Genomic DNA, 144,179 nt, shown 5'->3' on the forward strand with positions numbered 1-144,179 from the left:
CCAGGGTCCAAATCTAATACAGGTAGAATATAAAAAGAGCATAGGTAATTTGCTGGAGTCTTGTAAGTAACCAGCACTTGCTTCTCTAACTTGGAACGATATGGTCCTAAGTGTGTCCAGACACAGAGCAGACTTCCTGTCCCGTCCTTCCTTCTCAGCCCACTTCTTATCAGTGTGGTATGGAAAGAGCATAAGATTTGAAGGTAGAATGATCAGAGTTTAAATCTTGATTCTGCAACTACCTACATATTTGACCTTGAGCATTTTACATCCATGAGCCTCAGTGCTCTACGAGTCGATCTGATACTTCAGATTTGGTTGCTTCCTCTGCATGGGCATGAAGTGCAGGGGCTGTGGGTACAAGGGAGGGAAGAGAGGAGTGGTGGAGAGGGAGAGGGAGGAGTATTGTGAGGACAAGTGGCATTTGTGCCAATCTTTGTGTTTTAATTGCCACAGCTGTTCCCAAATTTGGATCTAGCTCTAAAATTGATAAATCTTTTATGTTAATTTCCCACTAAGTAAAGTCAGGCTTCTATTATCTTTTACAAGTGGTGCTTTTTGTATTTTGAGGAGACAGATGTCACAGTTGATGCACAGATTTCTGGGGACTAGAGGAGGAAGCAGAAGGTGAGAACTAGAGGAGGTAAAGCAGGTGGGCAGGCCATGGATGACCGTCAAGCATGTGTGTGTTGATTATTGTGTTGACCTGGTCTAGATTACAGGAGAACTTGAATGTTCCAAGAAGGAAAAAAAAATTGGGGGGGGGCACTTGGGACTGAACAAAATAAATTAACCATCTCTGATTGATTTCAGCTTTGCAGATCTCTGAGGAATTTGAAAAGGGTGTGGCAATTAAGCAATAGTGGAAGCTCCACATACCCAATAAACTAAATATTTTGAGACTTGCACAAGTTCTGAAAATGGTCCAGGCATTTTTACTAAACATCTTTTACATTTCTCAAAACTGAAATGGTTGAAGGAAAAAAAAGGAAACACCTAATGAGAAGAACGAACTAATTTATGAAAGGACAGAAAAGTTTTTTTATCCTAACACTTTCAGCAAATGCTCTTTTATTCAAGGATGATCTGTAATGCCCAGTAGTGACTTAGAGGTTTTCTCTCCCTGCCCTACCCAACTGTGGAATACAGATTCATTCTTTCTATTAGAGTGATATTTTGTTCAATGGACAATGTTTATCCGTATCCACATCCAGTGATATATTTAAAATATAGGTAATGTAGAAGTGGTTTGAGAGACTCCAGGGAAATGAATTGACAGGTAGCTAAGGGCAAAGTACTGTAGTCATGACTGGGTTACAAACTGCTGGAAAGGGTGTAAAGATTCAAAGCAGACTTATAGGACTTGACAGCCTGTTCTTGTTCCACTGTCCTGGGCTTGATAATGCTGCGCTGTCTCCTAGTGCTGGAATGAGGATTCAAGAGTAGCATGCCATTTGTAAACTTGGCACACTATAGGTATTTTTCAAATGTTAGTTCCCTTTCCCTTAACTTCAAGTGCCAAAACCCTGCCCTTATCAAAATTATTTCCATCTTCAAGATGTGTGCGTGTGCGTGTGTGTGTGTGTATGTATACGCATATATGAGATGGGGGTGTTCTTAATAAAATGCACGTGTTGGTGGAGTACCCCCAATGATTAATCAATCTTGAAAAAGATGCTCAGCTCTGGATCATTTTGTTTTCATTTATTTAAGGGACAATAAGTTTCTATTTTTTATTGTACTTTGGGCATAGATATAATGGGAGGCCTAAAAATTGGGGGGTTAGGGGAAGAAACATATGTAAAATGGAAACTGTGGCACCATTTCCAATATATAAAGGGGCAGGCCAAGGGCTTCTTTTGTGGGGTTCAAAGAGAGGCAGAAAGTGGCTGATGTGAAAAGCCTCTTCATTGGGGAGTTCAAAGTAAGCTGAGTATTGCAGGACAAGGCCTCAACAGGCTGCTGTGAGATGAAAGTTTCATCATAAGGGCCATAGTCCTTGGACTTGGAGGCCATAGTCTTATTGATGTGGCAAGATTTTTGATTTGAAGAAAGGGCATACTTTGTAGGGAAATGGTAATAAGGCAAGATTCCTCAGGATCAGTGGGGTGACTTAGCAACTCAATAATGTTGATGGGCATCTAATCTCTGAAAGATCTTTGACCATACCTACCTAATAGTCTAGCTCTGATAATTCTGAGGTGGTGTGCTGACTGATATTCTCTTTGAAGAGAACTTTGAACTGTAGTTTCAAACTAGAAAGAAAAAGTAATCAGTAGTTAAAGAAAAGCAAGACAGGTAATGAACCCTAGTTTAGGTGTTGAGTAGTTAAATGTACTGCAAATATATGCCAGGAATTTACACTGCGGAGTGAATTGGAAGCTGAACCTTCCGGGAGGAGATTTCAATAAAGACTCTTGCTTCTTTCTTTGGTTCTTGCAGGAGACTATTTCAATTCCTCTCTCTACAGCGTGGAAAAAATAGTGCGTGAGCAGACAAAGATAGTCAGAGTGACACTTGAGTTATGTAAAGCACAGAGTATCACACACATTTCCCTGCTGTAGGCCAGCACACTAGTGTGGACCTCAGCTCAGAGTTTTGTCAGAGGTCTGTCAGTCCTGCTTAATCAGGGAAAGAAGTTTGGCTTAACATGTTTCTCTTTTTCCCACATCACACACTACAAAAACAAAAACCAAACCAAATAAAACACAACAAACAAAAGCAAAATCCCATACCAGACAATACATGATTTACCTCCATGGGGATTAAACATTACAGAAGCTGAACTCATGAAATAGTGAGTGTCTGATTAGCTGTCACTGTGAGGTTGTTACCATATTTTAGTCTGGCCCAGACATGCTGTTCATCTGAAGAAGGTACTAAATCCAGGGATTTGGTGTTGGGATCTAATTATGGATCATAATTACTTGTGGGCTTTCAACGTGCCTGAAGATATAGTGACTGATGCAGGTCCAGGGCTCTGGACCTTTGCTCCTGGACTCACTATGTCCTCTTGCCTGAGAAGCTCTCCCCAAAGGAAGCTTCCTCACACATTTCTCTCAACTTCTACTCTTTCTGATCTAGGAAGGAGGCCAAGTGTTGTATATGTAATTCTTGAATATTTCCTTTGAAATTTGCATCTTGGTGGTCTGTCTCATAACTCAATTTTATATCTGATATATTTGATACCTTGGGTCTTCTAGTTGCAACTTCCAATTTAAGGTTCTGGGATATGGGAATGGGGGTAGAGACAGATTTGGTAATTCTTATTTTCTCCTTTATGCTTATCTGTATTTTCTTAATTTTCTGTAATAACCACATATTAATTTTAAAATAAGAAAAATTCATATGAAAGTGTCACTCATTAATTTATCTTTTACCTCTAAAATGCTCAATGATACTTGGACAAATTTGTAATTGATACTACTCTGTATAGAAACATAAACAAGGCAAAACAGTAATTCTTTTTTTTTAAAGATTTATTTATTATTTATTTTATTTATTTTTGTCTGTGTCTGGTCTTAGTTGCAGCACACGGGATCTTCGTTTCAGCGTGTAGGCTTCTCTCTAGCTGTGGTGTGTGGGTTTTCTCTTCTCTAGCTGTGGCACGCAGGCTCCAGAGCGCTTGGGCGCTGTAGTTTGCGGCTCACAGGCTTTCTAGTTGAGGCGCACAAGCTCAGTAGTTGTGGCACGTGGGCTTAGTTGCCCTACGGCATGTAGGATCTTAGTTCCCTGACCAGGGATCAAACCCATGTCCCCTGCATTGTAAGGCAGATTCTTTACCACTGGACCACTAGGGAAGTCCCCAAAACAGTAATTCTATTGCAAGTAATTCTCATTGTATCCTATCAGGTGACACACCATAGCTAATTGTCCCTTTACTGGTGGAGCTAACATTGGTCACTTTATCAAGATGTGTCTGCCTGGGTTTTCTATTGTAATGTTGCTTTTTCATTTTAATTAATAAATATTTGTGGGGAGACACCTTGAGATCAGGTAAAACCTTGTTCCTTATCCCACCTTCACCCACCAATTTTAGCATCTATTGATAATACTTGTGTAAATTTATTATTACCATGATGATGGACAACTTGTGATTTTTCTAATTTCATCATTCATTCTACACTTATTAGTTGGCATTCTGTGCTAAGGAAGAACTTTCTTTTCTCCCATTTATTTATTCATATATTTATTCATAGTCATGGTCCCTTGGATCCTTATTTTATCAAATGGGTTATAATTTTTTACTATTATTACTTATTTTGATACTCAAATTGCTCCAGATTCAGCCAGTAAGAGCTCTTTCAAACTGGTTACTGAGTTTGTTTGACATGTCATTATCATTTTTTGGACATGTTCTAGGTTCATCTTGTTCTCTCCCTATTCAAATCCTGGAATTAGGCACTATTTCCAAGTGCCTTGGTTCCATTTAATGTAGAGTGATATTTAGAAGCCAAAGACCTGGGTGATAAGTGTGCTTATTGCTACTGAGCTAGTGATGTCCCACACCCTTTCAGTGAACAGAATTATAAAAAAATATATGTATACACTCATTAATATCTGTATTTATGTCTATGTCTATCTACATATATTGAAATATGTGAGTTCACACTTATGCATTCCATTCCAGTTCAGCACCACAAGATACATTCTAGCTTCTCTCCTTGCTATGTTTGTACCTCTTTTCTCTGGCACTGAGAACTATTGCTGTCATTATCCTCATCATATTTACTTATTTTCTTAAATCTCTGAATATCATTAATCTCTTGACCTCTCTAGGTTTCTACCCCATTTGTACACCCTCCTTGCATGCATCCTGACTCACTCAGCCACGCTTCTTATTTGGATTCTAACTTATGCTGTGATGCTTTCTTCTCCTCTGGGAAACTCATGCGGGCCATGGCCACAACTGGGCTGCTGTCAAGGAAGGAAGGAAAGAAAGAAGAAAGAAAGGAATCAATCTGAAGAAATACTTACATAGTAATTGTCTTTTTGAAAACTTAAGCTATAGATCACATTGCTTTATAGCCATTATTATAGAATCATTGCATTGAAGCCTGAAGGAAAAGTTAAAGGGTTTCTAATCACATTCTCTCCTTTCACATATATGCAATAGATATCCAGAGGGGATAAGTTGCTTGGAAAGGTCACATAATTAATCAGAAGCCACAGTCTGAACAAGAAGTCAAGATATCTGAGTCCCTGGAGGGTTCTGTCTTCACTGGGTCTTTCTGGTGCATTAGAAAATGGTTTATTTTTTAAAGTATCAAATTGAATTTCCATATTACAGTGGAGATTTGTTACTTTTGCCTCCTCAGGATACCATTTCTTCCTTTTGGGAGACATCCCATTGTCACTCTTAGTTCACCCTCAGCCATCACCAAGTGTGGGACCAGCTCTACTCTCTGGCTCCAGGGTTGGTCATGGACTCACGACTGGCTAATAAGAGTCCCTGGGGCATCTGTGGAGCCATCAAGAGGTAAGCCTGACACTGCTGTGGGCAAATAAAGCCCAAAGATGGGCTTGATTACAGTTTAGGAAAAGTCTGACTATTAATGTAGCCCAGACATGAAGAGTTTCCTGAGGAGATCCTTAAGCCCTGGATCAATTTGTGCGTGAAACCATGTTGCACCCTTGAACTTCACTGTTTTGTGGTCTAGTAAATTCTTTTGTTTGTCTAAGGCAATTTGAATTGGGCTTCTGTTACTTGAAACCAAAAGAGTAATATGTTCCCCTTAAAATCTTAATTTCTAAATCTGTGAAGCAGTAAAAGCAGAGCTAAATTTATTTTCTGTTAAACTGATGCCAGGAAGTTTATTCCTTAATACTTTGATACAAGAGAAAGGAATGAGAAGTATTTGTTGAGTACCTGGTCTATCAGGAAGAAAACCAGTCTCTTTGCTTAGTTAAATAACCCCAATTTCACCTATTTGAAGTTCCTAAGTGGTGAAGATTATTACTTAACCAAATAGATCACCAGTGTAAACCACGTCATTTTTCAACAGAATTTATCTTTGCTTTTTTAATTTTTTTCCCGTTGCGGAGCACAGGCTCTGGACGCACAGGCTCAGCGGCCATGGCTCACGGGCCCAGCTGCTCCGCGGCACATGGGATCTTCCCAGACCGGGGCACGAACCCGTGTCCCCTGCATCAGCAAGTGGACTCTCAACCATTGCACCACCAGGGGAGCCCCTATCTTTGCTTTTAATAGTTAGCCTCTCTAGACATATGATTGCTATTGTGAAATAATGGTGGTTCATTTACCTCAGTTTAAAATAGAAATCTTCTTAACAGGAATGGTTGATGGACTGTTCAATTTTCAGGGTGTTCATCCTCCTTAAAGTTGTTCCAAACTAGGTAGCTGCTTCAGGGAAACATGGGTAGGATGTTAATGGTGGAGTGACACATATAAAACCAATTATTCTCCAAGTTTGCTTATTAATAGAAGTCTGGGACCTAAAAGAAACCAGGCAGCCAACTTATGAGATGGTTTTATATATTATAACATTTCTTCTAGTAAAATAGTTTAAAGAATGCATGTTCATTTATTAATGTGATTTGATTATAAAACATACACTTACAACTATTGTTTATATATTTATTTTTTTTAATTTTAATTTTTTTTTATTGGAGTATAGTTACTTTACACTGCTGTGTCAGTTTCTGCTGTACAGCAAGCCATATGTATACATATATCCCCTCTTTTTCCAGTTTACTTCCCATTTAAACAACTATTGTTTAATATCTCAATTATAAAATATAGATAAAAAGGTTAATATATTTTAAGTAAATTAATGATGATAATATTTATTCAGCACCTATGATATGTTAGACATTATTAATTAACTCATTTAATGCTCACAATAATCCCACTAAGCTGAGCAAATTTTATTCCTATTTTTGGAGGTTAAGAAATTAGTAACCTGGTGTCCAAGATCACACGATTATAGGAGGTGGATTTCTACTGAAGTTTACCTGACTCTCAAGGTAAGTTCCTTTGATCCTCCAAACAGTACTAAATTTCACTAAATTTCATGTGATAGTGATGATGGTTAATTTTATGTGTCAACTTGGCTAAGGCACTATACCCAGATATTTGGACAAACATTTTTCTAGAAGTTTCTGTGAAGGTGTTTTGTAGATGAGATTAACATGTAAATCAGTAGACTTTGAGTAAAGAGTTTCAATTATTTGATAATAAAAGACACTTGTATTAAAGGAGGTTAATACTTTTGTTACTCAAGTAGAGTCACAGTTCAACATTCCACCAAGTGGATCAATTAGTCTTAATAACACTCGCCGAAGGAGCTTGAGATAAGCATGTAGGGAGTCCTTACTTGCTCTCCAAGTTTCCATTAAGGGAGTCCCCAAAGTACAGTTATGTGCATAGAGAAGCAAAAGCCCTCATGACATGAAAACGTTTACTAATGAACTTCTACTTACAAAATTAATCTCCACTTACGCATCCCTTCCCTTTAACACTATGAAGCCTACAGAGTGCCTTCTCTATCAGCCCCTGACTGATTTTTGGATGCCAGGATAAAAGGCAAGTCAATTGCGAAGTGAAATTCCAAATCTTGCAAAAAGGTAGGATTACATGCAGTATTGAACACAATGTTGAAGAACTTCTCAGCCTTTTACTGCAAAAGAACATTAGGCACAGTTAAATCAGTTAGCAATAGAAGACAAAGGAAATCTACCCAGATGACAGAGTTTTTAGTTCTTTTTATTTTAATGAAAATTTTACATAAAACGAAATGCATAAATTGCTGACTTCGACAAATACTTCCGCCTGTGCAACTCAAATCCCTATTGAAATATAGACCTTTACCATCACACGAGAAACCTTGTGCTCTTTTCCAATTAATATTCATACCCACTGTCCCAGAGAAAACTACTATATGCATTTTTTCCCACCATAGATTAAAGTAGCCTGTTGTAGAAGTTCCCATAAATATATTCGTGCAGTATGTGCTCTTTTGTGTAAAGTGTCTTTTCATTCAAGATACTCTATGAAATTCACCCATGTGATTACATGTATCAGTAACTTATTCCTTTTTATTTTGGAGTCATATTCTATTATATAAACATACCACAGTTTATGATGGACATTTGGGCTGTCTGTAGTGTTTAACAATTATGAATAAAGTTGTGAAGAGAATTCATGTACAAATGTTTTTATAATCATATACAACTGTCCCTTCATATCCCAGGAGATTGGATCTAGGACCCCTGTGGATTCCAAAATCCTCAGATTCTCAAGATCCTTATGTACAATGGTGTAGAACAGTCAGTCCTCTGCACCTGCAGGTCCCACAGCCATGGGTACAGAGGGCTGACTGTACTTTCATTTCTTTTGTGCAAATCCCTGGAAATGGAATTGATGGGTCTCAGACCAGGTGTTTTTTGCTTTACAAGACACTAGCAGACCTCTTCCTTAAGTGCTCATACCATTCTCATTTAGTTTTAAAAAATGACCATATTGGTTGTAATGTGGAGAGGATTGTAAGAATACAGGAATAGAAGCTGGGAAGCCAGAATATTGTCACAGCTGATAGCCAGAACCTAGGTGTAGGTTTTACACAGAATTTCTGTAAAATATTTGTATGATTTTTAATTGTTAGGAAAGCTGATACCAGACTCAGAATGTGATAACTAACCACAGGGTCAGTCTCAGGTGTGTACTTTGTTGTTTTTGGATGGAATGTCCTATAAATATCAATTAAGTCCATCTTGTTTAATGTATCATTTAAAGCTTGTGTTTCCTTATTTATTTTCATTTTGGATGATCTGTCCATTGGTGAAAGTGGGGTGTTAAAGTCCCCTACTATGAATGTGTTACTGTTGATTTCCCCTTTTATGGGTGTTAGTATTTGCCTCACGTATTGAGGTGCTCCTATGTTGGGTGCAAAAATATTTACAATTGTTATATCTTCTTCTTGGATCGATCCCTTGATCATTATGTGGTGTCCTTCTTTGTCTCTTCTAGTAGTCTTTATTTTAAAGTCTATTTTGTCTGATATGAGAATTGCTACTCCAGCTTTCTTTTGGTTTCCATTTGCATGCAATATCTTTTTCCATCCCCTTACTTTCAGTCTGTATGTGTCTCTAGGTCTGAAGTGGGTCTCTTGTAGACAGCATATATATGGGTCTTGTTTTTGTATCCATTCAGCCAATCTGTGTCTTTTGGTGGGAGCATTTAGTCCATTTACATTTAACGTAATTATCAATATGTATGTTCCTATTCACATTTTCTTAATTGTTTTGGGTTCATTATGGTAGGTCTTTTCCTTCTGTTGTGTTTCTTGCCTAGAGAAGTTCCTTTAGCATTTGTTGTAAAGCTGGTTTGGTGGTGCTGAACTCTCTCAGCTTTTGCTTGTCTGTAAACGTTTTAATTTCTCCATCAAATCTGAATGCGATCCTTGCTGGGTAGAGTAATCTTGGTTGCAGGTTTTTCTCCTTCATCACTTTAAATATGTCCTGCCACTCCCTTCTGGCTTGCAGAGTTTCTGTTGAAAGATCAGCTGTTAACCTTATGGGGATTCCCTTGTGTGTTATTTGTTGTTTTTCCCTTGCTGCTTTTAATATGTTTTCTTTGTATTTAATTTTTGACAGTTTGATTAATATGTGTCTTGGCGTATTTCTCCTTGGATTTATCCTGTACGGGACTCTCTGTGCCTCCTGGACTTGATTAACTATTTCCTTTCCCATATTAGGGAAGTTTTCAACTATAATCTCTTCAACTATTTTCTCAGTCCCTTTCTTTTTCTCTTCTTCTTCTGGAACCCCTATAAGTCGAATGTTGGTGTGTTTAATGTTGTCCCAGAGGTCTCTGAGACTGTCCTCTGTTCTTTTCATTCTTTTTTCTTTCTTCTGCTCTGCAGTAGTTATTTCCACTATTTTATCTTCCACGTCATTTATCCGTTCTTCTGCCTCATTTATTCTGCTATTGATCCCATCTAGAGTATTTTTAATTTCATTTATTGTGTTTCTAATCGTTGCTTGATTCATCTTTAGTTCTTCTAGGTCCTTGTTAACTGTTTCTTGCATTTTCTCTATTCTATTTCCAAGATTTTGGATCTTTACTATCGTTATTCTGAATTCTTTTTCAGGTAGACTGCCTATTTCCTCTTCATTTGTTAGGTCTGGTGGGTTTTTATCTTGCTCCTTCTCCTGCTGTGTGTTTTTCTGTCTTTTCATTTTGCTTATGTTACTGTGTTTGGGGTCTCCTTTTGCAGGCTGCAGGTTCGTAGCTCCCGTTGTCTTTGGTGTCTGTCCCCAGTGGCTAAGGTTGGTTCAGTGGGTTGTGTAGGCTTCCTGGTGGAGGGGACTAGTGCCTGTGTTCTGGTGGATGAGGCTGGATCTTGTCTTTCTGGTGGGCAGGTCCACGTCTGGTGGTGTGTTTTGGGGTGTCTGTGGACTTTTTATGATTTTAGGCAGCCTCTCTGCTAATGGGTGGCGTTGTGTTCCTGTCTTGCTAGTTGTGTGGCATAGGGTGTCCAGCACTGTAGCTTGCTGGTCGTTGAGTGAAGCTGGGTGCTGGTGTTGAGATGGAGATCTCTGGAAGATTTTCACCATTTTATATTATGTGGAGCTGGGAGGTCTCTTGTGGACCAGTGTCCTGAAGTTGGCTCTCCCACCTCAGAGGCACAGCACTGATTCCTGGCTGTAGCACCAAGAACCTTTCATCCACACGGCTCCTCAATTTGGGATGATTCGTTGTCTATTCATGTATTCCACAGATGCAGGGTACATCAAGTTGATTGTGGAGCTTTAATCCGCTGCTTCTGAGGCTGCTGGGAGAGATTTCCCTTTCTCTTCTTTGTTCTCACAGCTCGCGGGTCTCAGCTTTGGATTTGGCCCCGCCTCTGCGTGTAAGTCGCCGGAGGGCGTCTGTTCTTTGCTCAGACAGGACAGGGTTAAAGGAGCAGCCGCTTCCGGGACTCTGGCTCACTCAGGCCGGGGGGTGGGGGAGGGAGGGGCATGGATGCAGGGCGAGCCTGCGGCGGCGGCGGCGGCGGCGGCGGCGGAGGCCGGCGTGACGTTGCACCAGCCCGAGGCGCGCCGTGCGCTCTCCCGGGGAAGCCATTCCTGGATCCCGGGACCCCGGCAGTGACGGGCTGCACAGGCTCCCCGGAAGTGGGGCGTGGACAGTGACCTGCGCTCGCACACAGGCCTCTTGGCGGCGGCAGCAGCAGCCCCAGCGTCCCACGCCCGTCTCTGGAGTCCGTGCTTTCAGCCGCGACTCGCGCCCGTCTCTGGAGCTCCTTTAAGCAGCGCTCTTAATCCCCTCTCCTCGCGCACCAGGAAACAGAGGCAAGAAAAAGTCTCTTGCCTCTTCGGCAGCTCCAGACTTTTCTCCGGACTCCCTCCCGGCCAGCCGTGGTGCACTAACCCCTTCAGGCTGTGTTCGCGCCGCCAACCCCAGTCCTCTCCCTGCGCTCTGACCGAAGCCGGAGCCTCAGCTCCCAGCCCCGCCCGCCCCGGCAGCCGAGCAGACAAGCCTCTCAGGCTGGTGTGTGCCTGAGGGCACCGATCCTCTGTGCGGGAATCTCTCCGCTTTGCCCTCCGCACCGCTGTTGCTGCGCTCTCCTCCGTGGCTCCGAAGCTCCCCGCCTCCGCCACCGCCGTCTCCGCCCGCGAAGGGGCTTCTAGTGTGTGGAAACCTTTCCTGCTTCACGGCTCCCTCCCACTGGTGCAGGTACCATCCCTATTCTTTTGTCTCTGTTTATTCTTTTGTCTTTTGCCCTACCCAGGTACGTGGGGAGTTTCTTGCCTTTTGGGAGGTCTGAGGTCTTCTGCCAGAGTTCAGTAGGTGTTGTGTAGGAGTTGTTCCATGTGTAGCTGTATTTCTGGTGTATCTGTGGGGAGGAAGGTGATCTCTGCGTCTTACTCTTCCGCCATCTTCCCCGGAAGTCTCAGCTGTGTACTTTGGAAATATGTAAGGAATTTAAAACTCAAGTCTTACTTACGGCAAAGAGTCCTTCATTTTAGAGATGGTAATCCTCGTAAATCATGCAGGGAAGATATTCCTGTGAGCCTCTGTGCCATTTTCCAGGTGAGTGATGAGGTGTCAAATAAAGCTGTATTAGTTTTTTTTTTTCTTCCCATCAGAAGGCTTATATACTTTTTCCTTTTTTATTACAAAATAAAAGCAGATTCAGAAAAACCACACAAAGGAACTATATAGCTCTGAATTTTTATAAGCTAAACACTTAACTACCACTCAGGCCAAAATATAAAGTTTTGCCAGTCATTCCAGAAGCCCCTCCAGGTGACCTGTCCCACAGACCTGCCCCTCTTTCCAAAGGTAATCACTTTCTTCTTTGTGATTTTATCACTTAAGTATGCATCATTTGATACTACAGTTGATTTTGCCTATTAAAAACTCGATATCTTGTATGTCTCTTTTGATCTATGGGCTTATCCTCCATTCTAGTCTCTGCCTTACAGTTTGTTGAAGAACCTCGGCCATTTCACTAAAGTGTTTCGCAGCCTGGACTCTGTCGATCACATCCTCATGGTGAAGTTCAACACCCTGTTTTATTCTCCATATTTCCTGAACATTAGCAGCTGGATCCAGGAACTTGGTCAGACTCAGACTAATTCCGTGGACCCATATGTCTGAGTGTTTTTCTGATGTTAGCAGACATTGACACTCATTGCCTCAAATCATTCATTGGGGGTCACAAAAAGGGTGATGCTCTAATTCTATCATTTGGTTTTCAATTATTAGCTGAAATACTTTTATTAGACATGACTCTTTCACCTACTGTTGGGTTACCTAGTAGTACGATTTATATAGGAAAGGCAGGATAAATTTTTGGTTAGGGCTCTTACTCACCTGTTTTTAAGTAAAAAATTGGAATTGGTTCTATAACATCCTCTGAACGTGAGTGATTAGTTTTATAGATGTATAGGGTGAGGGAGTTTGAAAAAGATTTTGAAAAATTCTCTTACCTGGAATGCTAGCAATTGTGCTAGCATTCAAAAGGAATGACTGTTTTGTCAAGTTTTATATTGTGTGAATGTAATTGTGTGTGTGTGTGTGTGTGTGTGTGACGGGAGAAACAACTGGCACAATAAAAATGTGATGAATAATTGTATTTTGGCTAATACAACTAGCACTCCTCATTTGCTACACAGAAAGTTTTCTGTAAAGCAAGACAAATTACCACTGTTTGTACTATGACATAACACACTGCATTAAGTCACCATCTGTATGGAAGTTTCTGTTATTATAGTTATATAAAAAATTTTAAGTAGCCATTTTACTTACTTCACACATTCTTTCTCACAAAAGTATTATATTGCAGGATGAAGGAAAGTTAGAAATCATAGAGTTACCTGATTAAGAGTTAATATGGGAAGAGCTAAAGTTGATCTGACTTATATAATCTCGCTTTATTTCTTTCATGCAGGAAGTAGAATAACTTCACCTCCAAAAAATAAAAGAGAAGGGCCACACTTCCATGAAAAGGCTGTCCTTTGGTGGTCAGACATTTTGGGACATGGGATCATAGCCCTAATCTGGGCACAGTGTCTGTGGCTCCCGTTCAGGTTGGGTGACTCCTTTGCACTCAGCACGTCACTGCTCCATGTCTTTAAAGAGGGACAACCATAAGGTATCTTTGTTTACTCTCCAGAGGTGAAAAGGCAATTAAGTAAATGCTGCATATTTTTTTTCAAGCCTCAGATGGAATTGGGAACACACCTAAGTCTGGAAAATCCTGTCCCCGGGGCTTTTTCAGCCGATGTCCTCTCTTTAGGCTAGCTGATGGGTCTGTTGAGATTTAAAATCATTATTCTATATGTCCTGTGCAATAATTAAAAGGTATTATGAAATCTCCAGTGGCGCCCTAGCCCAGTTTTTGACTTCATTTCTCAGATATCTCTCATTCTCTTCCTTATAAAGACTTCTGGTAGCAACTTGCATAATTGCTTGCATTTCAGGGAAGGGAACTTTAAAAAATATTTTTCAAATTCCCCTCCCCCTTAAAAATAGGACTATGCTTAAGCAACACTAGGAAGTACTTTCTGTAAATAATCTATGAATTGTGTATCAAAGTTTAACACTGAAGTTCTTGCTCATTTCAGAGCTAAAATGGTTCTGTCTCTAACTCTGGCTTTGTTTTGATTATGTTATTTATTTTGTAAGTGACGTCATTCTATTAATGGGGTTAAGGTGTAAACTGGTGAAATGGAAAACAGCATAGTTACTATTTAATGTAGAGGAATAATTAAGAGTGCCATTATGAACCAAGGCCCCCCGTAGACTACTGATTAGGATAAGCTGATTTTAGCCAGTTTCTATTGCCTGAGTTCTGAATCCACTAGTCTTTTCACTAGTTGTTTGAATTACGTATTGCTGAAGCTGCCATCTGTAAGTAGGTTGATTGACCCAACTTAATCAGCAATCAATCTGTGCTAGCTGTGGCCACTCTGTGCTACCCGAGGAGGTATAAAGGTGAACAAAACATGCCCCCATCCTTGAGGAACATATATCCTAAAGCAGTGTTACCCAAAGTGTGGGCCATAGACCAGCCCCAGCCCACGAACTGTTTCTTACCTAATCTATTATGAAATAAGTACAGCAATTGACAGAAAACGTTTAAGAAAGATGACAGAAATTTAACAGATTAATTTTATGTGTGTTGATATCATTCTGCTAGTTATTTATTTTTATTGTATTTTTAGAAAGTATTGGTCTGAGACAGACTGGAAATTTAAAAATATTGGTTCTATGCCACTGATAGTTTCAGAAGCACCAGTTAAAGGTGTAAGTCAGACATGTTAGTTCAAACTTCTTGATAATGAACATCATAAAAAATGCCTTTATATGTTTCATATGTAAGTACACATACATATGTTATACGTACATATGTAAAACAGAAATGAAACTCCTAAGAACTATTTACCTTTAGTCTAAATGATTCTTGCCTTGATATTTCTATTTACTTCTCTTTTCTTGTAAAAAAAAATAAATTGTTATTAACCGACAAAGTGGGCTGTTATGACCAATTTGAACACTATGTCCTAAGGAGTATGATTTAAAGATATCTTTTCCTAAACCCTCTTATGGATGTTGCATTTCTAGAACTGGAAATTGAGATTTTGGTTCTCTGTTAAAGCAAACATCTTTGGAAAGGGGCTAAATATTGCCAACCTTATATCTTAGAGTGAATGATTTATTAATTTTTCTGGAAAGTCAGTTATATTAGAGGAAAGAGTAGAGGAAACATAGAAGCCTGAAATGTGTGCCTGAAAGGGACCGAAGGTGAGAGAGATTTCTGAGAAAGAAATCTTACCTTTATCATTTTACCTAGAGGGTACCACAATAAGTACAAAATAAAATTAATATTTATTGCTAAGATAAGACCTTAGTAGTTCATTCTCTGAATGAAGAAGAAAGAATCTGGAAAGGAGTTTAAGCCAGGACTGGCAAAAAGGACAGTAATGCATCATTTCTTAACTCTGTAGATAAGATATTAACCAGTATATCTGGAAGGTGGAAGACTGGAAAGGGAGTGGTTTGGAATTACCAGAAGAGGAAAGGCGGAGAGTGTGGGGTTTACCTTTCTTTAAGCAAGGTGTGACAATGGCCCATAATAAAAGTGACTCAGGTCCTCAGGTTTAGGCAAGATGCCTAGTCTGGGTCTTTTATCTTTTGTTGCCAAAACTCAGTCCCACTAGAATTATCTGTCCAAACAAATCAACGCAGAGGGAATTAAGAAAACTGGCTCGGGCTTCCCTGGTGGCGCGGTGGTTGGGAGTCCGCCTGCCGATGGGGGGACACGGGCTCGTGCCCCGGTCTGGGAGGATCCCACGTGCCGCGGAGCGGCTGGGCCCGTGCGCGTCCGGAGCCTGTGCTCTGCAACGGGAGAGGCCGCACACCCGCGTACCCCGCAAAAAAAAAAAAAAGAAAAAGAAAACTGGCTCAAAGGTCATCAGTGGTATTGTTAGGAGGACAGAAGAGTTCAGGCAGCTGGTGTTTTCCTGGTGATTCTAAAGATTGAAAAAAAAAGATCATAGCAGAAAAGTGGCTTAGGGCACATGCCTAAATTAGTGGGTGTGGAGAAGGACTCTTTCTAGTTTGTTGTGAGAGTCCCATGTTGACAGCTGGAATTTCAATGTGTTGGTATGTTCTGCACCTCCATGATTTTGTCTGGGCTGAGGGGTTATTTATTAACACTTCAGGGTTATTTTGTACCGGGTCACTTTGTCAGTATGTAGAATATGGCAATTTCATGCTCAAACCTGAGATGTTAATTAAGCGCAAACAGTAGTCAGTGAGTGAAGTCAAATAATCTAAATAGGGCACAATGGCTGCATTAAATTGTATCGTAGCCCATCTGATCTCTTTTACCAGTTGCATGAGACTACTTTTCTCGGAACGGACCAATACCCTTAAAAGAAAGATCAATTTTCTCTTATTTAATAGAGGCATGAAGTATTATTTGCAACTCAATCCTCAAAATCTGTAACTGAAACGTTCTCCTTAATTCGGAGTCAAGTCTGTGGAACTGGAATAACCAGATGAGTTCATCCATTTTCTCCTTGTCAGCTTATAGAGAAGGAGTCAGATGAACAGGTATGGCCACACTGCTTTCTTCCCACAATAACAATCACTCAAGTGCTGAGGAGAAGCCCAGAGCAATCTCTGTTGCGTGAGAGGAAGCAAGTGGATCTGTCCTCACCTTCTTGAGACTGAAGAGGAAGGGAAGGTTGTGTGTGACTTTTATATTAAAGCCTTGCATTATTCCAGGAGTCCCCACTTGCCCTACACTAGAAGCAAGAGAATTTGGCTGGATGGTGGGATCAGGAATCTCCCTGGATGTCATGCCCTGAGGAAAACTTTGCCATTTCCGGTAATAGTGTAAAATAACTCAGAACTAACACATGGATGTGACCCCTACCCCTCAATGCAGATGCTCCTCACTCTCTACTCCCTCTCAGAGATAGAGGGAAATTCTAGCTAAGCCACGCCTTGTGATGCTACTGGCCTGGGGCAGAGATGAGTGCTTGCAGAGGAAGCAGTGGACCATGGGATGGATCAAGAAGCTCTGAGCCTCTTCTTGTCGAGGAGCAGTGAGTGAGTACCTACTTGAGATCACTGGGGAGTCACGACCCCTGCCTCCTCTGGCACTATGCTATCATCACTTCATTGATTCTGCAGTGAACTGTATTCTAAAGGTTTTATCGGGAGATTTGTTCTGTGAACATACACTCTTAGTTCTGTTTCACAGGAAGAGATGTGAGAACTTTAAGGGCATGAACAAGTCAAATGACCACCTTGGAAGACTAATTCACTGTCTTCAAGACATTAGCATTTGAACATTTCACATGATTTCACAATCATGATAAATGACAAAGAGCAGCGTGGAACATGCGACCAGCCAACGGCTCGAGAATGGCTGACTTCAGGAGATGGACGCTCCATCCTCAGGAAGTCCAGGCAAAAGAGTCTTGATTTTTATAGCACATCCCTCCCCATTCCTGGATTGCAGTTGGGTAAAACATTGGGCCATAGACCAGGGATTCCCAACCCATGTGGGTCAGGTGTTCACAAGGGCATGGTGAAATGAGAAGTAGCAAAATGGAGTGGGTTTTTCATAAGACCAAGTTTACTGCATTTAATGGAATTTTTCTTACTTTAAGATTATGCTTTTACATTCTGGGTGATAAAATGTCCTTCCTTTTCAAGGGCTATTATGGAAAGAGTGAGTGTGTGTGTATGTGCACACACACATATAGATTTAATATGCTTACTTGGCAAAGGAAAGTGGAAAACTCTTTGTTTCTTCCTGACTCTTGGGGAAATTGTACTGGTCTCTGAAGTTCCAAGGTCTGGGAGCCACAATTTTGTACAGTGTTTTGTACACTGGAAGGTCAAAGATGGAGTTCATTATAGCCTATTGCTTAAAAAAATTAATAGATTTATTTGAAAATAGTTTTAGTTTTACAGAAGAATGAATGGAAAATACAGAGAGTTTCTATAAGTCCCCTCTCATTCCCTCAGTTTCCTCTGTCATTAACATCTTACATTAGTGGGGTGCATTTCTTATAATAGATGAGTCAATATTGATACATTATTATTAGCTAAAGTCCATAGTTTACATTAGGGTTCACTACTTGTGTTGCAAATTCTATGGGTTTTGACAATATATAATGACATGTATCCACCATTATAGTATCATACAGTATGGTTTCACTGCCCTAAAGATCCTCTGTGCTCTGCCTGTTCATCCTTCCCCCTACCTGAGCCACTGGCAACCACGGATCTTTTCACTGTCGCCAGACTATTTTACGCTTTCCATAATATTGTGTAGTTGGAATCATATAATATGTAGCCTTTTCAGATTGGGGCCTCTTTCACTTATCAGTATGCTTTAATATTTTTCCATGACTTTTATGGCTTGATAGCCATTATTATTGGATAATATTCCATTGTCTGGATGGACCACAGTTTGTTTATCCATTCACATACTGAAGGACATCTTGGCTGCCTCCAACTTTTGACAATTATGAATAAAGTTTCATCTTAGCCTATTTTTTGCATTTAAAAATACATAATGGGGCTTCCCTGGTGGCCCAGTGGTTGAGAGTCTGCCTGCCAATGCAGGGGACACGGGTTCGTGCCCCGGTCCGGGAAGATCCCACATGCCGCGGAGCGGCTGGGCCCGTGAGCCATGGCCGCTGAGCCTACGCGTCCAGAGCCTGTGCTCCGCAATGGGAGAGGCTACAGCAGGGAGAGGCCTGCGTACCGCAAAAAAAAAAAATAAAATAAAAATACATAATGTTATATTTATTTGCTACTATTAAAAGAGTATTCAATATGAGATTTTAGAAAGTACAAGAAATATAAAAAAGAAAAGTATTATTGGTAATCTCATGCCAAAGATAACACTAGTAACTGTTAGTGTATATCCATACTCTTTTTTTTTAACCTAAATCTATATCTAGCTATATCTAGAACCTATATCTATATCTATGTGTACATATGCCTCTATTAATTCTTTAAAAACTTTCGTATCATACATATACATTATATATATGTGTGTTACTATATATAGCATATATGGTTTTGTATCTTAGTTTTTTCCCACTTAACATTATGTGTACATATTTTCAAATCTTTAAATTTTATCTTTGGGGAAGATGATATTTAATAACTACACAGTGACTCATTATATGATAAGTGTTTTTAAAAATAAACTATATGTGTTATTTCATTCTTCTAGTAAAATATGAACCCTAAGAAGGTAAGGATTTTAGTCTGTTTTGTTTATAGGCAATCCTTCAGTACATAGAAGAGTGTCTGGCAGGCACATAGAAGACACTCTAAAAAAAAACTTTCATTGATGGGCTTCCCTGGTGGCGCAGTGGTTGAGAGTCCACCTGCCGATGCAGGGGACACGGGTTCGTGCCCCGGTCTGGGAAGATCCCACGCGCCGTGGAGCGGCTGGACCCGTGAGTCATGGACGCTGAGCCTGCGCGTCCGGAGCCTGTGCTCCGCAACGGGAGAGGCCACAACAGTGAGAGGCTCGCGTACCGCAAAAAAAAAACTTTCGTTGAATAAATGAAAGAATTGTGTTTTTGAAATTTGTATGATTTCATTAACTACTCCTTAGAATCAACCGAGCACTTGGTTTTGGTGAAAGTTATTGCCTCCTTAAATTGAGGATCAAAATACTTGTGCAGTCTCAAATATAGTGTTTTTAAGGAACGGTTTACTATAGTGGCTTTTTCATATAGTTAGTGCTGACAGTATATCTACAACTGGGGGGTTTTTCAGTGGTGCCCTATCCCTTCTCTTGAGAGCAGTTAAACATTATTGTTAAGAGACTGGTAAGGGGGCTTCCCTGGTGGCGCAGTGGTTGAGAGTCCGCCTGCTGATGCAGGGGACGTGGGTTCGTGCCCCTGTCTGGGAAGATCCCACATGCCGCGGAGCGGCTGGGCCCGTGAGCCATGGCCGCTGAGCCTGCGTGTCCGGAGCCTGTGCCCCGCAATGGGAGAGGCCACAAGAGTGAGAGGCCCACGTACCACAAAAAAAAAAAAAGAAAAAAGAGACTGGTAAGGAATAAAGCTTTGTCTTGAGCAGAGCAACTCTACCTGGATTATGCTGGAAGCAACTCTTACGTGGTTGCAGTGATGCCCTGATGATAGGGCCTCAGCTAGGAAGTGCTTCTTGTTACTTCCTGGATGGGAACCACTTACCCAGAGTGATTGGTGAGGTTACATATATTCCTGTCGATTGCCCAGGAAACCAACCTCTCCATTTTAGCTGATCGGAGATTCTTACTGATGTTCTCAAGTGTTGGCATTTACTTGTCCAACAAGGCCAAGAGGCGGGGAGTGGCAGTGATTACAAGTTGTTTAGATAGCTGATAGCTGGAAAGGGCAGTTCACCAGGATATTCTGGCAATACTCTTAGATTTACCAAGGGGCAGGGCAGTGAACAGACATAGAAGGCTTCTGATTTCAGAGCAAGGACTTGAGGTGGAAGCAGCAAGAGGAGAAATCATGGAGTCAAAGGCCTGGAACAGATTTTACTTCTCAGCCTTACTGAGAGGCTAATTCTGTTTGGCACCTCATTGTTTCATTGGGTGAGGTCATACATTAAAGCCGTGTCATTAAAAGTCATTTAAAAATTCACTAATTTATGGGATTGACTTGATTTTCCATTTGAAAATGCCTGCTTTGTATTACAAACATTTAAAATTGCTTTCTAAGTAATAGATTAAAAGAGTCTGAGTAGGCAGGTATCCATGGTAACAGCAGTAATGGTATCAAAGATTTCTGAAGATGGCATTTTTGTCTTAGATTTTTATAGAGTCTATTTATCAATCTTCCTTCTGGTTTGCTTCAACACTTTCTATATGATTTGAAAACTTGTTTGCCAGTTTTCTTGTTATTAAAAATCTTTAGTAACACTATTTAACAATTTTACTTGTATTCATTAATTCATTTATTTTACCAATATTTATTGAATACCTAAAATATGTGGAGTTCTTTAGACACAGTGGGGAATAAAAACTCTCAAAAATTATATTGATTGTATGACCTGAACAAATAAACAGGCAATTAAAATATAGCATAATATGTTTTAAGAGCACATAGGAGAGGCGCCTAATCAAAAAATTAACATCAGAGGTTTTCAAGGGTAAGTGCCAGCTAAACTAGGAAGGGTAAAGATGAGTGGTAGTGGTGATGAGGAGTGGAGAAGGACATTTCAAGAGGCAGGAGCCGCGTGTGCAAAGGCCCTGAGGTGAGAGATCGCAAGGCTGGTCAGAGACCTAAAAATAGCTTAATCGGACTAGTCTAAGTGAAAAGTGAGAGATGAGACTGGGGAGGAATACTAGGTCTAAAAGACCTTGCAAATCATGTTAAGGACATGATGCTAGAGACAATGAGAACTATTTGAAGGTTTTTATGAGTAAGTAGGCTCAAATAGTCCACTTAGCACACACTGACTTCCCTGTGGAGAACAATTTGGTGAGGGGCAATTCACAAGGCAAAGAGATTGGTTAGAGATTATAGTATTATCCAGGTCATAGTTGATGGTGGCTTGAACTCAGGATAAAGGCAGTGGGCTTGGAGAGAGTAGATTAATTTGAAAGCCATGGTAGAATCACCAGAACTTAATAACTGATGGCCAGATAAAATGGATAAAGGAGAAAGCTAAGGGAATGACATTGACAGTCTTAGTGTGGGTGGGATCCCCTTACATGCAAGTCTGAGACAAGGACTGGGGTTCAGGAAGTTTATTTTAGAGGCAATCCCAGGAAGTAAGAAATGGAGAGGGTGAGTCAGGAAAGGAGAAAAGCCAGTTCTGCGAAGGAGGAAAGCCAATCAAGTGTGCCCTACTGAGCTCTTTATTGCTGCAGAAACTGGAGCACAGTCTTAGGGGATCTTCTGAGGAACCATACTGAAACCTCTCAGAAGGGTCTCTCTGGAAGACTGCATACCGGGTCTTTATTCCCCAACTCTCCTGTCTCTTTGGTTTGTTGCCTCCAGGGACGTTAACTCCTAGCTGCTGAGCAAGTTCTTAGAACTCTGGAGAAAACCCCGAGGCAGAAAATCTGAGAGAACTACTTGAGGTGAAACTGAGTTAGAGATGGGCTGAGGGGACTTGACATGGGGCTCAAGTAGGGTCTACTACAGTGACCATGTTTTTGGTTCAGGCAACTAGATGCACTGGCATATGTAGAATTCTTTTTTTTTTTTTTTTTTTTTTTTTTTTGTGGTACGCGGGCCTCTCACTGTTGTGGCCTCTTCCGTTGCAGAGCACAGGCTCCGGACGCACAGGCTCAGTGGCCATGGCTCACGGGCCCAGCCGCTCCGCGGCATGTGGGATCTTCCCGGACTGGGGCACGAATCCGTGTCCCCTGCATCGGCAGGCGGACTCTCAATCACTGCGCCACCAGGGAAGCCCTAATTCTTGAAATGTTTTTGAGACATCCATGTGGTGAGACCCAGTAAGCAGTGGGATGTGATTTGGTGATTAGACCTGACACCACAGTGATGAGTTGCGGAGCCATAGCCTAATCACAAGTCGTGTATTAGTTTGCCAGGGCTGCCAAAGCAAAGTTCCCCAGACTGAGGGGCTGAAACAACAGGAATTATTTTCTCAAAGTTCTGGAAGCTAGAAGTCCAAGACCACAATGTTGAGAGGGGTGATTTCTTGTGAGGCTTCTCTCTTTGGCCGTCTTCTCCCTGTGTCATCACCTGGTCTTTCCTCTGTGTCTCTCTGGGCCCGAATCTCCTCTTCTTATAACAACAGCAGTTATACTGGATTAGGCCCACCTCTATGACTTCATTTTAATTTAATTACCTCTTTAAAGACCCTAGCTCCAAATGAAGTCTCATTCTGAGGTACTGGGGGTTAGAACTTCAACATATGGATTTTGATGGGACACAGTTCAGCCCATAACAGTTAGTGATCGACACGAGGGGAACAGATAAGCTTCTTCAAGAAATGTGAATGAGAAAAAAAGAGCCTTGAACAGGGTTTGGAGGGAAACTATCATTTAACAGGATTAACACAAACACTAAGAGGACTCACCTTTAACACTAACAAAACAGACTGAAAAGGAGTTTGGAAAAGTAGGAGGAAACCAGGAGAGTGTGGCTTCATGAAAGACAGGGCTGGATTGTTTCAGGAAGAAGAGAATAGGCAGCCAATGCCAAAGGCTGCTGAGAGACATAGCAGAGGAGGGAAGCCAGGAGGTCACTGAGACCGTGGGTTGATCATTGAAAAGAAGTTGCAAAACTTTGGCTGAGAGAAGAAGAGTGAAACAGTGCGGTGGCTCCAGTGGAGCGTGGAGTAGGTGGCTGGGTTTGAGTGCTACTACTGGGAAGAACCACCAGGGAGGAAAGGGCTGTGGGTGGAAGAGAGAGAGGTGAGTCATGCCTGTGGTGGAGGAAGAGAGAAGGATTCATAGCTCAGTTACAGGACTGGCCTTAGGTAAGTGTAGGGACACCTCTTCTCTTTGTCCAGGGTGGAAGGAGTAAGTGATGGGAAAAATGACTGGAAAGTAAGGAGTGGTTATGAAGGCAGAGTTTTGCGGGAGAGAAGATAGTTTGAGTTAAACAAAGAGTTGAAGTAAGATTTCATAAAATAGCATGCAAATGTATCTTTATAAATATTTTTTATGGTGTTCAATCTAGTATCACTTTCGGCCTTGAAATTTCTGGAATCCATTTTCTTCATGAAATCAGAAAGTAGATGTATTTTGTCAAAGATGACATTAACACAAATATGATACACAGTATCATATTTTTGTTATTGTGTGTATACATGGATGATTAAATGGTATTGTTATATTACTCTATTACAAAAAATAGCTTGAATAAAATACATAGTGCTTTTCTTCTAGGGAGGCCTTGATAGGAAGTGAAACAATGTAGCCCTGATGTCTGAAGTTAGCAGTATGTTTAATGTGCTGCCTTATCTTGCTGTTGAGCTACTGTTTACTACTGATAAGGAGGGTAGTGGAAAAATGGAAAGACAAGTTTATGTGGATATAGATGGTTGATTACTGTGAACTGTCACATCATGGGCTAATGTGATGATAGTCTTGTTTACATTTTAGATAATGCATTTTATGAATATGTTTAACAGTGCTCCTTCATTTTCTGTTTTAACTCAGTTCATTGTGCAAAACTTCTGCTTCTCTTCAGAGCATTGAACTGAGCAAGGAATCTTTATTAATCACAATTATTTGCATAATCTCTGATTTCATATTCCTCATCTATAAATTGCCTTAATATCCAGGAAGAAATTATTTTTTCTCATTTAATATAATTAAGATAATAATTTTATATAATTATAATATATTTAGGATAATAATCTTAAATGACAATGAAATTATAAGGTGGGGTTAGTAATGAGGGATTTTAGTGGAAATTAAACTGATTTGATAGTGAAAAGCTTTTATCCAAGTTTGCATTTTATCATTTGCCCATTTAGATGTCACAGGACGACCTTTTGATTCTTAAGTCATTTAGTTTCCAAATATGTAAGATAAAAGTTAAAAAAACTCCTTTCCTTAATACATAGGATGAATATGAAGATTAATATCTGCTAATAGCTTTGGAAGTTATAAAATAAAGACATAACAGTTTACCTTAGGGTAAAATATTAGTGGTAATATATGCTTACAAAACATAAAAACCCTTTTTATTAGTAACCTTCAAATTCTTGAAAAGTTATTACAAAATACTTGCAAAATTTATTGCATCCATAAATAAAGAGTGCTTTAAATCCAAGAGGAAATTTTATGTATCACATGTAATTAATAATCTAAAAGCAAATGCATTGCACTGTTCTACAAAATTTCACTAAGAACCTACTGAGTGCCAGGGCCTGGAGCATAGTAGTGAAAAAATACATCAATTCCCTGTCTTTTTGGAACTTAGAGTCCAGTGAGGCAGATAGACAATAGCGAAATTAAGAAATAAACATACAATATTATTTGTTTTGAAGAAAAACAAAGTACAATAAGTTACTTTGACAAAAGTGGTTTTGAGGAGTGGTGGAAGAGGTGGGGATCCTGACCAGAATAAGTGCGTTAGAAAATGCGGGGGAGTAAGTGAGGACAGCAATTAAAAGTAACTCTTCAGGGGGCTTCCCTGGTGGCGCAGTGGTTGAGAGTCCGCCTGCCGATGCAGGGGACACAGGTTCGTGCCCCAGTACCGGGAAGATCCCACATGCCACGGAGTGGCTGGGCCCGTGAGCCATGGCCGCTGAGCCTGCGCGTCCGGAGCCTGTGCTCCGCAGTGGGAGAGGCCACAACAGTGAGAGGCCCGTGTACCGCAAAAAAAACAAAACAAAACCCTGTGAGGTATACAAAGAGCTAAGGGACTCAAACTACACAGACTACAAAACTGTTCACACCGTTTCCGTTAAAATGAGAACTCACGTCTTCTGATTCTTATTCCACTGTTCTTTCCCCAGTACTGCGCTGCCAGACCTTGGGTTGGTTAGTCTATGGTGCCACGCTTAGAGGTCACACACATCTTTCAAACAGGAGTCATAGATGAATGCTTCATATAGTGAGAGTTCTTCCGCAGCAAGAATGTGGTATGAATGAGCCTCAGGGAAAAGACTAGAAGTGAAGCCGAGCGAGAGGATTCTTGGGTAGATTTAAGCTCCTCTTACGGCACACATGCACTGTAGAGAGAACACTCGCTCTGTTTGCTTTTTTACTTCCAATAGTCTCATTTAAACTCTTAAGTTAAAAATGCTTTGTGAACTATCACTGCTTTATGCCAGTGATAATGTTGGCATAAACATATTGCAAATAGTGCCTGGGTCAGTTCTCACTTTTGAATTCTTAATCTTTTGTATTTTAATGTGAATGGAGATATTTAATGTGAGTGGAAAGTAAAAGATTTGCAGGAAGGGAAGGCAAGGGAAGAGGACGTGGGTCCAGGTGTTAAGACGTTGAGAAGTCAGAGGAGAAAAGAGTTCCTTATCACAGTTTCATTTCATAAATTTGCCGGAGGCTAGGCTTTGTACTAAGATCTTATGTTGAAAACAAAATTCTTAACTGTTCTCACATGATGCAATTTCCTAGCAGCTCCATTTCACTCCAGCTTTGGGCCTCTGACCCTCAAGTGTTGGGAGAGTTGAGATATGGGAAGCCCTCATTCCAAGGAGAATTATTCATGCCTATGGTTCAGCTGACCCCATCCCCCATCAAAGACTTGGGGCTGTTCCGGATTCACAGAGTGAAAGGGGTTGGATGCCTTTCAGGGCTATTTTTATAAACCCATGCTATTTTTGTTAGCTTTCTGTGAGGAAGAAGCACGTCAACCCCACAGCAGGGCATCTCCGTGCTGCTCAGGACTCTCCTCCCTGGGCTCATGGAAGCACCTTGATTCTAATGCCTCGAGTGTCCACTTTAGAGGCCGCCTAGAGTTCTACCACCATCTACATTTCGACTTTTTTTTGCGGTACGCGGGCCTCTCATTGTTGTGGCCTCTCCCATTGCGGAGCACAGGCTCCGGACGCGCAGGCTCAGCGGCCATGGCTCACGGGCCCAGCCGCTCCGCGGCATGTGGGATCCTCCCGGACCGGGGCACGAACCCGCGTCCCCTGCATCGGCAGGCGGACTCTCGCCCACTGCGCCACCAGGGAAGCCCTCGGCATTTTTTTATTCTTTTAAAGTAAGCCACACCTTTTGAGAAATTCAAGCTCCATAGACGTGTATAAAGAAGATACATTTTCCTCATTTTTCCCTCCACAGAAAGGTACTATTTTTCCCTCGGAATCCCTGCTCCCCAAACCTACCCTTTAGGGTAGGAAGACGTTGTAAACAGCTTGGTGCATAAACCCCCAGACATTTGATATTGTAAGTACAAACACACACACACACACACACACACACACACACACACGTTGTTTATATTGTTTTACAACATATTCTGCTTCTACTTTTTTCATTAATTTATTCAACATCTTTCCATGAGCATGCATATACATTTTCCAAAAATTCTAAGAATATTTTTAAAACATTGTATGGTATTATAGGTATTATAAAGCACAGAAAACATGGTGAGGTCCTGGTGAGTGAGCTGAGCTGAATGGGAACCAAAGACCAATAGCAGGGATAGTGGTCCATTAGGAGGAAGAAGAGCCAGGAAGAGCATAGGCTGATATAATTTTCAGTTTCTTTTACTCAATCAAATTAAAGTCACATGTGTAATGCTCTCCAAACACTGACAGGTGTTTACTTTTGGTGGTAAAATGGAAACGGGCGGATTTAGGCCCAGCGTTACTGAACCACGTCACTCAACGCTCCTGAGTTTTCCTTTCCTCACTCAAAAATGACCAGATTAATGTCAATGATATCTATGGTTCTTTCCATTTCTGATTAGCACTTTAATTTCCTGGAAAAAAACCTCAAGAATTTAGTTAGATATAAAGTAGTCTTTGTTCCAAGGGTCTGGGTTGTTTTTGTCCATTTTCCAAAAGCAGTTCACTAGGCTGATTACACAGGTCACATTACCTTACCATTTTAAAAAGCTTATAATAATACCGACGTTCTGTTTTACAGTTTATAAAGAGTTTTCACACACCTTACCATATCTGATTTTCACAGTTATTCAGTGACATAGATTGAACAGATATGACTCTAATCCACAGTTTATAGACTAAGAGTTAAATTCAGAGAGGACTTGCAGAAATCTGATTCCTACCTACGTTGTTTGTAGCATTGGTGGCTGAAGAGTCATACAATCTGGATGGAGTCATTATCTTGCTCCCATTTGAGAATTTTATGTGTGGCATGTTTGTAATAATAATGAATGAATATTATTTGATACTTGTAATACGGGGAAAAAGGAAATTTAAATTCGCTGCGGAGAATTTTACCACAGATAATCAGAAGGAATGTTTTGGAGCATCACTAGAGGAAGATCTCTTTGACCCATTGGAAATTTGTGTTCCTGCTCCAGACTCTGCAGTTCCAAAGACCCTTTGTAGCTCTCCTTGCTCTTTCAGGTCTCCCAGGGCTTTTTACTTTGCACTCCTTTGTCCTGGAATGTGCTTTCTCCTGTCTTTCTGTCAAACTTCTACTTGTCTTTCAAGCTCAAGGGTTATTGCTCTGTGAATTATTTGCTCAGCATCTTCTGCAGACATAAGTTCTCCAATCTCTCTCCACTGCAACCTTTAAAATCTCTGTAATAGCAACCATTGCCCTTGTGTCTAACTTTAACTACAGGCTTCTTAAAGGTAAAACAAAATGCATGTTTTCATTTTTGTTTTCCTGGACATTATGGACTATGATGCAGGTGCCAAAAATATGTCTTGAATGAGTCAATTAATTTTACGGAATATTATCAAGTTGGGATTTTAGCAAAATTTTAGTATTAATTTCTGTGTAATTTGTTGCAGGCATGTTCTCCTTTCCTTATTCATACTCAAGATTTTATTTTTAAAGATTTGATGCAATTACAAGCTTACAGAAAAATTGCAAGCACAGTACAAAGACCTTTCCCCTGCAAACCATTTGAGTGTAAGTTGCTGCTCGGATGCTCCATTATCTTGGAATACTTTACATGTATTTCCTACATTTTTTGACCACTTCCTTGTTTTTAGGCACAGCAAGAGATTCCAGGTTCATCTTGGTCTTGGCCTGCTCAGTCCTGGAATCAATCCTTTTTCTAAGGAGCTCTGATTCCCTACGACTGGAGAATAGTTCTTAGAAGCCAAGCTCAGGGCCCTGGATATGCTTATTGCTCTTAGGGCATCACCATTTCCAGCCCTTCCTGGTAGACAGAGCTAGGGGTTATTTACAGCAATATCAATTTTCATTTGTTTATATACTGAAAACCATGAACTAACACTGGTATCTCCAACGCCTAATCATGGGCTCATTCTAGTTTTCTCCCTCTTGATGTTTGCACCTCCCTTCTCTGACAGTGAAAAAACTGGCTACTATTATCTTTAATATATTTACTTATTTAATGGATCCCTTTATACATGACTAATCTTCTATTTCTGAGGCCATCTCCTTCCCTCCTGACTCCCTCCTTCTCCTCCTTGGGTCCTCCTTCTATAATTCTGAAATTCCAAATTTCAGTTTGGGGGATGGGTTTCCACACACACTCAAGCCATTCTCAGACACCAGCTGGGTGTCCTACAGTTCAACCCAGTGCTAACACTATCTACCTGGAGATAGAGTCAGAGCTCACAGTTTAAGGGCTCATTCCTACAAGACGGTCCCCCCACCCATGTCAGTCACAAAGTCCAGGTTGCCACTCGTGCTTCTTATAAACTGGCTACAGATCTGAGATTCCAATGACTCACAGAACTCAAGAGAAAAGTTTTACTTACTCCATCCCCAGTTTATTATAAAAAAATAACTCAGGAATAGTCAGATGGAAGAGATGCAAGGGGTAAGGTTTGGGGAACGGGGGCGGAGCTTCCTTCCTCTCTGAACACACGACTCTCCGTGAATCTCCACATGTTCACCAACCTGTACTCTCTCCCAACCCAGTCCTTTTGGGTTTTTATGAAGGCTTCATCACATAGGCATGATTGATTAAACCACTGACTATTAGTGATTGATTCAACCTCCAGCTGCTCTCCTCTCCCCAGAGGTCAAGAGGGTGGGGTTGAAAGTTTGAAACTTCTTATCACATGGTTGGTTTCCTTGGCAACCAGCCCCATCCTTAGGTGGGGGCCCCAAAGTCACCTTTAACACTTAGGCAATTCCAAGGGTTTTAGGAGCTCTGTGCCAGAAACAGAGATGAAGACCAAATGTCTTTTTCTTATTATAAATCACACTAGCACACACCCCATGTCAGGCTGCCCTCCTCACTGCACAGACCCTGGTACCTCGTGTTGCTGCTTGGCAGGGTCTGCCCCCTCACCCTGTCCATCTCGGACATTCTGTGCAGGGCCACAGTCAAGCACCGAGGTCCTCCTCACCCATCCAGCCTCTGACTTCACATCGGCTGCTTCTCTTGCTCTCCTCTGAGCCAAGGATGCCCTCCAATCCTTGCTCTGACTCCTGACACCCCACATCAGGGCACTGCTTTGTGTAGCCCAGCTTGGGCTCTGACAAACTGTACCGGGAAGGAAGCTTCACTCATCATACTTGGGTGCTGACATTCTGTGCTAGGGTGCACGAATACACTCTTACCTCATGAGGGATGCATCCTCTGATTTCCAAAGTTTCCTCCCCGAATCTTGACACCTTCGTCACCCTGCTTGGGCTCTAACAACTCACGCTAAGTTTCCCTCCCACTTGGATACCCTTCTTCCCTTGTTCAGGTTCCAACACCCTTCTTTGGGCCACTGTGACTGCCCACCACACAGATACTATTTATTATGCTATGCTTCCCCCTGATGGCTTTAGGACTGGGAGAGAGAGAAAGAGAAAGGAAGGGGAAGAAAGGAAAAGACATACCATTTCCTAGGTTTACTTTTTAGTCCTTCCAGAGGAAAATGGATGCATGGAAAAGTTTAAAAGTGGCCAATTTGTTCCTTATTTGCAATAGTACAATAGTACAATTTGCTTAGAAAAATTTGAAAGAGATTAGAAAAATAAGATTTGATGTTAAATGCCCTTTCAAGTGGAGAATTGAACTTTTATTTATCTTCTAGGTGTTTCATGTTTTGTTCTGATAGATGACTTCTAAATTAGACATTTAGAAATGAAAAGGCTGGAATGAATATTTGTGCTTCTATCCCAATTTTTTTGTTTCATAGATGAGGGAATTGAGTCTTGTTTAGGTCAAATGGCTTTCCCAGGTTTCCCAGGTGACATAGTCAGAAAGGAAAAGGACATGTTTCTACATCCTGGCCAGTGTTCTTGGCACTCTCCCTTCATTATGATCATTTAAAATTAGTTGACCTTTAAGGCAAATTTCTGAGAAAAATTAGTTTTTACATTACACCTTATGTTTTTAATTGGAAGTCCTTTTCTTCAGTAATGATATTGCTGGTAGAATGCTATATTTTTTGGGCCCTAAAACATTATCTAAGTAGTAGTTTGGTGATTATATCTCACTAGAGTAGGAGAAATTAGCCTCACCAATTTGGTAGTTAGTAACTTGTAATTTTCTGAATACTCTCTTTTAATTGCATGCTTACATTATGTTAACTGTTTTTGGTAAAGATGCCAAGCAAGAAGATTATTATTTATTTTACCATTTATCATCTTGTGGGGTTGATGGACTGGCAAAATGTATATATATAGACACAAATGGCTGATAAATAAAATTTTATTTTGAAAATCCACAATATAAAATTTGTATTATTTGAAACCCATTTACATTTGTGGAAAGTCCAACATCTTATCAATGTTGCGGTTCAACCTGGGAAAGAATAGCTTGTTGGGTGTAGGTGAACCATCTAGAGTGTTCATTGATTTCCAAGATCACCTTGAGTTGCTGGGGTCAAAGGAAAAATAGGCAACAAACTATATTTAAGGATCCAAGAAAAATCTTCAAGTGTCCCCATCAGTTGTGTAATTTAAGAGCTTAAGTGTGACATGAACTTATTTCTGGCCCTTGGGTGAAATATTTGCTCTTTTTGTACCAATGTAATTCTGTAAATTAGTATCAACGAATACACAGATTTTATAGTTGGAAAGGACACACCATCAAGGTCCTTTTGTTGATCTCCCTCCAAGGCAGGAATCCTACATACCCCTGAGTTTGAATCACTTTCAATCATGGGGAAATCACTACCTCCCAAAGAAGTTGTGCCTTATTTTCTGCAGAAACTTTCCTCTTGGTAACTTTACCCTGTTACTGCTGCCTTCTGCCCTCTGTAGTTAGAACACAGTTAAAGCCTCTCCATATGACAGCCCTGCAGTTATGTCCCCCTGGATGTTCATCCTTCTGGAATTTTCTCTCCCTGTCTCTTTCTTCCATCATCTAAGTTCCTCATGGAAATGAGATTCTTTCCCCTGCCCTTTGTCTGGACTAAGTGCCTCTTTTAAGATGTGCTATTTTAGGAGGCTCTGCCCTCACCCCATGACAGACAAGAACAACGCTTTGAGTTCCTTTTATTGTCCTTAGCCATGTAACAGTGATTCGTGGTTTCACTTTATTTCTGGACAGTTGTAGCCACTAGACACAACCTTTGCCCTCAAACACCGCATTCACTTTGCGCAAGCTTGTTGACCTCACACCTAAGTCAGCTTTTCTTGAACCCTCATCTGAACAAACAAACATTCATTCTGATCTGCGGATATCCCTTGCGGCGTCAGGAAGGGCCGGCTTGAGCAGTGCCGGCTCGGAGAGCTCGCCACCACCGCTCCAGATTTGGTTTCCTTTTTCTCCTGATGTTAAGTAAGACAAAAAACCAATTCCTGCTAATCTCTTAGACAATGCAAAGGGTTCCAGACTCTATTCCAGGAAGTTGGTTTCAACAAGCTAACAAAGAGACCAGCGAGACCAGAAAGGAGGCTAGGAATACGGACCAGGAGGTGGCGTTCAGGTAACCCTCAGGGGGGACGGCGGGAGCCGGCTCTGCCGAGGGTGGGAGTGCGCCACGGCAGCCAGGAGGGAAGGCCAGCGGCTGTGCGCCCCGGCGTGGACGCGCGCGGGAGTTCAGGCTGGGGAATGTGTCACCACGTGCTGCAGGGAGGCGGGGACAGGGCCCACTCCTCCAGTTATCAGTAAAGAGCGCAGGGCAGGATCTCGGAGTTGCCTGGGATAGTGTTGAGAGAGAGGAGAGGGGGAGAGAGAGAGAGAGAGAGAGAGAGAGAGAGAGAGAGACTGACTGAGTCACGTGGACATAGACAGACGGAGAAACAAACAGACGAGGTGAGAGCTTAGCAGGCTAGTTAACCTACTAGCTGGCGATTGCAGAGAAGAGATCTGGGAGAGGGCGGGTCCCGTTTAGACGCTCAAACCCCAGGACACCGGAGGGGCCATTTCCTGCAGCTTCCTGGGGGCTGCACGTCTCACCCCTTCTAAGTTTGCTGTGAGGGAATTAAGCAGAAAGAAAGAAGAGGAGGTGGGGTTCTACAGCCCATGTGCTTTTAGTTCTTCCTAAGAAGTGGCGCGGTGTAGGGCTTTCTATCCGGAAAGAGCATGTGTCATCACAACGCACGCTAATCCTGGGACGTTTGCAAACCCGGCTCCGGGGCAGTTGGCCCCATGCCCGGCCGGGCGTTCGAGGGCTCCGGCCTCGCAGTGCTCCCGGGGCCGGCCGGCGGTAGCCGGGTGGCCTTTATCTCTGTCCCCCTTTGTCCTCTTTATCTCAGGCTCTCCAGGAGGCCCGGGGGCCCGCTCTGTCTATCGCTCCCCACCCCCGGCGACACCGCCACTTCAATGCCCGGCAGGTCGCGGGCTGCTGCTCTTTCGAAGGCGGCGGAGGACCAAGGGCGCCCCGCGCCACCGCTGACTCGGACCGGCGCCGACGCCTGACCCGCGCCCTTGGGCACCGACGCGGAGGCGCCCGGCGCTTCCCTGTGCACTCCAGTCCGTTTCGGGCCTGCGAGGGGCAGCCCCGGCCAGGATGGCCCCGGGCCGGGCGGTGGCTGGGCTCTTGCTCCTGGCGGCCGCCGGCCTCGGAGGGGAGGCGGCGGGGCCCGCGCTCGCCTTCAGCGAGGATGTGCTGAGCGTGTTCGGCGCGAACCTGAGCCTGTCGGCGGCGCAGCTCGGGCGCTTGTTGGAGCAGCTGGGAGCCGCCCCTGTGGAGGGCGACCCCGAGCCCGGGCAGCTGCACTTCAACCAGGTAGGGCGCGGGCCCGGCCGCCCTTCCCCGCCGGGGTGTCCGGAGACGTCCATTTGCCCAGGAACGCTGTTTAATGGGGGAAAGTGCTGGAGAAAGAATTTCGTTACGTTTCTCCAGTGTGAGGCGGCTCCTGCTTTTCACTAGACCTGGCTTTCTGGCCGGGGTTAAAGTGCTGGCGGTGACGAGGGAGCCAGAAATTGCAGTTTTACGCCCGATGAACTGAGTCTTCAGACGCTTGTGGTTGTAAGATTTTATGCAAAAGTTTATGAAGTAGATGAGAGCGGGAAGCATCTTAGGAGATGCGTTTAAGATAGGAATGGTGTCCTGAAGTCTTCCCGGCAGAGACAGTGGCTCACAGGCCACCCTCGTTAACAGTAGCTCGGTGGGTAACGACTGCTATCGAGATGTAATGTAGTTCTGTCTTTCCGGTGTACGTTATCCGAGGCATTTGGGGCTGAAGGGCCTACTGTATAGAGATAGGGAGGCCGAGGCGGGGGGACCCTGAGACCAAGATCAAGCATTCAGTCGGTGGGTCGAACTGGGTTTAAAGCCATAGTTTGTAGTCATCTGTCAGGTCAAGGGTTTGATTCGAATGTTCATTCATTCATTCAAAAACGAACAAACAAACCTATCTTAGGACATATTCACAGTATTATACAGGCATTTGGTAATTCCTAAAATTTAAGGGTCACCATGAGTTACCTAGGAGCAATTAAGACCATACCTGCTGGTAAACTTCAAAAAGGATGATATTATAGATTCTTCGTTATTTCCGTCATAAATATTCTATGATTATTTCTTAAAATTGTGAAGTAAGCGAAGTGTGCTTTTGGCATCCTCCCCCAAACTTCTCTCTACTTTTAAAAACTCTGTTTACTCAGTGCTTTGATTTTTTTTTCCTTCTGCTCTGGTTCCAGTGACAACTGATGATGAATGGCAGTGTTCAGTATTTTCCGTATTGTTTGTCACTTCTGTGTGATATTAGTTTGTGTTACAAAAGGTTTTTGTGGTCCAAGATGCTTGGGAAATGTTGCATACTATACTCCACTCTTGGAAATCTAGCATTTCCCGATGTATTTGATTGTAGATTATAGTTAGGGAAACTTTAATCAGATAAATTCCTTGCTAATAACATTATAGTTTGGCATTCTTTTTTTTTTTTTTTTTTTTTTTGCGGTACGCGGGCCTCTCACTGTTGTGGCCTCTCCGGTTGCGGAGCACAGGCTCCGGACGCGCAGGCTCAGCGGGCATGGCTCACGGCCCCAGCCGCTCCGCGGCATGTGGGATCTTCCAGGACCGGGGCACGAACCCGTATCCCCTGCATCGGCAGGCGGACTCTCAACCACTGCGCCACCAGGGAAGCCCTGACATTCTTTTTGTTAGAAATATCTTACCTCATTTAAAACATGCAATGTTCAAGAAGTATAAGGCTCTGATGCCATGAGGGATCAAAGTGACCTCCCTTTGATCTAGAAGGGTTTTGTGGTCCTCTTATGCATGTTCTTTAGTAAACATCTATAGATCGAGTTCTGGCATGGCATTACAGTTGGTTCAATGTCTAAGAAATGACACATTGGAAAAACTGAAATGACCCCATGTTATACTGATATTTTAGAAAATAAAGCAAACAACTTCCTAAGTATTTTCTGTCTAGTTGCAGTCTCTTCAAGTGGGGGAAACAGCTGACCTGACTAAAGCATTTCTAGGTGGGAGTAGGGGCGGTCAAATGCTTAGAAAGAAGCTTGAGGACTTGACTTGCAGCTGCGTATCTGTAGCCCACACATTGTTTTGACTTAAATTATCTCCTTATCTTGCAATGTCTGGAGGTGCTGATGAATTATAAAGGGACAAAAGACCTCTGAGCCACGCCTTGGAAAATATACCTAAATAATTTAGGAAAATTGCTTAAGTTTATTAGCAGTATGAGTCCCAGTTTATGAGTAAGTAGGACACCTCAATAGGTAAATTATAAGTATGTTGACACCTTGTTTCTCATTCTTCTGTTTGCATATTTAACTACCCTGATTATGGCCTCTGTGGGCATCAAAAAGAGATGGGAAGAAGCCCATAGTTACTTTGGAAATAAAGGGAAGCCGTGGAAAACTTATCACTTAATCAGACCTAGCGAACATCTGTTGGATGTTCTAAAAAGTCCTAATGAAAACACCAATCATCAGTTAAATGATGTCGAATGAAATGCCATTCCAGAAGAATCTATTAATTTGCTGACATTTATATCTGCTCCAGTAGGAAGTCATCCAGTTTGGAGGAAAATTTAGGGCTGTTAATATCTCCATACCTTAAAGAATGCAATTTTAGTTTCCTTACCTGCAGCAAAGTAGAATAATAATATGTGTGAAAAGCTTGATTTTCTGACTTTGAAGAAGGTTGAAAAGATAGAATTAATTTCTTTGGGCCGGGGATTTATTGAATCTTCTATGAGGTCTGTTTACAGAAGACATCGTTCCTTTGGATGAGGGCTTAGGTCAGCTTTTCCCATGTAATAGGACTACTGTACTAAAAATTTAGACAATTTTGGAAGGTCTTCTAATATTTTTTTCAGTGTCCTTAAGTACTATTAAAAGAACTTGTTGCTTTGGGATATCAAAGTGACCTGAGTTCAAACTGGAAACAATAGAATAATTGAGTTTACTGTTTTGCTTCTTATGGTTTCTGAGGGTACAAAGAACAGGTAGAAGAAGCAACCCAAACAAGTGAGAGGAGGGAGTTCTTTTATCTAAAGGGGTCTGTGGGGCCCATGACTGAGTGGAAGTCTGCTCTATCTCAGGGAGTTTCTAAAATACAAAGGGAAGCCCCAGCTGAGTGAATACCCTGGGTGATTAATTTAGGGGATTTAAGAATGGGCTTAGTGCCACCTTTTGTTTGTTCAGATGTTCCTTTCTCATTCTCCAAGTGGTCTTTTCTCTTCATTTCTCCTTCAGAACACCTCACCTCTAAATTATCACACTAAGCTGCAGGAAATGCCTCCATTTAAATAACTCAGTCTCCTGAGGAGGCTTAATGGGGGTGATGGAGATGTGGGTGTGGGTGTGGCAGGTTGGCATGCGAGGCAACCTTTGTTTCCCACCATCACTCAACCTTAGACTTTTGCTTCTCTCTCCTTAACTTTATTTTTTCATTTGATACCTATCCTGCAGCGCATCTTCTTTTTTTCTTTCGCAGGTTGCCTGAACCTTGCTTTTAAATCCCTTTCAATTCACCTGCAATCTTCCTAAAGCAATACTTGGAGTATGCCTCTTTTTTCAGATCTCCGCCATGAACTGTCTCTTGGCTGGTGAGGTCTAAATCTGAAGCCTGGCATTTAAGGCTCTGCACCGCAAGGTTGACCCTGAGACGTTAACCTGCCTGCCCAGACCTAGCACTCACTAAATTAAATTATTCATTCTTATATGAAAGAAATCACTTATACTTCTACTCAACCACTTTTCTACCTCATTATCTTCCTTGCACCCTTCCTGTTTCCAACTGCAATGTCCTTTTTTTCCTTGAATTGCCCTATCAAAATCTTAAATTAAAAAAAACCCAGCTAAACTCCATAAAACCTCTCTGGGGCATCACAACCACCACTGATTTGCTGTCTTTTTGAATTCTTGAAATTTTTTATTATGCTAACGACATGTGATTTTTATTTTATTATGCTAACGACATGTGATTCATGTGTTCAACAAATATTTCAAATAACTACGATACTCTGATTAGAGTGGCCCCTTAAAAGTACAAATCTAATCATATTGCTCATTTTATTAAAACAATTAAATGCCTTCAAGATAAACTTTAAACACTTTAATGTGGCTTAAGCCTTTTTATGATCTGGTTCCTGTATATTTCTCAAGCTTTATTCTTTGCTGTTATTCCAGTCTTCATGGACTGCCGGTAGTTCCTGGTTCGCCATATATGTGTGCTTATGTTTTAGGTATCAGTTAAGACATTACTTCTTCCAAGAAGCCTTTCTTAGCCTGCTCAGGGGTTTAATAGGAGCCCCTTTTTATATGACCCTATATTAATTGGTGCCTATGAAATCATAACATATTATATATTGCAATTATAATATGGACATAATTTTATACGTATTATAAATTTCTGTTTATATGGCTTCTTCTCAACCCCAACACACACACCCATATGATTTTGAACAGATTGAAGGGACTGATCTGACTCATCTCTCTAGGGGCTAGTGTAGTGCCTGGTATATAACATGTATTCATTATATATATTTTTGAATGAATGAGTGAAGATGGTTTAATATGAGTAAGGCAATTTGAGCCCTCACATGACTTTACAGTTAATAGGTTGACGTATAACATGTGCACACGTAACTATAATACACGATAGAACGATATGTCTGATTAAAGAATTTCAGAGAAAGTGGAATGGGATCAGGCTTGTGTTTTTGGAAAATTCATCTGCATGAGAGTGTGGAATGTGTCGGAGTGAGTCGAGACACGAGCTGAGGAGGAAACTGCAGTGGTTTGTAGGAGATGTAATGATTGCTTGATCCTGGAGGCCGTCAGGAGGTACATAAAAGCTCTGCTTTCTTCTGGAAGAGCAGCCGTGACGGAAGAGTAGGCAACAGCCCCAAAGGTAGATATTTTCTACTTCAGTCTTTTGCCTGTAGCAGTCAGTCATTTAACTACTGTTAGATCTTTCCTTTCATTAGTTTATGGCCCAAGGATGCCAGAGGGAGAGGCAGTGAGGTAACTCTTGGCTTATTTCAATGGATGGCCAGGCTAGCAGTCTGTAGCAAACAGAAGGGGTGTATGTGTGTGGTCATTACATACATGTTGTATGCATAGCTTGTTGTCGCTTAGTGTACTTTTTCTTGGGTTGGGGGTTAATGGTGCATTAGATGAGGGAGGTTCTGGGAAGCACTGATCATGGATGGAGGGGAGAGAGAGCATCTCTCTCCCTCTTTTTTTTTTTTTTTCCTTTATATTCTGAGAAATGGGCGGGTAAATCTTCTAGGAATGCCTTCCAACCTGCTTGTTCAGGAAGGGCCGGACCGAAGGGCCAGGTTGTGCTTAGGTCTCCAGTGGCTTTTCCTTCAAGACGATGGATCTATTTTGATATATTATATCACTCTCATTTAAGTTGACTGTGTACAGTGTGATCATTGTTTCCAAAAGGCTTTAGGAAAATGAGAGACACTCCTAATTCATTTGACTGTGATGTCAGAGCTTAGTTTGCTTTCGTGCCAGGGGTGATTGGGATCCATATGAGAAAATACCCTTCATTCTTTCTGTCTCTAACTCCCAAACTTGCATCTTTACCCACTACCCTAGGAGTCACTTAGACCCTTTTGTACATAACATGAATAATTATATCTAGGATTTATTGGTTTTTTCCTGTGCGACATAACTCTTAACCACTTTATCTGTATTAACGCATTTCAAAATCACAACAGTCCTGTGATACAGATACCATTATTAACTTAATTTTACACTTAAATATGTGATGCTGAGAGATTAAGTACTTGACCAAAATCACACAGTAAGTGGTAAAACCTCAGACAATCCTAAATCCTATAGTGGATGTTTTGAATTATAGTTTAGAAAATCATACTCTCCCTAGCCAGGGCAACTGTTAATCTCAGATTTTGATCTATGGGTAGAAGTTACAAATCATCAATCACTTATGTAGCTCCATTGCTTAGTCATGTTAAGGGAACAGTACTAAGACTACAGAAACTACAATGATGATAACAGGTCCTTGTCCTCAGAGAGCTTGTAATCTAATTAAGAAATAAGGTGGAAACTTGTGAAAAGTATGCAAGGCAAAACTGTAGTAGTTAAGTAATCACTGAAAGAAATATTACAAGACGTATCACTAGGCTGTGTGCGATTAATTGCCAAACAAATACTTTTGGGAGCCATGTTCTGTGGGAGGGTTCTGGGAAACACCTTGTGGAGGAGTTACAAGTCAGTCAATTCTCCTTTTGCTTGTTTGTTTTGGTTTTTAAAATACTTACTGGATGAACATCTGCTTGTGCCAAATGTGTCTGTGCTATTAATCACAAGATGGATTTTCTTGTGGGTTACATGAATTCTCTTTTATAGAATGAAAACTTCTTTAATTCTTTCTTATATAATGAATTTTTCTTGGAGAAAATATTTTGGCAACAATAGTTTTCCTAATTCTGAGTTTCAAAAGTTTTCCTGGAGAAAGGCATATTAATCAGCTTCTTCTTTCTTCTATGGATAGACTGCAGGTAATGGGAGAAACACCCATGTCTAGTGTTAAAGTTTTCAGTCCTGTTCTCACTTTTACTCTAGAAGAATTCTGCCAATGAATTCACTCTCTCTTCAGGCAGTTTAGAATGTAAGTCCTCCTTTTTTTAAAAAAAAAATTGTGCCATCTTCTCTCTGGCAGATAATCCTTTTTTTTTTTTTACGTGTTAATTATCTTTTTTCTTTTTTAATTGACGTATAGCTGATGTGCAGTATTATATAAGTTACAGGTGTACAATACAGTGATTCACAACTTTTAAAGATTATACTCCATTTATAGTTATTATAGAATATTGACTGTATTTCCTGTGCTGTACAATACATCCTTGTGACTTATTTTATACATAATAGTTTGTCCCTCTTAATCCTGTAAGTCCTCCTTTTTCATGCCTGTGAAGCAGCTGCATTGCTGACTGCACTACACTGGAGAAAGAGGACTGTGCATCGGTGCTAGGGAATGAGTTGAAGCAACGAGGGAAGAGTAGGTGAGCAGATTACTTTAACAGAATTACTAACCCTCACAGAGGTACTAACTAACAGAATTACTAACTCTTAGAATCTCATTGCTGCTAGATGGGAGTTGGAGCTCTCACACAGTTACCAGGAGAGGGAGTGATAAACTTTTCCCCTTAATTGAGATAGATCTTTATTTCTCTCTAGAGATATTCAAAGTAGAGTAGCTGGGTGGGAGATTTTCAGCTTCTATGCTTTCCATGGTTCACACCATCTCTCTGTTTCCAGGTGATGCCCACATTGGGAGATGTTGATGGTCAGGGACTTCATTTCCCCATCATAAAAACCCATTGCTTCTCAACTATGACTGCAGTTTAAGAGTTTTTTCTTTAAATTCAATATACATTTGAAACCTCTATGTTAAATTTCTTTTGGTGGTAGTAGAGGTGGGGGGAGGAAAATAGGAATATAAATAGGCATGGAAAACAGGCCTGAAGTTGAGAAGCAATGGCATTCCTCAGGGAAAAGAAAAGCAACCCCATAATGAGGGTAGCCTCATGTGATTGGTAACAAGAGTTTGCCAGTTATTTGGATTCAGAGTGGCATGTCCTCAAGGGACTGTCCATATTACTAAGTGCACACAGTTAATATGAGGATTATTTACAATGCAATTTATTAAAAAAAAAAGAATGTTACTAAACTCTAGACAACCTAAGAAACTTGTAGTTTTCAGAGAGTGTTCCCATTTCCAGCTTCAGATGATGGTAGGGTTCCTGTTTGTAATTGAAACTAATTAATTTATTCTCAAACTATTCCCAGTTGTCTGTTTCAGGAGCCAAATGGGTTTGCCGAGCCTTGAGGTTTATTTTATAAAGAAATGAAACTATCACTGAATTACCTTTGTGATGATGGGATGTGGGAACATAGAAAATCTTCAGAATGGAGCCTTGTTTAATTTGGTTTCCGTCTCCTTCCAAAGGTCCTCTGTTGTTTTTCTTGGCCTGAAGCTTAAGGAGAACAAAAACAAAAATCTGTGAATCTAGATCAAAGGTGTTAACCTGAAAAGTAGTATTATGCCTTTGAAGTCCAAATATTTAATACCTTGACTTTTTTTATACTTAACTAAATAGTTGGAGAAATAAAAAAACCAAGTGAGCATTGATAAAGCCTCTAAGACTTTAGTTCTGTTTTAGTTCTATTTTTGAACCTATTCAAAAATAATACACTTGTCATCAGTATATTCAATGGGCTTCTTAGGTCTCTAACTGTAGTAGGAATACAACATAATTGTTAACAATTTGTCCTTGGGGTTTAAACAGACCTGGGCTGAAATTCTAATCACTTATTAGCTGGGAATCACAGGCAAATGACTTAACCTCTTTAATCCTCAGTTTTCACATCTGTGAATTGAAAAAATGAACCTTATTCATAGGATGGTTGTGAATGAAAATATAAGAACAATACTAATAATTACTGAGTATCGCTGTATTTTAGGCACTTCTATATTTACTACTATGTGTATTACATGTAGTAACTCAAACAAATAATCTGTTTTTTCCCATTACCTGTATTACTTAAAAAAATAAATAACACAAAAGACAATGCATGTAAAATACTTAGCATCATGCCTGGCTCAAACTATATGCTCAGTGCATAGTTATTATATTGTAATACTGTATTAGTTGATATGGCTTAACAATAGCTTAACTACCCTTAACAAAATTGTTGTTCACTGGAGGCCTGAGCACCTTAGGGTTACTCAACTTTGAGGAAAGCAGGGCTATAAAAAGACAGCAAGGATTAATGAAATAAAAAGTTCAGTGAGAAATACATCAGTCCAGTGACTTTGGTTTCAGTGTTAGTTTCAGTGGTGACTCTCATCTTGAGAAAGGCTTTTACCATTTGCCCCTTCCCTTTCATCAAACACTAGTAATAAACTCCTGAAAAATGTGAACTCCTGAAAATGTAAACCTTAGGTCCTCCCAGAGGACTTCTGAGGCTATATTTAGGAGTTGGCTTTGTTTTATTATTTTTGTCCAAATTTTACATCAATACTGAAATGTGAATGATTGGAAACCCATATTATACTTGTAGAAATTGATGTAATTGTGCTTTTAAATTTAGATTTACCTCAGGACCTCTGTATGGGCTTTGCAAGCCAAAAGAATCCAGGGTCCTCCACATTCAGCTGACCTTATTAGTTGGGAAGCAGGTAAGAGAACAGGAGCCACTTTGGTCTGACTATGATAAGTCAGGGATGTGTCTCTTCAGGGACAGGGAAAGAGAAGTTAGTCCAAACTTCAAACGAGAGGTAAAATCAGTAAGACGATTCTGAGTTGGGTAACAGATCCTGCTTTAAATGAATATTGAACACATATGCTAGAAAACACATGGACCCTTCTGTTAGGGGATGCACCCTACTGATGATACCAGGTACTTGAGTTTGAATATCAAATCATGATGCTCTGCAGTTTTCTTTAGGAGCAGGATCTCAGAATTCATGTATATTCTTTGGTTACTTCACCTACACATCTTTTGAGAAAGTCTAGACACTGGCTCTGCCCCTAATCTTGGGATGAATGCCATTTAAGTAAATGTTCAGGTAGGACCTTCACTGCAGCAGAGGAAGCAGGTCCTATCCTAAGAGCAGTGATAGTTAACATGTATGGAGTACTTATCATGTTCCAGGCATTGTGCCCAGTACCTTCTTATATACCATCCCATGAAGCCTCTTAATCTCACAGGGTAAGCACTCTAGGTATTCCCGTGAGGAAACCCAGTCTCAGCGAGGTTGAATACCTCCCTCACAGTCATAGCTCAGAAGTGGCGGAGTGAGGATTCCAGTCCAGAGTGACTAGACTTCAAAACCCAGGCTCTCTCTCCATATGTTGCTCCACATATACCGAAGAATAACATCCCACGGAGGGGCTGGTTTATTTTCCAAAAATCTTAGCACCTCATATGTCATCCAAGTGCCTCGGTGTCAGAGTAGAACTGATGCTAGGTTCCTGAAGCCACTGGGAACAGTACAATCATTTAAAGCAGGAAGGTATTTTCTGCTGAGATTTCTTTTGTTTCAGTACCGCAAGAAAAAACAATTATTATTACAATTTTTCCTGCTGGAGGTGTCTCTGCAGTAGTCAGGTCTAGCTCTAAAACAAGATTATTAATTCCTTCCCAAGCTGTTTTTCAACCTTGCAATGTTATTTCCTGATCATTGACATTCGATACTCCAAACAGTGTTGGGAGAGAATCGGGACATAGCAGTTTCCCCAGAAACTGAGGCACAAAGAAGTCTTTGGCAGAAGTCACCAGGTGCCGAAATTTGACTGGGAGAACAGAGGTGCCAATTTCGAATCCTCAGTTCTTCTCCACTGTGCTGGTTTTAGGCAGGTGCTGCCTTAGCATGGCCCCTGTGCTATGAATCCCCTGAATATCCCATGGTCTTCGTGCCTTACTTTCTTTATATAACTGGGTGGTGGACATGTATGAAGTCTGTTCCATTTTCTCACCTTCCAGACACTCCTCAGCACATTGCGGTATGGCTCTGTCCCCAATACTTCCTTAAAATGGCTCTACAGGACGTCACCCAGACCTTCTTATTGCTAAATACAATGAGAGATTCTCAGGCTTTACCTCTGTGTTAATTTTGACAGAGTTGAACACATCCTGCTTGAAACACATCCTCTCTTTGCCCACAGCTGTGTCTACCTTGGTTTGGTTTTCTTACCTCTCTGGCTGCTTCTTTTCAATTTCAGTGTCTTTTGCTCATCCTTTAAATATCGGTGTTCCTTGGGGTTCTATCCTAAGCACTCTTCCTTTTGATTTTTCACACTCTCTCTGTGCAACCTCAGTCACTCCTCTGGCTGCAGTTATCACCTGTGTGTGGGTGCTTTCTGATTAGGTTGGCTTGGTTCACATTTCTCTCCTGAGGCTTAGCCATGCACATCCTGGTTTCTGATTGATGTCTAACTCTCTCCCCTCCCCAACTCAGCAGGTCTAAACCTGTCCCAAATGGAACTCATCAACTCCATCCTTTCTGCATCAACACCTTCTGGTACAGTAAATCCCCTACATACGAATGGGTACTGTTCCAGGAGCACGTTTGTAAGTCCAATTTGTTCGTAAGTCCAATAGTTAGCCTAGGTACCCAAGTAACACAATCGGCTATATAGTACAGTACTGTAATAGGTTTATAATACTTTTCACACAAATAATACATAAAAAAACCAACAAACACACACAAAAAAGAAAACATTTTTAATCTTACAGTACCTTGAAAAATACAGTAGTACAGTACAACAGCTGGCATCAGGGGTTGGCATCCAGTGAACAGGCAGGAAGAGTTACTGACTGGAGGAGGGAGAGGAGGTGGGAGGTGGTAGAGCTGAAGGATCGTCAGCAACAGGAGACGGAGGGCAAGCTGCAATTTCACTCCTGCCTGACACTGAGGCCACGGGTTCTGGTTCCTTGCTGGATTCAATTCTATCTACCCTCTTGAAAAAGCGATCCAGTGATGTCTGGATAGTAGCTCTTTTTTTCTCGTCATTGATGACACGGTAGCACTGGATTGCATTTTGAACGCCTGCTGCAACCTTCGTGCTCCATTCTAAGTTTGGGTCCTGTGCCTCAAAAGCTAACAGTGCCTCCTCACATAAAGAAAATCCCCTGGCCATTTCCCGTGTTGTGAATCTTTTCGGTTCTTCAGTTACTTCTTCCTCTCATCTCTCTTCGTCCTTTCTCTGGGCCTCCAATTCCGGCAGGTCTTCATTAGTAAGCTCCTTGTGTTGCACAGCAGGGAGTTCAGTGTTATTAGAATAAGCAACATCTACCATGTTTTAGCCTTGCTCCACTCAATTATTTTCACTTTTGTTTCCATCGTCATTGCTTGGCACTTCTTAGCAGTACCAGCTACATCACTGCTGCTTTTACGCTTGCTTCTGGACATCCTGGGCTTGAAATAAGGATACTGTACTACTGTGCTCTATACAGTACTGTACAGTAAAGTACACAAAAGCACAACCACTTGTAGAGGATGCACACACATGACCATGTACGCCAGACACGTGAACTAACTTATGTGATTGGACATGCGAATGCACGTTTGCATCTTTGAAAGTTCGCAACTTGAAGGATCATATGTAGAGGACTTACTGTAATCCTGTCTTGTCAGTCTCAGTGATCAGTGTCACTATCCACTCTGCTGATGAAGCTGAAAAACGGGATGTTATTCTTGAGTCCTCTCTCTCTCTCTACTTCCCATGTCAAACGCGCATAAGTCGTGTCACAATAGCTTGAATACTGCTTACTTAATATCTCTAAATTCCAGTGTTCTCTTTAGTGTAGGGGGGATAATTTTATCTACTTTATGGGATTGTTGTGAGATTTAATTAGATACAGATCTTGCATTCTGTTTGGGCCTGGCGTTATGCTGCCCACGGCGTTCCATGCTGCCCCATGTCCTATCTTTCACATTGCTGCCAGATTTATATCCCAAGTACGCAAATCTGATCATTTCACCATCTTCAAATGGCTTCTAATTACTGTTAGAATAAAATCTAAACTTCTTGCCTGGTATTTAAGGCCCTGCAGTACCTACCCTTACCCCCCATATTTCTCCAACTTTATTTCTCCTTTTTTCTTCACATCTCATCTTAGATGTTGTTTTCTCCAGGAATCCTTGGACAATCCCATTCCTTTAGGGTAGGTTAGTTATTCTGTCTTCTTCACATTCATGGATCCTACCCTAGCACTACCGGGTCATACTGTAATTACTTTTTAAAAAAAATCTGGACCCTCTACTAGTCTGTGATATCTATTGTGAGGTTACGGACTGGGTTTATCTCAGTCACCTTCTTTATTCCTGTAACTAGCATAGTGTCTAGCATATAGTAGGTATTCAGGAAGTATTTGTTAAATGAATGAATAACTTCAACCTTCTACAATAAATTTTACACCAGTATAACTTTTAAAATTATTTCAGTCAACCTAGATGTCTCATTTAGTTCAAAGTAAGCCAGCAATCCATTTATTTGATGCAAACACATTAATAAAAAAAATAGTAGAAAAGAAATAGTATGTTAAAATTGAACCTGTGTGTCATATCAGTAGAAGGAAATAATTACGTTCTTATTCCTTCTAATTTCTGAAATTTTTAGAGTTCTTTGGTCATAATTTAGACTCAGATTTTCTCCATAGCCCATAGCTGTAATTTTTATGGCAACTTGGAAACACTGATGTCAGTATTAGTTTATTTGTAGTATCAGGGCTCTACTGAATTGATGCCGGGTAAGTTTTATAGAATGAGCAAGGCAACTTGTGACTAGAAAATTTGATTCTTCAGAGTTCCTAGTAAATAAGTCTCAGGTTATCAATTTGTATTTCTCAGAATTATATTCAGTCACTATGTGCTAGTTTCTAATCTTCTTTCATTCCCTGCCCTTTCCTTAATCTATCATGTTAGTGATTGTTATAAGTTGAGTGACTTACGTGTCTGAAGCTTGCTAGGAGTTGAGGAAGATATGAAATAATACATCCTTCCTCTCTAGATGTTCATGATCTTATTAAAGAGATATCCATTTTCACAAGCAGATGGTAATATGAGGAAGCACACAGTAAGTGCTAAACATGCAAATCCTATGGGTCGGGGAATCTGGAGAGCATAGCAATATTAAGTAGAGGCGGTGGGGGCCAATTATAGGACAGATAGGAGTTGGATACTTTGAGAGGAGGTATCTCAGAATTCTAGGTAGGGCTCATGGGGCAGGCAAAGTCACAGTGAAGGTAAAATACAAGGCATTAGAACTGCTTGGTTAAAACAGAGAGTTTAAGGATGCTTTTGGTGGAGGGCAAAAGGAGGAAGGAAGGTTGGGGACAGATAATTCTTCAGTGTTAGGTCTTTAGACTCTTGGCAGAAGGAAAGGTTTTTTTTGGTGTGTGTGTTGGGGGCCAGTTTGAGCAGAAGATTGACAACGGCAATATTTCAGTAGAAATAGTCCTGTGTGTGGGGTGAGTAAGGATAAACAAGATGAGACATATATTGGGTAAGGTTAGTTAGAAGTTCCCAACTTGTCAGTTAAATGTAAGGGCCCATCTGTCATTCTTAATGCTCTAGGCCAAACCTGTTGGTCTCAGGACCCTCTTGTACTCTTAAAAATTATTGAGGACCCCAATATACTAACGTACATGTGGTTTATATCTATTGATATCTGCCATTATAGAAATTAATGTTAAGAAAAATTTAAAATATTTGTTTAACCTATAAAAAATGACAGTAATAAGGCCATACCATGTTAACCTTGTTTTTTAAATGAAAAATAACTGTATTTACCATGACAAAAAATTAGTGAGAAGAATGGCATTGTCTTACGTTTTTGCAAATCTCTAATGTCTGGCTTAGTAGAAGATAGTTGAATTCTCATATGTGCTTCTGTATTCCATCTGTTGTGACATGTTATTTAGCCTCTGGAATATCCATTGTTCACTCATGAAAGAATGAGCGTGAAAAAGGAAAATGCAGTTTTAGCATTATTATGAAAATCATTTTGACCTTGCATTTTCTCTGACAGGGTCTTGCTAACCCCTGGGTGGGGGTGGGGGGAGTGGGGTCCCTGGACTGCACTTTGAGAACCACTGTGCCAAAGGGTTGTGATATGATTGGGTCTGTGATGGACAAGGTCATTCCACGTATGCAGAGGTTAGATGACTTTGAGGATGAGCTCACTTCTGTGGCATCTGCCCCAGCCTTGAGTTGGAGAAGCGGCAAGCCTTCCACACTTTATCTCCCAGGGGACTTAGTGGGGTGCCCTTGGCGAGAAGCAAGGCCAAAAGACCTTTTGGTCTTGGCAGCAAATGGGAGGAGGCCTAGGGGACTATCTTGCTGGTGATGGAAAACAGGGTGGCCCCAGCCCCTGGAGCCAGGTCGGGATCATGAAGTCAAAAATCCAGATTATTTGTGCTCTGACACCACACCAGGCTTCTGGGGGTGAGAGAGCCTTGGAAACTGCACGTAGAGGGTGGGCAGGGCTGAGAACCTTGTCAGTAGCTGTGGTCATCAGAAAATGTTGTAAACCTCTTTTAAAGAGTGTATCACAGCTTTCAAAATTTCTTTTTCTTTAGTAAAAATTAAAAAAAACTCCAGCCTGTCTTAATTGTGTTTGGAGGAACCTGTAAAAAGATTGGAAAACCCTCATGATTTAACTTTATTTTCTTAATTAAAATAGGAATACATGCATGTTGTCTAAAACTTTGGCAAATATAGAGAAGCGGAAAGGAAAAAAACAAAAAAATCGTCCATAATTTCACCACCAGAGGTAAACACCGTTAACATTTTGAAGCATGTTATCTCCAGATTTTTTTTTAACATCTTTATTGGAGTATAATTGCTTTACAATGGTGTGTTAGTTTCTGCTGTACAACAAAGTGCATCAGTTATACATATACATATGCCCCATATCTCCTCCCTCTTGCGTCTCCCTCCCACCCTCCCTATCCCACCCCTCTAGGTGGTCACAAAGCACCTAGCTGATCTCCCTGTGCTATGTGGCTGCTTCCCACTAGCTATCTATTTTACATTTGGTAGTGTGTATATGTCCATGCCACTCTCTCACTTCGTCCTAGCTTACCCTTCCCCCTCCCTGTGTCCTCAAGCCCATTCTGTACATCTGCATCTTTATTCCTGTTCTGCCCCTAAGTTCTTCAGAACCTTTTTTTTTTTTTTAGATTCCATATATATGTGTTAGCATACTGTATTTGTTTTTCTCTTTCTGACTTACTTCACTCTGTATGACAGACTCTAGGTCCATCCACCTCACTACAAATAACTCAATTTCGTTTCTTTTTATGGCTGAGTAATATTCCATTGTGTATATGTGCCACATCTTCTTTATCCATTCATCTGTCGATGGACACTTAGGTTGCTTCCATGTCCTGGCTATTGTAAATAGAGCTGCAATTAAGAAAATATTTGCAAATGAAGCAACTGACAAACTGGCAACTGACAAAATCTCTAAAATTTACAAGAAGCTCATGCAGCTCAATATGAAAAAAACAAACAACCCAATCCAAAAATGGGCAGAAGACCTAAATAGACATTTCTCCAAAGAAGACATACAGATTGCCAACAAACACATGAAAGGATGTTCAACATCACTAATGTGATGCAAATCAAAACTACAATGAGGTATCACCTCACATCAGTCAGAATAGCCATCATTAAAAAATCTACAAACAGTAAATGCTGGAGAGGGTGTGGAGAAAAGGGAACCCTCTTGCACCGTATCTCCAGATTTTATTTAACCTTATTTAGAGCAGTGGTATCATTCTATACATATTGTTTTGGAATAATCTGTTTTTTCCCTTATCAATGTATCATAAAATAAAGCATCTTTCTCCTTTAAACAATATATCCAGGAAAGGTTCTTTTTGTCTGCTCTTAAGGAAGAGCTTTGAGAATGTGTATAAGCACGTGTGTGTGTGCACGCCTGTGTACATTGTGGGAGGGACTGCATCAGCACCATAGTGGCTTCAGTAAGAACTGTAAGGAAATCTGCGGGAGAAATGGAAGAACAAATCTTGGGGAAACAGAGCTGGGATCACTTGATTAGCCACCTTTTACACCTTAGAAGATCATCTTTCTAGAATGTTCTTTGCTCAAACTTTAGAAAACTCTTTTATCATGGTGAAGTAATCATGAGTAAACATTAAAGAGGAAATTAATTGGGAAAAAGTTCAAGAGAAAGTTGGTAGAGGGTGATTGAGCACATATATATGTGTTGCAAGAGCCAGGCGGTTTGGAAGCGGTATGCAAGTTCCTTGTAGCTGCGGTTGGGTAGTTCCATTGTTGTGTCAGTAACAAACCTGGAAGTGATGCCCATGGTCACTCCCACTTTGCCGCTCCTGTTGCCAGAGTGGAGCATTTAAATCACCAATTCCTTGACGTTGTGTAGTCACCCCTGAAGGGGAAAGTTAATGGGACGCTTCTCTGGTTTCAGGGTCAGAAATGGCCTCCCAATTGTTAAACTCAAACCACCCTTTTAAGCTTTAAATATTTAAATTGTTCTCTTGGGATATTTGTCCAGTTGCCATATTTGAAACATTCTTGTGTATACTTCATCTTCTTTTGCTTTTATACTTTTTTTGCTTTTTCTTTTTTTTTTTTTTTTTTGTGGTACACGGACCTCTCACTGTTGTGGCCTCTCCCGTTGCGGAGCACAGGCTCCGGACGCGCAGGCTCAGCGGGCATGGCTCACGGCCCCAGCCGCTCCGCGGCATGTGGGATCTTCCAGGACCGGGGCACGAACCCGTATCCCCTGCATCGGCAGGCGGACTCTCAACCTTTGCGCCACCAGGGAAGCCCTATACTTTTTTTGCTTTTATATCATTTTGTTTAGGTTACTACTATGAACTTAAACAGGTTTTGCAATTGGTTTTAAAAATTACTGTGAAGACAAGTGAGGGGTTCATTCATTCATTTACTAAGTTGTTCATTCAACAAGTATTTACTAAGCCCTGCTGTGTGCCAGGCATACAGTATTATATTGTTAGTATTAGCATTAGTAAATACTAAGGTGGATATGAGCTCAAGGATTCCAGAAGTTTCTTTCCCATTACATAATGATTTTGGATCTCCATCTTTTCCTCTTCCTAATACACTCTTAACAATCTGAGACCAGTTCCTGGCCTCATAGTTGTATGGTTATATGATGGTAGCTTAGAAGGATGAAGCAACATGTTGGCTTCTCTGCTTGAAATGCAAGAATACGGGGTTTAAAAAAGTCTGTGTGACTCAATTACTTGACAACCCAGAAAAACTGACAGGACTTGATATTTCACTCTAATTTTGATCGTCACTGAGTCTAAATGCATCACGAGAGCTCTCTCTCCCTGCCTTGAGAGCTCAGCCATACCTGTAGCAGTGGCCTTATTAGGAAGGTGAGATGCTCAGCTTCCACAGAATCACAGTCCATGCAAAACAGAATCTGAAACCATCTCTGGGGTGACCTTTGAGTGGGATGATATTTCATTTGTGGCGTAGTGTGAAGGCCTAGGCTTAATGGGTACGGGATCAGATGGTCTTATTGCTTTGTATTATTTAGTGGATGCCATTTGACTAGACAGCCAAGTAGAGAAGACAGCCCATGTGTTGGGAAAAGGAAGAAGGGTGGAGAAGCTGATCTTTTTGTTTTCACACAGGTTCTGGATGTAACATCCCTTTGCTAGCTTTAAAAATGTCTTTTAAATAATTACTTTATATATCAATTAGGACTCTTTCATTTGTAAGTAAAAGAAACAAGTGAAATTAGCTGAAGTCAAAAAGGAAATTCATTGGCTCAGGTAACTGAAGATTCCAGGGGCAGAAGCAGCTTTAGGCACAGATGTATCCAGGGGATTAGTGATGGTATTGGATACCTGCCTTTCTCTGCTTATTAGTTCACCTTCTTTCACATGGTGGAAAAGTGGCCTAAGGAGCCCATAGACTTCTAGCAATCCTAGTGGAAGAAGATTTCTTCAGTAGCTCCACCAGAGAGTGGACAAGTGTGGGCCCTATGTTCCCTGGTCAGCCCCAACTAAATCACATAGAGGGAGGCTCCCATCACAGGCAGGTGGTCTGTTACTGGATGATGGGGAAGGAGTCTCAGGCAGGCAAAAATGATAAGCATTCACTGGCCTTAATTATTTCTTATGTTTTGGGCTTATCTCGCTCTGTCTTATTTTCTGGCTCCCTTTCCTGCTTTTGCACAAATTATACGTGTATTCCCAAAGTTTTTCTCCTCTTTCTATACTCTCTCTCCTGATGATCTCCTCCACTCCCACTTAACTGCTGTCTCCTTACAGAAGACAGCCACATCCTTCTCTCTGGCCTCTAGCTGTCTCAGAAAGCTCACTTATCATTTCCACCCGGTGTCCCACAGGCACCACTGCAACTTTAAATGTCTAAAATGAAACTTGCCACCATCCTCCGAAATGCCTTTCTTTCCCTAGGTTCTCTAATCACACCAGTAGCAATATCCTCTTTCTACTTTCCTGGAATTCTAACCTCAAAGTTAGAATTTTTTGACTATTTCCTCTGCATATTATTTCTGCTTTATATGAACTCTCATAGTTCTTTATAATTACTTTATCACTTTCTCTCTGGTTTTATAGATACTGGTGTATCTGATTTCTTTCTGCTGAAATTATTTTGGTTTCTTGATGGAAGGTATGACGACTTATTTATCTTTGTACTATTTCTTTCTTTGTTGTCACCCTCCACCTTCCACTTCTTCCATCAATGTCATACACAAAATTTTATGATGCAGTAAATACTTGTTGAATGAAGGAAAGAATTTATGTGATGTGTAGTATAATTACATGGTTATTATACTTGGTATTGTTAAAGAAAACCAGAGTCTGACAGTAAGGTAATAAAAACATTTTATTCAAGAACTATTGCAATAGGGGAAAAGGGACCTCAATATAGAACTGGGCTCAGTTCTGAATACATCATGGACAAGTGGGGATGTATAGCCAAGGAACAGAGTGGGGGTCAGTGGATGGGAAATTACTAAGAGGAAACATCAGAGGTAGGGAGGGAGTTTGGTTAAATAGACCTAACAGGATTCCTGCTGAAGCCAGGGTAATCAGATATCAGGGTGCGGAATGAAGAATTTGACCAGATATTGAGGATATTAAGATAATATCAAATATTAAGCCTAGGGGATTTTCTCTAAACAGACTTGGCAGGATTCTTGCTAAAACTGGGCGGTGCCAGCCCTACAAGGATGGACGCAAGGCCGAAGTCTAGAGGACTTAGAAGAACCTGACTAAAGCTTAGTCAAGTAGAGATCCTGTGTAATTATCTACACTGTGTAATCTCAAATCTTGCCTAACTCCTTGGCATTTATTATAAGCAGATTTCCACTGTATAAAATGTTGAGGGAGGAATTTTCCCTAATCATTTAACCTTCCCCTGTCCTCACTGTTCAGGCCTTGGGCACTCATCCTGTTTGTCTCTGCTCTGGGAAGCACTGCCCTTTCTTAGACAATTGGTTTCTTTGCGTCAGGTTCAACTCTGTTAAATCAAAGCATAATAAAAACCAATATTGTTTAAAGCCACATAGGGTGCAGTATAAAGCTATTTGCATTCCACTTGCTGGTAGATAGCTATTTAATTAAACTAATTAGTTAATTAATTTTCACTCATAACTTCACTCCTTTATTTTTATTTATTTTTTAAATTAAAAGGTAGTTGACGTACAATATTATGTTAGTTTTAGGTGTCCTATGTAGTGATTTGACATTTGTAGACATTATAAAATTATCACCGTGATAAGTAGTAACCATCTGTCCCCACACAAAGTTATTACAATATTATTGACCATGTTCCTTAAGTTGTATATTACAACTCCATGGCTAATTTATTTCATAACTGGAGGTTTGTACCTCTTAATCCCCTACACCTAATTCACGCCCCCCCCAACCCGCTTTCTGGCAACCACTGTTTGTTTTCTGAAGGTAGATCGCTAATTTAAATAAGGCAGGCCTGTCATTAATTCAGTTTTGTCACACTATTAGTAGTCCATCCTCATTCTAAAATCATAAAGCAAGGCCTAGAGTTTTGTCATCTCTCTACCTTTTTGTTCTTTCTGAACAGATCATCAAGACTCTCAGCTATCTTTCAATATTGAGTATATATTCCTTGATCGCATTGTTTTTTGTTTTTCCCTAACTGTATGTAGGACAGTGTCTTTAATGATGTACAATGGGCAGTCTGGGCATCCTTAAGGATAGTGACTTTAAAACTGTTGACTGCCATTTATAGTAAAAAATGAACTTTATATTGTGGTCCAGTATACATGTGCATGGTATGTATAAAGTGTAACTGAAGCAAAAATTTGACTAAGCAATACTTACTCCTGTTATGTGTGATACACTCTGTGGTTTCTATTATATTGCTTTTTACTTACTTACAAAATGCTCTCTGTGATGTTGTAAGTGGATTTTCTGATCCACTAATGGGTCACAGTTAGAGTCTAAAAGGAACTGCTTAACAGTCATCAAGTTTTAGGAAGTCTTAGATTGTTCATTCTGAGAAGACTTTTGCAAATTATCTATGGGCAGCATCCCTTTTCCTCCTATTTTGGAGTTGGAGGAACTTCCTTGCAGGGAAACAGTGCTGCTTTGTATTTTCACTTCTACACCTATTTATTCCTGGAATCATGCAGTGGGGCAGTCGAGCCACACGGACTCTGTAATTTTTTTTTTTGGCAGCGCTGCACAGCTTGCAGGAATCTTAGTTCCCCAACCAGAGATTGAACCTGGGCCCTTGGCAGTGAAAGCGTGGAGTCCTAACCACTGGACCGCCAGGGGATTCCCTGGACTCTGTAATTTTTGAGCCTAGCATTTATGCTCCTGGGTGTCTTCACAGTAATGAATAAACTATACCCAGTTTCTCTCCCCCAGTTGGCTATCAAGCTATTTTCTCCCTCCATTGGTTCATTATCCCTTATTCTTGGTCTTAGGGAAGTCTGTTAACAGAGCATTGAGTGTTGTCTCCTACTCTAGGGATGGCACACAGCTATCATTGTCACGAACCCAAAGGAGAGTTTAGGTTCAGTAAAGAACAGTTTTAGGCACATTCTTAGACATTACAAAAATGGTGTGTACATGTGTATTTTCTTTAAGGCAATTGAAGTCTTACCTTTGGCAACTCCATACAATTTGATGTATCTGATGTTTTTCATCTTTCCTTCATAATCAATAGTGATCTTTTACCAAAACTTACACTTTTAATTTGATTGTTTCTGTTGTGAGGGGAATTATAGCACTTTATGATGAAACAGTTAACAACAACTTTTGAGTTCTTGGTACGGTTCATAGTGTATCAGTGACTTTGGGCTGCCATAACAAAATACTGTAGCCTGGGTGGCTCAAACAAGAGAAATTTATTTTCTCACAGACTGGAGACTGCAAGTCCGAGATCAAGGTGCCAGAAGGGTTGGTGTCTGGTAAGAGCTGTCTCCTTGGATTGCAGATGGCTGCTTAAGACAAGGTGTCTCTTCTTATGAAGCCACTAATCCAGTTGGAGCAGGGCTTCACCCTCATGACTTTATCTGACACTAATTACCTTCCAAAAGCCCCATAACCAAATATCATCACATTGGATGTTAGTGCTTCAATATATACATTTGCGGAGGACACAATCCAGTCCAGAGTACAAAGCTAAGGTCTTCGTGGGGTTTAAATATTGGCTGAAGTATACAAAGAAACGTTCTTTGCAGTTATTAAAGATAGACTTTTTTCTTTGAGTGAATGGGTATTTTTCATACTCTATAATTCTTATAACATTGATTAGCAATAGTAACACATTTAATTTCTTTTATAGTCTTCTTAATAATGCAAGTATATAGAAGAAAGTTTACAGTTAAAATATGCCCAAGAGTAAAACGGTACTTTTAAAAAGTTATTTCTGCAGAGAACTTTTTTCTAATGCAGATTCTATTCCTTATTAACAGTTAAATGAACTTCTAAACAGCCTAGCACCATTATAATATAGAAACATTGTAATATAGAAAAGCTACCCGCCATCATTGAGAATAATAGATATTATAGCAAGCAACAATTTGTTCTAAAGACATATTTTAAAACAACTTTTATGTATTGAGGTTACTATTGCAGTCCAGGATGGATGAACTTCTTAACCATGAAATTGTAAGGGAACCAGGTGTGTTTGTCTACAAGAAACGCTATACAGAGCTACTCCAATAGCCTCCACAAAATACCTATTCAAACTGAGGAAAAACAGAGATGGGAGATTGAGGATATAGAATTGTTTTAAAGCTCTTTGTGTGAATTGCTGTTGGTCCACTGATAATATATATATTTTAACATTTTTATTGGAGTATAATTGCTTTACAAGGTGTGTTAGTTTCTGCTTTATAGCAAAGTGAATCAGCTATACATATACATACATCCTCATATCTCCTTCCTCTTGCGTCTCCCTCCAACCCTCCCTATCCCACCCTTCTAGGTGGTCACAGAGCACGGAGCTGATCTCCCTGTGCTATGCAGCTGCTTCCCACTAACTATTTTACATTTGGTAGTGTATATATGTCCATGTCACTCTCTCACTTCGTCCCAGCTTACCCTTCCCCCTCCCTGTGTCCTCAAGTCCATTCTCTACATCTGCATCTTTATTCCTGTCCTGCCGCTAGGTTCTTCAGAACCTTTTTTTTTTTTTTAGATTCCATATATATGCGTTAGCATACTGTATTTATTTTTCTCTTCCTGACTTACTTCACTCTGTATTACAGACTCTAGGTCCATCCACCTCACTACAAATAACTCAGTTTCATTTCTTTTTATGGCTGAGTAATATTCCATTGTATATATGTGCCACATCTTCTTTATCCATTCATCTGTTGATACATTTTTATAGTGACTTTTTGTGGAAGAGGTAGTGTTGGTCTTCCCTGTTGGCACAGTGGTTAAGAATCCGCCTGCCAATGTAGGGGACACGGGTTCCAGCCCTGGTCTGGGAAGATCCCACATGCTGCGGAGCAACTAAGCCTGTGTGCCACAACTATTGAGCCTGTGCTCTAGAGCCTGTGAGCCACAACTAGTGAAGCCCGCATGCCACAACTACTGAGCCCACATGCCTAGAGCCTGTGCTCTGCAACAGGAGAAACCACCACAATGAGAAGCCTGCACACCACAACGAAGAGTAGCCCCCACTCGCCGCAACTAGAGAAAGCCCGTGCGCAGCAACAAAGACCCAACACAGCCAAAAATAAATAAATTAAAAAAAAAAAAGAGGTAGTGTTGTGTGTCTAGAGGAAATAGTCCGTGCCTCTTTATAGTATCTTTGCTTGCAGCCTTTTACTATGTTGACACATATATGGTTACTTTGTTTCTTCTATTTCAGTGTTTATCTGCGGAAGAGATCTTTTCCCTTCATGGCTTTTCAAATGCTTCGCAGATTACCAGCTCAGACTTCTCTGTTATCTGTCCAGCAGTCTTACAGCAATTGAACTTTCACCCTTGCGAAGATCGGTCCAAACACAAAACAAAACCAAGTCTTTCAGAGGGTATGTTGCAAGGTTTTTCTCCCATTTGTTTGAAAACTCTGTGAGCTAGTCTAAAATGAAATTAAGATGCTTCTTTTTCTGCTTTATTGCTCTTAGTTAATCTACATAGAATCCCTTGGTAAAAAATACTTATATTCTGGAAGTCTTTAGAATAAGCATAATTAGAACTCATTTAAGCTCCAGAAGTTATGCTCTTTTATTTATGGAGTCAAAATTTTACTTGGTACCAATGGAAAATTTTATAAAATTCAGTTCTTGATTTTAAGCAATACATGTTTTATGTTGTGTATATTGGATGGCACATTCGCTATTTGGGACATAATTGATCAACTTCCATTACGTTGTACTTATCATATTATTTTAAAACCTGTCAATGTATCTGTCATTGTCAGTAAAGAGATAAGGGAACTAGTGTGGTTCTAAATTAAATCTTAAGGTACTGAGTTATTACTGCTTTAATTTTCATAAATAAAAGAAATTCCAGTGACTCTTTTAAGTGCTTATAGTGGTGTTGCCATAGATATTGTAAAGAAATTTTTAAATATAAGAAAGTAAGTGTATTCTTACTGTATAGTCCACATACTTAATTAAACAGGTAGAAGAGTTCTGTCACCAATGAGATAAATCAGTTGCTGAGGGGCAATTTGTTGGTATTCCCAAATGGTTACCTGCCCCACATGAGTATTTTAATTCTCATTTTTTGGGTTCCTTTATTTCTGTGCATTAAGCATTCAGTAGTGAACAAGAAGAAAAATTCCCTGCCCTCTTAGGGCTTACCATGTAGCGAAGAAAAGAAATAGGAAACATTTATACAAACAAGCAAATAAATTATATAATTTCAGAGTGATAAATGCTATGAAGAAGATAAAGTAGGTAAAGGGTAGGAGATGGTGGGTGAGTGTGATTTTAGATGGGTCAAGGGAGGCCTCCCTGATGAGATTACATTTGAACAGAGTCCTGACTGAGGAGAGGGAGAGGACCATGGCTGGATCTTCTCTGGGGACAGCATTCTTGGTCCAGGGAACAGCAGCCTAAGCTTGGTTTGGGGATGAGCTTGACATGTGTAAGGGACAGCGAGAAAGCGTGTGTGTCTGGAGCACAGTGAGCGGGAAGGAGAGTAGGAGATGGTAGCCAGGGGCCAGATAGGGAGGGCTTGTAAGGTGTGGAAAACTGATTGAATTTTATTCTGAATGTGGTATGAAGACACTGTAGGGTTCTAAACAGGGGAGTGATGTGATTTTATTTGGATTTGTAATAGATTATTCTACCTGCAGTTTGAAGAATAAATTGTTAAGGGGCAAGAGTAGAAGCAAGGAGATGGGGTCGGGGGCTCTTGCCAGGGTTGGTGCTCAGCTTGATGGGGCCTTGGTCTAAGGTGGGAGTGGAGAAGTAAGGAGGTCTGGTCAGATTCAGGATGGATTTTGGAGACTGTGCTAATGTGGTTCGCCTCTGCGCTGGATGTGTGGGAGGGAAAGATGAATCCAAGTTTAAGCCAGAGAAACTGCATAGATGGTTGCACCATATCCTGGGATGGACAAGACTGGGGAAGGAGCACTTTGTTGTGGAAGAAGTGAGTGGTGAGGACCAAGAGTATAATTTTTGACGTGGTTAGTCCGAGACATTGATGTAGACCCACAAGGGGACATGTCCAGTAGGCAGTGGCACACACATATTTGGATTTCAGAGAATAGTCGAGGCTGGAGATTTGTCATCTCAGAGATGGTGTTTGGAGCCACTGGTCTGAGTGAGCACATCTAATGTGAATATAGATGGCGAATATAAAGAGAGGAAAGATGAAGAAGAAAAGGGAAGCCTCAACAAAGGGAGTGCCTATTTTATTGGGCTGGCCAAAAAGTTTGTTTGGGTTTTTCTGTAACATGAAAAACATGAACGAACTTTTTGGCCAGCCCGATACTAACTTTTGGATTCCTCTGTGTATATATGAGCATTTTAATCTCACTATATATGAATAAAAGGGATAACAACAAAGACAAAAATAACGATAACAGCCAACTTTTATGTAGTCCTTTCTATAACCGATACTTTTCCAAGTTCTTTCATATGTTAACTCAATTAATCTTTGCACAACTATATGATGGAACAACTATTCCCATTTTACAGCCAAGGAAACCGAGGTGCAGAGAGTTCAAAGTCATTTGCTCAAGATTTATACAGCTTGTACATGGTAGAGCCAGGTTCAAACCCAGGCTGTCTCAGCGTCAGAACCCATGTTCTCTTTTGTATTCTATATTTACATATACAAAGAATAGAAATTACCAACCATAATTTATCAGTATAATTAGCGATTTTGTGAGTAACAATAATTTCAGAGCTCATTGTTCAAACAAATATTTTTTCTAGAGGATGTACTAAATGGGAATATGTTTATATTTCTACAAGTTTATTTAATATAGTTTGCACTTTATATTCAAAACTAAATTCAGCAAATGCCTTCTGTACTAACATTTACTAATAATATAGTGTAGTAAAAGCATAGATTCTAAAGTCAGCCAACCTAGGCTCAGATCCCAGCTCTATAACTTTCCAGCTATGTTGGGCACTTGACTTTGTTTCTGCCTTAATTTTCTCATCTAAAATAGTTCCTTTCTCATAGGGTTGCTCTAAAGATTAAATAACTTAACGTTTGTAGAGCATTTAGAATATTATCTGGCACACAGGTACTATGTATGTATATATATCGGTTACATGAACTATATCTGACATGTACATAACTCTGGGGGCAGGAGGTGAGGCTTCTGAGAAAAAGCAAATTCTCTACTCTGTGCAGGTTAATTACTGATATTCAAAACTGTTTTAACCCCTATTAATTCCCGGGTTACCCTCTCAGGAACCAGGAAGTAGGAACAGGAAAGTGGTAAGCAATAAGGGGAAGAATTCTAGGATCACTACTGCAAAGCCATAAAATGGAAAAATCATCACTCCTAAGTTACAAGGTCAGGAAAGCACCAAGTATTCAGATGCAGGACCCAGAGAGAAATGCCTCTTAGGGTGCACATTATCTTAGGAATTGAAATAAGGCTAGAATGGGTGGGATGGAGTGAGAGAAGATATAGAAAAGTTTCTGGAGAATTAGGGATACTAGTAGAGTATCCATTACTAGTCTAAGATGATTGACTGCATATGGCCGTTACTTGGTGTAATATCTTGTTTTATTTTTGTGCAGCTGTGTAATCTTGGGTGACTTGTTTAATGTCTCTGTGCCTCATCTGCAAAATGGAGATAATAGTTGCACTTTCCTTACAGAATTGTTGGGGATATCAAATGAGTTAATATGCACAAGTACCTAGAACAGTGCCTGCAACAGAGTAGGAAAAATATGTCTTCGCTCTTCTTATGCATATGCTCATAGGTTGACTCTATTCCCTGGCCCCTGTGTAAGCCTGTTCTTTTCTAACAAAGAAAGGATATTTTAAACAATGAAATGCCCTGGATTCTTTCTATAATAGTTCACTTAATATAGAGTCAATTTTGAGCTCATTCAAGGGAATGAAAAACCAAAATAAAAGCAAGCCAAACTCTGATATTTCAATGGGCAGATAAAAAGAATCTCACTTACCTGAGACCTTACTGTTTGTGATTTTGAAATTGCCTCTCAGGTACTTTAGAAACTCATATTGATGAGTGCAATAAACTGATGGTAAATTAAATTCTCTAGGAGATTAATTACATTTTTAGCAATAAGTTAATGGTCCAAAGTTGCCTCATTTTTTTTTAAGATCACAGAATACCATTCAGTTCAAATAACAGATAAGAATAATAGCATCTTATCCTTAATAGTATCCCTGAAAATCACACTGTCCAACTCTGTAATACAGTTGAGGACATAAGTCTATGTTCCAGAGAGGTTAAATGGCTTCCTCTAGGTACATACCTGAGGGGGGATGAGAGCCCAGGGCTCCTGACTCCTGGTTTGCTCATCTTTCATTGTGTAACAGTGATCCAAATGAACTAAAATTTACGTGATGTCTACTGACTAACTTAAAAAATATATATAATAGCATTTATTGAAGAGTTACTATATTACGGGGTCTGAATTAACTGGTTTTATTTCAATTCTTCTAAAAACTATGAAATAGAATTAAATGAGCTTAAAAAGGTGAAGTTCTTAGAAGAATCTTAACACATTGTGGGCACTCAATAAATGTTCGCTATTGTTACTAATATTCCTTGAAAATGTATTAAAATTCTTCAGAGTTCACTAAGAAGCAGAGAGAAAGGATTTTCTCTGAAACAGATCATTAGAGGGAGACCTCTGTGTATATGGAGAGGTCCAGGGAGTATTCTTTTTTTTTTTTTTTGTGGTATGTGGGCCTCTCACTGTTGTGGCCGCTCCCGTTGCGGAGCACAGGCTCCGGATGCGCAGGCTCAGCGGCCATGGCTCACGGGCTCAGCCGCTCCGCGGCATGTGGGATCTTCCCGGACCGGGGCACGAACCCGTCCGTGTCCCCTGCATCGGCAGGCGGACTCTCAACCACTGCGCCACCAGGGAAGCCCAAGGAGTATTCTTATACTAATTCATTCTTTGGTGCTCAGGTTGAGTGGATGAATGAATCTTTTTTCCCTGAATAATGTGCTAACAATGCAAGAAGGGGGGGAGACTATGCTGTGTGCCTGGAGCATGACGGTTCCCACTCCCAAAGTTCCCCAAGTGGTTCTGATGTGCACAATACTATAAGGAAGGTTAGAAATGTTGGACAAGCAAATGAGTTGGTAATTTTTTGACAGAGTTCTGGGCTGCACCTTGAAAATATGGCATTCATTCATTCATCAAGATATGTGTGCTATTTGCTGGGCAACATTCTAGGCTCTGAGGAAGAATAAAACATAGCCCCTGTCCTTGAAAATCTTATCATTTGTATCATGTAGACAAATATATAAGTAATAAAATGATGGTAGCACACAAGAAATGGTAAGTGGCCCAAATACCTTCAAAGAACTATGGGAAACTTGATGAGCAAGGGATTGCTGCCTGGAAAATCCAGGAAAGTTTCATGGAGGAGGTCTTTGCATTGGCTTGGAGAGCCGTGTGTGAGTTTGTCAGGCAATGAAGATAGAAAAGGTGTTTTCAGATAAAGAACCACAGTGCAAAGGTAATTCTATATTTGGAAAACATTGTGTCTGCATAAAGGCCATGTTGATAAGGGGGTAAATAACATTGGAGAGGTCGTGTGGCAGTCCGTTGATGAAGGACAGCTGCAAATAGGGGCACGAGATGATCAGAATTGTGTTTTAGGATAATAAGATTGGTGGCCATGTCAAGTACGGGGAGGAAGACCAGAGAGAAAGCTGTCATAGTGCACCAGATGAGGAGTGGGAGGTGATGGGATGGAGAACGTGGAGTGAGATATCTCAAGCAAAATTCATAGAGTTTGGTCACTAATTGTCTTTGGAATTGACTGTGGGGAGTGAGAAATTGAAATTGATCCTGATGTTTCTGCTATTTATGGAGACAGTGGACAAGGGTAGTGAAATAGGATTTCTCAGGGGAAGCTGATGAGTTTCATATGCGTAGTGGCTTTGCCTCTGTTTGGTACTCAAAAAGTTCTTTGCATTTTGATTTTAGTTTCCAACTTGTATATATCTTGTCTACCTAATTAGATTATAAATATTTGTTGAATGAATGAACACATGTAGGCTAGTGATGGGATAGAAGACTGTTTGTGTTAAGGGCAACTACACATAGATTATACCATGGAGGAAGAGGTGGGAATGCTAAGGGGAGTGGGTAGTATTGCTTTAGGTGATAAGGTAGTAAATGGGAATGAGGTGGACCTTTGTGAGTCCCATGAGATGACTCTGGGGCATGGTTAGGAGTCTGGAACTGATAGGAAATTATCTGCAGAAGATAAAGGCATGGTCAGTGCTGAATCTTGTGGTAACATTGTAATGTTTATTATCTGTCCTTTTCATGTGGTACTCAGCACAAGCTACCTTGTTTTGCTTTGTGTATGTGTGTGCCCTCTAGCGTCCCCAAGCCAAAGGTCCAAGCTCCTTGTTGGCAGGAAGCACTGTTTGGTCTACAACCTAGGCTCCATAAATGTTTGCTAAGATGGCTTATTTGTAGTTAGAATCACTAGAATAATGGTGAGCAATTCTGTATTCATGAAGCACAATATAACGTGTTCACAGTTTGGTTGAGTCCCTTGAGCTTTTTAAAAATTAGATTACCTCTAAGGAGTAATGAAGCTTATTGCTAATGAATGTGGGCCCTGGAGCCAGACTGGGTTCAAAGTCTTGCATTCTATTCACATGACTCGGGCAGCTGATTTGAACTCCACGTACCTTGGTTTCCTCAACTGCACGAAGGAGGTAGTAGTAGTACTTGCTTCGCAGGGTTTTGTGAAGATCAAATGAATTAATACAGGTTAGTCACTTAGTATGGTGCCTGGCACATGGCAAACACTCTCCAAGCATTTGGTGTTACTACGTACTCCAGGGATAGTGTCAATGAGGAAAGTGCCCCGACACTTAAAAATGTTTTCTGGGCATTTTAAAGAAGTGACAATGCAGAGGCAGCTTTCTAATCTTTCACACTGTCCTTAGCGCACAGTCAGTGGGGCTGCAGGCAAAGCCAACGTCGCACAGTTCTGGAGGCAGTTTGTATCTCAGCCTGCACTGCCACCTCCCCGTACGGTTCACACAGTCTGTTTCACTCGCATTCCCACGTTGTTTTTAAACCATCCCCTCTAGGATAACCGGGGAGATACTGACCTTAGGATGCCATCCGTTCATTTCATTTTAAGGAACATTTTTAAAGCACCACTAGGGGGCCAGGCCTTAGGATGGAGACATGAAGAATGCTCCACTCTATGGGATATTGTTGCCTTCGTCTGAGCCTGGTAGGGTGAGTTGTGCAACGTATCCACTCTCTGCTGCTGCCATGTGCTCCCTTCTTGAGTGCTCATTGCACTGGGGCTCCCTGGAGGCCCAAGCAGGGGGCTGAGGTGCTGTCTTCCCCGAGGAGGTGCTGTCCACAGGGCCTGCAGACAAATGATTATGACGAGCTCAGTGTCAGCAACTATGGTCATCTTGAAGCTAACAACCCCACCCATCTGCTTGCCCTCGTCACCCCATACCTTCTCCCCGAAACACACACTGCCTCAGTTAGTCCTCTGAAAGGCCTAGTTTTAAACTGGGCTTTGAGCCACAGATGCAGCTAGGTAGCTTGGAGCCTGTGGGCCTTGGATGATCACTCTGCTAGATGTTCTTCAAATTCCCTGCAAGCTATAAAAGTCTGTAATCCCATAATGATGACTTAGGACTGAGGAAAGCATAGACAGTGTTACTATTAATATTTATATTCTCAGTAATTTTCTATATAATTGCCAGTGAGAAGGTTTCATTGTTTTAAAGAAGATACCTGTTTCAAGCTTTTAAAGATGAAATGTGTTTCAGACTTAATGTACAGTGAGATGTCATTTGGCTCCTATGCTCTAATTAATTTCTACTCTTTTCCCTCTGATCCACAGTTTGGGGATATGGCTTCCTGTCAGTGACAATTATTAATCTGGCATCTCTCCTCGGACTGATTTTGACTCCGTTGATAAAGAAATCTTATTTCCCTAAGATTTTGACCTATTTTGTGGGGCTGGCTATTGGGACTCTATTTTCAAATGCAATTTTCCAACTTATACCAGAGGTAAGGAGGTTGGCTGTTTGTTTCTGTGAATAATTGTTTCTCTTAAATGTTTCAGCACTTTGTACATTTTAAGCCTCCATAATTCTTGCAGCATTTTATGGTCTGGTTTATAGTGTTTTGGATAAGAGAAAGCTGAATCACAGCAAATGAAAAAGCTTGTCCCAAGCTGCAGAGGAAGTCAGCGTCAGAGAGAAAATTAATATTCTGGGCGGCCAGGCACCAGGACGTGCTCAGACAGCTCTGGGACACCTCGGAAGGCCTTACGACTCTATTCTGTCTCACATTTGGCAAATTTAATTTTTCTACACTCTTTTTATTATTTACTTGTTTATTTCTGAAGTGCACGCAGTGTCAAATTTACTAAGATATACAACAGAATTCCTCCATGGATCAGTTCGGTGCTTTGTGACCACCTAGAGGGGTGGGATAGGGAGGGTGGGAAGGCAACGCAAGAGGGAAGAGATATGGGAACATATGTATATGTATAGCTGATTCACTTTGTTATAAAGCAGAAACTAACACACCATTGTAAAGCAATTATACTCCAATAAAGATGTTAAAATAAATTCCTCCATGTATTTACTACAGCTAAAGAAGACTAGAGGGTAAATTAGAACATGGTTGACAAACCTTTTCATTCTTTTTGATTGTGGATAAAAATCAATCGAAGCCCAATAAATAAACAGCAGCTTATTTTTTCCTTTGGTAAAACGTATTATTGATCTGCCATTGACTACAGTGTGCTATTCAGTTCATCAGCACATGATACATATGTTTTATTTCAAATCTATAATGTGGCCATATAAGGAAGAGAGATGGAGTGAGGAGAATAAGTGAGAGGAAAGGAGACAGGAAGGAGAAAGAGACATTAACAAGAAGGAGTCACAAAGGGCAACTGGAGAAACACATATACACGTGGACAGTATCTCCCCACTCATGCACACACAAAGATGGAGGGGCAAGCTCTGAACAAAAAGAAAATATACAGTATCACCTTCAGCTCATAAGTTTTAGAAAATTATAACTAAAGCTCCTTTTAGTTTTCGCAGCTATATATGAAAGTGGGGATGTAACTTCTTAAAGTCATAGTTTATTTTTATTATTATTATATCTAGAAAGGACCTAGGAGAACATCTACTTCAAAGCCTCAATTGTAGAGATGAAAAAATTAAAATCCAAGGGGATTAAATGACTTGATTACAGCCATATAATCAGCTAGTAACAAAGCTAGGATGACAAAACAGATTTTCTGATTTAAAAAATTATATGTAATATATTTGATATAGTATTATATATATTAACTCACCTGATTTGTGGTGAGTCAAATTAAATTAAACAAACTGACATGGTATGTGGACTGAGGATTGTACATTTATGATTTGGAGGTTTCCTGTTTTATTGAAAATGTAATAATACATTAAAATGTCTATTAGGAAAATAAACTTCTTCAACAGCACTTATAGAGGTTCTTTTGCCTTTCTGTGATAATTAGGGAATTATGGATATGAGCAGAGAATTATGTAAACACTAGAGAATCTATCTTTTTAATAATACCCCCAATTTACATAGTTATTTCTTTAAAAAAATTTTTTTTAAATTTATTTACTTTTTACTTTTGGCTGTGTTGGGTCTACGCTGCTGTGCATGGGCTTTCTCTAGTTGCAGCGAGCGGGGGCTACTCTTCATTGCAGTGCACGGGTTTCTCATTGCGGTGGCTTCTCTTGTTGCGGAGCATGGGCTCTGGGTGCGCGGGCTTCAGTAGTTGTGGCACGTGGGCTCAGTAGTTGTGGCTCGCGGGCTCTAGAGTACAGGCTCAGTAGTTGTGGTGCGTGGGCTTAGTTGCTCTGCAGCTTGTGGGATCTTCCCTGACCAGGGCTCAAACCCATGTCCCCTGCATTGGTAGGTGGATTCTTAACCACTGCACCACCAGGGAAGTCCTGATAGTTATTTCTTTTGTGGCAAAATTATTTTCCCTTTGCTATTTTATTTTCATAACCACTGTGTTAGTTGTATAGAGTAGGTATTTTTATGCCATTTTTGCACTGTGTAAATAGGTCTGGAGAAGTCACTGAAAAGAAGATGTGGCATGAGGTCTCCCCAGAGACAGATGTAGAACAAGAACCCAGGCATTTTCTATTCTAGACTGCTGTTCAGAAGGGAAATTTACAATGTGTGGAATGGTATAAAGCTGTGGCTTTTCACATGTTATGCTCCCCTGCTAGTTTACTTATTTTAAGTTTGTATTTCTTGTCTGCCTAGAACATCTTGACTCTATAATTTCAAACTCCAGCTCTTGTCCTGTGTCCTTTAAACAATGAATTATTTCATTCTCATCATTTGTGAGTGTGTGTGTATGTGTGAGTGTGTGTGTATGTGTGTGTGAGTGCCTGGTATCTTATATCCTTTCTTCCTTATTCTGGGGCTCAGTCCTCGATTTATTTATCTCTTTAGGACTTATTAGGATCCTCTAAGTTCAAGGGGCTCTCTCTTGGGAAAACAGTAATCCAAGTGACCTGCCATATTTGCTTTAAAAAGTTGACTCTGGAAATTATGGGCAAATATATTACTTTTAGTAAAAGTGGATAATCAATGTCTCATTTGTCTTAATTACCCGTGTCTAATATTATCTTATAAATACAGGAATCAGTGCTACTTTTTTACTGCTAAAAGTTTACTTTCTCAAGGCAAGTATTGCTGAAGGTGTTATAGCTAGGAAACTATAAGGTACTCTGGGGGCTTTATTTAATAGGACTTCCTCTGGTTATAAGACTTCAGTGCTATCTCTTACAGTTTGATTTCTCAGATTTCAGCATTTTTGTTTTATGATTTTGGCAGGTAAATTCCCAATATTACCTGGATGTGAAGGATGGACTTAGGACTGTGGTGAAAATTATTTACTGAATCAAATTAAATTACTTGGTCTTACCTGAATTGCCTTTTTTTCTTCCTTAGGCATTTGGATTCAATCCCAAAATTGACAAGTATGTTGAGAAGGCAGTTGCTGTGTTTGGTGGATTTTACATACTTTTCTTTTTTGAAAGAACACTTAAGATGTTATTGAAGACGTATGGTCAGGTAAATGGACTTTATTTAAAATGTTTGATGTTTTACCCACTAAAGCTACTTTATATAGGCAAATAAAGGCAGGAATTTTATTCTTACAATTATGTGAACAGTTCGGCTTTTAGACTTATGAATATGAGGAGAGAAAGAAAAGGATCAATATATTGATAAGTATAAGAGGAACACTTGATTCTTATTGTAGAATTTGGAGTAAATACTAACAACTTAATGTCCAATTGCAGATGCACATAATTTGTATTCCATTCATATCCACCAACATAAGAAGGTATATGCACCCTAACATGAAAAAACCAAAACAGGAGAATCTAATAAATGAAGATACATTTAAAGGAAGAGAAATTTTATAAATCTAAAAAGATTATACTACATGTAGAATAGATATAAAAATTTTCTCTTATAAATAAAAACCATTAAATTCTCTATTTTCTTGCCTGTATGAGCCATCTTTGTTTCTTCTTATAACCTTTTCCTCCCTTATTTTTCTTGTAGGATGGTCATACCCACTTTGGAAATGATGACTTTGGTTCTTCTCAAGAAAAAACTCATCAGCCTAAAACGTTACCTGCCATCAATGGTGTGACATGTTATGCAAATCCAGCTGTCACAGAGCCTAATGGACACCTTCATTTTGATAATGTCAGTGTGGTATCTCTACAGGTATTGTAATTCTCTTTACTGCATCCTTCACACTATGTGAGACTGTTGTGCATGCAGCCAGTCAGTATTTTGCACATTTAATTGTATCAGACTTATTCCTGCATGTGTGGGATAAGTGGAATGTAAGTTTGTTTCTTTTTCCACTTTCCCTCCATCAATTTACTGCAAATATGCGAGTTTAGCAATAAATTGTAGGTTGCTGGGTTGGAGGCTTTAGTATTCTCTAAGATTGTTTAACTATGTAAGAGTTACTAAGATTTATACAATCATATGTTGCAAAATTAATTTAGAGCATTTCTCTTATTTTGCAATTCTTTCGAGATACAAAACCAAAGAATCCCTTTGAGTGATTTTGAAACTGAAAGAAGACTTGTAAGCTATTAAAATTGTGTTCATTAATTAATTGAATTAGAATTTTCATTCCCATTTTCTAAATAATGTTAATGGGTATTATTTCTTGAGCAAGTATTATATGCCAGGTAATAAGCCAGCACTTATTTTATCTCATTTACTTTTTATAACAACGATTAAAAGTAGGGATTCTTTTCTACATATTAGAACTACATATTAGAACTATTAGAACTAAAAGCAGGGGTTATTTTCTATGTATTAGAATTATTTGGAAATCAAACCCAAATTATGTATGCAAAAATGAGAATTTATTGGAAAGATAGTGGCTATCTAATGGGATAGCCAAGCTATAGGAAGATCAACAACCCTGGAACCATTAGAATTATTAGGACTCCCACTCCCTTCTCCTCTCTGCATCTTAGAGTCATTCTCTTTTTTCACTGTGGATGGGCTCCTTCATAAACGGGAACCATAGCCACTAGCAACTCCTGGGATTTATGTTTTATAATTTAGGCTACAGAAGGAAATTGACCTGCCCCTTTAAGTCCTAAATCCAAAATTTCTGGCGAGTGTCTCCTTGGTCCAGCTTGAATCAGATGTCCACTTCTAGACTAATCTAAGTGCTTAGAGGGTTGAGCCCTTTGTATGGCCCCAAGGGAATATGGATGAGGTAGAAGCGTGGTTATTAAAAGGGAGACTGGGATGCCAGTGTCATGGGTGTCCACACATGTCTCATTTGACAGATAAAGAAAGTGGAGCTTTGGATGCTAAGTAACCTCTCCAGGGTCTCTCAGCTCATAAATGACAGATCCAAAAGCTACAAAGTTAAATACAATATAAAAGACGATAATTAAAAATAAAATCAGAAGGAAGTCAGCTAAGAAAAAAAAGAAGAAAAAAGATATTTGGAAGAGGTTATTAAGGCAAATGATCTGAGTTTCCTTCTGGAAAGAAAATATGATTGGTCCTATACTTCTTCCCACCCGATTAAGGAAAATCTCAGGAGGGATTGAAAAGGCAGTTTTATGTGAGCACTAAGCTAAGAGAGGAAATTATTTCATGCAATATAGTGAATGATGCTTTTAGGCAAGACTTTGCAAAGAATATGTAAATGTTCAAATAGATAATTTCCTATAATAATTACAGCTAACCTTTATTAAATGTTCAAGGACTATGCCTAGAACTTTAGATGAATGATCTCATTTGATCCTCATAATAGCCTAGGAGACAAGCACTCTTACAATTAGGAGATTGTGGCTTAGAGAGGTTAAATAAACCCAAGGACACACATCTCCTAATGACGAGGCTTCTATCAGGACTGAGGCCATCTGATGCGGAAGCTTGCACTCTTATACGCCTTGCTGGATTGCCTTCATCATGTCACTGTTCTGTTAGGATCAAGATGATAACATTAACTCTTAATAAATATTAAGTTTTGTAGAGCGAAGATGATAATTTTGGCCCATGGTTAGTGCTTTCTGAGAACAAATAAAATTGATCTGCTCAAAAGTTTGACTTTAGTTTTAAAGTTTTAGGACTCCTGGTTTCTGATTCACAGTGGCCAGAAGACATGTTTGCAGTAAACACAAACACCATGGCAAAGATGGGGTCCTAGACAGCATCCTGTTTTACATAATTTAGAAATATCAGTCAAATGGCCCTTCTTTCTCTGCTTCTGGTAGTAGTGCTAATATACAGGCTTTCATTCATTTATTTAATAAACATTTATTGAGTGCCTGCTCACTGTCCTAGGCACTGGGGATTCAGAAGCAAACAAATTCTGGTGAAGCTTATAGTTTATTCAGCAGAAATAGATAATATAGAAAAGAGTAAAACAAGAAAATATCAGGTAGCATTAACTATTTTGATGAACATAAAACATGGTGATGTGGCAGTGACATGTGGAGGCTTCTTTGATCTATCAAGAACGGTCCCTTAAGAGGTCAGAGGAGAATTGGATAATGAGAAAGAAGAACCAGCCATGAAAATATCTGGGAAAATAATGTTCCAAAAGCTTTGAGAATAATCAAATGGGTCCCATACAAGGGAACGGGGAGCTGAATGGCGTTGGATTTCCTGACATCAGTGCTGGAGACCAGTGGCACAGTACCTTCAATATTCTGAACAGAGGCAACTCTGGAATTGTAAACCTGGGTAAACTACCAATCCCGTGAGAGAGCAGAAGGAAGCTAGGAGTCTTGAAATCTACTTCTAGGAATGAGAAGTCCACCTGAAGTAGAGAAGGTGTGTGCCAGGATGACAGCCGTGAACCTGGCCTTGACATGAGCCACATAGAAAGTCCTGATGCTAATTTCATCTGGGGACTATTTTCTGGCCGTTTTGGTTGTAGGTACAATCTCTAGTGAAGAGAGATTTAAACAAATTGAGCAACACACTGTTATTTTCGGTTTTCTCTTCACATCGCATTAAAAACAGAGGAAAGAAGAGACATTTAAGAAATGCTATCAGGGTCCAGATATTGCTTTAAGAGACAATAGATAGAGAAATATGAGTGATACTGATTTTAATAATAAAATTAGAATATTTTCTAGTATTTTATATGATGAGAATATATTTAACCTGGGTGACCCCATTACAATGATTGAACATGATGTGTAAAATTCATGGTTTGTTTCGAAGCCCAAGTATTGCCCTGAGAATTTTGTTGACACTTCCTGTTTTTACTGTTTTGACACAGTGAAGTTTTTCCAAATTGAAGATAATAAGAAACCATCTAAGAGTGAGTTAAGAAAAGTAGTTTAATTTGACATTGCTATCAAAAGAACACAAATTATATGACAATCTGGATTACAACAACATGATTCTTGGTTTTTCTGGAATATAGGAAGAACAAAAGAAATGTTATAGAATAATTAAAATGCATGACTTCGGGATGCCTTTATCAGTATTCATCCAGACAATTTTGGTTCATCACCGAATACTCAGAAATGCAATAATGTTTAAGTTTAGTTGCCTTTGGTATTTTGTCTATATTCACTCATATAAAAACGATAGTTTTACATGTATTTTTAAAAATTTTATTGCCATGGAAGCGACTTTATCACAGTATGAGGATAGAAGATATTTTATTTAACAGTTTGTTAGCTTGATTATAACTTTTAAATATTTAGACAAATGGTGTGAAACTTCCGTAGTACCCTTGTTCCAGTCTCAGTAAATGTTTACACCGCAGCCTGCATGGCACGTGTGCGCGCGTTGCTGTGGGCATGTAGGAGCATTCATGTTCTGGGGAGAAGGTAGCAGTGATACAGGCATAATTAGGAAGCAGTTATGAGGGACAAACTGGAGCTCAGGATTCCATCTCTCCAGTTATCCCGTTATTGCCTCTAAGTAACGTTTCACATCTCACCCTGTGACACTTGCTCCGTTCCTTTCTCTCTCTGACTACTACGCAAACACAAGGAGAAGTCATTGCAGTAACTCTGCAGCCAGGTGGATCTTTTCCCCGAGTCTACAGCTTCAGAAAGACTGTGTTTAATAGACTTTGATTCCTCAGGAATGTCAGGTACTTCGGGGAGTTTTAGCTCTTCAAGGCCACTAGAGGGCCCATCTAGCTCATTCCTCCAGTAGTACAAAATCAGTATCTTTTTCTAAATGAAACCTCCTGTGCTTTCATTTAAGAATGAATGCTATTAAATATGAAGTGATATGAGCCACTTATTCTTCCTAATAGAAGAACAATTAATATCAGCCATTTTTAGAAACTGACTATTGTGAATTTTATGTTTAAAATCGAGGGGCAATGAAGTGGAATTTAACTGCAAAGTGTGGTGATGTTATGACTTTGTCAATAACTGAAAGGAAGTGATGCTCTACAAATATAAAGATAACGTTTTTGAGGTGCTTGGGGTATCCATGAGAGTCCAAGAGATTTTAAAAACACTTCATTCATTCAAGTATTTATTGAGTACCTAATATGTACTTGGCATTATTCTGAGTACTGAGAATTCATCAGTGGGGCAGAACAAACTCTCTGCCCTTCCATAGCATAACTGAAGTATTGTATAATATACCAAAATATTATACACAAAAGTGGAAAGCATCCTTTTTTCAAGTCCAAAAAAACCAACTCAGAAGCTCTGTGTATATGTGTGGGGCTTGCCTACTGCTCTTTTCTCTTGCGTGATGGGTTTTTATCCATTCTTGCCCAGAGGTGGGAAGGATGGTGTCCATTCCTGGCTGCCCATATTGGGAAGGAGGGTGGGAGAGAAAGGGGTTGAAGCACTGTGAATATCTGACTTGATACCCTTGTCTTCAGTACTGTATTTCACTCTAGCCTTCAGTTCGCTTTGTGTCCTTGGATCGAGGGCCTCTTCTGGTTCAGTTTCCCCAGTGGGTAAATCTCTAGTCATCATTTGGAGTGGCTGCCTTGCTGAATTGGTTTGGGAGCAATAATCTGGGTTTTTTATTGCTCCCTAAATAAATTTATAACTGATTTCCTTTTTTTAGTTCCACTCTTTCTCTCAGAGGCAGTTGGCACCTCCATTCTCTAAACTTTTCTGATGTTCTGGGTCCTGCATCACTTTGTTTCTTTTGACTTTTTTCCTCTGTGGAGTCAGAGCTCATCCTCCTCTTTTCATCCTCCAAAATAAATATCTCAGTGCTCTCATCTTCCATTCTTTCTGTCCTTGTGACTTATGTCATTTTTAGTCTTTAGTTTTAGGAAGTCTCAGGAGGGACTAGAGAAAAATATGTATGTCTAGTGTGCAATATTTCACCAAAGACCTATTCACTACTTTAAATCATATAGTTATTTTTTTAACATCTTTATTGGAGTATAATTGTTTTACAATGGTGTGTTAGTTTCTGCTTTATAATAAAGTGAATCAGCTATACATATACATATATCCGATATCTCCTCCCTCTTGCGTCTCCCTCCCACCCTCCCTATCCCACCCCTCTAGGTCATCGCAAAGCACCGAGCTGATCTCCCTGTGCTGTGCTGCTGCTTCCCACTAGCTATCTGTTTTACATTTGGTAGTTTTTGAATATCACAAGATTTAAAAACAGAAATCAGTTACTTCCTTTTATGGGGTTATACTAACAATTAGTTAAAATTGAAAATGATACATATAATAAATTATATAAGAAGTGGTTTTCATTGGTCTTGATTGACGGATTCTTCCAAAAACGCTGGTTGAATTAGAGGCAAACACTGCCCCTGCGCAATCATGAGGAGGGATTCTGAGTCCACCTTGGTTGTTGGTGGCATTTGTTTTCTCACTGGATCCATCTCCATGCTTCCTTGCACCCCACAGACTATTTTATCAGGCTGCAGTCTGTGTGTTTTGAAAGTCATAAAAATTTGTACTTGAATCTGCTCTGTCTGAGCTTAGCCCACGCTTTACTAAGTCCACTTTTATTCATTTTTAGTGAACACCGTTTTCACATTTTCAAGAAAAACTTCCAAAAAAATTTTCATTACTCCACAAAATTCTCACTACAACCTTTTCTTCCTTTAATGAGGAGACTGCGAAGATGATTTGGAATCTCTGTGAACTTTGCTGTCTCACCCCATCTGTTACTTCCTGAAAAGTGCTCCGTGCATCTGCTGTCTACCTTCCCTTTTGTGTCAGAACTTGTATCCTTTCTCTTTTTTTAAGGCCAGTTCCTCCACATGTGCTCATCTTTCCCATGGCCTCTTCCGGTTTCATTTATCTTTCCTGAATCTTTCCTTCTCCCCATGTCTACAAACATTGAAAGTCTCTTCTTCCTTAAACTATTCTTTTTTCCTGACTCTGCCGCTCCCTAAGATTTCTCAAATCTTCTCCTTCTCTACACTGTCCAATTTCTTGAAACGTCAGCTAATACTGAAATAAGAATATGTGTCAGACACTGTCTTAAGTGCTTTACATATATTAACTCATTTACTGCTCAGGGTAACAACTGTATGAAGTGAGTACAGTAATTATCTCCATCTTAAGGATGTGAAACTGATATACAGAGAAGTTGAGTAACTTAGCCAAGGTCACATGGGTACCAAGTTAGGATTTCAGTCCAGGCTTCCTGGCTCCTGGGATGGTTAACCATTACCCTGACTACACTGCCTATTATTTCCATTTGCTGACTAGTCTTTACGTGCCCGCTCCTCTTATTCATCATCTCCTCAAATGTTTGTTGTAATTCAAAAATTCACTACCTATTCTCTGAAATTTCTCTCTGGAATGATACAAGTGATTTTTCTAGGCAGCAGGCTGTATTCTTAACACTCATTCTCACCCTTTCTGAAACATTCCTGTACTTTAGCACACATCTGAATACCTATTATTGGCTAAATGCTAGGAATATAAAGGCAGATTTTTTACTGGAACTTATTTCCTCCCTCTTGGAATTACTCATTAGATAGTTTCTGTGACATGATACTATTTTTCTCCTGCCATTTTAGCTACCATTTTCTTGGTGCTTTCTCAGAATCTCCTTTTCTTGGCAGGACAGCTGGGAGGAGGAAGCAAGGGTTTTGGAGTTACATGGTGCCAGTGTTAACGTCTCGGCAATAAAATATGTTGCGTGATTTGGGGAAAGTTAGTTAACATCTCTGAGTCTTTGTTCACTCATCTGTAAAATGAGGAGCAAAAATCCTTAAATTAATAAGTTTTTGTGAAAATTTTTTACTATAGGCCAACTGTGTAACAATGTGTCTGACATTATATGCACGCAATCAATATATATTTCCCTCCCTCTTCCGTTCACCAAATTTTTTCTTCTCTTTCCTTCATTTTTTTTTTTTTTTTTTTTTTTTGCTGTATACGGGCCTCTCACTGTTGTGACCTCTCCCGTTGCGGAGCACAGGCTCCAGACACGCAGGCTCAGCGGCCATGGTTCACAGGCCTAGCCGCTCTGCAGCATGTGGGATCTTCCCGGACCGGGGCAAGAACCCGTGTCCCCTGCATCGGCAGGCGGACTCTCAACCACTGTGCCACCAGGGGAGCCCTTTCCTTCATTTTTAATCATAGTGATCTCATCAAATCCTATCACTTCACTTTTCATTCCTGTGGGATTAACTTTTAAATCTATGTGCATAATTATTTACAGATCATCATTTAGAAGAGGGCTTCTTATACTAAGCCGTAAAGGCTTTTGAATTGATTTGTATTTTTTTCAGTGGGATAGAGTACCACAATGAAAGGATAAAAACATATAGAATTCCATGCTTTCTCATCTTTATTATTTACCCTTTAAAACATTTGAGTGCCTTTCCTAGAAATTAAAGTTTGATGTTTAAAAGTTGAAGGCTATTTGGTAGTAAAGACAACTTTCTGAATGCAAATGCCTGCAAACCTGCCATTGACTTCTGTCAGATAGACTAATTGAACTTGAAACATTTACTCACCCTGGAATAAAACTTTAAAGTCCAACGTAGCTTGCCACTTGAATGATATTATCAGTTTTTGCATTGCAGATTCTCTCTCCGAGTTGTTCAGCTACACACTCATCCATCCAGTTGTATCTGTCACACTGTGACACATTCAGTTCATTTGAAAGGACATGAAAATAATGGCACCTTAACTATGCAGGGAAGATATTTGATTGTCGTGTTATTGAAATAATTGGGCTGCATAAAATCTTTTAAAATTGAATTAAGAGTTGTAGTTAGTGCTGTTAACTTTTTAAATCTGGATACGGACATTTTATACAGATAAATTCTAAAGTTGAAAAATTTAGGGCTTCCCTGGTGGTGCAGTAGTTGAGAGTCCGCCTGCTGATGCAGGGGACACGGGTTCGTGCCCCGGTCTGGGAAGATCCCACATGCCGCGGAGCGGCTGGGCCCGTGAGCCATGGCTGCTGAGCCTGCACACCCGGAGCCTGTGCTCCACAACGGGAGAGGCCACAACAGTGAGAGGCCCGCGTATTGCAAAAAAAAAAAAAAGAAAAAAGAAAAATTTAGTGATACAAAATGTAAAAATGATAATTTGAAAGATGAGATAGAGCACCAGTGAATCAAGTCACACGACTAGAGATAGTACCTGCAATCTAAATTAAATCAGAACGAAAGTGGAGAGGTTTGGAATGTCAACCAGAGCAACTTGCCAGAAAGGGGAACTATCCATTAAGTACCACGTTTGCTCTTCCAGATAAGACCATGTCCCAAATACGTAAATTTGGCACAAACATTTTAGTTGATACCAAGTGTGAGGAGGGATTTAGGGTTATCTGTTGTTCCTTAAATTAGCCCGTCATTTGGCCAGCTAAGACATCCCTGTTTTCACACAGGGAGGCTGGTAGCATCACCATTGACACAGCAGATTCATAAAGAAAGAGTTTGTACTACCGACTCTTAGGTCAGCTGGGAGAATCAAATAAGGTAATGTAGAGTACGTGAAAGGGCTTTGAAATGTACCCAAATCCGTACTATTTAATCTATTTGAAGGACAAACAGTTGCTTAAGGGTCTCAGTCAGGGACTGCTATGATATCCAAATGAAAAGGGAATATTTTAGTTGCTCATAAACATTTATACAGTTAATACTTTTTGTAGAGTTTATAATTTTAATCCATTTGTATGCAAACATAATTAAAATGTTATGAAAATTTGAGTTCTGGCTATAACTTATAGAGTTTTAGGGTTTTCTTTTGCCTTTGTAAATGGACCACACACACAATTTAATTTCTGTTAAATAATGAATATCTTAAAGTAAAAAAAAGAAAAGAAAGAAAAAGCATTAAAAAATGAGACATTCCCAGAGAAGTCTTCTCAACCTCCCTAGAAATTGCCAGAGAAATTCTGACTGATTTCTGTCCCACATATTGTTTGCCAAAGAATCATTAAAAATTCACTCAAAAAGAGTACTACTCATAGTGTACAGAAACCTTTTGTGAGTTATCAGGATAAGATGCCAAAAACTGCTTTGTTTCCAACTTGATTTACAAAATGCAGAGTAAGAGAGAAAACAGAAGATCTGTTTGATGTTGGTGGGAAAAAAAGAAAGACATATTTGATAAGAGTTCCAGATAGTACTGGCGTGTCTTGGCAAGAGTTGGTCTTCTGGGAGGGAAAGACCGAAAATGAGTGCATGAGCCTGTGTTTCAGAAAAAATTATAGTGTGATTAACAGAAATGAAGCAGTTGGAAAGAGAACTCTGGAAGAAGGAGGGGAGGAGGAAAGATGATTACTTTTTCTCTAAAAGAAAACATTTTTATGGAGGCAAAACATATGTATGGAAAAGTGCACAGAAAAGAAAATAATTTATTATATACTATGGATGCCTTAAGGCACTAGGGCTTAATTGTCTCACAGAAACTCTGTGAGAAAGGTTGGGGTACATAGCTAGACTTGTAAGAAATGGGTCATACAGTACGCACATATGTAATTTTATTGAAGAAAAACAAGTTGCTCTCTAAACTGTTATGCTTATTTACACTCTGAGCAGCAGCACAATTCACATTTTCTCCACATCTTTAGCAATTGTTGGAAATTTTAGACTTCAAAAAATCTATTGCTTATTTAATGAATTTGGAATGGTATCTTTCTGTGATTATGTGATTATCTTTGTATGTTTCTGATTACTAGTGAAGTTGAGCATCTCTTCATATGCTTATTGGCCATTTTACTTTTGTGTTTCCTGTTCATCTATGTCACACATTTTTAGTTGAGTTGCTTATCGTTTTTTTTATTGATTTGTATGAAAGAAAATTTATTCTGAGTCTTGTTAAAATGGCAAGGAAGACTTTATTCAAGATTATAGAGATGGGGTCAACTCTATTACAATAGAGTAGAGAGATGGGGCTCAACTCGGAATATAGCAAAGACAGCTGAGGATTTATGGCTAACAAGCAGAGTGAGGGTGTCAGTGGATAGAGAATTACTAAGAGGGGACCTCAAGAGTAAGAGGGATCCTTGTTAAACCAACTTGACAGCATTCTTGCTAAAGGCAGGCCAAGATGATCAGATATCAAGAATATGGGGATTCTTACTAAATTGACTTAGCAGGATTCTTGCTACAACTGGACTCTGGAAGGAGGGGCGAAGAAGCCCATGAACGAGGTCTAGTTGAGAACAGGGCTCAGAGGATCCTGACTAAAGTTTAGTCAAGGATACTCTTTGTCATTTGTAGGAGTTTTGTATATATTCTGGATGCTAATCTTCATTGATTAAATGGATTACAAATATATTCTCAAAGTCTCTAACTTCTCTTTTCACTTTGTTTATATTTTATTTTTTTTAAGTTTTAATTTTAATGTAGTCAAACATATCAATACTTTTATTCAAGCTTTCTACTTTCTGTATTTTGTTTAAGATAGCTTCCCTTTGCCAAAGTAAAGAAGATACTCTTCTGTATTTTTTTCCAAAAGGTTTAATATTCCATGTAGAATTTATTTTTGTATATAAAAAAAGAGACACTTTCTGCTTTCTGTATAGATAAGCAGTTAACCTAGCTTCTTTTATTGACTAGATCATCTTATCTCTGCCATATGTCAAGTTTCTATATATCAATGTGTTTATATCTAGACTTTTTATTGTCTTTCATTTGTCTATTAAAAAATTTCTGCCTTATGACCACAGTACCTTAATTATTATAATTTGTAGTGAACATAGAATGCCCCAAGACAAGGCTCTTCACCTTGTTGTTTTCACTGAAAGTTATCTTTGTTCTTCCCTATCAATATGTTGGGGATTTTTATTGACATTGCATTGAACCTAGAGATCAGTTGAGGGGCAGCTAACATCTTTATGAGATTTCAGATTTTCTTTGTTTTGTAATTTTTTATAAAAATGTCTTTAGAGTGTTCTGTTAGATTTATTCCTAATTACTTTGTAGCTCTGCAAGTATTATACATGGTATTGTTTCCTATTCCATTTTCTAATTAGTTATTATATAGGAGTACATTGAATTCAGTATATTGATTTTAAACCTGCAGTATTGCTGAACTCTCCTGCAATTCTTTGTATTTTACTTATTTACTCTTTTGGATTTTCTTTGTAGATGTCAATGAGCAAAGAAGCAAATTTTTTTCTTCTTTTACAATTGTTATAACTTTTTCTTATTATAATGGCAAGGATTCACAGGATAATGCTGAGTAGAAGTAGTGATAGCTGGTGTTTCGTCTTGTTTCTGACTTTGATGGGTACACTTCTAAGTTCAGTAGGTTGCTGGCTTTAGTTTTTTTTTTTTTCAATAGATACCATTAATTAGATCAAGAAAGTTCTCTCACATTCAGAATTTACTAAGAGTTTTTCTCAATGTTGAATTTTATTGGAATTTTTTCCTTTTTCTGTACTATAAAGTATGGATAATCTATACTTAGTTAATTTTTTTACTTTAATTTTTTTATTTTATAAATTTTAATTAAAAACTTTAAAAAATGTTTGTTATTTAAAATTTTTAGAAATCCAGGAGGAAAAATGTATCTCTGTTAAGAATCTGCAATGCTTCTCTCTTTCTGAGAAGAATTTTTTTTTTTTTACTTTTAGAATTGAGGACTCTTAAAGCAGAGTGAAAGACTAAATGAATAAATAAGAATATTTTCTGGCAAAAATTGTGTCATTTCTGAACTACAGTATTATTCAGTAGGTGTTAATTGATTAGTAACATGAAAGTTAGAGCAACTTTGTTTTGTCAAAAGAACTTGAGCCAAAATAATGCCATTTGCAGCAACATGGATGGACCTAGAGATTATCATACTAAGTGAAGTAAGTCAGACTGAGAAGGACAAATATCATATATCACTTATATGTGGAATCTAAAAAATGATACAAATGAACTTATTTACAAAACAAATAGACTCAGAAACATAGAAAACAAACTTATGGTTGCTAAAGGGGAGGGAAGGGAGAGGGATAAATTGGGAGTTTGGGATTAACAGGCACAAACTACTATATATAAAATAAATAAACAACAAGGACCTACTGTATAGCATAGGGAACTATATTCAATATCTTGTAATAACCTATAATGGAAACGACTTTGAAAAAGAATATACATATATGTTTACACACACATATATCTGAATCACTTTGCTGTACACCTGAAACTAACACATCATTGTAAATCAACTATACTTTACCACTAATCAGGTTACTTTACTTTTCTAAAACTATTTCTTTTCATCTTTAAATTGGCAAAAGTCTCTACCAATCAGGATTATTACAAACGAAATGAAATATTTTGAAAGTAATGAAAAAGTACAGCTATGAAGTAAATATTAAATCTTATTACTACCACGTCCATACTACCAAACATGACCATCTTCCTGAGAAGTTATGGGGATTAAGTGAGAGCAACAATAGCCAACCTTGTGTGTGGCCTCAAAGCCACAACGTTCTCTTTTTCAATAGCAGAATATTGATTGGGCAGCTCTTGATTTCGAGTAGGGAACTTGGTACAAAGTTGTGGGCTCATATGTCAGGTTTATAAGCACACGTCAACTGGAAGGAGGAAAGCAATTTATGCAGTGGGTTTTCTGTGAAAATATGGTGGGGTACATTTTGAAGGTTCAAAAATAGATGGATTACTTCAGTGCAGGAGCAATTTATAGTCAAGAGTTATATTAATGAAGGTTTCCAGAAGAGTTGAGAACAGGGTTTTCATGGAAGTTTGCAGAGAGTAAAACCAAATAGCAAGTTTGAATAAAGGATAGGAAGGCAGTTGAATTTTGAGGTTGATTTGCTTTCCCTTTAGACCAAAACTTCTCAGCATCAAAGTTCATTAGAAGACACTTCGGTGCACAAAGTCCCGTGCAGTAGACAATGCTGTCCTCAGGGACATTGGAGAGGAATGTAGAAGAAAATGGCCAGGGGCTGCGGTGGGATGGAGTGGTGCTATGTTTCCAGCAGTAAATAGAAGAAACCTCATAGACCTTCAGTATACTGCAGACTCTCCTTGATAATATGTCTTTATTTGCATTGCCCCAGCACAGAGTAATGATTGAGAATAATCAATCAGCTTCCATAATAATAAGTTTATCTGAGAATGGAGAACTGCTATTTGTGTGGGGCGGGGGGAGAGAAAAATTTGGAAGAATTTTCAAGAAAGTAGAGATTGGAGGTTCTGCCCTGACAGCTGAAACTATGGCCAGGAGGAGAGGTCTGAAGGGTATTTAGAGTGGTGCTGTGTGTACTGAGTAAGTCTTTCCTCGGTGTTTTCAAAAAGTTCTTAGTAAAGAATTTATAAATTTTCAATGCTTCTGAAGTCAGATATAGCTACTTTTTAGGGATTACTTTGCTGCAGTAGGCTATAAGGAGAGGAAATGCCAGATTTAATAAATAGATGCAGAAAAAGACTAGAGAAGTGAATTATTTCAAGGAGTTTGTCATCGAAGGGAAGAAGAATGAGGGAGAACAGCAGTTCAGGGGAGGATCAGGATTCAGGAATTCGTTAATCTAAAGGAGATTGCAGACAGAGAGGAAAGGCTGGAGTGGACAGCCAGAGGTTGGGGAGGCAGAGAACAGTGGAAGTCCTGGCAAGAATGTCTGATGCAGCAAATTCTTAGAGAAGAAACTAAAAGGGAATTAGAACACGAATGGAACTGCTGATCTTCAAAAGGAGAAGGGTTTTTATGCTAAGATCTAGCGGAAGGTGGAGAATGCATTTGTGGGCGGAGGGGAGGGTGTGTGTCAGATGCCTCCATCTCAGGCAGGTGGGAAGTAGCAGTTAGGAGCGTGGGGCTGGCGAAGAGAGGAAAAGCTTGGAATAGGTTCTCTGTTAATGTAGTTAAGAGGGAATTAGAGATGATAACAGATTGCTGGGTAGAAAGGCAGATTTCTCAACCCTGAGCCTGTGTCCTTACTTTCAGGGGTGGAAATGTTGACCTTTACATCCTGGATTCACAAACTCGAGCAATACTCTGCATGGGTGCAAGGCAGAGACGGTGATACTCCACCTGGGTAGACTCCCACACTGTTGCAGACCCCGAGAACAGCATGCCTGCAACCTTTGGAGGGCTCTGGGAACCAGGGGATCACACAGGAAAGAAGCCTGCTCCTGTGTACGAAGTTCCAGAAATATCGTTTTGCGCTCCGCCTCCTGAAAGCTGTCCCCGCACAGATTTTCTTTTCTCTGGTCTGTGAGCCATAGCCAGTGTCAGGTAGAGCAATCCATCAATAAGCATGTTAGATTTCTGTTACCTGTCACTCCTGAATAATTAACAGCAATAATTGTGATGGTGGTAGTTAGTGGTGTGCTGTTGGTGGTATAGATCTTGTGCAGGGAATATACTCAGTACTAGACAAATGTTATTCATGTACAACCTCGATTGGTAGGTGTGATTATCTCCATTTCACAGATGAGGAAACTGAATTTCAGAGAGGTTAGGATTTATTTGAAATTAGATCTGTCAAACTCAGATCTTTTACTGAAGCCATGTTGCTTTCTGATGTGCATGTTTCTCATCAGTTAAAATGACTACTTTTTAAAAACAATTTTTTTGTTGAATGAGAGGTTCTTTAAATTCTGTAGTGCTTTACAATTTTCAAAAGTTTCACACAGATGTCTTCATGTGATCCCATAATAACCCTTTTTCTGGTCTCTTACCCCTATTATATTGCCCCTCCACCCGTTCCCTCTTCCCACTGGTAACCACTAGTTTGTTCTCTGTATCTGTGAGTCTGCTTCTTTTCTGTTATTTTCACTAGTTTGTTGTATTTTTTAGATTTCACATATAAGTGATCTCATACAGCATTTGTCTTTCTCTGTCTGACTTATTTCACTTAGCATAATGCCTTCCAAATCCTTCCATGTTGCTGCAAATGGCAAAATTTCATTGTTTTTTATGGCTGAGTAATATTCCATCACGTGTATGTATGTATGGATGGATGGATCTATCTATCTATCTATCATCTGTCTCACATATTCTTTATCCATTCATCTGTCGATAGACATTTAGGTTGCTTCCATGTCTTGGCTATTGTAAATAGTGCTGCTATGAACATTGTGGTACATTTATCTTTTTGAATTAGTGTTTTTGACTACTTTTAATGAACAAATATAAATACATTTTTTGCGGGAAAAAATTCTGTCCACTTATTAAGAATCTACCATGTACTTGGAATTCCTTAAAGGTAGGTATATCCATGTAAAAATAGTTATAGTGTGGGGTGATGAGTACTCTAGTAGATGTATACACAAGTTGCTGTGCTGAGAAAGATGTGGCACATGTTGGGGTGGGAAGTGATGCAGATGAAGTGGTCCCAGATGCTTTCCTGAGGAGATGATGCTTGTACCAATTGTGAAGGATAGGTGTGAGGTTGCTAAGTAAATAAGATAGGATGAAATAGGTGCAGAGGATACTTCCAATTATTATTTGTAAGCATTTGGCCATTTCTAATTTTTAAAAATTTAAGCAAGTACCCCTGTAGAACAGGTCTTCAGAATCCCCCTTAGGGGCTTCCCTGGTAGAGCAGTGGTTGAGAGTCCGCCTGCCGATGCAGGGGACACGGGTTCGTGCCCCGGTCCGGGAAGATCCCACATGCTGTGGAGCGGGTGGGCCCATGAGCCATGGCCGCTGAGCCTGCGCGTCTGGAGCCTGTGCTCTGCAACGGGAGAGGCCACAACAGTGAGAGGCCCGCGTACCGCAAAACAAACAAACAACAACAAACAAACAAACAAAAAAGAATCCCCCTTAGGAAGCTGTTTGATGAAATGCATGAACTTTTGCAACGGAAGAATATACAGACCCACTAATTATGACATCCAATTTAAAGTATGTACACCCTACAACTGAAACACCCTTACAACCGCCCAGCTAATCGTCTCTGATGTAGAGAGATACTTGATAAAAGAAAATAAATGCCCAGGGGTGGGAGTAGAGAGCACTGTAGTAGGTGCCTTACAGCTATTATGTTTAATTCCTACAAAAGTCCTGGGAAATAGGTATTAAGTCTATTTACAGATTTAATTAAGACTCAGTTAGGTTAAATAACTCACACAGGTTCACACAGATAATAAATGGCAAAGTTATGATGAGATCCCCTCCTGGGGTCTTGAGTTCCAACCCCGTGTTCCTTCCGGATATAGACACGACCTTCCTAATGGGAACATGGCTCTAATCAGTTCTGATTTCTAACCATCAACTTACAAATGAACTTTTGCAGTGCAACTTGAGGATTGCCTGCAGAGTGAAACCTCATTAAATTTGACTCTGCTAACCTGTCATAGCTAATAACGTATGATTTGTTACATTTTGCTTATAGACTGGGCTGTAGAGTACTTTGGCATCCTCTATAAAAATTGCTTTTGAAATAATTTGTTAGGAAGATGCACCTAAAGTTTGCAAGTTATCTCAAGAAACACCAAGTTGTTATTTGTAATTGAGATGCTACATTAATCTTATCCATACAACATGGCAGGTTTTCTGAAGGCCCTCTAACACACCCTGTGCTTGCTGTGGAAGCTATTTGTGAGTGTGAATTCTGGAAAGCTATAAAAGTGTATTTATCTAAACGTGTTCTATACTAAATTGCTTTCACTAAACAAGCAGGACTTATCCCTATTTAGAATTAGTGAGGTTTTACTCAATTTTACATCAATTAGGCTTGATGTCAAGTTAATTTTTCCCCCATTAGTATAATGAAGAATTGCTGTGTTGCTTTGTTGTGCATGCTGATTGATAAAAAAAAATTGAGGATGAATGCCAACACATTTTTCTTTTGAAAAATGAGGAAAAAAATTACGAGGTTCAAGTAAATTACTCTGGGCATCAGAAAGGTGCTTAATTTTATTATGCAAACTAGCATAAGCAATGGAAAAATGTAAATATATATTCTATTGCTGGTGTGTCTTTAACATCAGCTTTTTCAGTCTTTTTTAAAGGTTGAATTATAAAAGATGTCCATGTCATAAACACTGGGCTTGCCAAAATTGGTCTCTTTTTAAAAAAATTTTTGCTGTTTGCTCATTTGAAAATATTTATGTGGTGCTATATTTTTTACATGCTGCATCTTGCAGTTTGGGAACACTGGATCAAGACCCGGTGAGTAATTTTTACTCAGTGGATTGCATGATGGAAAATTTGCCAAAGCATGAGATGTTTTATTGTAATAAATAAAATTCATGTCCCAAGGAGAGGCTATTGGGGAGGCAGAATTTATTCTATATTCTAGTATTCCATATTATATTTATTCTATATATTTCAAAAATAAGAATCCTAAATAAGAAAGATCACAAAGCTAAAGTATCTTGCAAATGAAGTGTGGTCTTTCCAAGATGTTTTCTGAGTTTAACACTACTACACTCTGTAGTAGAGCATTAGCAGATTGTCACACACACACACACACACACACACACACACAAACACACACACACAGATGTTTATCTGCCTATATATTCCTATCTATTCAGTTTTATGTCTGAGGCAAATGTCCAGATCACACAAAACACTTTTATAACTAGAAATACTTCACTGATTATCTTAGTGTATAAAAAATAATTGAAGACTACTAGGCATATACCCTGAGAAAACCATAATTCAAAAAGAGACATGTACCAAAATGTTCATTGCAGCTCTATTCACAATAGCCCGGAGATGGAAACAACCCAAGTGTCCATCATCAGATGAATGGATAAAGAAGATGTGGCACATATATACAATGGAATATTACTCAGCCATAAAAAGAAACGAAACTGAGCTACTTGTAATGAGGTGGATAGACCTAGAGTCTGTCATACAGAGTGAAGTAAGTCAGAAAGAGAAAGACAAATACCGTATGCTAACACATATATATGGAATTTAAGAAAAAAACAATGTCATGAAGAACTTAGGGGTAAAACAGGAATAGAGACACAGACCTACTGGGGGTGGGCTTGGGGATATTGGGGGGGGGCTGTGACAGGGCTGGGGAGAGGCATGGACGTGTATACACTGCCGGGCGTGGGGTGGATGGATGGTGGGGGGTGGCTGCGTGGCGCGGGGGGATCGGCTCCGTGCTTTGTGGCCGCCTGGAGGGGTGGGATGGGGAGGGTGGGAGGGAGGGAGACGCAGGAGGGAGGGGATGTGGGAACAGATGTATATGTATGACTGATTCACTTTGTTGTAAAGCAGAGACTAATAAAAATAAATAAATAAAATAAAATGAGAAAAAGTTACAACAAATAGTACATTTGAAAAAGCTGACAAATTCCATAAATGTCACAAAATCTGGGAACATCACAGTTTTTGTTGATTCACTATGTAATACCTTTTCTCCTACATTTTGTTTTGCTATGGACTCTTTGCCTCTTTATATAATAATCATATAATATCATTTCTGTACAGAGACTAGGAAAATAATTCCTCTAGCTTGATTGAATATTTTTTAAAATATTGATGGTTTAGGTGTTTCAGCTTCACAACTCATGGGTGATGTCATGTAAATTAAGATTGTTGGCAAATTTGGGGAGGCTTCTATTACGTTTCTTTCAACATAAGATGAGAAATTTCAGGGCATTTCAAGGTGCCTTGTGTAATCACTAGTCTTTAAAAATCTTTAAACTGATGACATTCCTGCACCATGGTGGCATCTTATGAATTTCACGTTACCTGTACAATGTCAATATTTTATGCAAAACAGCCAGAAATTAAAATTTTTCCAGTGTGTTATGATTCTCATCCAAAAGCCATTATTTCCATTTAAAAATTTTTTCTCTTTCTCAGTGAATTATTGCCTTAGTATAACCTGAAAATTGCTTGTTTCAAGTTGCTTCTTTATCTCAGAATAATTTCTACCAATGTCAGTTGTCATTGTCACTTTTGTTTCATATTCCTTTAAATGTCTATCTAAATTTTCTTTCAGTTTCTAAATAAATACCTATATTACAAAAAAAATAATTGAAGGTGTTTAAAGACCAAATTAAGTGTTCACTCTTAATAAATTACCATCAGGTTGCAGTCAGATCATTGATTGGGTGGTGGAATTTGATTTTACCGTGTGCTTGCTTTTTAGATAGGGGATTTCAGTCCTTTTTTGAGGATCTCAGTGCAATTAAGTTAATGACTCTTCATTTTTGTTAATTAAGTGGTGACTTTCTCCTGTCTTTAACTTTGCTCACCGTGTTGATCGGTGGCCCAATTTATTCAGATCTATTGTATGTTTGAGTTCTTATCAGTCAAAAGGAGAAACCTCAACGTGTGAGCCCCCATTTCTTTTTAAAGTGGTTCTTTTTCTTCTTATTTCTGATATCAGGTATCAGAGCATTAAAAGTTAAAAAAAAAAGAACAAACTTTATTGAATCTTCTTCTACTGAGGATTATCAAATTGGTTAATGAGGATGACTCTATTAAACTTTTATAACAACTCAGTGAAGGCAGATTAAAGAAAAAAATTCACTGGCTGAGAAAGCACCAATAAAGATCACCTTTGAAGTTTCAGTAAACCATGCAGGTCTCTGGGTTGATGCTTTCTAGTTTATCTACTTTTATTACTAGGTTATAAAATACATATCAGAAAAACTGAAGTGAGGGATCATCAATAGTTTTCTAGGCTGCAAAACAAACAAATCTAGAGACTGTTTTACATTTGGAAAGTAAAATTTCGAAGATCCTTTACTGGGAGGGCATCATTTTGCAGAAAATTTCTCTGGATTCTTTGTAGTTTTTCTGACTTGGACCAAAATTTCAGTCATGCAACTTATGTATTAAAACAATCAAGGCAATCTTAAACCGAGCCTTCTTTTGTGGTAACGTTTCACATTCTGAATGACATCCTGGTCTGTAGGTCAAATCAGTAAAGCTGTGTTAATGGGCAGGAGTATGGTATTTAGTTTTTCATTCTGTCATTCATTCACTTGTCATGTATCCTGTGATCACGTGCCTAATGCCAGTCTCTGTTCCACCCCCTGGAGATATTGTGGCAAATTAGACAGAAAATGTCTCCGATCTCTGGCACTGTTTTTGTTCCAGTGGGTACATAGCCTAACATTATAGGGTTACAGATGCTGTGCAGGGAATTGAAATGTGGTGATGTGATGATGTCTGGGCAGCTAGTTTGGGTGGTCAGTAACATATTTAAGCTAAAATCTGAACTGTAGGAAGCAGCTCTCTATGAAAAGATCAGGGAGAAGACGGTCATGGCTGTGGAAACAGCCAGCACAAAGTCTCCAGGGTGGGAAAGAGTTTGGTGGGTTTTAGGAATTGAAGGAAGATCAGAGTAGCAAAGGCACAGGGATGCTGGCATGAAATGACATTGGAGAAAATTTTAGATGGAACTCCTTCAAAGTAAGTGTTACTGTGTTTTAACGTTTAAATAAGTATCGATAATCTCAAATAAGCATCTGGTTCTAAAATTACATTTTATTAAATTAAATGTAACAGACTCAGGAAGGGACAGTCAAAAAACAACTGTATATTTCCTATCCATACTGCAGTCTGTAAACAACAGATTATATGGAGTAGATTTGAAAGCCCGAGATGGTGTTTTATTCCCTCAGTGATTGGAGGTATTATTTTAAGTGTGTCTGAAATGTTAGCAAACCCCAAAACATCAGCTTAGTGTATTCTACTCAAAACCAGAGGTATGGGCTTCCCTGGTGGCGCAGTGGTTGAGAGTCCGCCTGCCGATGCAGGGGACACGGGTTTGTGTCCCAGTCCGGGAAGATCCCACATGCCACGGAGCGGCTGGGCCCGTGAGCCATGGCCACTGAGCCTGCGCATCCGGAGCCTGTGCTCCGCAACGGGAGAGGCCACAACAGTGAGAGGCCCGCATACTGCAAAAACAAAAAACAAACAAACAAAAAAACCAGAGGTACTTGAATTACTGGCACCTTCCATGATGGAGACTGGCAACAGCAATAAAATAACCTATTATCATAGGAATAAATTACTGAACACAGAATTTCTTAGGAATAAATTACTGAACAGAGAATTTCTTATCTGGAAAAACTCAGTCCTTTTGAGCAGTCTTCTCTGCCTTTTATTGCATGGGCTTAGGAGTCAAATCATCTGGGTTCAATGGCTTTTCCATCTTTAGCTGTGTGGTTTTGGTTCAGCCCTTACCTCTAGTACCTGCATTACTGCATCTGCGATTGGATGTTAGAGGTGCTCAGCTCACGGCGTTTAGCAGAGTACCTTGCAAATGGTAAGCACTCAACAGTGTTAGTCGCCTTTGTTGCTACTTTGATATTTTGCCCCCTTCCTCCAACAATCTTCTGAAAAACATGTAAGTATCCTCGAGTTAGATGCAAGGTGGCTGCTGGTAAAAGTCTTCTGCCCTTTGGAGGTCACCGGGACGGATGTGGAGGCACTGATGTCTGCTGACTAGGATGTGATTTGGCATTCCATTACTCCATCCAGTTCAGCAAAACAAGACCCCCCTCCCCTTGATTTATTTAAAAGAAAAATTTACTGAACACCTACTAATATTAAACTTTGGGCTGAAATGAAAAAAGAAAAAATCCGTGTCCACGAGGAGCTTTTGATCTGGCTCCACGACATTAAAGAATTGGTGACGAAACAAGCAAAGAACAACAAAAACACTTCTGCACTTTCAGAGTGTTTTTTTTTTAAATGTAGAGAACCAATTTGGAATTGATTAATGAACATTTTTCTATGCACTTTTTGCCCATGTTGTGTAACTGCCCTTATGTTTGTTCTTTGGAAAGACTGGAATAGATGCTTCATGTGAAAATGATTTGTGAACCTGTCATGAGAGAAAATGTACTTTTACTATTACTTGACATTCATTTATTCAGACAACAAATGTTCAGAGTGCCTGCAGTGCTAGATACTGGATGAACAGGAGTGAATAAGAGAAAATAAAACCCCACGTTTTCTGAAGATCACAGGCGTAGTTTGTTTGGCATAGAAGTTTAAATCCTGTCTCTGCCCCTTTCTAGAGGTGTGACTTTGGGCAAGTTACTTAATTAACCTCTTTATAACTCAATTTCCTCATCTATAAAATGGAACTAATAACCTCATGGGGTTATTGTGAAGATTAAATGACTTTACCACTAATGACTTGTGCTACTACTATTATCATTTTACTGGTCTGAGTTCCCTGAGTACATGCTGTGTCTTTCATGCTCAATTCCTCACTATCAAATTTCTTTTCCTGAATATAAAAAAAGAATGTATATATATGTCTAACTGAATCACTTTGCCGTACAGCGGAAATTAACACAACATTGTAAATCAACTATACCTCAATACAAATTTCTTTTCTTAAACCGGTGAGCAAATCTTCAGAGTATCCATTTGCATCTTTAAGAGGGAATGAGGTCCTGGTACCCTTGTCCCCTGTGTAGTTCTCACCCCTCACTCTCCACATACAAAGTAGAGATGCTCTGTTTTTCTAAACTGTTGAAATAGAGACCGGGGCCGGTTGCCTCCTCAGAGAACAGGGTTATTTCTAACCCTGTTACTCACTTTCTTCTCTCCTGGCAGACTGCCTGTTTCTTAGTGCCCCCCCTGTGGCCCTCATCGCCTCTTCTGTTGCAGTGACTGCGGTTGGCACTTGCTCTTGTCCCTCTTGTCACCTGTCATCCCTTGCCTCTTATCGCTTTCCCAAACTTCTTGCTCTAAGAGGCTTGCATTTCTAGATCTCTGCCAATCAGACAGCCTGCCCTCATCTTTTGCAGGGCTCAATAGTCAATCACTTGTAGTACACTAGGTGGGGTCTTCTTTATTTCAGTTCTTTGCACATAATTCATGTCAAATGGTAATTACAACACAGGCAGCTGCTGCATGGGGTCGGTTCCTCTACCACATCCCACCCTACTCCTGTTTCCTCCTCTGAATTATTCTGGGAGACTTGATGCTGAGTAATGTAGATATCCCTGCCGTTGGGGAACCCCATTTTTCAGGAGCCCCGCAACAAATTTCTCCAACTTAAATGAAAATTCAACCAATTTCCTGGTGTTCTGGCTTCCTTTAAGGTCTTCTCAGTAACAATGAGAGTTGCATGGGCTGGGGAGTACATCACGCAAGCTTTTTCTAAGAAACGATATCCTGCTTCTCGAATGTATCAGAGCATTAATGCCCTCCTCCATCTGTAGTAACAGTAGGCATCCTTTTAGAGAGGCGTAAGTAGTCCATTAGGGTAACTGTAAATACTTAATTAGTATATACTCTAAGTTCCATTGGCAAAATAGAAGCATAATTTCTTGAAAACCCCTCAGATTTCTCCTAAATTATTTTTATCAGGACAGTAAAATGATATGGTCCCAACTGCAAATGAAAGACAATTATTTCAACTCCTAAGGAGCTAAATAACTTCAATCACCTCTCACAGAAGGGATGGAGGGAAAGGAAACAATTTTCAAGCTTTCGGGAAATTATTATTTTCTCGTTAATGGTTATTTTCATTGGCAAAGAGAGTTTTGAAAATAGTTGTGAGGTTTGTCTTGAAACCAAATGACTAGAGACTAAGTGCATTTGAATTATATTTGGTTATAGGCATTAAAGATAACATTAATTTCTCTTTTCTCATATGAAGTTTGATTTTGGTTAGAGTGAGCTGAGACTGACTCTTAAGGGCTAGAGGAAGGACAAAGGAACCACCAGCTATAAAGTCCATTGAAATCTCTTGAAAATATAGCCATAAAAGCAAAGCCCATCGAAAGTTTATATTTGTTATAGTGCCTTTAACTCTTTATATCTTTGTGTCTATTTAATCCTTTTCGTAAGTTTTCCTGTTCAAATATATATAATAGTATATAAAGAGTCTGTGAGTGTTGTATGTGGAATGAGCATTTGACTTTGAATCAGTCGTGTCTTTTCCAGAAAGAGATGGCACTTGCAAGTAAGGATAAATAAAAAATAGAAAAAGGGCAGTTTACAAAACTCTGGGCAAGTTGTGGGTGAACCACAGGGGAGAGTGCAGTAAACCTGGGGCTTGAAATGGTGGAGCTGTTAACAATCATATGTCCAAAGGGAAAGGGGAAGGAAGAAGCTACCAGAACTGGGAGGGAACTAATCTTGTACAGAAAGCCACTGTTCAGTGGAGCAGTGATCTTTAATTAGGCACATAGCCAGCCTAAGTTGCCCCTCAAGGAGGGAGCCTGGGGGATAAATTAAGCAAACATTGGGATGGCCAATGAAAGATACAAGTGACATTTATAGTCAGGTCTTCTTGCTCACTTTATTACTGAGACCATCCTCAGTGATAGCCTCTTGTGAGATTTAATGGAATAGAATTGTCTTCATATGCTGTGCCTTTTACAGATCTCTGCCACCAGTTTCCAATTTCGTTTTTTGAAAGTCTCTGATCACCTGGCCAACCCTTTTAGCACCCACCCATGAGTTAGAGTAGGTGTATATCTCAGGCCATTACTTCTACACGAAGTTCAACACAATACTCAAAAGTTCTGCCCACTTGGAGGATTTATCTTTATTGTTTTAAGTTCATTGTGAGTAAGATTGTATAGCTGGTTGGTGCTGGAACACTCACTGTTCACAGTTAACTGGCTATAGGAAATGCCCCATGTAGCCTTATTGTTGTTAAGGGAAAAGAGATGAACTATTAGGTTTAGATTATGAGAGTCTGAATCAACTGTCATTGCAATCTGTGTCTTCAAGACTGGTGTGGGCTTGTACTTGTATATACAATTTAATGATGGAATGCTGGTGTGAACAGCTGATTTTATGGCTTGCTGGGAATGATTTCAGGGCCACTAGATGTTCCATGGGCACAAGGTAAGTCTCTAGAAGGACCTAGGAACAAGCAAGGAACTGCTTTTGAGATAAAGAATAGTTAATGGCAAAAAAGATCATGGCTTTAACCTGACATCTTAAGGGTCTGCACTGTGATTCTCTGATCAGGGATTGCCAGAAGGCTCCTTTCAGCATCTGTCTGCCACAGATTATTCCAATTCCACTGGCTCTGCTGGGTCCTAAGAACCAACTGGCAGGAAAGCTTGCAATATAGCCTAGAGCTTGCAGAGTCCTTTCATGTTCTGGGCTTCATTGAAAATTGAAGCCCACCCATGGGTAACCAATGTCCCATTTCCCCATACTTTGAATATATGAAAAACCCAATTAAATTCCATTTTGGGGGGTCTGTTTTTTATGGCCACTTCCAGTACCAGTGATTCTATCAGGATCCCAATGGGAAATAGATGGACTACTCAGATTAGAATAATTTGAGGAAGATTTATTTATAAGATGTGAGTGGGTTATAAGAGTAGTGCATGAACCAGGGACCAGTAATGGTAAAGTTGTTACCACCCCTGGGCCCAAAGGATGGCGAAGAAGGAGCAGTTACTAGAACCTGGGAAGAGAGTTGTCTTGAGAAGAGCTGTGTTCTCCATTTGAGGGTCATTGACAGCTTGAGGTGACCACACAAAGGGGTATCAGAGGAATAAATACCCTGACTTCTCCTGCCTTTCTCCCCCTAAGCTCCCTCTAGGGCTTCCCAGTGGTCTATCTCAAGTGGAAACCAGAGGATAAGAAGCCTGTAGCAGTGACCCATTCGGGAAAACAGCTTCAGGACAGAGAGCAGGGCGAGAGTCATTCTAAAAGGGCAGAGGGGAATTAATTGTCATGGGCCTGAAGTTTGAGTCTTGGATGTTCCTTTATGGACTATAAATTCCAGCAACATGGAGATTCTTTTATTTATATTTCTGTCCTCGGTTCTTAGCACTGTTCCTGCCTGCTGTAAAATAGATGTTTGGTAACTAATTAAGGAGCCTAATCCCAACACCTCCTGTGTGATGTTGAGCAAGTCATCTATATTCTTGGACTGTCATTCTCCTCATCTCTAAAATTAGGATACTACTATCTGTTCTGTTTTACTCGTGAGGATGTTGTAAAGGTCAAAAGGAAACGAAGACACTAATATATGCGAGTGCTTTGTAAACTGTGAAATGCTGAATACGCAAGATACTACTTTCCATCTTAGAGATTCCTTTCTTCCTATACCAGTCAGTTATCTGATTCATATAAACTTACTAATTTAGATTGCCTACTTTTCACAGTGGGTTTTACCTTCTGGCTAATTAACCTCCTGACTCGTTCATACACCTTGAACTCCGGTAGTTGAAAGCTCAATAGCTTTCTTCAAGAGTATATTTATGTCCAAGCTCAAGCATCCTTGTTAAAAGTTTTTCTTGTTTATTTTTAACACGTGTCACTGCACCCTCTCACTTCTCTAAAGCTCTTTTTTGGGTAGATATATTTGTTCTCCTATTTTCTCCAATCATCTTGATCAGTATGCTCCTGAATTTATTCAAGGATCTTATGTGAGCAATCTTTTGTCTTGCACACTTTTCTCTTAGGCAGTTTTTGTTTTTCTTCCTTTTAACAATGCTGTGTTCATCTGTACTTTGTTAGGTAAAATGATCTGTGTGACACAGTAATAACTATTCGTGGAGCACTTAGCAGTTCATAAACATCTTATTTAATCATCACAACAATCCTGTGAAGTTAGTAGTATTATTTTCTCCATTCTACAGATAAGGATTCTGAAGTCAGATTCCAAGTAATTTTTTTAAGAGCAGTTTTAAGTTCATAACAAAATTGAGAAGAAAGTACAGAGATTTCCTATATATCCCCTTCCTCACACTTGCCTAGCCTCCCCCATTATCAATATCCCCCAGCAAGTCAGTACATTTGTTAAAATTGATGAACCTGCATTGACACATCATAAGCGCCCAAAGTCCATAGTTTATAGTTCACTCTTGGTGATGTACATTCCATGGGTTTGGACAAATGTGTAATATATCCATCATTGTAGTATCATAGAGAGTATGTTCACTGCCCTAAAAATTCTGTGTGCTCCACCTATCCATCCCTTTCTTTTTCCCCAGCTCCTGGCAACCACTGATCTTTTTACTGTCTCCCGTTTTGCCATTTTCAGAATGTCATATAGTTGGAATCATAGAATGTAGGCTTTTCAGATTGGCCTCTTTCACTTAGTAATATGCATTTAAGATTCATCCATGTCTTTTCATGGCTTGATAGCTCATTTGGGGTGTGTGTAACAAGATTCCATTGTCTGGATGTACCATAGTTTATTTATCCATTCACCTAATTAAGGAGATCTTAGTTGCTCCCAAGTTTTGGCCATTAGGAATAAAGGTGCTGTAAACAACAGGTTTTTGTGTGGACACAAGTCTCCAACTTCTTTGGGTAAATACCAAGGAGCATGATTTCTGAATCATATGGGAAGGGTATGTTTAGTTTTATAAGAAACTGACAAAATGTCTTCCAAAGTGGCTGTACCATTTTGCATTCCCTCCAGCAATGAATGAGAGTACCTGTTGCTCCACATCCTCGCCAGTACTTGGTGTTGTCAGTGTTCCTGAGTTTGGCCCTTCTAATAGGTGTGTAGTGTTATCTTGCTTTAATTTGCATATTCCTGTTGACATATGATGTCGTATCCTTATTTGCCATCTGTGTGTCTTCTTTGATGAAGTGTCTGTTAAAGTCTTTAGCCCATTGTTTAATAGGGTTTTGTGTTTTCTAATTGTTTAGTTTTAAGACCTCTTTGTATATTTTGTTTAAGCCCTTTATCAGATGTGTCTTCTACAAATATTTTCTCACATTCTGTGGCTTGTCTTCTCATTCTATTGACATTGTCTTTTGCAAAGCAGAAGTTTTAAAATTTTAATAAAGTCCAGGCTATCAATTATTTCTTTCAAGGATTATGCTTTTGGTGTTGTATCTGAAGAGTCATGGCCATACTCAGGGTCATCTAGGTTTTCTCCTGTGTTATCTTCTAGGAGTTTTAGAGTTTTTCATTTGCATTTAGGTCTATGATCCATTCTGAGTTCATTTTTGTGAAGGGTGTCAAGCCTGTGTCTAGGTTCATTGTTTTTTTTTTTTTTTTCATGTGGATGTCCACTTCTTCCAGTATTATTTGTTGAAAAGACTGTCTTTCTCCATTGTATTGCTTTTGCTTCTTCGTCAAAGATAAGTTGACCATGTTTATATGAGTCTACTTCTGGGCTCTCTGTTCTGTTCCATTGATCTGTTTGTCTACTCTTTCATCAGTACCACACCATCTTGATTACTGTAGGTTTATAGTAAGTCTTGAAGTCAGATGGTGTCAGTTCTCCAAATTCGTTTCTTTCCTTCAATGTTGTGTTAGCTATTCTAGGTATTTTGCGTTCTCATATAAACGTTAGAATCACAAAATATCCACAAAATAACTTGCTGGGATTTTGACTGGGATTGTACTGAATCTATAGATCAAATTGGGAAGGACTGACATCTTGACAATTCTATGTTGAGTCCTCTAATGCACGAACAGAATAGTTTTTCTTTGGTTTCTTTCATTATAATTTTGTGCTTTTCCTCATATAGATCTTCTACATATTTTGTTAGATTTATACCTAAGTATTTCATTTTTAGGGGTTGCTAATGTAAATGGTATTGTGATTTTAATTTCAGATTCCACTTGTTCATTGCTGGTATATTGGAAAGCAACTATTATATATTAACCTCTGTCCTGCAACCTTGCTGTACTTGCTTATTATATTCTAGGAGCTTTGTTTTTTGATTCTTTTGCATTTTCTACATAGACATATGCCAACAAAAAGTTTTATTTATTTCTTCCCTATGTGTGTATACCTTTTATTTCCTTTTCTTGTCTTATGTTAGCTAGGACCCAAGTAACTTTCCAAATGACACAGAGCTGTTAAGTAGCAGAGCCGTTACTTAATCTCACACCCATTTTGTGCCAAAGCCCATATGCTTTAATCATTAAGCTAGCTTGCATTCAGTGCCCCTTTCTTTAACTCTCACCTCTCTTTATTTGCAGCCTCTTAAAATAATATTTTATTGTTTTTATTTATATTACATTAACTTCTCTTTTATGGGCATAGATTTTATTCCTTTGCATACAATTTTCAGCTCTTGTTTGTTTACTTATACTTCCTTTTGCCATCTTTGTTATGTTTTTTGAAGTGTTTCTAGTTTCCTTTTTGACTTTTTTTTTTTTTTTTTTTTTTACCAGAGTTCTTGCTCTGCAAAATTCTTTCAGCATGGGATGTAGAATTTGAAATTTAACTTCACCTGCAGTGGTTGCTCACTTTAACCTTCTTATCAATAAAGTATATAGACAATAAACCACGAAAATATTTTTATTAATCATGACTTTGTTCCATGCTATTCTTTCTCCCCCTATTCTGATTAGTCTGCACTTTACTTTGACTTTCATTTTCATTAATTATTAAGGTGAGCAATGTTAAGAGCCTTGCTGATGATTACCCAGTAATTCTTGTCAGAGCCGAGTGAGAACTTGGTTCTCCTGGACCATCTAGTGATGGTCTTTTCACTAGATTGAGTTGCCTTATCCTGGCTGAGGTTAGAAAGAGCCTCACATTTAGTATACAAGTCAAACAAGGAAGAAAGCAAGCAAGCAACAAAAGCAAGCAAAGAAAAATAAAAAATAAAGGGAAAGAGAAGAATACTCCCTAATTTAACTAAAGGGACTTGACTTAACTGTCTCTGCTCAGTGACTTTGTTCCAGATGAATTAAAAAAGAACTGTTTGTGAATGTTTGCCTTCTTTCATTTGTTCTAAGACTATTAAAAATGTATAACTGTTAACCTACCCAACCGTGTCATTTGAGACCTAAGATTGTAAGGCTAAAAGGAAGCATAATAAATAGAGTCAATAATATCTGTACTCAGAGGTAAGAGAACCATGCCTGATATATTAATTTAATTTCTTTTTCAGAATTAAGGGAGTTTGTATACAGACTCTGTACAAAATATCAGGTAGTCAAGACTTGGTCTTATAATCTTTCCCCTAAATCATCACAAGTAAATAAGGAAATTATAAATATGTGATTAGGTAAACCAAGTTGGAAGAGGAAAACAACTGGTCTTATTAAATGTATCTTGGCAGTAGGTTTTTGCAAAGCCAAGGTCACTTCCTCTGTGGCTTTTTCTCATGACTGCCTTTGTTTCTCTTTTGGCAGTAATTGCTTCCTGATCCGGAGCATTTCTTATCCAAGCTACCCATTTGACATGAACTAAGTCACTGCTGTTTATTATGTTGTGCATTTAAGATATATCAATTATTAAATTAATTAAACAAGGAGACAATTAAACTGAGGTGGCTGTAATGTCATATACAAGCAATCCAAAATCTAAGCCTGTAAATGCCTCAATGTTACAAAATCAAAACCTAAGAACAATCCATTGCAAACAGCCATCTAGGCTTTAAGCTGTAGCCAGTCAATAATTTCCTTGCTTTGCTTCCGTCTTTTCTCCGTAAGTGTCTCCCTGCGCTTCCTGTCCATGGAATGCTCCTAACCACTTCTCTGCCAGATTGGAATCCATTCTTGCTCAAATAAGATCTTAAACTTTTTAATTTGCCTCAGTTTATGTTTTAACACTATACAGTAAAAAGACCACATTTTAAAACCAGATGGAATTCTTTTTATGCTGATGAGAATTGCCTTTTAAAGTAAAAGGAGATTAAATACTTATTCCAACGTTGCTTCAAGTGTTTTTGAGAGAAAGGGGGTCTTCTCCTTGCAAATTGCCTTCAGACTTTACCACAAACAAGAGGTGTTCCCTACCCCCCACCATAAGTTTGGAGTAGTAGAAGAGTTACTAGAAAAAGCACACTTCTTTCTTTTATATCCCTAGTAAGTTCACCAGCCTTTCTGTGCTTTAGTGTCCTCAACCATAAAATGATGGATAATAGCTGTGCTCAACTCATAGAATGGTCCTAAAGGAATTAACTATCTAAATTGCTTAGTACAGTGCCTGGCACATAATAAACACCATATGCCTTTGCTATTACTGTTTCTACCACTACTAACAGCTAGCAACTACTACTGACAATCCTCCCTCCTTTCATATTAATTTAAGAATTTATTGGCTCCAAATGACTTTTGGCTGTGTCTACAAACAAAAAACATCCCTCAAAGCTGAAGATTTGCCACTAATGAAACAGTGAAAAGATGTGTGACAGGATCTACCTTCAATTCTGAAAGGAGGTCCCCAAACTGTTTTGAGCCATGAAGTGACGTCAGAGTACGCACACAACTGCGCAGATGATTGCTCTGAAGGAAGCCCTTTTCAGCTGATATATGTTGCACTTTTTTTTTTTTGCGGTACGTGGGCCTCTCACCGTTGTGGTCTCTCCCGCTGCGGAGCACAGGCTCCTGACGGGCAGGCTCAGCGGCCATGGCTCACGGGCCCAGCTGCTCCGCGGCATGTGGGATCTTCCCGGACCGGGGCACGAACCCGTGTCCCCTGCATCGGCAGGCGGACTCTCAACCACTGCGCCACCAGGGAAGCCCTGTTACACATTTTTTAAAAGAGTCAATCGTATACTTTACATCTTGCTTCTCCAAGGTAAATACGCTTCTTGAAGATAGAAGCTGTATTTTCCACTTCTGTGCACTTCGCATAGCATACAGCACACTGTTGTACAAATTGCAGATGTTCAATAAATATGTTGATTAGCTGCTGAGGTGGAGTTGCAGGAAGGAGAATTAGGAATAAAATGTTCTCCAGTTAATTGCAAATTGCTTCCCTGCTTAAAAATGAATTTGCCTTTTATTATCTTTTTCCACAGTTTCTGGAAAATGCTTCAGTTGGCATCTGTCATTTGATTTTATACAATTTTGTAAATTTGATGGAAATTTGAATTCTTGCAAAGGGTCTGTTGTAGGGTTTTCTATTTTTATTATTGTTTCAAAGTGGAAAGAAGTGTTGTGTAAAAGCAAGCCTGTTCCAATCACACTTCATGGAATTTGTTAAGAGAATCATTGAAATTTAGAGCGTGTAGGGACCACGTTGTTACAACCTAAACATGCAGCACACTACCTGAATACCGTGGAAACTTAATAAGTCATTGAAAAATAAATGAGCCATTGAGTACACTCTCTTCACTTCACAATTGAAGAAACTGAGGCCCAGATTCCTTGCCCACGTCACACAGTGGCATAAGATAGATTAAAATAAATGTTCCTTGATATCATCATGCTTTAAATGTGGATCTCACATTTAAATTGTAACATGGAAGAGACTTTAAATTTAGTCTTTGACAAACTTCTTTTACTTTAAAGAATGTGAATAAATCAAATTCTTGGTTAATATCAGTTACACTTTAGGAAGGCAGTAGTAAGAATTTGTTCATACAAGTCGAAAGGATTGTTTGAAGGTGAAACCAAAGTGAAATGTTTTTCAAGTGGTTTGTTCAAGGCCTGTCAATCTCTTCCTTTCCTTTCTCCCTCCCATAAGTTTTTTTTTCTCTGTTTTTATATGATTAGGGGTTCCTATCTACTGTGAAAAACTTTCTGGTGGAAACATTTGTCTCTCTCAACACGTAACACATCCACGTCTGTGCATCGCTTAGACGTTCAAGAAGTATTGGTGGTATCCTGTTGACTGATTTTCTGTTATTTTACAGGATGGAAAAAAAGAGTCAAGCTCATGTACCTGTATGAAGGGGCCAAAGCTCTCAGAAATAGGGACCATTGCCTGGATGATAACGCTCAGTGATGCCCTCCACAATTTCATCGATGGCCTGGCCATCGGGGCCTCCTGCACCTTGTCTCTTCTGCAGGGACTCAGCACTTCGATCGCCATCCTGTGCGAGGAGTTCCCTCATGAGTTAGGTAAGGGACTCTCCTCTTGTTCTCCAAGTCCGGTGCTTCTTGGTTTCAGGGGAGGGAGACGTTTCAGGTGACACACTCTTAAGAATCCTGCTGATGCCTCAAAAAGATGGAGCCCTTCTTTAGACAATGATGATTTTCTTTTAGTTCATCCCCAAATAGGAAAGTAACCCTACTCACTTGATATGTTCTTCTTCTTTTAGGGGACTTTGTGATCCTACTCAATGCAGGAATGAGTACTCGACAAGCCTTGTTATTCAATTTCCTTTCTGCGTGTTCCTGCTATGTTGGGCTAGCTTTTGGCATCTTGGTGGGCAATAATTTTGCTCCAAATATTATATTTGCCCTTGCTGGAGGCATGTTCCTCTATATTTCTCTGGCGGATATGGTAAGGAATTTTAAGATTTTTATCTTGTTTTAATTTAAATTTGGAATGACACATGTGGGTTATGAATTGACTAAGGGTGACCTTTTGCTTTCCACAGTGTGGAAGGCCTTTCTGTTGTAGTTTAAAATATTCCTGGTCCAACAGATAACTCTTTTTCAGTAGTTTGTACTAATAGTGATTTGAAAGTGATTCTCGTTGATTGTTTGATCTAGGATCTCATTGACAGAGGATGAATGACCTATTTTTGCTGAAGGAGAGATATCTTCCCAGGTGTTTTGCCTTGTGGGTAGAGCTTGTATTCTGTAGTATGTCTCCATAGGACTTTTCTCTCTTCTTTTGTGAGGATGTCACATTCAGAAGGGAATAACTTGTTAAAGTAAATAGCATTTTGTTATTTCAAAGTTCTGAACAGTAAGAGCCTTTTGAGTTAAACTAAAATTGGTAAATTAAAATTGAATGGTATTTACTTGGGACGGTATATATTTGTATCTATGTTTATGTCTATGCTGTGTCTGTCTTTATGTCTGTATGTGTATAAGAGAGAGAATACCAATGGTCCTGTGCATTTTCAAATAAATCATGGGCAGCTTTCTAGAAAATGAAAATGTGCTAAGTGGATGCAACTCAAGGAATGTTGCTTTTGCCTTTGGAACTGAGGATGTATTACATCCATAATTTAATAATTTAATTTCCTTCATCTGCATTCTTAGTTCCAAATGATAACTGTCTAGCTCTGTTCATTGTTCTGTGCAGGCCCTTAGAAGTGCAAGGATTTCATCTCTTAGAACCATCACTGCATTTATGTTTTTCTTCACAGAATTAATGCCTCATAGCATATTTTATGCTAGGTCATCACTTCTCCTTTCTGTAATGTAAGAACAGAATCTACTAGAGTTATTCAATTTAAATAAATAATACTAATAAAGGATGCTGTATATACTTACTTGCTTTTTTCAGAAAGCATACTTGCTTCTTTCAGAACGGTTTCATAAATTTCATCCATTTTATCCCAGTAAGTTTTCTCAAATCAGGCAGGTGGATTGACAGTGGATTCTGGAGACCTCTTGGATGCTTTGGTACAAGGCACCACTGTATGCATTGTATGTATAGCAAATCACTTTGAAATATGTTTTGAAACGATGGCATTTACAGATATCCTCATGAAGCCTTTTCAGTAGAAGTTATATGCTGAGAAAGGATAGCTTTTAAGTACAGAACTTGGGGTTTTAATTGCTTTCACTGCAATAAGCTTGTTATAGTCTTCATTTCAAGAACAGAGCACAGTTTATTTAAAAACCTTATGATTTTGCGAGGGACAGAACAAGCAAAAGGAAACAAGTGGAAGAGAACAGGAATTAAATATATATGATTTCTAAAGATGTATTTAATCAGCTACTATTGATTGATATTTTTGTATCAGGCTTGGAAATTGTGGACCCTGGAGGGAGCAAAAAGGCACAGTCCCCTTGTTCCTGGGGCTTCTGTCTACAAAGAGGGGAACCTGAAATTCAACAAACAAACAAAATCACACATATGATTACATAATTACAAATAAAAAACTGTGAAATGAAAGGGAAAACAATATATATGATGAAAGATGATAATAAGGGAAGCTAAATTAGGAGGGCCTAAGAGAAGCCTTCCAAGGAAAGTAAGATTTAAGCTGAAACCTCAAAGATATAGCTCACTGAAAATTTTGAGGGAAAAGAGTTCAGATAGAGGTTTTGGTGGGTGTGAAGATTTTGAGGATGGAAAGAGGCTGGATGCATTTGAGGTCCTAAAAGAATGGTGTGGATGAAGCAGAGAGAGAAAAGAAGAGAGCTGGGGGAGAGAGAGAGAGAGAGAGACATAAAATGAGGTACATCCCATCCCACTGTATTGACTCACTGGGGGAACACTATTTTCGTACTTTTCTTCTTGTTGGTGTCTGGTAGGGCTGGATATCACCGTTATGCTCTCTATACTAAAACGTCTAAACAACTCAGAGAAATGCTCGTCCCCTCCCACCTCCACAGGAAACTATCAGGGACAGTTTTATGTTCTCCCACAAGATGGCAACAGTTATCTAACAATATATCTTTCCTCTAGTTTCCAGAGATGAATGATATGCTGAGAGAAAAGGTAACTGGAAGAAAAACCGATTTCACCTTCTTCATGATTCAGAATGCTGGGGTGTTAACTGGATTCACAGCCATTCTGCTCATTACTTTGTATGCAGGAGAAATTGAATTGGAGTAATAGGAAGTGAAAGATGGTGCTGTTAACGAAGGCATTTAATAAATAAAACAGCTCCTATTAGTTAAAAGATAATTTTGTTTTCAGCTGTAGGTCAAGAAAACTGATTGTTGGTTTTCTGATCTGTGAAATAGGCCATTATTTGTTGTTAAAAATCCTTCAAAAAGCTTTTCAGTTCCAGCCTGAGAAGCCTGATACATGAGGTATTTGTTAAATACTCACTTTTTTTATGTTTCATGCACACTAAAAATCATCACAGAGCAAGAAACAATGCATTCTATAATCATTTTGACACCAAGACTTGGAGAAAAATACAGACTAGGCCATATAAGCCTTTGAACCTCTGTGGTTGTATCAAATGTTCAAGTAGTTTCAGAGTGGTTTTCTTTGAATTAATTTGTTTTAGTGCTTTCACAAGCAAGTACACAGATACAAGTGATTCCAAGGCCTTAGTGAACCCAGGAGAGAAAGATTGCTCGTAGCTTTTGTTTTGTTTTATATTTCAGTTAGGGACTTCTAGGATTGTTTTGAAAACCATCCTGAAATGATATGAATTATGAAATCAGTAAAGTTTTGTTAGCCCTACTAAGTCCAGACTCAGTGTAAACTCCACCAGAATCCATAAAAAGCCAGAATAGCTTTCTTATGACTTATGTTATGGTTGTACCATGGCAAATGGCAGAACAGTATGTAAAGCTGGTGACAACAACGTTTCGGTATCCAATGTGTTTGCTTGTGAAGGTGAAGAAAATGTTGGTTTATAGAAAGAAATTGAATGTAATTTTAAGCAATTTACTTTTAAAGATGAACACAACTATTTAGCAGAGGGTATTTTAAGTAAATGCAAAATAACAGCTGGACGGCTGTATGCCAAAGACTGATTGGCTAGGAAATATATGTTCCTTATGGGTGATTGAGAGACATTCAGAAAATACTTCTTTTGTGTTCAGCCTACATTTTTCCTATATTGTATACCTTGCAAAATAATTCCACACGCCATGGTTATTTTTCTACCCTTTATAAAAGATAGAGCCTGTTTATTCATTTAGCAGATACAAAAAGTTGGTCTATAATTGAACATCCTAACCCCAATTCACACTCCCAAGTCGTTTAAGGAAAGATGATTTGACAGTGAGGAAAATGATTGAAAGAAGCTAACAATGATCTCAGGAATTATATTTTTCTACAGACCATAAAATGATGTCACATAGCAATAATGCAGATGGGATGAATATGTAACATGTATGTTAATGTATATTTCACTCTATGACTGACAATTAAAGAATATTGTTTGACCAAACAGTAAACACCTTTGAATCCATGTATTGTGTCATTCATTATTCATTTTAATATGTATTTTTTGTGTGACTTCCATGTACTTGGTATTATGAGGGAGAGAAATACCTATGTTTGTTTCAAAGATATTCAGCAAATAAATAACTGTAAAGATTAATCATTGTTCATTAAAATCAGTAAACATAGAATCTATTTTTATCATTTCACCTGTTGACATTTAATCTTAAGAAATAATCTTTACCTCTTTAAAGCACAGATTGTATGTGTGGGTTAAGGAGCTATTTGCAACGTGATATTAAAACAAGATGGTTTAACAAACTGTCATTTGGTGTAGATCAGCGTATATGTGGACTGTCTGGGTGCTTCATGTTACTCTCTCCATGTGTTGATCTTTTGGTCATTTTCCTCAACTCTGAGGAGAACAGAGGCAATAGGGTATGAAGACCGAAAAAGCAAAACAGAAAACTGCTACTTATTAGAGGCTATGGTTCCAGGTAGAAGGTAGGATATGGGAAACCATGCTTAAATTTAAATTATCCTAGATAACAAAATGTAAACCTGTCAGTCAACATACCTTATCCTGAGACATTCATTATACCAGTTGAATATTCTATAATTTCAGGCTTTAAAGATGCTAGTATGGCAAACCAAAAATGATTTCAATGCATTATATGGGTGTGTATACTTTTATTTTTGCATTATTGAACTTTATAACAATGATTACTAATTTGGCATTTTTGAGTACTGAGTCAGACCCTGGAGGCTGCAAGTCCAAGCTCAAGGCACAGGCGGATTTGGTGTCTGGTTTGTAGATGGCGCCTTCTTGCTGTGTCCTCAGGTGGTGGAAGGGCAAGGGATCTCTCTGGAGCCTCTTTTATAAGAGCACTAATCCCGTTCATGAGGGCACCACCCTTTTGATCTAAGTATTTCCCAAAGCCCTTACCTCCTAATATCATCATCTTTTGGGGGTTAGGATTTCAACATATGAGTTTTGGGGGGACATAAACATTCAGACCATAGGAGACATCTATTACCGTACTCATGTAACAGCCAACCCGAAGAATCTGAAGACCCCAGGCTCACAGCGACAGGTTATTCTCATGCTCACGGGTCTGATGAGCAGATCCAGCCTGGGCTCTGCTGGGTCGCTCCACTTCAGGTTGTGGGTCATGTATGTTGGGCCAGTGTAGTAAGAGGTGCTGCAGAGTCAAGTGGCAAATAGACATGCAATTCTAACGCAGGAGGAGAGTGAAGAGTGCAAATGGGTTCAATCTACCCTATGTAGATTTATTATTTCATTTTCCTTAGAAAATATCTAATACAAATTCACCCAGAGTTTCCAGAACTACTTTCATGTTTGAACTTAGTATTTAATACCAATTCCTTTTTATGAGAATATGATTTTCTTTCCCTTACCAGTGTAAGTTATTGTGTGTAGATGTATGGATGTCACACTGGTTTGCTCTAAGTCAGGATAATCTGTGTTTCTTCAGTTTGCAAGTCTGACCCTGTGAGGTTCACTTCTATAGCAGTTGCTTAGCAGTGCCAATGTGAGAGTCCAGTTGTATAATAGCCCCTGAATAGCATTTCATAATGACCTCTAGATGTTTAGTATTTCCAACCTACCAACCCAACATCTAAGAGGGTTTCTTTACCTAGAAGCTTAAATTTTTGAAAAATGAATTAATTGCGAAGAACCAAAGAGCACTCTGATTTACCAGGTAATTAGTGTAGGTGTATTAACAGAACTAATTATTGATGGTCTGTGCCAGGGGAACATTAACTACCAATCTGTCCTCCATGCTCTGATTGGCATCTTCACTTTGGTTCTTAGCAGTAGGCTACCGTGATTTCCAGACTCCCTCTGTTTTATTTAAGGTCCATCACAGTACAAGAGGTTGACAATACAACTCTGTGATAAATAAATTCCTTAGCACTGATGTTGCTACATCTGCTTTCTCACTGACACTCTGCCTTCCCCCAACTGTGGGTTGAAATACCTGTGTAAGATCGCATTGCCCTTAACTTCCTTTCTGTGCTGAGTGCTCACAGAGCCTTCTCTCATGGTCATTTAACTCCTTATACTGGAGGCTCCCAATCAGGGACTTTACTAGTAAAATTTCAGGTAAGCTAAGGCAGCGGGATAAACTGAAAACTCCAAATTCCTGTTCCATTAATTCTGAGACATTGTTGAGGAACTTATAGTTGTGTGAAAAGGAAAATCGTCTGTTGGAATCTGGTAAGGCCAAGAAAATGCCAGCATCACTGCATTTAGGATTCGCTAGCATAGAATAACAGGCGTGTAAACATGTTAGGTTCACTTTCCTTCCTATAAAAGGCGTGTGGGAGAAGCAGTGCAGGGCTGGCATTGCAGGTCCTTGGTCATTGGGAATCCCGGCTCCTTTGACTTGTAATCTTTGGCTTCTGACTTTAAGATTACTTTATATGCTAAAATGTTTGCTAGAGAGATCCCGCCTAAATTCCACGTAGCAGGAAGGAGGAGGGGGTACAAAGGCAAACAATTCACACCTAGCTCTTCATCCCCCTTGAAGGAGCTTTCTCAGAAGTAATATACAGCAATCTCCACTTACAGTCACGTATCAGGTTTAGTCGCAGGCCACACCAACTTGCAGGGGAAGCTGGGAAATGGTGCTTTTAGCTGGATATACTACCACCAATAAAGTCAGGGTTCTGTTCCTAAGAAGAAGCGAAGAATGGATATTGGGTAGTAGAGTGACTGTCAGGTAAAGACAGGCTTGCATCTGGTTCACTTGGGGAACTTATCATTCTAGGTGGTTCTGACACAGCCAGCTCAGGGAACTGCTGCTTTTAGGGATTCTCATGACTTCTTTCAGATTAATTCCTTGACACTTTGACCATTTTAATTATACTGGGCCACCTGACCAATCTTACCTTACAAACAGTATTGTTCATACACACTTGTACTTTCTAGTTTCTCTGTCGCAGCCTGTTGGGAGTATTATTTATTTACCTTGAAGACATCCTGTGTTTTTCACAGGATGGTCTACCTTCTAAGGAAACAAACAAACAGAAAACCAGAAACCCCAAAACAAAAAAGAAACCTCTCTTTTTCTATGGACGTTCATCTTTCTATTTGAAACTTCTGATTATGGGGCTCAAACCCAGAACTGTAAAACTAAGTACTGTCAGTAGAAATTGGCAAAAATAAATTTAAAAAATCATTTGTTTTTTTCCTCTCTCGTCATGGGTCATTACAGCTATGTAGACTAAGCTAAGTTGGACCAGAAATGTTATCTGATTTTTGTAGATAATTAAATGAGCTACTGGTGGCACCAAATCTTACATCGCTTAGTTTGGATGTATACAGCAATATTACCAAAGAATATTTTTCATGGGTAGGGCTTGCATGTTTTAAACTTTATATAATGGTTTAATTCCTGTTGCAGTGGTTGTGCATGGGAGCCCAACAACTGTATACACCTATCTGTGGGAAAACCCCAATAGGGCAACACGTGGATAATTTATGACCATGCTTGTGGTCACCAAAGGGATGTTTGATCAGGGGTCATGGGAGAGAAAAATAAAGATGAAATATTTTGAATTACAGGGGCAGGTCTCATAGGAAGAATTCAAATCAGAACTATTTCCCTCCCTCACAAAGCTGAGGAAGTTTACAAAACCTGTCTCATTCTGGATTTTGTGGTAACTCCATCAGAAGGCCCTGCAGACAGCCCAGTAGGAGCCACTGCAGTTATGGACACAGTGGACTGGTGTCTGACTCCCTTCCTGGAAACAGAGAGACTGAGAGGAGGCTGGCAGGTGGCTTTGGAGGCCACTCTCTCAGGTGAGAGAGTTGTGGTTGCATTCAGCTTAGACTTCAGCCCTAGAGTTTGTTGGGACAAAGGATGCGTGAATATCCCCTTGGCCTAGTGTGATCTAATGGGGGATGAGAGATCTGGTCTGGAACAATTTAAAATCGTGTGTAAGAAGGGTGCCATGTTGAGGACAGAGAAGGTTGGTACTGAGTCGACTTCTGGAAAAGCCAAGGACTGAATTTCGTGGGACAACTGGAGAATTAGGATACATCACTGGGGAGGAGACCCTCTGAAGAATCCTAAAAGTGCCAATAAGAAAAAGGGTTAGCTTCAAGTCCTCAGACAGCTCTAAGTCAAACCAGACGGCACGGAGTCATATGTTGACTGTACCCATCAAATAAGAACTTTTCTGTGCCTCCTTTTCCCTCGTCCATCAAAGCACTTAACCCTTGTGGCGCCAGATGCCATGTTAGCAAACAGGGAGTAAGAGAGATGAAAGAAAAGGATTCCTTCCTGGGCTTCCCTGGTGGCGCAGTGGTTGAGAGTCCGCCTGCCGATGCAGGGGACACGGGTTCGTGCCCCGGTCCGGGAAGATCCCACGTGCCGTGGAGCGGCTGGGCCCGTGAGCCATGGCCGCTGGGCCTGCGCGTCCGGAGCCTGTGCTCCGCAACGGGAGAGGCCACAACAGTGAGAGGCCCGCGTACCGCAAACAAACAAACAAACAAAAGTACTATGAATTATTATGAGGCATATCTGAGTGATGAAAGCAGGGAGCCAGCTTATAACCATGGAGCTGAGGGGAGGCTCCTCCTGTTTGCAGCAGACACCTCTGAATAGTATTTTTCCTTCGGGAGTCATTCTATTTGTTAGCCTTAAGGTTGTTACCCTTATAATTAAATGTGGGATTATTAATGAACTTAGAAACACTGATTTTGGAAATCTTAGAAATTGTTGGGAAGGTACGTCATATACATTTTTCTCCTTTCTCCACCTTTGCTTTTTGTCTTTCAATAAAAAGTCTTTTAATTTGCAAAAACGAAACCTCAGAATTTTACGTAAGCATTTTATAGAAGGACACATGGGAGAGCCATCAACTGTGCTATCATAGCGATTCCTTGGTGTTTTAGGGTGAAAAATGTTCAAAACATTTTAGAATAGTGAATATTAGAGACAATATTTATAAAATAAGGGTTGAGTTGCCCCATACCTTTGCAGTGACAAAACGGGTGAAAGTGATATTAAATTACCAACATGTTTGGAGTAAGGGACTTCTGTTGATTTTCTTGCTCACGTTGACTCTGCCTTTCTTGTAATGGCTTCATTCTTCCTCACAGAATCTGGCTGCTCCATCCTCAATGGTTCCAGAGGGCCTTCCAACCACTGCCCCCCCACCCCCCCGTGCCCCGCACGAGCCAGGAAGTCACCTAGGCAGGTCAGTCATAATCTTTCCACAGAACTTCCCACACTGGAGGGGAACAGCCAGAGCTCTTGCCTTTGGAGGTGGTTCCAGTGCTCCTTGGCATGAGGAGACACCTGGGAAAATGAGACTGAAGCTCAGAGAGAAGATGACAGGGTAGAGACTGGGGTAGAGAGAGAGAGTTATCATTAAGTGGTCCATGGTTGTAGTCTCTGACATCCTCAGTATGTTTCTATTGTTTCTGCAGTTCCTTCAATTTTGTGAGTTATCCAAGTTATTTCAATATTAAGTCCTTTTTTCTTTTGGCTTTAGATAATTTGAGTTTGTGTTACTCGAAATGAAAACGTTCTTTTTTATTGAAGCATACTTGATTTACAATGTTGTGTTAGTTTCTGGTGTACAGCAAAGTGATTCAGTTATTGGTATATATTCTTTTTCATACTCTTTTCCATTATGGTTTATAACAGGATATTGAATATAGTTCCTTGTGCTTTACAAAACTTTCTAATAGAGCAGTTAAATATTGAGATATTTATTTTAAACACAATTTCTAGCACTTAAATTTAGCACAGTCCCTAAGTACTTTTTGGACAACATGCCCCCTGCCCCCTGCCGTCAAGATTTGGAGTCAACTTCCTATTTGGGGCAGAATATAGCAAAATCTCCATTATGTTCCTCTAGTGGTGAACAAAAGTCCTTCAAAACTTGCAGATAACCTCCAGTTAATTATTATTTCACTTTGGAATACAGAAACATTGTAGATATTTTAATTTTTGTGTTTAGCACTGCTAGTCCGTCAGAAGCCATGGTTGTTCCTCAGTGGTGACCCAAGAAGAGGGTAACATTTGATGCCACTGAAATATCTGGAGCTGAAGAGGGCCTTAGTCTGTAATTTAAACAACCTGGAGTCCAGAACAGGTCATAGTGATGAAATAATATTCTATATATAGAATCATGAGTTTTAATAGCTGGAGCAGGACAGCAGAAAGAGTCACTTATATGCCTTGACAAGCCATGCAAAATCAGACTCTTTAGATAACTCTGAGGAAGATGTTTTCTGTAGGATATGAATCTAGGCCATACTTCATACACCATGTGTTCACAGAAAAATGCAGTTTCTTAGCAACCATCACCTGGTTGTCAAGTTATTACTTGATTTTTATAGACACCTGGCTTTTTTAGGCACATGCATCACTAATACTTAGGCATAATATCCAGGTTAGTGTTGGAATAATCACATTTCACTTTTTTCCAAATAAAACTTTAAAAGTTAACCATTCAAACTTCAACTGTTTTTTAAAAATAAGGTAGACCATTGCAGGGAATGAGAAAAAAATTTCTGAGCTTGTTCTGTGAATGAAAGAATTCATTCATTTGTTCAATAAAACATACATTCAAGGCCCAGAGGATACAAAGATGAATCAGCTCATGTTTGCTCTCAGGAGGATCGTGAGGGAATAGTCACATAAAAACCAATGATAGGGACTTCCCTGGTGGCGCAGTGGTTGAGAGTCCGCCTGCCGATACAGGGGACATGGGTTCGTGCCCCGGTCCGGGAAGATCCCACATGCTGCGGAGCGGCTGGGCCCGTGAGCCATGGCCGCTAAGCCTGCGCGTCCAGAGCCTGTGCTCCGCAAGGGGAGAGGCCACAACATTGAGAGGCCCGTGTACCGCAAAAAAAAAAAAAAAAAAAAAACCAATGATACCACAACTCATAGGTGTTACGATAGAGGACACCAGCAATCAGGCAGACAGACATGCGGCAAATAGTAATTGAGCACAAGTGGGAGAATTCTCTTTAGGTTGGAGTGGGAATCAGTCAGGCAATTCTTCACAGAGGAGGTTGTGTTTGACTATTTGACTCTGGTTTTAGTGAATAAGTCTAATTCCTTTCTGACTAGACCTTTTTTCCCTTCCCATCACTCGAATCAAGAACTTCCCTCCGTGACTTAACTTGAGATGGAACACTTTTGCAATTAATGATACTAAATGATGCTTTTGGGATCACCAGAATGATACTTTTGATATCAGTACACTGCTGTCATTTACACTGTATCTATTTAATGGATTTCCCTTGATCCCAAGTGCATATATTTTGGTATCATTTACACCACTGTAGAGTGTAAATATACTGGAGGTGGGGTGTTTCTAGATAATATGATTACTTCTAATACACTGAGAAAGGCAGTGTAAACAATTAAATTAATATTAACTGAAAAAAGCAGGCTACTCAGCAGTATGCCCTCTGTAATCCCAATTTTTCTTTATATATGGATGTATGTATAGTATATACAGATGGGAAAGATATTTTCTAATGCATTAGTAGGGGGTATTTCTTTGTGGGATTATGAGCTATTTTAAATTGGTTCTTGGTAAAATATTAACATTTTCTCAATTTTCTTCAATAAACATGCATATATATACCAGTGTTTTAGAAGAAGAAATCTCAGCTGGTGATATATGAATCATTAAAAACTTGTTTTTTTTAATACTTTCTCAATTTTCTTCATTGAACATTTATTCTAAAAAAAAACCCTAATAAATGCAATTAGAATAAAAGGAGAAAAGTTCATAACTTAGAGGACAGAAAAATTTAGGAGAACCTCATAACTGACATGCTTAATAGCTTGTGATGTTACTTCCCTTTGGCTATCAGTCAAAGTGGTCATTGTATTCTCTGGAGCATCCCACCTCCAAATCCCAGCAATTCCAACAACTTCACCAGTGACTGTTTAGGCATATGACACAGTTTCTGATCCCTGAGACAGGACAGTGTGTTCTGGGAAGTTTCTTCAAAAGAAGAGATACCCTTTACTTCTTTGAGACATTGTGTGTAGATGTGATGTCTGGAACAGCTGTTTTACTACTGTTACAAGTTGAATTGTGTCCCCACAGAAAAAGATATGTTGGAGTCCTAATCCTCAGTATCTCAGAATGTGATCTTATTTAAAAATAGGGTCATTGCAGGTGTAATTAGTTAAAATGAGGTCATACGGGAGAAGAGTGTGTTCCTAATCCACTATGACTAGTGTTCTTATGAAAAGGGGAAATTTGGGCACAGATCCGCCCACAGGAAGAATGCCAAGAGAAGATGAAGGCAGAGATTGGGGTGATGCTTCTACAAGCCAAGGAATGCTAACGATTGCCATCAAACCACCAAAAGCTAGGAAAGAGACGTGAAACAGATTTTCCCTCACAGCCCTTAGAAAGAACTAACGCTATGCACACCTTGATCTTGGACTTCTAGCCTTAAGAACTGTGAGGCCATACATTTCTGTTGTTTAAACCCCCTAGTGGGTGGTACTTTGTTATGGCAGCCCCAGCAAATGAAAACAGTTACCTTGAGAGGTAATAACATGAGGACACAGGTGATGTGCTGAGGATGCAAGGTAGAATATGGAATGACATCCTTAGCAGCTGAATTAACAAACCTCCTCCTTGGAGTCCCATTTCCTTGGGACTTCCTCACATGTGTAACAATCACTTTTCCTAGTCATGAAAACCCTTCTGAGTTGCTTTCGACTACTAACAATTAAAACAAATTAACTGATTCAGCCCTCCTGCGTGTTCCCTTTTGTAATCCAAATTCTGATGTCCAACTCTGCCTGCGGGCCACCCTCCTCCACTAGTCCCCAGATGTCTCTCTATATGTCTAAACTCAAGAGGAGTTGTGCAGCACTTGTCTTCTGCGACAGGATGATTTCACTGAGCATAGTATCCTCCAGGTTCATCCATGTTGTCACAGACTGCAGAATTTCCTTCATATTTCAAGGCTGAATAATATTTCATTGTATGTATATAGTGTATTTTCTTTATCCACTCACCCATCAATGGACATTTACGTTGTTCTTATATCTTGGCTATTGTGAATAATGCTGCTATGAAAATGGCATTGCTAATATCTCTTCAAGATCTTGATTTCAATTCTTTTCAATAAATACCTAGAAGTGGGATTGCTAGATCACAGTAATTCTATTTTTAATTTTTTTTATACAACAGGTTCTTATTAGTTATCTATTTTATACATATTACTGTATATATGTTGATCCCAATATTTTTAATTTTTTGAAGAAGTTCCATACTGCTTTCCAAAATGGCTGCACCATTTTGCATTCCCAACAACAGTGTACAAAGGCCCCAATTTCTCCACATGCTTGCCAACATTTGGTGTCTCTTGTTTCTGCATGATTCCATTTATCTAAAAGTATCTTATCTAGAGGCATCTAAAATAGTCAAAATTGTAGAATCAAAGAGTGGAGAGGTGGTTGCCAGGGGCTAGGGGGTGGGGGAAATAGGGATTGTTTATCAATGGGCATAAAGTTTCAGTTAAGCAAGAGGAAGAAGTTCAAGAGAACTGCAGTACAACATTGCACCTAGAGTTAACGATACTGTACACTTAAAAATTTGTTGAGAGGGTAGATCTCATGTTCATGGTTCTTACCGCACACACACACACACAAAAAAAAATCAAGAGGAAAAGAAGGCTAACTCATGATTTTTCTCCCAAGATTTCCTACTTCTGTGAAAACCAGAAGGAAGTGTGTTATCTAACTCTTGTCACCCGTAGGAGCTCAGCCAGCCATGACCCCTGTCATGACATTTAAATAGCTAAATTTTATGAGAAAAGCCAAACAGACAGACCAGTCTGTTAGTTTTCTCATAGGTTTCCGGTCTTTACTTAATGGTGCTTCAGGGATTGCCTGATTGTTCCAGGGTAGAAGAAGAAGAAGCAGTTTCTGGCTGATGCTCTGGCTTCTCACTTTTTGGAGTTGGCTTTTGGGACTGGAATCTGGAACCAAAGAATCATTGCCATTTCCAATCTCTGCTTTGGTGAGGAGAAGCTTCGGTGAGGTTGAGAGGTTGGGATCATCTCCAAGAGGAAGAGAGAAAAGGAAGATGCTTAACACCAGGAGGCCTGGGAAATCAAAGAGGGTGGGATTTCCTGGACTTGGAGGTGGGCAGTGGGTGTGAAAGCTGGCCCTGTGGAACTTCCTGTCCTTGAACAGCCCCACTGCCCATGGAGCTGTCCCTGTGCAGGTGCTGCATTCCCCTGCCTTCTGCTGATGGGGTTAAGATTCCTAAGATTCCCTCATCTTCATGGGGCTTCCCTGTGTCTTTAAGCTGTTAAACTAACTCACACCTCCACTGGGGAATGGGTTATGGACTTGGGGGAAGAGGATAATTCATTATACTCATATAAGCTACCCAGCTCTTAATTTTCCAGGTGGAAATCCCAACTGGCTGTCCTGCTTCCATTTGCATTGTGAGTCATGGGCTTGAATGATCTCCTGACAACACTTTGGAGTTTCCAACCTGGGATGCTGGTATGGAATCTCATTTACTCATTCATTGGAGAAATGGTGGTGGATGGATATTCAGGGAAAGGTATTTTTGAAGGTGGTATTTCTCTGCTGACAAATAAAGAATGGGAAGTGTCTTCCTTGAATGGTTTGTTTATCAAACTGAAATAAATGATTTGTGAGCTACCCTCACAGAACTAGTGAAGGTAAAAAACTCTCTTAAGAAGGGCTCAGAGGGTGCAAAGAAACTAGATCATCCTTCAACCTGGTTTTAAAATACAGAACTTGCCATTGCTATTTCAAGATCTGTATAAAAATAGGTAATATTGAGCAGAGAACATTTTATTAAATATAACACTTGTATTTTTTTCAGTGCTGGTCTATTGCCAATCAATCAATAAATACTAGCCATTAAGTACTTCTGCTATTTTAAATTATGTTATATTATTTCTTTCATTTACCACTTATACTGCCACTTACTATGTGGTACTTCTGTTAAAAGTAATTTTCCTTTTGAAGTTTCTCCTATGGATGTAATTATAAAAATAACTTTCTGGGATAACTATAGAAATATTTCCTTATTAAAAATTTACTGTGAGTTTATTTCAGGTACTTAAGTTTTTAGATTTGATCTTATATCACTAAAAATATTTCTCTACAGTTGTTTTTTAGTTCATTAATTTTAATTATTTAGCTTTTAAAAAATCATAGAAGGAACAGATGCGTTGAAGGGGAAAGGATTTTGGAATCAGAGAGATCGGACTTTTAATCTTACCTCTGATATCTACTTGCTATGTGAGCTTGGTTATACGTCTCTGAACTTCAGTTTCCTTATCTGCAAAACAGGGATAATAATTTCTGTCTTGCAGGGTTAAAAGTGGCCATGCATGAAACATGTCTGGTAAGTGGTAAACACTCAACTTGTATTATTTTATCAGCTTCTTCATTTTCCAAATATCACCTAGAGATAACAGTTTCTATTTCATGGTAACAAGACCATAGAGCTTATTATTGTTTACAAAGAATTTTAATTGAGGGTGTTTTTAAGGTTTAGCTATTACCCTAGATTTGCTTTCTTTGAAAGTATATACGTGTAGCAGGAATATTACTAATATTATTTTAGAAGATAAATACTTAAATGTTATTTTCACTTAAAATGTTGGTGTTTTGCAATAGGTACTTAAGATCAGTGGAATTCCTGCCTGGATTCAGATGGATTCATGAAATGACTTAATTGTCATGTTGATCTTGCCTGACAGAGAACTTTGCTTTGGTTTTAATTCTTCTTTGATAATTTCCTATTTCTTTGTAGTTTGTGGTGGTTTTCAGACGCACATTACTCAAAATGCTACAGATTTTTTTTCCTTTCCTTTACTGCCTCTGATAGCGGAAATATGATTCAATGTTACAATAATAATAATAATAATAATAAGCACTTTATGCTCATCAAAGTTTGAAACATATTCCTGTGTCTTCTCATTTTGTTTAACTTTCTCTGTCTCTATGAAATTACCTGAAACAGTTACCTATCCCAGTCTTGACGCTGTGTCCTTGTGTGGGAGTGTCCCTATGCAGTCTGTGTGAGCCCAGTGACTGTGGTGGACGAGCTGGATGTGAAGCGAGCATGGGCTGTGTCTTCCCCTGGGGTGTGCTGGCAGCTACCGCCTTGGTGGAAGTCACGGCTGGAATTGGAGGGGCTGAGGCCAGAGCCGGGTGTAAGCCAGGGCTTCTCCCATGCTCAGCGGTTGTCTCAGCGCTATTGGGGAAGAGATCGGGGCCTGAGGGGGGCTTCTCCTGCGTGGGACAGCAGTCTCTGCCTTGGTTTTGGGGCTGCACTTCTGCGCTGGTTTCACTTTCCCGCCAGTGTGCGTGCCTTGGTTAGAGGCGGGGCTGGAGTCAGAGGCGTTGTCCTCACTTCCTCCCAAATGTGCACAGGCAGGCGCTCACCTGCCAGGGTAGTCTCCGCCCTGGAGCTCATTTTGCCCCTCCCCATCGTGCGCAGTGACGTGCACGCTGACAATGGCTGCCTCTACTGTGATCAGAGGCAGGGCTGGGGTCTGAGCCGACCCTGTTCTCTCCAAGCATGCGCAATGTCTTTGGCAATGGCGGTCCCTGCCTCCGTGGGGTGCAGTAACGGTGCTACAGGGGCTGGAGCACGACCCCTGAGTGGGCTGGGGGCGGGGCACACTGTGGCAGTCCTGACAAGCCAGCAGAGCCCCACGTAGTCTTTTATCTTCTGCTTCCACGTTGTGACTGGGAGTAAGCAAGTCTACGTGTGCACGCTTTTTTTTTTTTTTTTTTTTGCGGTACGCGGGCCTCTGCCTGCTGTGGCCTCTCCCGTTGCGGAGCACAGGCTCCGGACGCGCAGGCTCGGCGGCCATGGCTCACGGGCCCAGCCGCTCCGCGGCATGTGGGATTTTCCCGGACCGGGGCACGAACCCGTGTCCCCTGCATCGGCAAGTGGACTCTCAACCACTGCGCCACCAGGTAAGCCTTTTTTTTTTTTTTTTTTTTTTTTTTTGCGGTACGCGGGCCTCTCACTGTTGTGGCCTCTCCGGTTGCGGAGCACAGGCTCCGGACGCGCAGGCTCGGCGGCCATGGCTCACGGGCCCAGCAGCTCCGCGGCATGTGGGATCCTCCCAGATCGGGGAACGAACCCGTGTCCCCTGCATCGGCAGGCGGAATCTCAACCACTGCGCCATCAGGGAAGCCCGTGTGCACGCTTTAAGAGCCGAGTCTTGGGGTACTTACAGCTCTCTAGTAAGCCCCACTGGGTTTCAAACCAGCTGAGGGCACTCGTCTTCCCAGTGTCAGACCCCAGGGCTGGGATGCCTAACAAGTGGCTCGAACCCCTTGCTCCCCAGGGAGGATGCCCAAGCCTATGGTATACCCCGTTTCTTCTGGGTCCCCTGGTAGGGGTGTGGGTCTTGGCCAGATTGCTTCTCCTCCATGACTATCTGACTCCATATGGATCTTTCTTTACCACCTTGGTTATGGAAGAGCTGTTCTGCTAGTCCCCAAGTTGACTTTAGTGGGAGTTGCTCTATATGCAAGTTGTAGTGTTGCATGTTTGTGAGGGGAGGCAAGGCCAGTGTCCTCCCACTCCGCCATCTTGATTTCCCGCCCTCCTGGGATTCAGTGTTAATATCACCTTTGCAAAGATTATTTTTACTGTGTAAAGTACCGTTGGTTCTTAAACTTTTTTGGATCCTGGAATCCTTTGAATTTCTGATGAACGTGAGGGTACCTCTCTCCATATACAGCAGAAATAATACGTACACACATTGTCTACAGTTAATCACCCCTCCCCAACTCAGCTAGTTAAGAGAACCTCTAGTTTCAACAGTACTGTTTATGGATCACATTGCAGTGCACCTGATGAGGCAGCTGGTTTTGCTGATTTATAACACTAATTTACATGTCAAGTGTGTGTGGATGTGAACACCTGGGACACACAGCACAAAGCCTTACCCCAGCAATGCACTCTGATAATTTCACCACAGAGAAAGAATAAAGGTTGATTAATCATTCAAACTGTGTTCCATGGAAAAAAGGGTAAGCTACAAAATGTTAACATCTTTTTCTAAGAAGAAAGAATTCTGTGTTCAAAAGGTTTAAGAAGTGTTGCATATTGTAGTCATCCCATGGAGCTTCACTTGAGTATATCAAAGACTCCAGAAGTCCTGCAGTAAAGAAGCCAGTGTAACTCTTTTTGACCCAGCGTCTCCCCATATTATCAACCCACATAGCCTTTTCTCCCCCCCATATTTGGATAATTCTTATTAGGATCACTTAGAATACACCTTTGGAAATGGCGACTACTTTGATTCCTTTTTTTGTGATTCTTATAACATCTGCCACTTATCCCGGTGCCTGTTGACAATGCTGTGGTTGCATCAGCGTTTGGGAGGAACTGCTAGGTCCTTAGCTGTTGCCTTTCTCGTGGTCATCCCTTCCATGTAGGCCAGATCTGAGGACTCTTGCCCTTTTCATCTACTGGTCCAATGTATTGAGACTGCGATCGAGCTCAGCTTTCTGGTTTTTATTCTAGAAGCTTTTGAAGATAACAGACGGAGGTCAAATGCACCCTTTGTAGTAGTTACCTCCTATTTCATTCTCAGCAGTTTCTATATCTTTTTTTTTTTAGCTGTTCTTTTCAGTATTTCAGTGACAGCTAAGACTAGAGCTTATTTTACTATAATCTCACCTTCCATCATCAGGCAGGTTTGAGAGGCAAAAGAATGTCATGGATGAGCACCATTGTGGATGGCTCTGGGATTAAGAGGCCCAGGCTCACATCCAGGTCCACTGTGACTAGCTCCATAAGCATGGCGATCTGCTAAACCACATCTGTAAAATGGTGATAATAATGGCGCCTACCTCATTGGTGCCATTACCTTGAAGCAGTTAATACACATAGTGGAGTTAGAACAGGGCGTGGTTATAAGAAGTGAGTGTTATTATTATTGAAAGTCAATCGAATCTGGTTCTCATGACCTGTTCATGGCCTGCTATACAGTAAGCACCCAAACATTAGTTATTATTGCCATTATCATGTTAGTTACTCTTTTGACAGTTTTATTGATTATATTCTCATTGTCTTGATTTACCTGATTGAAGATATTTGATATAAACTGATTACAGAAATTTAAATTCTAGTACCCAGAGTTCCTGTTATGGAACTGATACGCGATTTTGTTGTTGACTTTCAATAGCGTGAACCCGGTAAAGAACAGACTATTTTCTTTCTTGCTTAGTTGAAAGAATTTCTCTGCCAAACTGCACCCAGAGGGTAGAAGAGCTATGCGTGTGGGAATGTGTCAGGATGTATCTAAAAGAGCTTCAGGAAGGGAGAAGAGGCAATTATACTAAACCTTCTAGAAATGCACAATCATCAAAAAAGTCACAGTTAATGGAAAAACAACCCAGTCCTTATTCCTGTGTTTATTTTTTCGCTCCTAACCATTGCATTACATTTTGCCACAGAGAGAAGGAACAGCGTCAATGTAAGTTTATTCTCACAGCCTAAATAAATGGCTCAGAAAACTGAAAGAAAGTTAGGCTTAACGTTTTCTGTTCTGTGCTTATTCGCTCCTTGTACATTCTATCTTGCCTCCCTTGCTGTGGGAGTAGTTGCTTAACAGTTTTAAGTGTGAAATAGTTTGCATGAATCAAGATTAGTCTCCTCCTGAAAGGAGAAAATGTGACTAGTACTAATTTAGATTTATTTGCATTGATCATTAGTTATTTTCATCAATCAGAAATATAACCTCTTAAGAAGTGGAGCAGTTTGGTCTGAAAGCTGATGGGCTGGGCCTGCTGGGAACTGTCTCCTGTCAACGGGCCCTAGATGAGAATATACAGAAGCAGCCTGTGGCTTAAGCGAAGCCCTGTTCCGTATTTGGAAGCAGCTTTCAGACTCTTTTTTTAAATAGTGAGATTAATTTTTACATGAAATGTTATTTGGGACCCAGATGTGAAAGAAAAGGCAATAGAAATGGTTCAAGTATGGGGACTTGGCTTCTCTTGCCCTCATTTTCCTCCTGAGATCGTCTCTGGGACACCTGAGAACTGCAGGTTTGGAAAGTACTGACATGCAGAATAAACGAATGCCCTTGTTAAATTTGTCACTCTAGTATATTAGGTGAAATACTTAAAAATATATTTAAACTTTTGTATTTTTAATGAACACTCTAGATGAGGGGTTGACAAATTTTTCTGTAAAAAGCCAGAGAGTAAATATTTTGCACTTTGTGGGCCAAGATACAAAATTGAGACTATTACATACTTATATAACATGAGAGAAAACAAATATCCACAAAATATCTTTTTTTTTTTTTACAAAATTCAAAATATAATGATAAGGATTATTGAGTACATACAAGGTTTTGTAATACAGGTTGGCTAATGAGAAGAATTGAATTTTTTTCAGTAACATTTTGCTTAATTGGAGTTCAAAGTAGTATTTCCTGTCATCAAATCAATTGCAAATGCTCATCTGTAAAAACAGGTCTTAGCTTGTGGGTTGTACAAAAATAGATTGTGGGTTAGATTTGGTCTGTGGGCCATAGTTTGTTGATTCCTCCTCTAGAATAAACTTCAACTGGAAAATAGTAATTAGGAGATTTCAATTAATATTTAAAGAGCTTTTGTTTTTTAGTGACAGCAATGAACCACTTTCTCATTGCTACGATATTGGCAGTGCTTTTTCTCTTTGAAAGTAAAATTACAATACCCAGTGTTGTGGACAGTTTCAGAAAAAGTGAATTTCATGTATTCTCAGTGAGAGGCTTTTCTGGGAGAGAATTTGTCAAAATGTGTCAAAAAATCTAAAACAGTGCACGTACACTTTGTTTGACCCAGTGATTTCACTTCTAGGAATTTAACCCAGTGAGGATTATATTGAGGTATTTATGTGCAACAATCATGGGATTGTTTATCATGGCAAAAATTTGGGTGCATCCTAAATGCTTAGCGTTAAGGGGATCAGTGAAATAAATGATTGCAGATATACAAAACAGATTATTATGAAGCCACTGGAAATTGTATTGTGAAACTTTATTGACATGGAAAGATTGTTTTTAAAAAGCAAGTTGCAGACATTAAGCATACTATGATCTCCATTATTGAATAAAAAATATGGGGAGCTTACACATAGAAAACTAGATGAAAGACTACATGCTAAAATGTTGACAGTGCTTCTTTGTGAGATGGGAATATAGGTCATTATTGGTAGTAGCATAATCGTAAGTAATATTTCTTGAGTGCTTACCAACTGCAGGCACTCTGGGAATGCTTTACATACATAATCTCATGTGATCTTTAAATCAGTGCTGTGAAATAGGAACGCTTATCTCCGCTAACGTACAGGGAACACCAAGGCTTGGAGAACGTAAGTAGCTTCCCCAGTAGACACAGCAAAAATGGGGAGCCTGGGTTTTGTACTCAGATGGGTCTCATTTCAGAATTTGCACTGCTGTCTCGCATGCCATACTGACTCTCTTCTTTTCTCTGTGCTAATTTATATTTCTAATCTTGCTCTGAAATGCCAGCGGGTGTTTTTTAAGAAAGTTGAAGATGAGATCATTGGGTGTAATTACATTAAAAGCACTGAATTGCCATGTAGAAGGTTTAACCGTTTCTTGTTCCATTACTGCTGATTCTGCCTGTCCTTTCTACTGGCCCAGATGGGCTTCCATGAAGATTTGGAAGGAGAGAAGTCATTAATCCAGGCTACTGCAAAGAGTGGGCATTCCAGTTGCCTCTAAGTCTATAACCTAGCCAAGAAATATTTGTTTTCCTCCAAGGTGAAGAAGAAGAATAATCTTCCATATTTTAATTAAATTCCTTTGCTCCAAGAGACAATCTGACTCTAAGAGCTTTTTAGAATCAGTGCCAAAAGAGGGAGTGGTTATCAGCTGGTGACCAAGAGCCTTCCTCTTACTCCCCCAGTACTCCCTGCCCTCACTCTTTACCACATTCCTTCAAAAGGGAACAGGGATAGTATGGGTCCAGGAGGGGAGTGTTAACTTATTCAAATTAAAATTAAGTGCTTATTTAATAATGTGTTTACCAGAAATAAATTATCACCTGGATTTAAACTTCATGATTCCTTTTTCTGTATGCTAGTCTACAGAGGCTATAAAAATGATGGCTTTTAAACTCTGACAGTTTCCATTCACTGAACAAGATGAACTGTCCTGTGTTGCTAAATTGCTCTTTAAGATAATCAGTCCTGTCGCCCAAGGCCTGTGATCATCTTGCCGCTCTGGTTTGTGTGATTACTGTGTTACAGAGCCCCGTCAACATGATCAGTTTTTTTTTCTGACCTGTTTTGTCACATCTTTTGTTCCCAGCTCCTTGAAAACAGCATCATGGGGTAAATTCATCTTTCTTAGCAGTTGTGAAGAACCATAGTCTTATTTATTGAATGTAGTTAAAATGGCCTGTTGTAAAACGATGCCAGATCACAGATAGACAGGTAGGGGCGTGTAAAGTTATTTCAAGAAACACATGAAAAATTTTGAAACACTGGTAAAAGTGATTGTAAGTATAAATCTAGGTATTGAATTGGGATTTAATGGTCATGACTGACAGAATCTTTTTGGAGTAAGCAAAAATCAGGTTGTACAGTGAAGATTAATCAATAGTTAAGTACAATAATTGGGTGTGGGGTGAGGGATAGAGGGAACTAGTATTTAATGGTAGCTCTGATTTCTTTTTAGCTTCCATTCATTCATCCCATTCGTTCACCCATTAACAAATATTTATTGTGTTCTCAAGGCAATGAGGACACTGAGGTGAGCAGGACAGACCCAATCTCTGTTCCCGTGGGGCCTAGAGTTTCTTAGTTGGATGCTAAGATTCTTGCAGTGCGTGTCTTCCACATATCATAAGAACGTATAGCTGTCCCACCTCTCACTTACATGGACACATAGTCATGGTGAATTTGAAAATGAAAGGGAGAGAGCAGTGAAAAAAGTTGACTTTTCTAGCCATGTAAAATTTAGATTCATTCATAATTTAAAAATACCCCAATGTGACTGGTCCAGACTAAAGGGAAATACTAGTCTAATAATTACTATCTTTTCATAATATTTTTAAGCTGGAGTTTTAATTCTCAAATAAAATGGTGCCAAATGATGGCAAGGTGCTGTCGACAACAGTAGGGCTACCCTGTCTCTGCTGGTTTTGCAAGAGATCATAGTGACTTACTGTTTGAATTCTCTTTGTGTGAACAGAAAATTTTTCCAATTCAGTATATTAATCTTATTATACAAATAACATTAAAGAGAAGAATAATTTTCAAAGATAATGCTCTTAAAAGGAATTAAGAACAATTTCTTACCTTTCTCACTAATATGAACATTTCCTTTATCAATTCTTCAAGAATCCTGGTCTGGAATCATATATTTTCCCCAGTAATTTGCTCTTGATCTTCTTGTAGCTGAGTGTCAAAGTGATCTAGGTTGTTTGTCTTTCAGCAATTCCTTTACATTAATTTCTGTATTAAGAACAGTTAGTCTCTGATTTCAGAAGCTTTGTTCTCTTATTTTGTGCACAGTCTCAGAGGGGAGAAAGAAAAGGAATTTACTCTGGAGAACAAGATGGCTGCAGGAGCTCCAAGAATCATATCCTCATATAACAGTACTTGAAAGAAATGACTTCTTTCTTGTATGTATTCCTTTTTCCACAGCTCTTTGTAGACTCACCTTCATGTTCTTTGGTCTACACCTAGGCCAGTCACTGCAAAAGGGAGTGAAATAACTATGTTTGGCTTTAAGCCAATCATGATTCACCCCCAGGGTCTGGAGAGTTCAGCTTCCTCTGTGGCCATGGTTTCTTGAAGGGGATGGACACAATTTAGTTTTATTGGCACAAAGGTGAGCAAATGACTGTTGAGTAGGCAAGCTATGGTGTGTGCCAAAGTTGGTTTTGGCAAGTTAATGTTATCAATTCTGATAAAAATTTTTTTCCTCTTATATCTGTTAAAAATTTTTCTCACTTCACAGTATTCTGATTCTTTTTTTTTATTGAAATATAGTTTATTTATAATATTGTGCTAGTTTCAGGTGTACAGCAAACAGATTCAAATATATATACACACACACACACACACTTACATGTATGTGTATGAATGAGACTGTATTTGGAGATAGAGCCTTAAAAGAAGTAATTAAGTTAAAATGAGGCCATTAAGGTGGACCCTAATCCAATCTCACTGGTGTCCTTATAAAAAGAGATTAGGACACACAGAGAGTCACCAGGATGGTGTGTGCACAGAAGAAAGACCAGGTGAGGACATAGTGAGAAGATGGCCATCAGCAAGCCAAGGACAGAGACCTCAGAAGAAACCAAACCACTCTGTGGTATTTTGTTATGACAGATCTAGCAAATGAATATAGATAGTAATTAGTACCACCTTTTAATGACTACCTATGAAGTGTGGGGGACTATATTAGGAGGCCTTTATGAATTACCTGAGGTAAGAATTATCCCATTTTAACAACTGAAAAACTGAGTCTCAGGTTAAACAACTTGTAAATGAAAGAATTGAAATCAACCCATTATAAATACTTCCCATATACCTAGGCAGTCTGGATAAAGTAACTTCTCTCTCTCTCTCTCTCTCTATATATATATATATATACACACACACATATATATAATTGTATTATATATATATGTGTGTGTATAAAGTACATTTATAAATATATAAAAACATATAAAACTTATTGAATTCTTCCTATTTGTTAGGCATACAGTGCTAAGCATGTTACATGAATTAGTGTGTTTAGTCCACACCATGACATTATGATGTGTGCATTATTATTATTCCATGTAACAAATGAGGCTCATAGACTTTGAGTCAATTTCCTAGGATCACACAGGTACCAAGTGCTGGAGTCAGGACTGAAGCTTGGATAATCTGACTCTAATCATACTCTATCCAGCATCTAAGCTACTTTCTGTTTGAATGGATCATCAGAAAGAAAGGTTTATGAATGGAAAGTTAAAGCGACACAGAGGACCCACAATAGAGGAGAAATATAAACTCGATGATATGTTCATTGGTGAATGGATCTTGAAGAGATTTTAAAAATGCAAAGATGAAGTAATATTTATTAAGAAACTAGTATATGCTTGGAAATATTTATTTCTTGTTATAGCACATCACCATAGACATAGACCAGTCTTTTAATCAATTAGCCAGTCAACTAAAGGATCAACAAAAGAGACACAGGCAGTCCCTGAAACGGCATCATATTAACAGAGTGGCAAGGCGGATTCCCCTTTTCCATAAGGATGCGCTATAATTAGGGCTCGGACAATAAATACCCATTATCAAATGACTACATATGTGATCAAAATATGCCACAAACAAGCATATTCACTTGAATATAAACTTGTAAGACATCTTAAAATGAAAAATATATATATTGAAGTCCTGTAAGGTGGGCATTGATATTATTCCCTCTCTTGCCAATTTTATGTTTCAATAAAGTAATATTAGGCACCTGAGGTATCACCGTGGATAAGACGAGGAAGTTCCAGTTGTTCCTGGTGACGGCAGGTGGTGTCTATGAAATTACAAAGCGGCTATAAGTCTCGATTTTTTTTTCTAAATGCCAACTATACCTCTATCACAGCTGACTTGAGTCACTCTCCAGCAACCAATGGATGAATGGGAAATGCAGCAAGATGTGAAGCAGTGTTAATTAGAAGCAATGAATGGAAACTCATGATTTGTGAAGAATTCAGAAGCAGGACTGACTTTAGGAATTCCTGTGATTCATATAAAATATCCTGACTTTCTGAGCTGTAAAATCCTTTCATGGTTAATCTGAGTTTGATTTCTTTTGCCATTAGTAAATTATATGTAATATGCCATATGGTTTTGAGCTAAAATTAATTCAGCTTTGGGAAATTTTACATCATCCTTTGGTATAACTATCTGAGTCTTCAAAAGCTCAAGATTGAGAGTGATTTCCTTTGATTTGCATTTAGCATAGTATTGGTAGGAATAAACTTAGAAAGTATGTTAGTCTAAATCACACCATAGAGATTTTTATACCATAGAATAAAAGATGGAGGTTGGATTGAGTGAGGCATTTAAAAAATATTCCTCACTGTCTTATAAAGTGAAAGACTGATAGATTCAGCAACAAACCCTCCAAAATTCACATCTAGCAGGCAGGGGTAATAGTCATGACTCAGCACTGCTGAGGAAGAGTGAGAAATACTCAAACTGATTTTTGTCAAGATTAAAAGGAGAAATTTCTGGGCTTCCCTGGTGGCGCAGTGGTTGAGAGTCTGCCTGCCGATGCAGGGGACACAGGTTCGTGCCCCGGTCCGGGAAGATCCCACATGTCGTGGAGCCGGAGAGGCCACAACAGTGAGAGGCCCGCGTACTGCAGAAAAAAAAGGAGAAATTTCTTAAGTGAATTGGAAAGCTTTTTATGATGGCTAGTAAAGATTGTTTTTTTTTTTTTTTTTGATTGGACACTTAAACTTACACTTTCTTTAGATATTTAGGCCACAATGGCTGACTAGTCTCCCTTTACTTTCATCAAAATGACCCCTCATGTTGCTGGCAGTCGTATCATATTTCCCAAGTCCATTCCCTTCCCAGGCTCCAGGACCACAGCCAGGTTCTCATCCTTCTCTGTCTGCTCAAACCTCCAAAACCCGTTCACCATCCCTCTTCTTACGGATGAGCTTATTTCCCGTTTCACTGAGAAAAACATCAAACAGCAAGGACTCACATAAGCTGCTGCAACCACTTCTACACAGCTATATGCGTCTGCTTTCTCTCCTAATGTTATTGATGAACAATTTGTTACCAAAGAAAAAAATTCCAATGCCTCCACTTACTTGCCTGCTAGATCTCATCCCTTCTCCTCCATTCAAGGACATTGCTCAGCAATTCTTCCCTCCTGTCCTTTGTAATCAAATTGACCCTTTCTACTTGAATCTTCTCTTAGACTGCAACTATTCTTTAAAGTCTCATATTCTAAAAAAGAAAGGAAGAAAGAAAAGGAAAAGGTCACCTTTCATGACCTCACATTAGGTAAGACCTTGAAGTGAATTTTTTGTATTGTTTCTCTTCAACTCCTATTCTCTCCCAAATTCAATGAAATCAGGATTTTAATCCCACAGGCACATCTAACTGCTCTAGTGAAGATTAGCATTCACGTCCCTGTTGTGAATACTGATGGTCAATTCCCAGTCCTCATGTTACTGACCCCTAAGCATTTAACATTGCTGGTCATTCCTACCTTTTTGAAATGTGTTCATCACTTGGCTTCAAGGACACTCCTACTACCTCACTGGTCACTCCTCAGTCCCTTTGGTGGTTCCTATTCAGTTCTGACCTTTAGATGTTGAGGTGTAGCAGTATTTTGACATTGAACTTCCCTTTTCTATTTACACTTACTACGTAGTGTATATCAACCAGATTGGAGATTCACACATTTATACCTCCAGCCCAGGTATCTCTTCTGAACTTCAGATTCATGGATCCAACTCTCTACTTGACATTGCCACCTGGATGTCTAACAGATGATTTAATAGTACCATGTCCCAACACCTGCTTCTCTCAGTCTCCCACATCCAGTAAAAGGCAGCTCCATTTTTTCAATTTCTCAGATGAAACCATGACCCTTCTCTTTCTTAAGCCCACACCAGATTCTTCCATAAATCCTTTTGGCTCTGCCTTGAAATTTTTCCAGAATCTTACCACTTCTTTTACCACCACAGCTGCCATTCTAGTCTTATCCAGCATCATTTCACCCCTGGAATACCTTCTACCTGGTTTCCTTTTTTCTGTCATTGTCTCTCCTACAGTCTATCCTCAGATCAGATGCCAGAATGATCCTTTTACACCTAAGTCAGCTCGTGTAATTTCTCTGTGCAAAATCTTCCTGTAGCTTCTTCCCATCTCATTTGGAATAAAAGTCAAAGGTCATGACATATGCCTCTTCTGCTTGAATGATACTATGTTTCACTTCATCTTCTACTACTCTTCCCTCATTCACTCCCTTCCAGCCACACTGGCCTTGGGGATGTTCCTGAGAGGCCAAGTATGCTTCTGCCTCAGGGCTTTTGCCCTTGCTATTTCTTCTGCCTTGAACATTTCCCCCCAGTATTTGTAAGACTTGCTCCCTCATCATGTTCGGATTTTTACTCAATTGTCATCTTCTTTTTTAAGGTTTTTCATACCAGTTTTAAAAACCTGCAACCATCTCATTCCTGGCTTTATATTTTTTGGTAGCACTTTTCACCATCTGACATGGCAGCTATTTTACTTAACTTTTATTTTCTTTCTTCCTAGAATGTAAGCTCTATGATGGCAGGAGTTTTTTTTTTTTTTAAGAAAATGTTGGGGGTAGGAGTTTATTAATTAATTAATTTATTTTTGCTGTGTTGGGTCTTCGTTTCTGTGCGAGGGCTTCCCCTAGTTGTGGCAAGCGGGGACCACTCTTCATCACGGTGCGCGGGCCTCTCACTATCATGGCCTCTCTTGTTGCGGAGCACAAGCTCCAGACGCGCAGGCTCAGTAGTTGTGGCTCACGGGCCTAGTTGCTCCCCGGCATGTGGGATCTTCCCAGACCAGGGCTCGAACCCGTGTCCCCTGCATTGGCAGGCAGATTCTCAACCACTGCGCCACCCGGGAAGCCCTGGCAGGAGTTTTTGACTTCCTTTAACTCCAACACATTGAGCACTGCCTTGCATTTAAAAGGTACTTGGTAAACGTTTGAATTTCTGAATACAATTGGATGGGCATCTAAATGTAACTTGTATAATTTTTCAGAAGGTCTGAAATAAGTTAGTGATTTACAGCACTAGGTTTCTGTATTTTAACATAAGAATTCTGTGTTATAAAAAGGAAAAGATATTCTGTACGCTAATTAGATGGGCATTACTATAATTGGTGTGGTGATATAGGGAATTAAATAAAATTAGTGAAGCCAAAGTTTACGCTTTTCATTGTGAATTTATGGCTATTTTTTCCAAAACAGATTTTTGTTCTCTTTCACTTCAGTGGTTTTGAACGCTTCCCTATGTTGTTGTTGTTTTATTTGTCTCAAAAATGGATTATCTCTGTAGGTCATCTATAGAAAAGTAGAATCTGTCACATTTATAAATGATCTTTTGAATGCCAACACAAACAGCAGAGGGAAGGAAAGTTAGCTGAAGTTAGATTTTTGAGTAACTCCCCAGATCTACATGAGTGGTTTCCAAGTGTAGGATGCATAAGGAGCCCCTGAGGCTGCTTGTTCAATTCAGCTTCCTTGGCTCCACGCCAGGCTCGCTCTGTTAGAATCTCTGATGATCGGCCCTGGGAATCTGTGCTGTAACAATGCCCCTAGGGGTCCTGAGGCAAAGCTCCATGAGTCTGGCTTTGAGATGCTGTTCTGATCATTCAAAAGTTGTTCAGCATCTTTCCTAGAAATCAAACGAAGGCTTACAGTAAGAAGAAAAGTATCATGAATTTCACTCCTGTGGAGACCAGTCATCCTGCTATGAATTGTGGCTTGTCTGCAAACTGCCCCCCGTCCCCAGGGTGCCATCTTTCTTAAGTGCTGTGGCATACAAGGTGGGGGGGAATGAGTAGTTTCAACCAACCTCTGCCTGATCAATAGTAACCTATCACCCTCAGTGAAAGAATAATTCTAAGGAAATGTCACATAACTGTAGGTGGTTAGATCACCTCCTGGCCATGTTTGCTGACTTATCATCATCCATTCCACAAATTGCGACGTTTTTCTTTTTTTTTTTTTGTCTTGACGCTTTTGTCTCCTTGCTCCTTTCTTTATCCTAAGGGAATTAGGTGATTAAAAGGATCAGAGTATGATACACTGCTACCGTGGAGACCAGAAGCTACTCAGCTCCTGTAGTGGCTGTTTTTTTCCCCTCTCTAACCAGCTGTTATTCCACCAGAGTAAAGGATTTTTACCCTGTGGAAATATGAGCCTTTGAAATCTTTCCTTTTAGCTCTAGTTTGTGTGCGAAAGGAATGCCACCAAACACTTTTCATTAGTCTGAGACAAAGTGCTAAGAAAATGTTGGGTTTGGAGTCGTGAAATTTCCTGTCACCGTGGTGTTTGGTGTTTGGACTTGTAGTTATTTTGTTTTAAGCTTTTGGTTAGCGTATTATAATCATGAGTGGGAAGACATAGAGTGCTTTTAATGCACTAACCTCCTGCTATGAGAGGAGATGGAAATGTTGGTAATTGCAAATTATTCATAAAATTCTATCCATCCCTTTGAGCACCTGCTTTATCCAGGCACTCTTCAAAGTGCTTTACATGTATTATTTCATGTAATGTTACATCAAACTATGAGGTGGATTTTGTTATGTCCATTTTATGGGTGAGAAAACTGAAACACATTGAGTTTAAGTGACTTGTGCATGCAGACTTTCTAGTGATGAAACTAGGAGTGGATCCTGGAACACAGAGCCCACACTTGAAACACGATCACCACTCCAGAGAAGCTACTGCTGAATCAGCTGTGTGTACTGTGACAGTGCTGCTCTATAACTATCGTTCCGGTCATGTTCATGTCAGATGTGAGTGTGCGAGTCACAAGGCTAAACCAATAGTTATTTCAGCAAGTTGTAAAATATCCTAGAATTCGGGTGCAGCTGACACCCCTGGTGTCTGCCACACAGTCTCTAGGTGCAGCTCTGATTTTAGCAGCAGCTGTGGTGGCAGATCTCCAGAAGTTCAGTCTCAGCTCAACACAGCCAACCTCCACCTGGAGGCCAGTTATGGGTCTTTCTGTGCTTTACCCCAGGGTCTTCGCTGACACTCTAGGAGCTTCTTACGTTGTGCACACGAGCAGCCAGGAGTTGTGGGAGAGTTAGCTGCCCAGGGGCAACTCTCAGCCAATGAGGGTGGGGGAGGGAGAGTAGTGCATAAAGGCTCCAGCCTCCCATTGTCAGCTGGATAATTCTAGAAGGCTTTCCATATTGCTTCTCAGAGGCCCTGGTAGAATCGAGACTCCTTCCTGGAGGAATCCGTCTGTGACCTCGAAAAACAACTTAGAGTGGTTTTTCCTCTCACCTCTCTTACTCTCTCCACTTCTGCTTCTGCTTCCTGGGATCAGTCCCTAAACTACCTGCTCCCAAGCCTTTGTCTCAGGTTCTGATTTCTGGGGGAACCCAAACTAAGAACCAGAGTCATTTAGCAGCCTTCAAAATTGTGGTGATCACACAGTACTGAGAGTACAGCCACCAAGGATGTGGTCAAGTCTGTGTGGTCAAGACACACTTGTATGTGAGTTTGGATCCTGGCTCATACCCTACAACACTGTCAGTTAACCAAATATTCTGAACCTCAGTAATGCCAAATGGAAAAATGGGAAAAATACTACTACCTCATAGGATTTCTATGAGCTTGCCCAGAACCCTGACATACCAGTCTTGGTGTGGCTGTGATCCTTGCCCGAATTCTAGACTGCCCTCCCTTCAAGACACATCTTGGTTGACGCTAAGATGTGTAGAAGGAAGAGTGTGAAATGGACATGAAGATGTGTGTGTGGCAAATGAGAACTCAGAACATCCATTTCTCTTCTGTGAGAACAAGGTGAACTGAATGTTGGCTAGTGATCTCTATTCATAAAATATGGCAGAGGATGTATGGGGCAATGTTTTCTCAATATTCTCATAAGGAATTTTATTAAAAGTGTCTGCTTTCCTCCATTACCCTTAGAGGAAAGAACTATGAGTTTACTGCAACATATAGAAAACTCTGGAGACTCAAAAAATGCCAAAAGTTTCCATTTAAATTATACCTCCATTTATTAAAATGCTTCTACTTTATTAAACTTTCTGTCCCTTGCTGTTAAAGGGGTGTTACGGTGAATGGGAACGGAAGGTGGGTGAATGTGGAATGGCTCCAGAATTGCCATGGAAACAGGTGGTACAGCCAATCAGTGAAGAGATATGTGTTCATCCAGGAAATTTTTCAAATTGCCCCTAAAGGCTATCTGACTGTATAAGTGAACTGCATAACCACAGCTGGTAAGCTGGTGCTCTGTGTCCACTATGCAAGCCCAAATCTATGTCGTCAGTAAAAGAAAGCTTATCTTGCACACATAGCTCTACGGCTTCGAAGATAATAGAAGATATCTAGGCTTCAGTTCCCTCTGCTTTTGCAAATAACAAGAGAGACAGTGGGGATGGCAATAATAACTTACATGTGTGTTGCTCTTCCCACACTTCCAAGGGGTTTTATATTCATTGACCCACTTGATCCTGTATGACAGGCAGCCTTGGCCTTGCTATCCCAGTATCACGGAGGAGAACACTGAGGCACAGGGCGTTTTGTTCAAGGTCATACAAATGATAAGTAGTTAAAACGGGACTAGATTCCTGAACCCTCTGTGTAACTTTTTCCTTTCTGCTAAGGCATAGCCCAGGGATAGACTGGAAGAGGATAAAGGACCTTGCTGTAAGTTTCTCTGGAACTTGGAAAAGTCCTGCTGGGAGGCAAGGTTGAAGTGCTGTTCATGGGTCCATCTCTTCTCCATCCTGACTTCCATTTCTGCCCTAATCAAAACCAAATTCTTTTTCTGCAGCACAGTTTCTTCTCCATTAAACCTTTCTGAAGTTAACTTATACCCACATATATAACTCTCTTCAATTCCCACATTACTTATTCTCAGAGTTAACGGATAAGGTACTGTGTTGTGATTTCCAAGAAATACATATTTGGGCATTGAGTTGACCAAAATATATTTCTCATATATATTTGGCCTTTGTCCATGGCATTAAGAAACAATAAACTGGAAAGTAAATAGCAGATACAATCAGTATATGAACACAAACAGGTAACTCGGTAAAAATTGTAATAAAACATGTGTTTTGGAGAAATGTAACAATTCCTTAATTGTAAAGTAGGGATGAGAATATTGGATGTATTATTACTTTTATATTTACAACAAGGCTATGAAGCAGATATCATCTTACTTTTTTAGTAGGTGGGGAAATTGGGACACAAAATGTACTAAGTCACCTTTCCAAGATCAAATAGCTGGTGTTATAGGAAGGATTTGAACTCTATTTTAAGTCCAAATCCTATTGGTTTAAACATCGTACCAGATTATTTCATCCTTAGGACTCACACTTTAAAATACTTTCCATTTGCTCTTACCTACCGATTGAAAGTATAAAATAGGAAGTGGGGTTATTTGATCAAAATGAGTAAAATGATTATTATCTAAGTAACTTCTTAAGTTCATATCTGTGGATAGTATTGGCCTAGGTGTTAGGAAAAAAATCCTGCCTATAGAATCTTATGCTGGAAAACACCAACATGTCTTAGTTTTACTCTTGGTGACCCGTGTGTGCCAGACATGTGTTTTAATCGAATTGTCAGGGGCACATTTGATTGATGAAATCTGGCTTATCCTTTAAAGTTCATTTTGACTACTACCACTTCCAACAATCTTTTGTTTCTTTCTTTATTATACTCATAATATTTTGTCAATATTTTATGTATGCAGTGGAGTTTTTTTTTTTTTTTTTTTTTTTTTATTTTTATTTTTTGCTGTACACGGGCCTCTCACTGTTGTGGCCTCTCCCGCTGCGGAGCACAGGCTCCGGACGCGCAGGCCCAGCGGCCACGGCTCACGGGCCCAGCCGCTCCGCGGCACGTGGGATCCTCCCAGACCGGGGCACGAACCCGCGTCCCCTGCATCGGCAGGCGGACTCTCAACCACTGCGCCACCAGGGAAGCCCCAGTGGAGTTTTTATACATGACTGTTCCTATGAGACAAGAGTTTCTAGAAGACAGGTGCATGTATTGTACTTACATTTACCTTTCATGATGGCTTGCCTGGAGTCTTAGGCATGATAAGTGTACTATAGACATTCGTTGAAATGAGGTCAAATACCTTCCCTTAGTTTAAAATCACGGCCGCCCCCTTTTTTAAGTTTTGCAACCATTACCACAATCTAATTTAAATTAAATTAAATTAATTAATTATTTTATTTTCTTGGCCTTGCCACGCAGTTTGCAGGATCTTAGAACCTGAGCCCGCAGCATTGGAAGCTCACAGTCCTAACCACTGGACTGCCAGAGAATTCCCATTTAAAACCCTTTTTTAGCTTTGCCTTTCAGTGGAGAAAATTCTATTCTGAATTTAGGTTTTGACCTATCTTTCTCTAAGGAATTCTAGAAAAGAAACACTAGAAAACGAAAGAGATATGTAAGGGACTTCCCTGGTGGTGCAGTGGTTAAGAATCTGCCTGCCAATGCAAGGGACACAGGTTTAAGCCCTGGTCCGGGAAGATCCCACATGCCGCGGAGCACCTAAGCCCGTGTGCCACAACTACTGAGCCTGCGCTCTAGAGCCCGTGAGCCACAACTCCTGAAGCCTGTGCACCTAGAGCCCGTGCTCTGCAACAAGAGAAGCCACGGCAATGAGAAGCCCGCGCACTGCAACAAAGAGTAGCCCCCGCTCGTCGCAACTAGAGAAAGCCCACACGCAGCAACGAAGACCCAACACAGCCAAAAGTAAATAAATATATTTATTTAAAAAAAATAAAAGAGATATGTAGGAAAAAACCTTGACTGATTAGATAATTTAAGCCTCCTAGACTTTTCCAAAATTTGTGTTATCTTTTTTTGTTTGTTTTTTGGCTTTAATAGTAGATTGGACCAGATATTTATTAAAATCTTAACTTCTGATGCTTAGGTTTTACTCCTGTAGGAGAGGCACCCTGCTGGGCAGGCACTGCATCCAGTGTTACTAAGAGCTGTGCATAATCACCTTGTGAAAATTAAATTGCGTTTTATGAAAAACAGATAGAATCCCAGGCCCAGAATAGGTTGTGTTAATTCACTGCATTCATTTATTTGCTCCTTTAAAACCATTTTGGAAAGAAGATAATCTAATCCAAAGAACTTGATGACAGATTTTACATGTTGTAAATAATGACAAAAATATTGATCTTCATAATACTAGTGTGGTAAAAATTAAGAAAAAAACTTCTTTCCTTTTCACTAAAATTACAATGAACATCTCTTTGTTCATTCATTCATTAATTTTTTTTCTTTATTTATTCCCTCCCTTTTTTCTTCAAGGGAGCTTTGAATTTCTTTGGTAGCTTCTCTTCCATATTGGTTAGAATGCATTCAGTGGTTTAAAAACCAGTTGGTCTCAGATCTTTTGGTTGATCATTTCCCTGAAGTCTTTCTTCTGAAGGAGGAGTTAGAGTGACATTCCTTCTACTCAAAAAATCATACCTACTGGTGTGCAGTTACACTGCTGAGTAACTGCAATGACTTATCTATAAAACTATAACTACATGTCTTGCTCAAGTTATCACATGTAAGTAGAATGACTGTAAATTTGGACAATTAGTATTATAATATATAATAATATTTATTATTTTGTAGTTAAAACTGATAATATTGTGGTATGTTTTCTAAGAAAATGTGCTTGTGCTCATAGGATTCCTGAGTCCTCAGGTTTCCATCTTTCTAGGTGTTTGTTACATTTCAAATACAAGGCTCTATTTTGTTGACCCATCAATTGATGGTCCTCGTTACTGGGTGTGCGGCAGAGTTATTCTGTAGTGGGATGAGCCATGTGTTGTTTGCTGCCCTTTAACAAGCACCGAGGAAGGAGGAAGATAAAGTAGATCAAAGTAGCTTTGACAGAAGCCTCTAGCAGGGCCAATGGGGATGAGATAGTAAATTAAATACTTATATCTAAGTTCTTATGAGAGAGTATTTGGACAGGTTTTTAACAGTAGGTCAAGGAGAGAAAGAAAGGATTTTATGGGTTCCTGGGAGAACTAAATAGACAGAAAGAAGAAATCATTTAATTAGCATTTAATCCACATGTATACTGAAATCTGAGAACAGTATGCTAACACATATATATGGAATCTAAAAAAAAAAAAAGGTCATGAAGAACCTAGGGGCAGGATGGGAATAAAGATGCAGACCTACTAGAGAATGGACTTGAGGACATGGGGAGGGGGAAGGGTAAGCTGGGACGAAGTGAGAGAGTGGCATTGACATATATGCACTACCAAATGTAAAATAGATAGCTAGTGGGAAGCAGCCACATAGCACAGGGAGATCAGCTCGGTGCTTTGTGACCACCTAGCAGGGTGGGATAGGGAAGGTGGGAGGGAGATGCAAGAGGGAGGGGATATGGGGATATATGTATATATATAGCTGATTCGCTTTGTTATACAGCAGAAACTAACACACCATTGTAAAGCAAGTATACTCCAATAAAGATGTTAAAAAAAAAGTATTCTGTTTAGAACAAAATGTGTCCACATTTATAATACCTTCCAGAAGGTTAAAAACGTGAAGCATTGCGTTTGTAGAGAATTCACTGATTGACTTCCACTCAGCTCCCCTCCCTCCTGTACCCTTTCCTCAGGGTGATGGCAAAGGCTGGGAAGAGAGAGCAAAGTCCAGCTGTGAGCTTCCCGATTGTTCTGAACCCCTGTTCAAAACAAGGCTGGGCTTCCTGAGCATCTGGGAATTCCTTCCAAGCAAACTTGATCAGACCAGTTGTGACGTTGAGGATGGGAATTGATATGACTTATCAGCCACACTGATTCTGAGGGCAGTCAGGGAGAGAAGCCAGGGGGTCAAAAAGCTCCCTCTCTAGGTGACTGGCTCAAGTTGTCACATGTAAGTAGAGTGACTGCATATATGGCCCGTATGATTTATTGTCCAAACTGGGACATATCTGAAAGTGAAAAGAGGAACTATTAATAATTAAGTCAAGACAGTTTTAAACCTTTTCTAGTAAACCAGGATACGTGATCACCTTACAGATGAATCTCATTCTTTTGTTTTGTCATTCTGTGCCTGGGGCACAAATCTCTCCACTGCCTCCCCAGATTTTTCACTAAGGGAGAGCTCACTAGACCGTACAATAATACTTAGCACCTATTTATTGCTAACTACATTTTCTTGTAGATTTTCTCATTATAATGCTGTAAGGTTGGGGATTTCCTATTGTTAAGCAACTAGAAATGGAGTCTGTACAATGCAGTCTTAGGTGTACTTGGTCAGATTCCCTCTGTGTTCCTTTTTTTTTTCTCACTCTCAGTATTAAAAGAAGACAAGAATAGAAACCATTTCACAGTTCTACAGGTTTTCTCCCCACAGTGTTTCTCTCCCACTCCAAATTATGGCTGGCCAGTATAGTTACCTGAATTTAATAATTTAACTTATTCTGTTCTTTCTAGTTAAAGTTGATGCCTTTCCTCTTTCCCTAAGATGAGATTTCTCTTTCTGATTAACTTACTGGTCAATCTTATTTTTATTTATTTATTTATTTATATTTTATTTTATTTTTTCTTTGCAGTACTCGGGCCTCTCACTGTTGTGGCCTCTCACTGCTGTGGCCTCTCCCATTGTGGAGCACAGGCCCCGGACGCGCAGGCTCAGCGGCCATGGCTCACGGGCCCAGCCGCTCTGCGGCATGTGGGATCCTTCCGGACCGGGGCACGAACCCGTGTCCCCTGCGGCGGACTCCCAACCACTGCGCCACCAGGGAAGCCCAGCTTTGTGGATTTTTCATTTGCCCTATCCTATCCCCACTCTCTCTGGTTGCAAGGTTGCTGGTCTTCAACAATTCCAGAGAATTGTCACTATGTGACCTGTCTTTAGCTTGCTTACCAGCTGCCAGGCCAGCATTAGCAATAGGTAGTTGGGTAACACCACGCCTAGCTGGGGTAGAGAGAGATGAACAGTAGGTGCAGATCCCTTTAACTGTGGGAGACTGCAAATGCAAAGGAACAGTGCCAGGAGAGAAGTACAGTCCAGAACAGCACCGTGAGGGTATCTTCCTCCTTCCCATTAAATAAAGGCCCTGGACTCACACCTCTCCTCTGAGGCATCTATTGCTAGGTGAGGTCTCTAACACCTCTTTCTTCTAAAGGATGTCTTTCTAAGACATTTTAAGTTTGAGAACATCATTAAAAAATACCACAAATTTAAAAACTACACCAGATGAACAGATACACAGACCAAACAAAGAATTTAAAATAAGCAAACAAAATCTCAGAGAAATAAGGATTGTGGCAGATACTGTGCATTGTAGGCTCACTCAGTATCCTTTCGGACCAGCTTTTGTCTTACCTTCCTCTACCGTTAGAGTCTGGGAAGCCAAAAACCTAACATCAAGATGGCCTTGCAGCTTGAGTTGGATATGCAACACAGTGGTAGCCAATCAGAGAGAAGAATTCCGCTGAGGAATTCTGGGAAAGTCTTTGCCTGATAAAGGTATTGCTTCTTCTTCCTTCTCCTTGCCCTCTCTTCTTCCAGCTACCTGCAGCTGGAAGATGTCTGGAGGCATTCACCATCTAGCCACCATGAGGGAAAGACAGTGGGAAGAAGAGATCTTGACCCTAACACTTTGAACTACTAGCAACCACTTACTTCCAAACCTCTTGCTATTTGTGAAAAGTAAACAGCTTAATTTGTTTAAGCCCTGCTTAATCAGATTTTATGTTACACATAGGTAGAGTAAGTCCCCTAAAATGCAGATAGGAAATTGGACATATGAAGGCGAAAACAGTCATGTATACAATTCAACTGGAAAGGCTTAGTATGAAAAATATGATAGCTTAAATCAAGGACTCAGTAGAGGGATTGAGAAGCTAAATGGATACAATGGAAGATAAATGAGAGAGCTGGAAGATGAGGTCCAGGACCTTACTCCAAAGGCATCAGAAAGGGATAAAGAGAAGGACCACATGACAAAAAATTAAGAATTAAGGAAAATAGAAGTAGCATCGATATTTGTTAAGAGGTGTTTCAGATGGCAAGACAAACAGTGAATAGAAGGAAATAATTTAAAAATAATGAATGTTTTCCTTAAACGAAGGAAAGATATTCATGCAATGAATTGACAGATTTTATGCAGTGGGAAACAGAATAGAAAAATGATAACTTACACCCATGCATATGATGGTGAAATGTAAGAAAAACTTAGTCTAAGAGAAAAATTCTAATAGTTTCCAGAGATTAAAAGCAGATCCTCTCCATCTAACAAGGATTTCATTGTTATCAGATTGTGCAATAGCAATGTTGGATAATGGAATACTATTTTTAGAGTGTTGAATAAAAAGACATTTGAATCTAGAATTTTTCCCAGCTGGATTATTTAAATGCACATAAAGAATCATGACATACACAGTGCTTCAGAATATTTACCACACAATGAGCCTTTCTGAACATACTCTAGGACAAGAGTCAGAAAACTATGGGCTATGGATCAAAACTGGTCTATCACATGTTTTTGTAAATACATGTTATTAGAACCCAGTGCCACTCATTCGCTTGTGTATAATCTATGGCTTCTTTCCTGCCACGATGGCAGAGCTGAGTAGTTACGACAGAATGTATGGTCTACAAACTAAAGATATTTGCTATCTGGTCCTTTACAGAAAAGTTCGCCAACTCCTGCTCTAGGACAAAGTACTCAAACAAGAAGAGAAATAAATCTAAGATACTTTGAGATAAGGGAAGTTAGCATGAGTAACTAACTTGGTAAGGTTCACTGTTTAAACAATGAAGGATGAAAACAAGCTAAAATATATGCCAAGCAATCCAGACCCAAAGCATTTTATATGCTGACCGCACTGTTGTGGAGAGGCCAGAGGTTGTAAGTGTATGCTGAAGCTTTCGCCTTGTTCAGGCAACCCTACAGCATAGGGAGCTTCAGGTCTATGCTGCTTTAATGGCATCCCACCAAAGAGGCATCATTTACATTACAGAGACAACTCAGAGAGATAATTAGGGCCAGAGTTCTGGCCCTCACGTGATTGTCTTACTAGCTAATAGGTGGGATGGAGGTGAGATCTGAGTTGAATGGGTCACTTGAACTGCCAAGAGAAGTACACATGTGCATATAGGGAGGTAGGGCTGCTTGCCTGCCAGGGCTCCAGAAAAATCCCCAGGCTAACTTAAAATGATTATTTTCCTCAGGGAGAGTTGCCTTTCTCTAATTCACACAAATCTGCCCTGTGAGCTAGCTCTTGACATTTTAAAAGGGAAAAATTTAGCTATGGATAGGCTTAAAAGTGATAAGAGAAAGTAAACATATGTGTGCTATCAAAAAAATTAGTGGTAACCACCGGAAGTATAGAAATAAACCAGCAAAAGGATAGTTCATTCATCCAATGGAATATAGGAAAGGAGAGGGTAGAAAAAAGAAAATATGGTAAATAGGGGGGTAAAATAGTCTGTCAGGAATAAATCCAAATGTAACAGTAATTACAATAAATATAAATGCATAAAACTGATTGATCCAAAGACATAGATGCTCAGGTTAGATTTTAAAATGATGATTATTAGGTGAGAGAATCAAGTAACTCTATCTCCATGGAAACATAGACACGACACGGTAGTTGTCAAGTGATGATAGTTATTACTGTGCTTTTTTTTTCTGTGTTGAGTTAATTATTTAGAATCAAAGCAATATCAAATATCCTGGAGTCAGAGGTAGGCATCTTAAGGTTTTACCTTTCAATTAATGATTTGTTCCAGCAGTAACTCTGCTTAGCAAAGCTTTAATATGACTTAGTGGTAGAAAAGAGAACTCAAAGGATACTTTTCAGGAGCCTTCTACATGTGAGAATTTCTGCCTTACTAAAAATAAAACTTAATGAAACAATACCAAATATCATAATTTTGGAAGTGGAATTTTGATTAACTTGCTCAGAACCAAATTTTTCAGGAAAGAGCTGTCAGCTGTGATACAAGGATGATTAAAATGTGTGTTGAGTCACAGAGAAATTCAGTCTCACCTATTTTGCAGAAAAGTTGACTAGTTCCTTACAAAGAACAGAGAAACTATAATTCAATGAGTCCTTTATTACATGACTGCTTGTTTAAAATATTTGTAGATTTCTTTTATAAACTTGATTTTGTTCTGCTTAATTTTTTGTTATTGGTTGCAAACTACTGAATATGATGTAGTTTTGTTCCAGACAGCAGGAACTGTAAAATTCCTCTGTTTCTATGATTAAAAACCACATAAAAAAGAATGAGAACACACAATGTGCAATATATGATTGGAGAATAATTATTAACTTCCAGTAGCAATAAGCATTTAGTTTCTTGGTGCTAAAATGTGAAGTCATACAGAGGGCACATTCTGTTTTTCGGAGCCATTCTAAACAGTACTTACTGAGATTGATCACCACTTTGGTCCTTCACAATGTTGTCTAATATCTAAGAATGTTTACACTGCAGAACTGCAAAATTTCCACTGCTTTGCTGTACCTGTACTGGTAATGGGAGGGAAAGATTGCATTCAGGGAATAGTCACATTATTTCAGTATCCTGTTCAGCTGCAAATGTTTTCTACAGTCAAATTATTAAACTTCCAAATATCCCAATGTCATGAAAATTTATAGCTAGAGAAATGAAAAAAACTAGTTTTGTGACTTTACAAAGGACATTTAACTAGAAGCCAGATCAAGCTATTCCTATTGGTTAATACAGTCAAGATGGTAAAAGACAAGACATATTATCTGTGACTACAGAAGAATTTAGAAGCCAAACCTGTTAGATACATAGTCAATATCTGTGTCTGATCATGAGTTCAATTAAGCCTAGGGGAATGGTAGGACCAGAGAGAGGAAATTTATCGTAGAAAGCCTGGCTGGTGAGGGCAGAGCATCTGGTGAATTAAACCCTCAGCAGAAGTGGGAAGGGGGAAGAAATTGTGAAGTCCTCTTAGTGATATGACTAGCATTCAGCACTGTTTACTGAGGAAACAGCAGGAAATCTTATGATTATTGGTTAGTATTGCTGAGGCCCATTTGAAAAAGGTAGCGTTAAGTGCTGTACACTTATTTGACACTTGGCTGAGGATAAATAACTACAAAATTTCCAACAGTGCTGGCTTCTTAGGCTAAATTTTGGTTACCTCATTCTAGCAAACAATATCAGCAGTTAGTCAGATGGAAACAGTGAATTCTGTACTTTTTTCTTTCCAAATATACGTTATCTATTTTTTACCTCTCATTTGAAAAACATTTATCAAAAACCAACTATATGTCAGGCATTTTGCTTGGTGCAATAGTTAACTTTGATTAGAATAAAGTCCTTTCATTCAAGGAGTTAACCTTTTAGTGTGGAGACAGGAAAACAAAAATGCAATTACAATATGCTATATGGTTATAGGATGTTTGGGGAGCCCATAGGAGTGGCATTCAACTTGATTTCTAAGATCTAGGAAGGCTGTCTGGAAAAACCGCTGTTGTTCGCTGAGATCTGAATCATGCATAAGATTAGCCAGGTGAAGGCCATTAGGGGAAGTTAGAGGGTGTAGAAGTGTAGTCCGAGCAGAGAAAACTGCCGATGCAAGGATCGGTGGCTAGAAAAATTGTGGTGGATCCCAGCAACGATATGGAATTTGTTATAATTCAGGAAAAGGGTAGCAGGTTGGGGGAAGGAGAAAAAAAAGAGGACATTATTAGAACTACTCTATAATCTATGCTAAGGAGTTTGAACTTCATGACAAAGGCTCCAGAAGCCCCTGGAGGATTTAACTAGGGAATATGTGGTTCTATTTGTGCT

The 144,179-nt window shown here is 39.7% G+C and overlaps 1 protein-coding gene across 1 annotated transcript; it reads left to right on the forward strand.

Annotated features, from left to right (window-relative positions):
• Positions 1-33,472: 33,472 nt before the first annotated feature.
• Positions 33,473-104,481, forward strand: SLC39A8 (solute carrier family 39 member 8). The gene is made up of 8 exons (XM_079708072.1): positions 33,473-33,706; positions 57,308-57,470; positions 64,961-65,130; positions 68,083-68,205; positions 68,704-68,871; positions 101,460-101,667; positions 101,868-102,052; positions 104,141-104,481. Exons 1-8 carry the CDS (start codon positions 33,488-33,490, stop codon positions 104,288-104,290), a joined length of 1,386 nt encoding a protein of 461 aa, XP_079564198.1. The 5' UTR covers positions 33,473-33,487; the 3' UTR covers positions 104,291-104,481.
• Positions 104,482-144,179: the final 39,698 nt, after the last annotated feature.

Source organism: Hyperoodon ampullatus, assembly GCF_949752795.1.
Source record: "Hyperoodon ampullatus genome assembly, chromosome: 1".
Classification (NCBI taxonomy): Eukaryota; Metazoa; Chordata; class Mammalia; order Artiodactyla; family Ziphiidae; genus Hyperoodon; species Hyperoodon ampullatus.

Bases quoted from the DNA above. Each gene is read 5' to 3' on its own strand.
- SLC39A8 (XM_079708072.1), top strand. From the start codon at position 33,488: ATGGCCCCGGGCCGGGCGGTGGCTGGGCTCTTGCTCCTGGCGGCCGCC. The intron at 57,471-64,960 runs GTATGTTGCAAG...TCTGATCCACAG, and splicing joins AAAACCAAGTCTTTCAGAGG to TTTGGGGATATGGCTTCCTG. The intron at 68,872-101,459 runs GTATTGTAATTC...GTTATTTTACAG, and splicing joins TCAGTGTGGTATCTCTACAG to GATGGAAAAAAAGAGTCAAG.